The sequence below is a fragment of the Lynx canadensis genome, chromosome F2 (genome assembly GCF_007474595.2).
Source record: "Lynx canadensis isolate LIC74 chromosome F2, mLynCan4.pri.v2, whole genome shotgun sequence".
NCBI lineage: Eukaryota > Metazoa > Chordata > Mammalia > Carnivora > Felidae > Lynx > Lynx canadensis.
Genome location: NC_044320.2, coordinates 76916906 through 77061084, shown reverse-complemented (window position 1 = coordinate 77061084; position 144179 = coordinate 76916906). Strand labels below are relative to the sequence as shown.

The window sequence follows — 144179 nt, the reverse complement described above, 5'->3', positions numbered from 1 at the left end:
CTGAGCAGGTGGGCACGGTCTCATCCTGCTGGGATGAGAGTTAAAACTGAAAATGGGGGCGCCTGGCTGGCTCAGTCAGTTAAGCGTCGGACTCTTGACTTTGGCTCGGGTCACGATCTCACGGTTCGTGGGATTGAGCCCCATTCCGGGCTCTGTGCTGACAGCATAGAACCTGCTTGGGATTCTCTCTCTCTCCCTCTCTCTCTACCCCTTCCTTGCTCACTCTCTCTCTCTCTCTCAAAATAAGTAAATAAACTTAAAAAAATAAAATAAAATCATTTTTTTTTAAAAGCTGAAAATGGATCATCTTCAAAGAAAGCAGGGAAGGTAAGAACCACAAGTGGTGTGAATTTTGTTTAGATAAGGACAAGTACCTGTTCCATTTAGCAACAAGGGTGTCGTTGGTAAAGTCATCGCGAGCGGTTACGTTTGGAGGAGTGCAGTAGGAAACCGGGTGACAATGAGCTGAGGTCTTAGAAAAAGCCTACAGACTTCAAATCTCATCATTCTCTCTGTAATGCTTTTCCCAGCTTCTTCAAACCAACGCAGTGTGTCATTCCTGGCCCCCACATGAAAGTTCCAATTTTTTTTATAGTATTCATCACATTTGCCTTAGATTAAAGCATGGCTCCTCTCTCTTTCTATATCATAAGCTCTTTGAAGACAGAAAGTAGCATCTCTCACACATTCTTTTATTCACCCCCTAACACACACACACACATACACACACGCACGCACACACACACACACACACACACACACACACACATCCCTATGCACAACAACTGCTTAGGCCAGTCTTGCCCATAGTAGTTTTTAATAACTGTTAGCGAATGCGAATTGAATTAATATATAACACCTCAAAAATCTGACTCACATTTTTTCAAATAAATATTCTGTTCCACTGATTTATTGCCAGATTATGTGGTGATAACAGCAACTCTGTTCTTAATCATTTGATTTATTTCCATCTCAGTGTCATGTTTTCACCTCAAAATAAAACTTGAGTAAATCTTCACGAGACATTAATCATATGCCTATTAAGGATACCTCTGAGGCTTGGATATGCCTGACACGTCTCTCGGAGCTCAATGCTTGGGTTAGTTTGCACTTGGAATGTCAAATGAATTTTAATATGCTTGGAAATAAGGGCTACGGATATAATGTGAAGAATTATCACACATGTCTCAGCTTTACATGATGCTTATCAAGGCAGATGGGGCTCTCACAGGTGCACCTCTCTTGGGTACCAATGTTCCAAGATCCACTCCTCAACTTTTCAGACCATGATTTTACCAAAATACTGGAAGCCAATCAGTCTTTGGATGCTTGGCTTAACAGAGAGTAGCGTGTAAGCAAAATGACGAGTCGCCAATTTAGAAAGCTGAGTATTCAGGACTCAGACATCCAAGATACTGAACCAGCACGCTTTCTTCTTCACACTGTAGTATAACTCAATAATTTTTCCATGACCCGCACAGAATTTATCATCCTGGCATGGAACTGGGAGGGAGTGAGGAAAACCTAGCAGCAAGCGCTCCCTGAGAGTGGAATGTGCAGAATGTTCAGTCGGCAGACTGAAAAGATGGGCTGGTGTCTGGTCAGCTGGAGGAGCCACTCTCCACTGGACGGTGTTGAGTGAGGCATCCTGCACCCCCGTTCACGAAGCCTGTTCGTTTGTTCTCTCTGGAGATGCGTTCAGACCAGTGCGATGCAGAGAACAACCTCAACGTCGGCCAAGACTACACCTTGAACTCTTGAGTGTAGGACCCCGTTATGTGTTATTTTCAAAATGTGAGGCTCTTTGTTTCTCTTCTTGTTCCCTATAGGAGTTAAAAAATTTCGTAAAAGAAGAATTAGAAATTACATATTAATTAGCACATAATACATAAAGATATAATTGGCGATAACCTAAAGGTGAGGCGGATGAAGCCGTAGAGGGGAAGATTCTTTTTTTTACTCTTAAAGATAAGTTGGTATCAATGCAAATGAGATTGCTATAAATTGAGGATATTAATTGTAATCCCCAGAGCAACTACTGAAAACAAACTTAAGATATACAATCAAGGAAACGAGGAGGGAATCAAAAGGGTATGGCATTAAAAAATTAATTCAACACAAAAGGCCATATGGAGAAATTGAAGAACATAAAAGATATAAGACATACAGGGGCGCCTGGGTGGCTCGGTCGGTTAAGCGTCCGACTTCGGCTCAGGTCATGATCTCGCGGTCCGTGAGTTCGAGCCCCACGTCGGGCTCTGTGCTGACCGCTCAGAGCCTGGAGCCTGTTTCAGATTCTGTGTCTCCCTCTCTCTCTGCCCCTCCCCTGTTCATGCTCTGTCTCTCTCTGTCTCAAAAAAATAAATAAACGTTAAAAAAAATGTAAAAAAAAAGATATAAGACATACAGAAAACAAACCACAGGGGCGCCTGGGTGGTTCAGTCAGTTAAGCGTCCTACTCTTGATTTCAGCTCAGGTCATGATCTCACTGTTCATGGGATCGAGCCCCACATCAGGCTCTGTGCTGACAGCATGGAGCCTGCTTGGGATTCTCTCTCTCCCTCTCTCTCTCTGCCCCTCACCCACGCTCTCTCTCTCTCTCTAGCTCTCTCTCAAAATAAATAAATAAACTTAAAAAAGAAAAAGAAAACAAACCACATAATGTCAGAATTAAGCCCTTCCTTATCAATAACTCCTTTAAATGTAAATGATTTAAACTCTGCAGTTAGAAAAAAGATATTGGCAGGATGGATAAAAAATCATAATCCATATTTATGCCATCTAATAGAGATTTACTTTAGATCCAAAGACACAAACAGGTTGAAAGTCAAAAGATGGAGAACTTCTTCCCATGCAAATAGTACTATTTTTTACCATGTAAACAGAAACCAAAAGGCAGCTGAGGTAGCTGTACGTAATATCAGACAAAATAGACTTTTAATCAAAAACTGTGGGGAAAAGTGACAAAGAACATTATATATTGATAATGTTAAGTATATACACCTCAATCGGCATGGCCCCAAAATACATGAAGGAAACATTGACAGAATTGATAGGAGAAATAGATAACTCTAAAATAACTGTAGAAGACTTTAATACCCCACGTCAATAAATGTATAGAACATCTAAATAGAAGGTCAATAAGGCTATTGAGTACTTAAGCAACACTATAAATCAATAAGATGTAACAGTTTTAAAACAGCCCATCAGCAGGATAAACATTCTTTTCCAGTGCACATGGAATGTTCTCCAGGATAAACCATATACTAACCCACAAAACAAATCTCAATAAGTTTTTAAAGATTGCAGTCATACAAAGTATGTTCTCCAACCACAATGGAATAAGCCTAGAAATCAATAACTATAGGAAAACTGGAAATTTCACAAATATGTAAATATTTAACAACACACTCCTAAATAATCAATAGCTCAAAGACAACATCACAAAGGAAATAAGAACATAGTTAGAGATGATTGAAAATGAAAACACTACATAAACACCATGGGATGCAGAAAAAGAAGTGCTCACAGGCAAAATTATAGCTGTAAACCTACACATTAAAAGGAAGAAGAAGTTACGGATTATAAGATCAACACATGAATATAAGTTGTCTTTCTACATATGTGCAGTGAACAATCCAAAAAGAAAATTAAGAAAGTAATTGTATTTACAGTATCATCAAAAAGAAGAAAATACCTAGGAATAAATTTAACCAAAAAAAAATGCAAAACTTATACACTGAAAAACTACTGAAAGAAATTGAAGAAAATCTAAATAAATGGAAAGACAGCTCATGTTCATGAGTTGAAAGAATAAATATTGTTAAAATGGCAGTACTCCCCAAAATAGATCTGCAGATTCAATACAATCTCTATTAAAACCCCAATGACATTTTTTTTGTAAAAATGGAAAAGCTGATCCTAAAATTCATACAAGATTATGAGGAACCCAAATAATCAAAAGAATCTTGAGAAAAGAACAACACTGGACTTCTCACACTTCCCATTTTCAAAACTTATTACATACCAATAAAAATCAAAACAGTGTGGAATTGACATATGAATAAACATATAGATCCATGGGATAGAATTGAGAGTCCAAAAATAAAAACATACATCTATGATCAACTGATTTTAAACAAGAGTGCAAAGACTATTCAATGGGAAAAGAATAGTCTTTTCCACAAATAGTGATGAGACAACTGGATATCCACATACCAAAGAATAAAATGGGACCTATGTCACATCATATATAAAAATTAACTTAAAATGGACCAAAGATCTAAATATAAGAGTTAAAATCATGACAGTCTTAGGAGAAAGCCTCAAGGTAACTCTTCACAACCTTGGATTTGGCAATGGTTTTTTAGATAGAATACCAAAAGTGCAAGCAATAAATGACAAAATAGATAAATTGGACTTCACTAAAATTAAAAACTGTTTTGTATCAAATGATTCTTTGAAAAATTATCAGAGAAGATGGGGCTCCCAGTGGCTCAGTCAGTTGAGTATCCAACTCTCGATTTTGGCTCACATCATGAGCCCAGAGTCATGGGATCGAGCCCCACATGGAGCTCCATGCTGAGCACGGAACCTGCTTAAGATTCCCTCTCTTCCTCTCTCTCTCTTTCTCTCTCTCTCTCTCCCTCCTTCTGCCCCTCTCCCCCACTCATGTGTTCTTATCTCAAAAAGTAAAATAAAATAAAATAAAATAAAATAAAATAAAATAAAATAATTTTTTAAAATTTATCAAAGAAAACAATTTAGGTGACACAAAAAACTGTAACACTTCACGAAGTGAACTAAGATTCTCCCTCTCCTTCTCTTTCTCTCTCTCTCTCTCCCTCCTTCTGCCCCTCTCCCCCACTTATGTTTTCTCTCTCTATCTCAAAAGGTAAAATTAAATTAAATTAAATTAAATTAAATTAAATTATTTTTTTTAATTTATCAAAGAAAACAATTTAAGTGACACAAAAAACTGTAACACTTCACGAAGTGAACTAAGATTCTCCCTCTCCTTCTCTTTCTCTCTCTCTCCCTCCTTCTGCCCCTCTCCCCCACTCATGTGTTCTCTCTCTATCTCAAAAAATAAAATAAAATAAAATATTTTTTAAAATTTATCAAAGAAGACAATTTAGGTGATGCAAAAAACTGTAACACTTCACAAAAGTGAACAGTCTCCTTTTGGAGAACTGTAAATGGGGTGAAGGCAGAAAGCTTTTATAGGGTAAAGATTAAAGAACAAGAAAGAGGAAAATAGAAAAATTTGATTAGCTGGGGCTACAGAGTCAACTTTGTTTGGGGTGAGAAGTAACAAGGAAATGAGTATAAAGTCCAGAGTTGGCTTGGTGTTTGAGGATTGACTGACTGGATGTACAGAAAATTGTGCTGAGTGGAAAAAGCCAAGTTTGACAGATTACATACTATATGATTCCATTTATACAACATTCTTGAAATGCAAAATAATAGGAATGGAGGGCAAATTCATGACTGCCAGGAATTAAGGAGGGAGTGGATAGAAATGGGTATGGGTATTAAAGGAGATTAAAGATTAAAGGAGATTCTTTCGTGACAGAAATGTTCTTGATCAATGTCAATCTCCTGGTTTTGATTTTGAACTGTAAATTTGCAAGATGTTGCCCATGGGGAGAATTGGGCAAAAGATACATAGGGTCTCTCTATAGTCTTTCTTACAATTGCAAATGAATTCACAATTACCTAAAAACCAAAAGTTTGATTTAAAACAGCAACCTTCCCCAGCATGAGCTGTTGGGTCTGACCAAGGCACCTGCTTTCCAGCTTTCTTATGCCTGAGCCCCACCACACTATTTGTCATCCCCTGACCACAGGATCTTTCAAAATCATCTCATCCAACAGCTTTTCAATCTGCCTATGGAGTCCCAAGAAATTTTGAAGTTGCAGGAGATTCAGCCAGCTTGGGTGGTCCAGGGAAGAAGGTGTACCAATACATCTCTACTTTAATACAGAGCAAATCCACTTTTGTCTGTGATAAATACTGGGATTCCACTCATTTCATTATTTTTTAACTTTTATTTTAGAGAGGGGGGAGAGAGAGAGAGAGAGAGAGAGAGAGAGAATCTCAAGCAGACTCCATGCTCAGTGTGGAGCCCTACACCAGGCTCGATCCCAGAACCCTGGGATCATGACCTGAGCCAAAATCTAGAGTCTGACACTCAACGAACTGAGCCACCCAAGTACCCCTCCACTCATTTTAAATAGGGTTCTGCCGAAAAACAAATAACCCAGTGAAGAAATGGGCAGAAAGCATGAATAGACACTTCTCTAAAGAAGACATCCAGATGGCCAACAGGCACATGAAAAGATGCTCAACGTCGCTCCTCATCAAGGAAATACAAATCAAAACCACACTCAGATATCACCTCACGCCAGTCAGAGTGGCTAAAATGAACAAATCAGGAGACTATAGATGCTGGAGAGGATGTGGAGAAACGGGAACCCTCTTGCACTGTTGGTGGGAATGCAAACTGGTGCAGCCACTCTGGAAAACAGTGTGGAGGTTCCTCAGAAAATTAAAAATAGACCTACCCTATGACCCAGCAGTAGCACTGCTAGGAATTGACCCAAGGGGTACAGGAGTACTGATGCATAGGGGCACTTGTACCCCAATGTTTATAGCAGCACTCTCAACAATAGCCAAATGATGGAAAGAGCCTAAATGTCCATCAACTGATGAATGGATAAAGAAATTGTGGTTTATATACACAATGGAGTACTACGTGGCAATGAGAAAGAATGAAATCTGGCCCTTTGTAGCAACATGGATGGAACTAGAGAGTGTTATGCTAAGAGAAATAAGCCATACAGAGAAAGACAGATACCATATGGTTTCACTCTTATGTGGATCCTGAGAAACTTAACAGAAACCCATGGGGGAGGGGAAGGAAAGAAAAAAAAAGAGGTTAGAGTGGGAGAGAGCCAAAGCATAAGAGACTCTTAAAAACTGAGAACAAACTAAGGGTTGATGGGGGGTGGGAGGGTGGGGAGGGTGGGTGATGGGTAGTGAGGAGGGCACTTTTTGGGATGAGCACTGGGTGTTGTATGGAAACCAATTTGACAATAAATTTCGTATATTGAAAAAAATAAAAAATAAAGTGGTGTTATCAGGGGTAAAAACAAACAAACAAACAAACAAACAAATAAATAAATAGGGTTCTACTGCATTATAATATTGGAAAGTTGCTCATCGGATAAAATCAGAGGCTTGTTTTGACTTCAGAACATCTTTGAGATGTGGCCAGCCCTTATTTTCTTGGCTTCAACCAAGCCATTGTTAAAGCTGAGTTCAAATCCCATTAGCTTTGGGAAGTCACTTAACTGCACTCAGTGCCACTTCCTCGTCCCTGAAAGGAAGGTGACAATCATATCGTCACAATAGGACTGTTCTAAGCTTTAAATGAGATGAAGCATTTAAAGCACTTAGCCCAGTGCCTTCTGCAAAGTAGGACTCATTGCATAATAGCTAATTTTAGAATTTCTATCTCTCAACAACCTTTTATTCTCTACAATTCTAATAGGAAGTTCCTGCTTGATAAGGAGACAAAAATCTCTCACTTGACAACACAGGATGGGGCCAACTTACCCGTTTCCTTGATGTCTTTTCACATGACCTACTTTTAGGTGCTGCTCACACATCACTAGATGTTCTCTGCTTTTCCATTGTTTCTCGATATGACCATGCCAATATCACACAGGCTGGCTACCTCACCTTTCTCATTGTGCAGCCTCTCAGCACTAATGTAACTCAGACAGCCCTATAGTTACAGTCACATGGCCTGTTGACTGAGGGTGGGAATGTTTGTGACAGTCCTCAAGCCTGTTTCACACAACTTACTGTCAACACATATCTATCCAGTTATTTAAGCCATTGGGATTTGGGAGACCGTGAGTCTCAAATGGTGGCAACAGTTGCATTGGAAAACAAATCCCACTCCACGTCATGTGGCCTCAGTCACATGTCTCCCTGTCCCACCCCACTCTCTAGAGACCTTGCATTGTTTGTTTGTCACACAAACAATGCTGCTTCTTGACCCCAGGCTTCTACCCAATAATGCCGTCTCAGACCACGGTCTTCACACACTCTCCTTTCTTGTTGGCCAATGAACTAATTATTCAACATTCAGTTTGCCGGGCCACTTCCTTCTAAAAGTCTTCCCCAGACCCCCAGGCTAGGTTAGGGGCCTCATCTCTGTACACCCATTCTATCTGTTCTTACTGTAAATTATCTTTGAGGACTCTGATGAATGATGCCTCTTGTTCCCTACTTGATCCTGAACCCACTGAGAATAAGGCCAAGTGACATTTTTATCACTAATACAGCTGCTGTTGGAGGGCAAAGCAAGTCAGTTTTGCAATACCAAACCCCAAATCTTGATAAACTCACTCACCATCCGTGGCGCTGATGGGCACCCAACAGAGGCAGACTTTCCTGCAGGTAGCTTAAATGGGGAGGAAGGATCTGAGATCCACTGGCTAGGTTTCTCCTCTCAAATTCACCATTAGCTAAATCACTACCTCTCCTGGACGAAGTGAGTGAGGGATCTGGGACAGATACTTTACACTGCTAAGGCTCTCTTTACACACATGGGCACATCAGGAAATGGGAGAAGTGTGAGGGAAGGCCCCTCTCTGCTCTCCTCCAGCACTTAGCAAAATGGGTAGCTTCACCTAATGCCCATTCTCATCTCACTGAACTATAAGCTACTTAAAGATGGTGTACCCATTGTCTAGAGTGGTACACACACAGGGAAGTTGCTCTCTAAAGATATCTTGAGCTTATCAAAGCTGGATTCACTCCCTTGAGATTAGTCTCCATCCCTCAACTCAACAGATACCAACTGACTGGGGCTCCTCTGGGCAAACCCACCCAAGGATAGAAGGCTCTTCGGCTTAATAGATCCCCTCTTGGAGGGGCTTGTGCCCACTGTTTCTCTGGGAAAAAAAAAGAAAAAAAAGAAACAATATATATATATGAATTAAAATATCTGGTGATAAATGACATTAATCATGATTGTAGGGTCAACAAATAATGTCAAAATGGGATTCTATATGCATGAAAATGCCAATGGCCATTGAGATATTACTTATTTTAATCCACTCAGACAGAAAAATAAACATCATTTAATCCAATGTCTATAAATGTGTTCATTGTTCTCCATATCAATGGGAAAAATAATCATATTTCCTCTTACAGTTACAATAAGATAAAATATCTATGTGAAAGATAGAACCACAAGTTCAAGAAAAGCTTAATGTTAAATGTTAAAGCTCAAATACACCATAAAGGAAAAGATAAAATGGTATTTGTAGAAATGGGAAAAATTAATTTTTGGCAAATTAGATTACATTAAATTAGTACAGAATTTTAGAATCATGAATTGACCTCAATATTTAATGATGACATTAATAAATTTCCTTTGCAATATTCTGCATTCGAGGATGGAAAAAATACTGATTACGACACTATGTGGGGCCAAGACCACATCGAGACCATATGTATCAATGTGCTTCTCATGCCATGTCTCCTTCTCATGCCAAGATTCTGTATGTTAAGGGTCCTTCTTTTTCTACTCATTAACCACCTTCTGAGGCTCCAGGGGGAAAGCTAGGAACCAATTCAGGTACTTAGGCTCTGGGTCTAGCTCCCTTTGAACTACTGTGAGAAGCAGCAAGGAATACAAATGAGGAACCCACAGTGTCCACTGTCAGAGAAAAACCCAGATTTTAGATATTCATTTAGTAATTTGTTGGTTTTAGGTTTTCTTATTTAGTTATATGATCCAGTGTGGGTTCATCCTTTTTCATAGTACAAGGTAGAAATGGAAGTTTATTTGCATATGGGTATTCAGTTGCTCTGGTAACATTTGTTGAAAGTCTATCCTTTCTCCACTGAAGTGCCTTGGCACTTTGACAAGACAACTGTTCTATATTTGGGGTCTATTTCTGGGCTTTCGCTAAGAAGAGAGATTACTAATCCCATTGATTTTTATGTTTACACTTATGCCACTCCCACCCTGACTTGGTCGCTCTACAGTTAACTCTTTAATTCAGGTACTGTAAGTCTCCAAATTTGTGTTCCTTCACAAAATTATTTTGGCCGCTCTTTGCATTTCCATGTAAGTTTTAGAATCAGATAGTCATGAGTTTAGTCTGATTTCTTCTCCTAACTCAACTTATTTTGTTTCTGAGCCCTTCCTTCTGTATGCAGTTTCATTGAGGGCTAAGATGTTGACATGATTGATGTCAAGGAGATGATGAACTCCGAGGCCATGTGTCACCATCCAAGATGCCGTGAGCACAGTATTTCTCTTTTAAATGCCCCGTATTAAAAATCCAATTCACCCAGCACGTATTGAGTATCTATTCTATGCCGGGCGTTTTGCATCTTCTATTTTCTCTGATCCTCAGAACCACCTTGAGCAGCTAGCACGCTGGCATTGCTCGCTCAAAGGTCATGCTACAAACCCACCCACAGTACGTCTGTGTGGGTACAGAGCTGGCCCCATTAGCAGACTTTATATACACAATGGAATACTACTCAGCGATGAGAAAGAATGAAATCTTGCCATTTGCAACAACATGGATGGAACCGGAGGGTATTATACTAAGTGAAATAAATCAGTCAGGAAAAGACATCACACGTTTTCACTCATATGTGGAATTTGAGAAACTTAACAGAAGACCATGGGGGAAGGGAAGGGGAAAAAAAAAAACAAAACAGTGACAAACAGAGAGGGAGGGAGGCAAACCATAAGAGACTCTTAAATACAGAGAACAAACTGAGAGTTGATCGGGGTAGGTATTGGGGGTTGCGGGGAAAATGGGTGATGGGCATCGAGGAGGGCACTCGTTGGGATGAGCACTGGGTGTTGTACAGAAGTGAGGAATCACGGGAATCTACTCCCAAAGCCAAGACTACACTGCATACACTGTATGTTAACTAACTTGACAATAAATTATTAAAAAAAAAAAAAAAAGAGTGGAAGTGAATTTGTTCAGAGCCAGTGATCGGCTGTCGGTTGCGATCCTCATGCCCCACAGCGAGAGTCAGGCTTCCCTCTGTGGTTGTGTTCTAGAGCCTGCTGGCAGGTCATAATCACCTAGGAACCCCAAAAAACAACTACAAAACAAAAACAAAACAAACAAACAGAAAAGCCCCACAGTTTCCTGGGCTCGAGACCAAATCTATTAACTCTTGCGTTTCGGAGGATAGTGTCTAGGACCCTATATTTTAAAGTCCATCAAGCCCTTTAGAAACGACTGTTCTGACCACCAGAGGGAACAACTCTCCTCAGCGTTTCTCCATCACCTACAAACTTGTTTCCTTGTATTCTAATCCTTTCTTATGCCAAGACAGCAAATTTTAGACACAACTCTCTGCCTCAAATCTCTGAGGATCATGGATTCAACGTTCAAATTAAAAAAAAAAAAAAAAGTAGTCATCCAGTTCTCGCCATAGTTGTTGTTTTTGTTGTGTGTGTTTTTATTACAAATTGACATGACCATGAAATTCAATTTCTGACTCTAATCAAGATCTGGTACTAAAGGGAAAAAGCTATTATAAAGGGCATTAAGTTAACCAAAACTGCTGAAATATGGATGGTAAATCAGATAAAAGTAAATGCACACTTACTTAGTGGATAATTGTACTGTGGTTATATAAGAAAAAAAAACCTCTTCTTAGAAAATACACATTTTATTATTTACAGCAAATGAGTCATGTCTGTAACTTGCCATTAAATGGTTCAGAAAAATAAATGTGTAAGTTTGTGTTTGTGTGTGTGTGTGTGTGTGTGTGTGTGCATTTGCAAATAGAGACAAAGCACAAGCAAATAATGATAAAGCAAATGGGATAAAATATTAGCTAAAGGTGAAGCTACCTATAAAGTTGTTTACATTAGTTTTGTTTCTGCAACTTTTTGTAAACATGAAATTATTTCCCAACAAAACTTAAAGAAAACAAGGTTTCATTATATGTTGATTTTTAAACAATCTTGTGCATCACTCAGGCTCTTCACTGAATAAACTCAGAATCCCTGCGACTTTTCTGCATCCTAAAGGAACAGTTTAGGGACCCACGGATCCCTGTGCCATGTGCTGTATCATAGAACGGTGTGAGGTGACTAAGCAACTCAAGGCACCTTGCACCGCCTCTATTTAAAGACTAGTCAGATTTTCCTTTTTAAAACCTATTTAAATAGAAACCAACTGCTTGGTGCACCTCACTTTTGGTTTCTTCTTATTTTCAAATCCTTTAAAATCCTGAGAGAGGATTGATCTCCGGAGAAGCACAGCCCGCGGTATTTATCAAGCCACTACTACGTGGAGGAGACATTTAGGCGCTGGGAATGGAACGTAGCGATGCTACTACTTCATGGGGAACGGGTGCGGTTTGGTGCCTGCCAGATGCGACAGACCCGCCGGAGGAACAGGAAAGCGAGCGCATGTCACACACACACACACACACACACACACACACACACACACACACACACTGCGGCAGTAACCTCCACAAGGCTGGGAGAACCAGTGCTCTGATTTCATCTACCAAAGAATCCTGAGCGCCCTGGTAACTCAGAAAGCTGCTTTGGGCCTGTGTAGAGAGATCTCCAGCTAAAACCAGGAAACTGGCTGGAGGACCATCATTTCCTGGGCACTGAGCGTGAGCCAGGTTCTGGGCTGAACCCTCCCCACTGGTTGGTCTCACTGAGCCCCTTCCACGATGCGATAGGCATCATGACACGCGTGGACACTAAGTCACAAAACTTCTGCGTGGCGGAGGCGGGGTTTCAGCTTATTTCCCTCTCACCTCTACAGCCATCGCTTGGGTTTATTTTTCAGAGTTTCCCTAATATTTCACCAGGAATATTTAACTTCTAAAACCCAAAAGTTAAGCAGTATCCTTCTCCTCCTCCCAAGTGAAGCAAGGACCTTAGAATGCAAATTCACCTCACGATTCTCGCACACCATGTTCTGTCACACGCGATATTTTTTGTCGCATCTTGTTTTTGTTTTAAACCTCCCCAGTTAGGCCTCATTTGTTCGGCTTACCTTAAAAATAAAACCGTCTGTTATTTCACCAACAAAAATGAGTTTATTCAAGAACAGCAGAGAATCGCAATCTGGAACCCACAAGCTACAGCAAAACCAGGGGCAAGTCCAACAAAGGAGAGGGACATTATTTTAACAGGGAAGAAGGAGAGGGTTGGGAAGGCTTGTTCGGAAAGAAAATCCCTTAGGGTGATGACCGTTTCTCATTGGCTGAGTTACTGGGGTAGTTGATTCGTCGTAGGAGTTGCGGTGTGCATGTTCCCCTGTTGGGACCTATAATTGGAGATTCTTTTCTGTTGACTATTCTCTTGGAGTCTGTAACTGACCATTCTTCCCATCGTTGATATTAGGTGACATGGCTCCCCCTTCTAGGCTCCTCCTTTTGGCCTCCCAGCCCCATTTTAGAGAGGGTTCCGTTTATTGTGCCCACAGTCGTATTTAGTCAGGCTCTATTTGTGGACTTTATTCCATCCTACCAGTTTGGATGGTGATTTTCACGCCCATACAACACTGACTCGGTTACTGTGTTTAAATCAATCACTGTCAAGTCCTCCAACTTGGTTCTTTCTTTCAAAACTGTTCCAGCTCTTCCAGGTCCTTTACATGCGCATGTTAAAGTCAGCTTGCCAGTGTCTACAACAAAGCTTGATGGCACTTCTGTTGGGATTGTATTGAAATTTCACATCAGTTAGGGAGAACTGATCTCCGTCTCCCTCTCCATGATCATGGTGACTCATTAATTTCATTAATTTTGTCTTCGCAGTGTTTTTTAATTTCCAGTGTACAATATTACACACATTTTGTTGAGTTTTTAATGTATTTTTATACTATTTTCCATTTCAATTTTCCGTTGTTGGTTGCTAGCATAGAGAAATGCATTTCTATATTGACCTTGCATTCTGCAATTTTACTAGTCTCATTGATTAATTCTAGGGTTTTTTTATACATTTCTTCACATTTTCTATGCAATGATGATGTCATCTGTGAATAAATAAGGTTTTACATTGTGCTTTCCAATCTACATTATTTCTTTTTCCTTGTCATATCGTGTGGACGGGGACTGTTATGATGTTGAATAGAACAGACATCGTTACCTTCTTCCAAATCTTAAGGGAAAAGCACTCAGTTTGTCATCACTTAGTATAATGTCCATGGTAAGTGTTTAACAAGTACTCCTTACCAAATTGAGGAAGTTTCCATTTATGCCTAGTTCACCAGGAATTTTTATGTGTATGGGCATTGAATTTTGTCAAATTCTTTCTTGGCATATATTGAAATGGGGGTTTTTTGCATACAATGAAAATATGGTTTTTAAACAAAAATTTTTTTAACATTTATTTATTTTTGAGACAGAGAGAGACAGAGCATGAACGGGGGAGGAGGGTCAGAGAGAGGGAGACACAGAATCTGAAACAGGCTCCAGGCTCTGAGCTGTCAGCACAGAGCCCAATGCAGGGCTCGAACTCACGGACCGCGAGATCATGACCTGAGCTGAAGTCGGCCGCTTAACCGACTGAGCCACCCAGGTACCCCGAAAATACGGTTTTTCATTCATGTATTTCTTCTTTTAATCTTTTAGGCTATAAATTGGATGAAATCCACTGATTGATTTTTGAATGTTAAATCCACTTTGAATTTCTGCAATAAACCCCACTTGAATGTGACATAATATCCTTTTTATATACTGTTGGATTCACTTTGCTAAAATTTTGTTAAGATTTTTACATCCATGTATATGAAGGATATTAGGCTATAGGTATCTTTTCTTTTATTTTTCCTTGTAATTTCTTTTCTGGTTGCGGTATCATGGTCATTCTGGCCTCCGAAAATGAGTTGGCAAATATTCCCTCCTCTTGTTTTGTTGGGAGAAATTGGTATGAAGATGATTTTTTTTTTTCCCCTTAAATGTTGGTATATTTCACCAGTGAAGGCAGCTGAAGGTGCCTTCACTGGAGTGGAGTTTTCTGTTCTCTGTTGGAATGTTTTCACCTACAAATTCAATTTCTGTAGTAGATTTAGGGCGATTTGTGTTTTTAAATATCTTTTTCTGTTGAGGACCATTGAGCTTCTTAGGTCTATGGTTTATGGTTTTCATCAAGTGTGGAAAATGCGTAGCCATTATTTCTTATTTGATGGTCCTTCTCCTCATATCTTAACTGCATGTATGTTGGAACCCTTGATATTATCCCATAACTCCCTCAGACTCTTTTCAGTTTTTTCTCTCTGCGTGTTTCATTTTGGAGAGTTTCCATTGCTGTGTACTCAGGACCCCTGTGATTTTCTTCGGAGGTGTCTAGCATGATGTTAATCCAATCAAGTGTGTCTTCTATTTCTGCTATTATCTTTTTTTCTCCAGAAGTTCCATTTGTGTCTTTCTTCCCCCCCCCCCAATGTTTATTTATTTTTGTGTGAGAGAGAGACAGAGCATGAGCAGGGGAGGGGCAGAGGGAGAAGGAGACACAGAATCCGAAGCAGGCTCCCGACTCCGAGCCGTCAGCACAGAGCCCGACGCGGGGCTCGAACCCACGAACTGCGAAATCATGACTTGAGCCAAAGTTGGATGCTCAGCCGACGGAGTCACCCAGGAGCCCCTTTTAGGTCTTTCTTAACATCTTTGATTTCTCTCCTCATCACATTCATGTCTTCGTCTACATTCTTGAGCCTTAGAACATATTACAATCGCTGTTTTCACATCCTTATCTGCTAATACTCTCATTTTATCATTTCTGGGTTTGTTTCCATTGAATGGGGTTTTTTTTTTCCCTTGATTGTGAGTCATAGTTTTTGTCTTTGCAGGTTTTGTGATTTTTTAATCGGATGCCAGATGTTGTGACTCTCATGTTGCTGTATGCTGAATTTCACTGCATTCTTTTAAAAGGAGTTGGCACACAGGTTCCTGAGGAAGTTTGAAAGCTTGTTTTTAGGCCTTGTTAGGGCTAGCTAGAGCAGCCTTTAGTCTAGAGCTAATTTATCCCCACAGCTAATTTGTCACACTGCTGAAGATCCTGATTGTTCATGTATCAGAGCTCTCTCCCCGCTGCAAGAGGGAACACGGACTCTCCCTGCGTGAGCTCTGGAAACTGCTGGGCCTCTTGTTTTTCAGCCCTATGGAGAGGGACCCTGTGCCCGTACAAACCAGTATCCAGCCAAAGACTTGAAGGAATCCCTCTTTAGATCCTCAGAGTTTGCTCTATGTAAGTCCCTCCTCTCCAGCAGTTTGCCCACAAATCCTAGCCGCTTTGGTCCCTGCAGATGCTGACCTTTGCCTTCAGCTGAGCAGAATCACTAGTCTACCTGCTGGGTCCCGGCAACAGCCTCCAGGCAGTACCTTGTTTCTTCATCCCAGGGATCATACACCTGCACTGGGTGTCGCCCACCGCCTGAAAGAGCTGTTTCTTATGTTTTGCCCGCTTTTTTAGTTGTCTGTGGTGGGAAAGCAAGGCTCCAGGGTGGCCTCCCTGACTCCCACGTCCTGGTGGTGTTCATACTCTTGAGTGTAGATAGCACCTGTGACTTCCTTCTAACCAACAGAATGTGGCAAAGGTGACAGGGTGTGTATGATTACATGTATGTGATTGTGTTACGTAGGACTGTAAGGCTCATCTCCAGAAGAAACCTTGATGGCTTTGCAGAAACAAGCTGTCATATTGTGTACAACCAGTTGGAGGGCCCCCTGTCAAGAAGCAGAGGGTGGCCTCCGGCCGAAAGCCAGTGAAAAATTGAAGCACTCAAGCCAGCAGCATGCCAGGAGCTGGACTTTGCCCAAAACGATGTGAGTTTGAAAGTGGATACTGCCCCGAACTTCAGACGAGACCACCACCCTGACCAACACTTAACTGCAGCTTTGTAAAACTCTAAAGCAGAAGTCCCAGCTAAGCCGTGCCCAGACTCCTGACCCACAGAAACCGTCACGTAATAAATGTGTTATTTCAGCCTTCTGCCTTCGCGGTAATATTGCTGTACAGCAAGAGGTAATTAATATGAAAGTTAATTCCCACGGCAGTTAACATTTCAGGGGAAGAAGTAGAAATCTTACTCTACTTTTAAGAGGAAAAGGAGTATATTTGATTTTCTACTTCATCTAAAATAATCCAAAAGTCTGTAAACATAATAATGTTTTCCACGGAAAACGTAATGAGTCTCATTAAAATAAAAACAACAAATATGAGAAAGTGACTGATATATACTCCAGATACAAAGATCCTTTACAGGGTAAGTGTTACGAACCCACTGACTGGAGTTTAAATTCTGGCTTTGTCCTTGTGACTTGCTACATCCTTACCTCTCTTAGCTATGGTTTTCTCGTCTGTAAAGTAAGATTAACACTTGCCTCGGCATTCTTGTGGGATACAGGCGGACCACTTCACATCAAACACCTATCGCAGTGCCCAGCACAGGGGAGTGCGATGCGTTTTAGTTTCCATTTTTGTTATTTCCAGTGAGGTTAGCAAAACTACTTACCTATTTTCACAATTTGTAGTAATCAAAAGTAGGGACAGGAAAGATCCAGAGGAGAATTCCATAACATTTATACAGCAAATATTTATCAAGTTTCAGCTAGTACAGGTACCGGCTGAGATTTAGATATATTGTAGTGAATAAAACAGACTTGGTCTTTAATCTCAGGATGCTTACAGTCTAGTGTGGAGAACATTGGACAGATAGGTGGGATGGATGGATGGATGGATGGATGGATGGACAGATAGATAGATAGATAGATAGATAGATAGACAGACAGATAGATAAAACAAGTAACTGGTTTGATGAACGAATCCCACCGAAATGCATATATAGATGACATTTTTCCAGAAACTATTCTTCTATTAATTTGTTCCATCAAATTCCCCCTGTCTCTCTAATCAGCTCCTTTACTGGGATTTCAGTATGATTCTTTGCTTTTTCGTCACTTTTAACTATTAAAACAAGCTGGTCAACACGTCAGTCTCAGAGTCCATTAAAACGGCCCTCTCTGCCCCCTCTCCCCTCCCCCACCCGCGTCTGCCCTGCTGAACACACAGCTGTGGATGCTGGAGGGGCGGGGAGGCAGTTTCTGCTGCATCACACACACTCACCCCTGCATGACGAGGTGAATGAGGAGGACTAGCATGAAAAATGACGTCTCCTTACATGACTCTGCTCATGTTGAGTGTGCCCAGTTCGTTCTAACAGCCGATCCGTTATATAAGCAAGAACATGGTGAGGAAGAGACACCTGCTGTGTTTTTATGGATTACAATTGTCTGAAATTAGCTCATTTTCCATAGACGTGATAAGGATGGGTCCCCAACAAGATCTACTGACAGCTGAATCCCGAGCAGCTCCTGTATGTATAAAGTGGTCCCTGGCGAGAGATGATGTGTCTTTCAGCTGTCCCTGCCTGGTGGCACCACGCAAAGAAGCTCCACCTACTTTTTGATCTACCTACTTTTCCAACGCTGAGGCAATCACCAGCAAACCTGCGATTTCTATCTCACCTGCCTCCCTTACCTCTTCCTGCCGAGCTAAACTGCCCCCCCATCTCTCATCGAGCCCTGTTCTCAGGTCCAGTAGCAAAGGGGCAAATCAGTAAGTGCAGCAGTTCAGGGAGTATCCAAACAGGAAACAAAATGGTTCTCCCAGCACACACAACTTTTGGAACTTCATCTAACTTGGCTTGAAGAAAGGGAAACAGTTGAGGGACCCTCTCACTGGCCCTATGGGACAGCGTCTTTTCATACACATGGCAATCTCCCTGAAGGCCTCCTGTCCCCCTGTGTCCTTTTCCAGACTCTCATTTTTCTCTCTTATTTCTAAAGGCTGGAACATGTGGCCTTCTTGGTTGCCAAGATAAGGGAAGCCAGACTACAGAATCCACTAGGGGCTTTGTATAGCCTCAGCCTCCCCTCAGCCCATTTCACTTATTCTCTTCAAACAAGGAGGGGGCTGGGAGAATAGTGTCTACCTCTGAAAGGAACAGAAGGTGAGATTTTCATGTTAAAGGCCCTGGGTCAGTCTTTCTGATTTAGGTTAACACTGACTGATATCCCTAAACGCTAACAACTGATTTCTAACCTTTTAGAATATATTTCCAGACCTCTTCCTGGGATTCCAGAAATAGATACTTACATACTTTACTTTCCCAGAGTTCAATCCTCTTCAGAGGGACAGATGGCTGACTTTTCTCTGTGGGTAATTTCCCCTGATATATACAGGTTCACAACATCCTAACAGCTAAGCCTCATCCATCCACTGTTAGGGAAGATGCCCAGGTGTCCACCAGCATTGGGATTCAGCATGATGGGCAGGCCCTAAGATACAAAAAAGTCCAGAATGTGAGATGCAGAGAAATGGGTGGGACAAAGACAGCGTGGAGGTAGGGTACCTTCTCAATGTTCGCGGTTAATGAGGCACATCCAGTAACTGCCTCTGGAAAAGGTGAGCTTGACATACGCAAAGGGCTCTTAGTGTCAAAGAGGTAGGTCTCCAAAGGTCTCCTAAGACAATGACCCAGGTTTTTTAAAAGCTCTGGTCCATAGCCTTTTATTTTCTTTAACCCATGGCTTTTCCACACTACCAGTTCTGGAAAACCACGGATTTGAAGTGCATGCACACTCTCATTGCTTCCCAAGCACCTCACAGCTTTGAAATGGAGTTGGGCATAAGCCTTCTGACAACGCCCCAGACTCTGGTCCGGCCATCTACATATCACACCTAGACTTCTCAGCTGCCTCCCCACTGTTCTCTTCAGCAACAAGGTGCCAGACAAAAACCTGTAATTCTGGGCCACAGTCCCCGCTACGGGGCCACATTTGAAATGCGTTCCATTTCCCCATGTGCCGCTTCCCCCTCCCACCCTCACACCACTGATTTTTCCATGGATCCCAACCCTCCGCCAGCCGATTCTACACAATCTCGTGCGTTCCTAGCAGCACCCGCAGCCCTGGGCGAGAGCCACACCCTCCGCTACCACCATCCTGCAGGAATGTCCTAACAATTCTGCCCTGACGGGTCTTCTGGGTGGGTCCCAGCACAGATGTAACCCCTACAGAGGTGCGGGTTTCCTCTTCCTTACAGTTTAAACGCTTTTACAGGTTTTCTATTGCTGCTCCCTTCAATGTCACTGAAACTCTACATCCCCTGAAAATGTGCCCCCCCCCCCACTCATTAAGGAGATGACCTCACTGAGGAAGCTGCAACTTTTTACCCCAGATCCTGATGGGTTGCTTTCATCTCAAATGTCAATGGAGCCCCAAGGAGCCCACTCTGTAGATGCTTTCGTGGCTGTCTGTCCACATTTGGGGGAAACGCTTGAAAGGAGAAACTTGGAGGAGAGCAATGACAGTGGCGATGGTTGGAAAGGGAAGGAGAAAAATGAGTGCACAATTGTGATCAATGACAACCGAAACAGGTAGGATTGCAGCTTGTAGAATGGTGAGGACATAGAAAAGGGAGATGCCCTGTCAGTGAGGGCTGCAGAAAAGCTCCCAAGTGGAAGAAAACCCATGGCCTGGGATGCGAACAGGCAGTACACTCTGGGACGAGAACAGGAAGTACACTCTGGGATGAGAACAGGAAGTACACTCTGGGATGAGAACAGGAAGTACACTCTGGGATGCAAACAGGAAGTACACTCTGGGACGAGAACAGGAAGTACACTCTGGGATGCGAACAGGAAGTACACTCTGGGACGAGAACAGGAAGTACACTCTGGGATGAGAACAGGAAGTACACTCTGGGACGAGAACAGGAAGTACACTCTGGGATGCGAACAGGAAGTACACTCTGGGATGAGAACAGGAAGTACACTCTGGGATGCAAACAGGAAGTACACTCTGGGACGAGAACAGGAAGTACACTCTGGGACGAAAACAGGAAGTACACTCGGAGTTGCGAACAGGAAGTACACTCTGGGACGCGAACAGGGAAGTACACTCTGGGACGAGAATAGGAAGTACACTCTGGGATGAGAGCAGGAAGTACACTCTGGGATGTGAACAGGAAGTACACTCTGGAACAGGAACAGGAAGTACACTCTGGGATGCAAAGGAGGCAGAAGCCCAGCCAGCAAGCCAGTGGGCCAGCTCGCAGGGAGGGCCTGGCCGGCGCAGCGCCTCAGGTCCCCAGGACGCCGGTTTTCTACCAGGATGACGACTGGCCCCGTCTTCCTCCCTGCTGCTCCCACCCAGCTGTCACCCAACTCCCCTGTCTGCTCTTCTTCTCCTTCCTCTCTCTAGCTGACTGTTCTGTCCGAATCATCTGGCTGCCTGTTACTTCTATCCATCCTGCATCCCATCGTCTCAAAAGACAGGTCTGGGCTGCCCACCCCCCACCGCCATCTCCCCATTTGCTGCCTGCGGGTTCAGTCAGCTGTGCCTGTGCAGAGGGTCCCGGAGCATCACCAAGGCAACATCCCTGCAGAGCCCCAGTCAAGACCATTCCATTCGCAGTGACTAGGGGCACGAGCGCTCTCTCTGTAAGGCAGGCCCTTGGAGGGCCAGCTCTGACACCTGCAAATGCCTTGTTTTCAGGTGGTTCTGTGACACTTCCTTCTGCAACCTTTCTCCAGGTAGCTCTTCCTGATGACGAGGCTGCTTGGGGGGAGGGTCAGACGACACGACACGTTTGCTTCACCTTTCTAGGTCAGAATGGGATCTAAAATGTTTAGTATTCAAACAGAACTATTTTAGATGACAAGGAATTACTATTTTAGAATAAATGTTTTTAAAAGTAAGTTGAACCCAAAGGACCAACTCCTGTTATCCCAAGTACCTGGCTCAAATGTTGAAAATTACTACAAGCTGACACTGGCTCAGAGGGAGAAAACATTCTAACTAGAGCGGCTTCCAATAAAGCAGGTTGCCGGCCACTGGTGTTAATCAAGAAGAGGCAGGATACCCATCTGCCTATGATGCCAGCCAAAATAATCCCATATAATGATTACAGTCTGTTTTCAATCCTTTGCACTAATACAAATTTGAATTCTCATCACTTCAGATGGGAAGTGTTGTTGTAACAGACTCTTAAATCCTTCCAGCTCTGAGTCCAAACACCCCAGCACATCTGCTCTTACTCCCCAATTTAATCTCAGCCTAAGATGAACTTTACATGTCAACTTTGATTAAAAATACCACCTTTGGGGGGCACCTGGGTGGCTCAGTCGGTTAAGCATCAGACTTCGGCTCAGGTCATAATCTCATGGTTCGTGGGTTGGAGCCCCACAATGGGCTCTGTGCTGACAGCTCAGGGCCTGGAGCCTGCTTCGGGGTTCTATGGCCCCCACCTCTCTCTGCGCCTTCCCTGCTTATGCTGTCTCTCTGTCTCAAAAACAAATAAACATTAAAAGAATTTTTAAATAAAACATTGAAAACAAATGCCACCTTTGGGACTTTAGGTTGAACATAGTGAATATCTTAAACACACACATTTAGCTCTGCTTCCGTCCCAAGCTTACACTCGAAAGGCTACAAAGAATTTAAAAAGGAATAAACAAACAAAAAAACAAATCAAAAGGAATAAACCCACAAAGAGAACAAAAGAGATCATAGCCAACACTTTCAAGAAAATTTCGGAAGCTGGACAAATGGTAATTGACTTCAATTTCTGCTTTCCTACTTCAGTAACAGCCTGCAAAGGGGTAGATGAGAGGAGGGGATAGAATTCAACCCCTGGCAAGAACGCTCCTTCTTCCCAAATCTTGGCAACTGGAAGCAACGGGTTTCCTGATAGCACTGAACAGTTAAAATTCTAGATGTATATAGAAGGGGGGGGGGGGTGGCCCAGAGAGGGAAAACAGTCCAGACCCCTTGTGTCAATGTAGCTATTGTTACTGTTAAGACCATTTTCTTGCTATTTACTTTCTGTGCCCCCTTGTTGTTCCTCTTCTCCCACCCTCTTTTGGGTTAATCAAGTATTTTGAGTATTCTATTTTATCTTCACTAATGGCTCTCCAGTTATACCTCTTAGCTTATGGGTTTTGTGGTTGCTCTAGAGAATTATATATGCATCCTTAATTCATCAGAGCCTGTGTTAATGTTACACCACCTCACGTGTAATGTAAGAACCTTCCAAGAGTGTAATTCCATGTCCACCCGCTTAGACCTTTGCGCTATTCTTGAAAATATTTTTCTACCCGCTACACTGTTATTCCTTAATCTTTGTACATTGTTTCTTTCAACCAAGTTCCCTGATACTTTCTTCCTTTGGGAGGGGTTAAAGACAACAGCCTAGACCATTACTGGAAAGTAACTTTTATTCTATTTTTGGAAGAGTAGTCAACACCCTCTTTTAAAAACAGAAAGAGAATGTGCACTAGGCGTCAGATTTGCATAAATGAAGTAACGTATTACTAGTTCATTCCTCTTTCGTTAGAACCTTGTTCAGAAAGTTGAAATGACTTTTCCATTGGAACCTTGTTCAGAAAGTTGAAGGAGCCACATCTGTGAATCAGAACAGAACATTTTGTACAGCAAAGTAAGAGAGAAATTTCAAACTAAAAAGTGATTTCATCATAAGGTTCAGATTTGGAAAATAACTTTGACACCTACTTACTATCTTTGAGTAGTTTCAAAATTTAGTCTCAAAAATTCTCTATTTTCAAAGACAAAGAATGAGAACAGAGACCCTTTTAAGTAACCATCAAATAAATCAAAAACACCAAAACTTGGCTCTGAGCTTTCCAAGATCTGAGAGGTTACAAAATTATTTAAATTTTAATAATATGAAAATTAACCTCAATTACTCTGATGTCCCTTAATAGGAAGGGAAGGAGATTTTTTTTTTAATTGGATATATTCTATTAAATCTGATATTTGTGACTGGCCTGGTGTAATGTGTGGGAACAAGCTTCACCTGCCAACATATTTCCCACACATCTTTTAAAATATGAGGGTCGGGGCGCCTGGGTGGCGCAGTCGGTTAAGCGTCCGACTTCAGCCAGGTCACGATCTCACGGTCCGTGAGTTCCAGCCCCGCGTCGGGCTCTGGGCTGATGGCTCAGAGCCTGGAGCCTGTTTCCGATTCTGTGTCTCCCTCTCTCTCTGCCCCTCCCCCGTTCATGCTCTGTCTCTCTCTGTCTCAAAAATAAATAAACGTTGAAAAAAAATTATAAAAATAAAATAAAATATGAGGGTCAACGAGATCCCCAAAAGGAGTTTTCCAAACAAGCAAGCTATTATTGCACTCCCCCCCCTTTTTTTTTTTTAATTTTTAAACATTTATTTATTTTTGAGAGACAGAGAGAGACAGAGACGAGCAGGGGAGGGGTAGAGAGAGAGAGAGGGAGACACAGAATTTGAGGTAGGCTCCAGGCCCTGAGTTGTCAGCACAGAGCCCGACATGGGGCTTGAACCCATGAACTGGGAGATCATGACCTGAGCCAAAGTCAGACACTCGACCGATGCAGCCACCCAGGTACCCCAATTTCATTCTCCCTTTAATGTGAATATCTGTGTGCCTCTCAAGATCTGAAAATCAGAAGGTTTTTCTGGTTGTTGTTTTTTGGTTTGTTTTTGATAAAATACTGTGCATATCTACTCAGGTTAATTTTATTACAAATGATTAATGGATGATATTTTAGAAACTGGTTTATTTAGTTGAGTTTCCCATCAAATATTGTAGAACCTATTGTGCCCTCAACATGAAATCCAGTAATAGCTGGGGGCGCCTGGGTGACTCAGTCGGTTAAGTGTCCGACTTCAGCTCAGGTCATGATCTCGCGGTTCGTGAGTTCAAGCCCCACGTCAGGCTCTGTGCTGACAGCTCAGAGCCTGGAGTCTTTTTCGGATTCTGTGTCCCCCTCTCTCTCTGACCCTCCCCCATTCATGCTCTGTCTCTCTCTCTCTCAAAAATAAACATTAAAAAAAGTTTTTAAAAAATCCAATACCTGAATTCTACACCAATTTTTTTCTAAAATATTCAACTTTTAGTGAAATTATTTCTCACAAATTGAGAACAGACTAATAGTCAATGAGACACGGAAGTATTTTAAAAGATTAATACGTAAAAATAAGTACAAAGAAAATGATGAAATGATTCAATCTTGTAACTGACATTGTGTAAATAGTGTTTATTTAGATGCAGTAAAAAATTTTGTAGTCACTGTGCTCTTTGTCTAGGCTATTTTTAAAGATGTTTAAAAATTCTTAACAAAACTTGCTCCACTAAATGTATGCCTGATTAGACTTATAAGCATTAACTACTAAGATTTATTTGTCAGATATGTAAGTCTACTCTGTCAGGTGCTGGCAGTGTAGTTGAACAGACAAGTGGTATTAAATTTTTAGGCAGATTTAATCATCGGATATTAATCAAAATCATTAAGCAAAAAGAAAGTGATTGTTTTTACAACTCTTAGAAATAACTTCTATGAGCTGGATGTAAAAATTTGAAGGAGAAAAAGATGCTTAGAGATCATCTTAACATATGGGATAATAATTCAAACACAAGGACATGTGAGTAATGCCTCCCATGTCCAAAAGCATTTCTTGGGAATTAAAGCACTAACAACTTCCATCTGAATGACTGTCACTGAATCTACTTTAGAACCACAGACCTATGCAAAATGAAGCTAAACTCCGAATGTATGACATCAATCAATGTATTCTTTAAAAAAAATTTTTTTACATTTATTCATTTTTAAGAGACAGAGAAAGAGCACAAGCAGGGGAGGGGCAGAGAGAGAGGGAGACACAGAATCTGAAGCAGGCTCCAGGCTCTGAGCTGTCAGCACAGAGCCTGACGTGGGGCTCGAACTCACAAACCGTGAGATCACGACCTGAGCCGAAGTCAGACGCTTAACCGACTGAGCCACCCAGGCGGCCCACAGTCAATGTATTCTTAAGAAATTAAGAAAACTGCAACGTCTCATTACCAGAATTTCAGGAAACTGAATGTCTTAAAAAACCTAATAGCTTTATAGACCACTGGTACATTATTAACACAAAAACTGATCCTTTGCTAATGCAGAATCTGTAATTACCACCAAAGAGAAGTTCTGTCTCTGGTTTTTCCATACTTGGGGAAGTAAAAATATCTAGGTCTAAGCAATTTAAAAAACTTTCAGTCAAGGGGTGACTGGGTGGCTCATTTGGTTAAGCATCTGACTCTTGATTTTGGCTCAGGTCATGATCTCGAGGCTCGTAGGATCAAGCCCTGCATTGGGCTCCACTGGGCTCCGGGCTGACAGCCTCTCTCTCCTCCTCTCTCTGCCCCTCCCCCACATGCATTCATTCTCTCTCTCTCTCTCTCTCTCTCTCTCTCTCTCAAGAGAGATGAATAAACTTAAAAAAAAAACTTCTAAAAAAAACTTTCAGTCAAGAAAAAATTGGTTGGATTCATATTACCTATTTTCTTGGAAATATGAGGTCAAGTCACATGAACTCACTAACCAGGAAAGACATCCATTATCTTAACTAACTTTTTCGATAGGACCTCTATGCTGAAAATAAAATAATATTCAATCTTCACACAGGAGATGGGTCCTATGAGTATCTTTCCTCAAGAGGAAAAAGCTATCAAAATAGTTTGTTAGCCTTCCTACATTTACCAAACACCTTGGCATTCAGAGAACTGCTGCGAATACACAATTGAAATGAATGAAAAATGAGATGCAGAGAGAGATTTAAAGACAAAAGTCTCAGGTTTAGAGGAGGGAGGGCTGCTGAAGGCCTGCAGTTCCAGGGTAAAGAGAGAGGGGAACAGAAATAAATATCTACTGGCAACATTTAAGCCAAAAAGTATTAAAACAAAACAGACTTCTGGTACTAAAACCCAAGAATGAAGGTACAGGAAATCAATGAAATATTCTAAAACTAAAAGCTAAAAGCTAAAATTCTTCACTGAGCTCCACAGGCAAATCTTTTGGACCACAGCATTATGTTAAAAAATGTGTTCAAAATTTTAAAGTTCTTTAAATATTAGCAGAGGACTGCTGCAATGTGTATGTGTGCATGGATGGACGGAGAGATGTATGGATGGGTGGGTGGAGGGACGGATGGATGATTAGGTAGGAAGGTGGATGGGTGGATGGATGGACAGACAGAAATACACAGAAGTTCAAAACATTTACTTACCACTCACTACTTTGCAACAACAATTCTTTCAATTTGGCTGGGACAACAGGTGATTTTTGTTAAAGTCCAAGTAAGGAACAAGAGGAAAACATTTTTGAAGCGAGAGTCCTTTAATAACTATACTCATTTCCAGACAGCAATAAATACAGAAGTTACAAGCAGTACGGGTAACGGTAATCTTTTCCTTAGCTACAGAAAACACCTACTTTTATACAACTTCATGGGCAAACATGTCTAACGAAAATCAGCATTGGGAAAAGCTACACAACAGAAGAAAATCGCAAGTAAAACGAAAAATTATTTGTTCCTGCCCCTAACTACTGAGATTCATACCCCAGGTAGAACGGGAAGGCAGGAGATTCTGAGGCAGGAGGGCATGCTCAGCTCCGGGCAGCAGCGGTCTGAGGTTGCTCGGATTGGAGCTGTTTACCAAGATATTCCCTAAAACAGCAGGAATAAAAGGACAAGGTCAATTAGAATTTAAATGACAGAGAATCTCTTTCAAAATCGAAGCACAATATACAATGTCATCTATACTTCCTTTAATAACTACAAATTAGTAAAAGAGCTCCCGAAAACTAATCCTTTCCAGATTTGAAAAGTACCGTACTGTATGAATTTTAAGCGCTCTGTTTACCATGCACAAGTCGTCACACATGCCCAGTGGCTGTGCACACACTTACAAGGCGGTGCCTCCTTCCCCGTCTGGGTACGAGGCCTGTTTCCGAGCTTGGCCACATTCTCAATCTGCAAAGCTCAAAACCCACTCAAGTATGACTCCATGTAAGTGTACCGATAACACGAACAACAGATGTCCTCGTATTACTGAATACAAGTATCGACACCCAGGGGTGAAAATAACGTCAAGATTCACAACTTGTAACACAGCTACTGTCTCTGCGCCAACATAGTCTAGAACCTTCACAGCGATGGTCACGCTGGGTCCTCAGAGTCGCCACGGGAACAGAGAAGGAGTATTCTCATTTTACAGGGGGGCACTGCGGCTTAGAGCAGTGGTTGCTGAACTATTTAGATCACATTCGCCTTCAGGAAATGAGCTGAATCCACACCCGCAGCAGGTGTATATTTAGCTCTTACATACAGGCACCACTGTTAATTCCAGGACAGAAACAATTTCTTTCCCACTTCCCTGTGAACGACGTGCCCAAACTGTTGTTTTTGAACAGAAGACATTTTGTAAAGAACATTTAAAAGAGTCCCTGCCACGGAAAGGAAACAGCATGAGTTTTGGATAGAGGCCTGGGCCTACGTGCCGGCTGCACCCCCTCAGGGATGTGCTGGTTCCAGAGGCTGCGGGATGAGGGCACCTGCTGGGGACGAGCCGCGGGCACACACAGGCCTAGTGTCATCTCCTCAACCCATCGGCTGGCACCCAACGTCTCCCCGTCCAAGCACCTCCGGGAAACGACCTACGGGGGCCACCAGCGTCTCCCAGCAAATGTGAGCCTGCCTTTCTCCACAGAGCTAGAGAGAGGGGAGAGAGGCGGGGTTTGCACAGTCACGGCCGCAGGCCACAGGCCGCTGTCACGGCCTTGGCCCAAAGCTAGCAGAGCTGTGAAGCAGGACTGAGAACAAGCAGCAGCATTCAGGGCATGGACCAGAGCGAGTTCTGCGGACCGGTGCAGGTGAGGTGTCAGGGACCCCCAGAAGTCTCACCAAGGTGAAGGAGGATTGAAAATACTACGGGGCAGACTGAAACTTCCTACAGTGTCAAGACGGTTTATGTGCTTTTCTTATCCTTCCGTGAAAGTTCTCGTCACTGACTTATCAATTCTGTGTGTCATATTAAGGCACATAACATATTCCCGTGTCCACCAGGAGCTACCCTGACATAACGTGGACAATGGGGATCTTATGCTCAACCAACCATCAAGTCGGTAGTTCTAAGTCATGCAAGGGAAAAAAGGAAAACCACCTATACATTTCACTAGACAGGAAAAAAAGCAGGAGTTTACGGTCACTATCAATGGTGCCATTCTGGGGAGGCCTGTAACTAGGAACCACGTATGACTGCATAAGTGGGTTGTGTTGTGTTGTGGGGGGAGGGAGAGATGAGGGGTACAATATAATACTTATTACAAGATGTCCAGACCTTATGTATTTTCCTGCATGTACCTAAGGAATTAAGCCTAAAATGAGGCATGCTTCATTGGGCCTTCAAATATTCCAATTCTAAAAGTGAGACTGTTTAGCACAAAGGGTCAGCAGACTATGCCATCCCCAAATACGCCCCTTGGGGGACTGATGATTTTGAGCTGTAGACACTTGAAAACAGCAAGTGCAGGGAGAGGCTTTCTCTGACCTCCCCTTATCTCCTTAAACACAGGTCCTCCAGAAGGAACTCAATTCTTCAGTCCCCTCCCCTGGAGTTTCAGCAACCAGGGAGGACGGACTCTTATCACAAGAGAACAGAAGTCCGTATCACACCCAGACAGACCCTGTCACAATCTATGATACTTTGCACTAATTCTTCCAACAGTCCATCCATCAATCAGTTACTCTCCCTAAGAGGCCTAACCGCCCCCCCCACACACTCCTTTTTCCCTATTAAGATGGAATTTAATCCTAAATTTTAAAGCTACATCTTTAAGTTGCCCATTTTTCCTGGGTGTCCCCCATGTGTACATGAGATATATATGTTAATCGACTCTCTTTCTCGTGTTAATCTGTTATTTATTACAGGGTCTCAGCTAAGAACTCAGAAAGGTAGAAGGGAAATTATTTTTCTTCCCCTCTGAGAGTGATTTCTTAGAAAACATTTTAAAAGTATACTTGGGGCGCCTGGGTGGCGCAGTCGGTTAAGCGTCCGACTTCGGCTCAGGTCACGATCTCGCGGTCCGTGAGTTCGAGCCCCGCGTCGGGCTCTGGGCTGATGGCTCGGAGCCTGGAGCCTGTTTCCGATTCTGTGTCTCCCTCTCTCTCTGCCCCTCCCCCGTTCATGCTCTGTCTCTCTCTGTCCCAAAAATAAATAAAAAACGTTGAAAAAAAAAATTAAAAAAAAAAAAGTATACCTAAAGACACCATGCCAATTACAGTAAGCTGTGGTTCTTTCAGTAAGGACCAATGTGTAGGACCACGTTCTTTTTTTTTTTTTTTTTTTTTCAACGTTTATTTATTTTTGGGACAGAGAGAGACAGAGCATGAACGGGGGAGGGGCAGAGAGAGAGGGAGACACAGAATCGGAAACAGGCTCCAGGCTCCGAGCCATCAGCCCAGAGCCTGACGCGGGGCTCGAACTCACAGACCGCGAGATCGTGACCTGGCTGAAGTCGGACGCTTAACCGACTGCGCCACCCAGGCGCCCCGGACCACGTTCTAAATGTAAGTTTCCAAGAGAAATGACACGAGGTCACACAGCAAAGCCCTCCAGAGTTCAGTGCTCTGAACTGCCAAGTGGCCGAAAGGGTCTGGCTGGACCTGGTCACACACGGAGGCTCCCGTCCGCTCCACCCTTTTCAGAGACACGAAGGGTGCTCCATTCCCATACCAGATTTAAATGATATTCAGGGGACAAGAGTGAACACTTGGAGGTGAAAAAAGATGACTGATTTCTTCATAAAAAAGACATCACTGCGTTAAGGGTCAGAGTCAGATAGTAAACCGGCAAAGATGCGTTTTTTTCTGGCAGAGAATTTAGAATCTCGTCTGGGGCACCTGGGCGACCCTGTAAGTCATGCGTCGGAGGCTCGACTCCAGCTCCCGGTTCGTGGCACGGAGCCCCGTGCGGAGCCTGCTCATCCTCTCTCTCTCCCCTTCCCCTGCTCGCAGCCTTGTGCTGCCTGGCTTTCTCCCAAACTACATAAACTTAAAAACCAAACACAAATAGGGGCGCCTGGGTGGCGCAGTCGGTTAAGCGTCCGACTTCAGCCAGGTCACGATCTCGTGGTCTGTGAGTTCGAGCCCCGCGTCAGGCTCTGGGCTGATGGCTCGGAGCCTGGAGCCTGTTTCTGATTCTGTGTCTCCCTCTCTCTCTGCCCCTCCCCTGTTCATGCTCTGTCTCTCTCTGTCCCAAAAATAAATAAACGTTGAAAAAAAAAAAAAAATTAAAAAAAAAAAAAAAACCAAACACAAATAAACAAAAGCACGTCCAACCACGGCTTCACCCCAACGGTCTTCTGCTGCCTGGTTTCTCCTGGTCGAAGGCCTCTATTATGGATGGTATGCTCCACGGTACTCTCATTTTTGTCACATCCAGAGCGGCCCCGAGGCCGTCCACCTCAGTGCCTGGAATGCAGAGGACGCAGGGCCCCCTTTGTGTCTGCTCACTAGGATTTATGCAATTGGAGACTTAGATGCAGGACAAGAACACATAAAGGGTTCAACCGAGAGCGTGCACATCAAAAACCCGGACGGAACTTTGAAAGCCTGAATTACAGGTCACAGAATGCCAAAAGTCTGGCCGGAGAAGAGCCCAGATGGGACCCGTGGAAAGAAGAATTAAATCTCCCCCTCGGGCTTTCTTGAAATTGCGATGTTTGCAGTGTGGCACGTGAGTTGTGAAAATACCAGAGAGAGCCGAACTGAGGCTCAACTGAAAAAGATACTAACTGCAGAAAAAGGACCTAACGTGCGCAAAGCTTTGGAGGACATCTGTGGCTTGTAAAAGGATACGGTCTATTTCCCTATGGCTAATGGTAACACGTAGCCAATTGAAATCTTCCCAAGGTTCACCCAAGCCTGCCTCTGAACTCCGTGTGGCCCCAGCCGTAGCCCAGTCCGGGCACCAAGCGCCTGGGGCTGGAAACACAGAGCAGGTGGCTACACTCCACTCGTTGTTACCAGCCAACAGGGAAACCTGCTTGCCCGTGTGCCCACGCTATTCTCCTAGTTCACTGCACCCTGCGAGGTGAGTTACCTCCATTGACGGGGGAGGGAAAGGAGCCTCAGAAAACTTCCAATAACGTGCCTAGGGACAAAGTGGGCAAACGGCCTGGGCTCAGATCCCTTTCTCTTCATGCTGTGAAGCGGACTGACGCCCAACGCAGTAAGAGCCCTAAAAAAGTACAAAAAGCAGCCACTGTTCCTAATTTTACAGATTAGAAAGTACTAAGAGGATATACATAATTTCTTCAGATTAAGGTGCCATTACCGTCAGGCAAAAGGAAAAACAATTACAGATTTTACTTCAAGGGCTTGCAGTGTATCTATAACAAAAGATTCAAGAAGAATTATTGTAAATGAATTAATCTAAGTATTGAGTCATTCTGTACATGAAGATCGATACAAGAATAAAAATTCCACTTATAATTCACTCAGAAAGTGCCCAGTGTGTACCAGAAATCCACAGGAGTTTGACGTTAAATCTTTGCTTTTACTACCCAGGAAGCAAAATCTGAGAAGTGTGGTATTTTCTCCTCTTTAACTTCATCCACAACTTAAACCATTTGGGAGTCCAAATCTCTGAAACGGACAAAAGAAATGGTCTCAAGACCCACTCCCCTTTTTAAAAATCCAAGTACAAAACAGCTCACAAAAGAAATCATGTTGCATGCTGACACTTGCTTAAGAAGGACCTGTTTCATTCTCTTGTCAATGACCATAAAAGGTCTGCACTTCGGCATCCGTCGTAACACTGAAAAACTGTTTTCCGGTTCCTGAGAAGGAACCCGCCTGAAAGAGGCAGTCTGGAGAGGGCATTCGTGTCTGGGCTCCCAGCTATCGGCAGCCGGGCACCAGGGGGCATCCCCTGGCATACATGAACCCTTAGAAGAGAACGCCCTTCACCGTATTACAAGGGAGTGTCAGACCTTCACTATATTTAGGGCTGTTTAAGCAAACATTTTTATTCTTTCTCTAAAACCGTAGTTACAAAGAAGGAAAAAAAAACATAGTTGAAGACACTGTGATATTCAACATGCTTTGCCTATATAATTTAAACACATGGAAGGGGCACCTGGGTGGCTCAGTCGGTTAAGCGTCCGACTTCGGCTCAGGTCATGATCTCGCGGTCCGTGAGTTCGAGCCCCGCGTCGGGCTGTGTGCTGACAGCTCGGAGCCTGGAGCCTGTTTCAGATTCTGTGTCTCCCTCTCTCTGACCCTCCCCCGTTCATGCTCTGTCTCTCTCTGTCTCAAAAATAAATAAACGTTAAAAAAAAAATTAAAAAAAAAATAAACACATGGCAACTTCATCTATATAATTTAGTGCCAGGAAAAAAGTGAATTTTCTCCTGACAAACATCTTAATCTACAAAAACTACAATCACCCTTATTTTCCTTTTTCCCTTGGCTGCCAAAAAGCTTAGTAGAAAATCCACTGTTGGGGCGTCTGGGTGGCTCAGTCGGTTGAGCGTCCGACTTCGGCTCAGGTCATGATCTCACGGTCCGTGAGTTCAAGCCCCGCGTCGGGCTCTGTGCTGACAGCTCGGAGCCTGGAGCCTGCTTTCGATTCTGTGTCTCCCTCTCTCTCTGACCCTCCCCCGTTCATGCTCTGTCTCTCCCTGTCTCAAAAAATAAATAAACATTAAAAAAAAATTAAAAAAAAAAAAAGAAAATCCACTGTTACTATCATTTGTGTATTACTTTCTTTAGTCTCCTTTGGTGTATAAATTTTCATAATTAAAATGATAAAGGACCTAGAATTCTATATATCACATCTTTCTGTGAGTTTATTAGAATAATTATTAAACCTACAACTGAGTCATAATTGTATTTCTCTTAACTTTTGCCTATCCTGTCGGAAAACTAGTGGGTATAACATAAATCATAAATGAAATATCCTTCTCTGAATGTATGAAAACAGTTTTTGTTTTTTTTTTGAAAATACGAACTTTATATTGGCTTGCAACACAGATTTCTATTCGGTAAAGAGAAAAAATAAAATCTAAATATTCTGTACCAGCCTGTCGTAATTATTTTTTTAATGCTAGCTCACTACAGTTACAAGTTATTCATTCTTCCAGCTTTTATCATGATCGCACACAAAGCAAATTCCGTTTTTATGAATTGGTTTTCCTGTGTAACTACAGAACTATGTAAAACTCACCGTGCCCTCTGCCATATGCATCTAATTTACAGTTAGAAACCCAGAAACAGGGTCAAATTCCAAACTTAAGAACATACAAACTGTTCCCACAATACTTTAAAAATCTCAACCTGGGAACAGTGATCTCCACAACACGTACCATTTCCCGGTGCCTGCTGTTTAGTACTAAGCACGGCCCTCACTGCTTGACATATATTTTCTTATTTATTCTCCACGATAAGATTCATAAAAGCTACAGACGAGCCCCATGTTTATAGAAAAGGAACTGGAGTTTAGCGATGAAAATGACATACTGTAATGTTAGGCTAACCAGTTATTGGCAGGAGGTGTTTGTACACAAGTCCGTCTGATTTACAAACTCAGAGTCTTCATTGCTATATAATACCGCCTCACGGTACACTATCCGACCTCCCACTAGCTGAGGACATGTTACTGTGTAGACGTGAGAATAAAAAGCTTAAGGACATCACAATGCGAGTCCTCAGCTTATTTCTCAAATGTATTTTCATGACCACTCGCCACTTCATTTTCTAATGGCATCTAAATTCAAAGATCAATAGAGTCGCAGTATCTCTAAAGAGGTCAGTGATTCTAAAAGTAGAATCGATTTATGTGAGTGCTGGCCCTAAGAAACAAAAATGTGCATTTTAAAAGCAACTGCCTTAGAGTCTATTATAAAAGCAATTTAGGCAAAATTTGCAGTAACGAAGTTATTTTTCACACAGGAATTCCAACAATCAAATCATTTAAACCAGCTATAAAATCTAAATATCCAGAGTTTCTTTATCTCTAGCTTATTTTCTAGAATAGTCCCTCTTTACCTATTACCAGCAGCTTTATCATTAGATCAGCCGTGTCTTACACACTTTCTCATTTTTCTAACAAATGGTCATGATACGCAACGCATCGAGCTCTCAAAACATCAGGAGTGGCAGCAGACACGCCTTTCATCTTTTTTTTTTTTTTTTTTAACGTTTACTTATTTTTGAGAGTGAGCAAGCATGCGCAGGCGAGCAGAGGAGAGGCAGAGAGAGAAGGGGACAAGGGACCCGGAGAGGGCTTCGTGCTGACAGTACAGAGAGCCCGATGCGGGCTCGAACTCAGAAACCGTGAGATCGTGACCTGAAAATCATGACCTCGTATCTTTTTTTTTTTTTAAGGTTTGTTTTTCTAGGGGCGCCTGGGTGGCTCAGTTGGTTGAGTGTCCGACTTTGGCTCAGGTCACGATCTCACAGTTCGTGGGTTCGAGCCCCGCATCGGGCTCTGTGCTGACAGCTCGGAGCCTGGAGACTGCTTCGGACTCTGTGTCTCCCCCTCTCTCTGCCCCTTGTCTGCTCACACCCTGTCTCCCTCTCTCTCAAAAATAAACATGAAAATATTAAAAAACTTTACGTATAAAGCTGCTATAACTCTCCCTGTGCAGGTCTTTGTAAGGACATGAGTTTTCAGCCCCTTTGGGTAAATACCAAGAGGTACAATTGCTGGATCATATGCTAAGAATATAGTTAGTCTTATAAGAAACCATCAAACGGTCTTCCAAAGTGGCTGCGCTGTTCTGCATCCCCACCAACACCACATGGGGGTTCCTGTCACTGCACACCCTGGCCAGCATTTGGTGTTGTCAATGTTCCAGATTTTGACTAATCTGATAGGTGTGTAGTGGCATCTCATTTTTGTTTTAATTTGCATTTCCCTGATGACATAGGATGTGTAGCATCTTTTCATATATTTATTTACCATCAGTGTATTTCCTTTGGTGAGGTGTCTATTAAGATCTTTGGCTCATTTATTTCTCAGGTTGTTTTCTTATTGTTGAGTCTTAAGAGTTCTTTGTACATTTCAGGTAACAGATGTGTCTTTTGCAAATATCTTCTCCCAGTCTGTGTCTCATCTTCTAATTCTCTTGACGTTTTTCACAGAGCATAAATTTTTAACTTACGTCCAACTTCTCGGTTATTTCTTTCATTGTATCTGAAAAGGCATCACCGTGCCCAAGGTCATCTAGGTTTCCTCCTATATTATCTTCAAGGAGTTTTATAGTTTTGCGTTTTACATTCAGGTCTATGATTCATGTTGAGTTAATTTTTGTGAAGGGTGTAAGGTCTACGCCGAATTCATTGCTGCATGTGGATGTCTAGTTGGCCCGGTACCATATGCTGAAGAGACTATCTTTGCTCCACTGTATTGCCTTTGCTCCTTTGTCAAAGATCAGTTGACTGTATTTGTGGGGGTCTACGTCTAGATTCTCTACTCCGTTCCATTGCCCTACTTGTCTATTCTTTCACCAATACCACGCTGTCTTGAATACTGTGGCTTTGTAGTTACGTCCTAAAGTCAAGTAACGTCAATCCTCTTGTCCTTCTCCTTCGCTACTGTGTTGGCTATTCTAGGTCTTTTGTTCTGCATATAAGCTTTGGTATACGTTTGTTGATAGCCACAAGATAACTTGTTGGGATTTTAATTTGGGTTGCATTGACTCTACAGATCAGGTTGGTTCTATTGAGCAAGCTATAGATCAAACCTTTCGTAGAAGTCCCACAGTCCTTGGTTATTCTGGGTTTTTCAGTCTTTGTTCTCTTTGCTTTTAGGTATTGGGGGTTTCTATTGATATTTCTTTGAGCGCAGAGATTCTCTCCTCAGCCACATCCAGGCTATCAATAAACCCATCAAAGGCATTCTTCATTTCTATCATAGTGTTTCTCAACTCCGGCATTTCTTCATGGTTCCTTCTTAGGATTCCTATCTCTCTGCTTACATCATTCCCCTGTTCTGGCATGCTATTGTATCCATTACGGTCCTTAGCACAGTAATCATAGCTGTTTAAAACTCCCAGTCTGATCATCTCAACATCACTGCCAGGCTGATCCTGACACATACTTTGTCTCTTCGAACTGTGCCTTTTGCCTTTTGGTACGCCTTGTCATAGTTTCTTCAAAGTTGGACATGATGTACTAGGTGAAAAGAGCTCCTGTAAATAAGCCTTCGGTAATGTGGTGGTAAGGTGCAGGAAGGGGAAGCATTCTATCATCCTGTGATTAGATCTCGGTCTTCTAGTGAGCTATGGCCTCTGGACTGTGAACTTCACAAGCGTTTCTCAAGGTTTCTTCTACCCCCTTGGGTGGGACAGGATGGCCAGAGTGAGCTACACAGAGCTGGTTACCTCCCTTCCCCAGGCCAGCTAGACACTGATAATATCCCAGCAGGTGAGGCTCTAGTTAGCCAGTTTCCCTCGAGGGTAGGCCTTATTAAGTACAAAGTGCTCTGGCATATTTTGAGATGGTTCCCCTTCCTCTGCCCTTGCCAAAAGCCTGAGGGGACTTTTCTCAGATATTTACTGTGGGATCCTGGTCTAGCTTTTGAGGATAAACCTCACTGTATGGTAAGGACTCACTATGACTGGGTCTCCCTGGGGTTTTTAACTCTCAGACTTGTCCACATTGAGCCTCCTGAAATTCAGCAGACTCCAGGTTTTCCTACCCAGGTGCTGGCTCTCTCACCGGTTTCTGCTTACGGGTCTGCCCCAGTATGCCTAAACTCCCTGTGCGTGCCTCTCTGTCTCTCCAATCTTGGGAGCTGCCGTTAGCCCTATGTCCTTCCCTCTCCTATGGATCCAAAAAGAGTTGTTGCTTTTTCAGTCTGTTGAGCTCTTTACTTGTTGTCAGGATGCAGTGGGACCTTCCAAGCTCCTTCATGCGGAAACCACAAACCAGAAGTCATCCTAAATGACCACATCACCTACAGATCTAGTTATGCACCACGCAGTGTGGGAGAAAGGTCTGTGTTGTTACAAGGACTTTTAAGAAGAAAATTGATTTTATATTAGTTATGAATAGTATATAAGCCAAGTCCATATTTAAGGCTTATTACAGACTCCTTTGTCTTGAATTATATTTCGAATATTAAGACTTTTAAGTGCATGAGAGTAGACAGAATGTCAATTTACCTTCTTCAAGTACTAGGTCAGTGCCTGGCATATTCTAAGATGTCAGTAATTGCTGAATGAAAAGTAGCTGGAGAATCCTACACTACAGGAAAGTTAGACCCCGAAAGAGAATGCCTTTTTCTCCTAACAAGAAATGTTCTGAAACACCAGATGAGACAAAGAGGCCGGCAATTAAACCTACCAAATACTTCATAATCTAAACCAGTTCATTACTAGCAGAATGCTCGAAATTTAAAATTATTTCAAATTTCAAATTAGAGTCTCCTTATAACACAAGAAGGCTCAACTAAATCCACGGTAAAGAAACAATATTTTAGAAGGCAAATTCAAAATTTTAATGATATGTAGTGGAAAGTGTATTAAATTAGCTTTATAATTAAGCTTAAAAGATCTCCTAAGCCTACAGAATTATTCTTTAGAGAACCATTTCTCCGTAACATATGCAGAGACTAAAATAAACCAAAACATGTGGGCCAGTTGTTCCTCCAATGTGAATTTATAATCACCGGAAATGGATCTTAGAGCTATGTAGAGCATCAAGTAGATGATGGAAATTTGGAACACAGCATGCAAGGACATAAGAGGTTTTTGGTTTGCTTGTCTCGTTCTGTTTTGTAATTAAGACCATCAACCATAAACCTTGGCGGGGGGGGGGGTGTCACTGGCCTCCTCCCTCTTATATTCCCCTCACATCCAACTTATCTCCAGGTTTGACAGTCCTCTTCTCTCCAACCCCTGACCCTGCCTCTCTACATGGACATCCTCATAACCTACCGCCTGGCTTGAATCTGCAGTCTCCTCACTGGTGTTTTTCCCTCCAGGCTCCAAACCCACCAGCCCCCATTGTCTCTAAAATGGTCTTCCTAAAATGACACTGCGATTATTTTTACTAATCTCTGTAGTTTTCCACAGTCTTCAGGAAGGAGTTCAAACCTAGCACAGCAAAGACGGTTGTCATGACCCGGCCACTATGATGTCTCCAACCGTATTTTCAGCTTTGTAACCAGACTCCAGCTGTCCGGAACCAGTGGTAATTCCCCCAATGGGTCGGGATCTCTCTGACCTCAATATATGTGCATACATAACTCTCTCACTGGAATCTTCCCACCCTCTCCCTACTCTCCCCCTCCCCTTCTCTGGTTACTGTCTCCTAATCTGCCAAGAGCTCCTATATCCCTTCCCAGGCCTGGACTGGGCCCACTCTCCACATGGCCATATAGCCCTTCCCCACAGTGTTACAGTGAAGCATGTGCTTGTCACACTCTGCTACAGGAGTGGCATTAAATTACTTCCTGTTCGATGAACAGTCTAGCTTCCCTCCCAAAAAGTAACCAGTAAAGTTAGCTTTGTTCAAATTTGGAAGTCCAATATACATCTTTTAAGTACATGATGAATGGAGTTGCCAATCATCATCATCAACCTTCACTGCCAAAAATTAGTTTTGAAATTAAGATACATTTCATTTAAATAAAATCTATAATTGGCTATTTGTTCAGCTAATACATCAGTTAACAGTAGTATAACTATTTTACTGGTTTTAGTTCATAAACATTTCAAACATCAAAACATCAAAAGCACTGGCAATTCCTGTGCCATAAAAATTACCAAATATCAGCTTTCAAGGGATTACAAATAATTTTCCTAAAACTCTTAAAAGGAAGAAGGGATTTTAAGAGAACATGAACCCCAAACATAATCACAGCCTCCTCAATTATCTATGCCAGTGGAGGTAGGTCATATGGGTCCCAACACAACAGTCAAAATCAATGCAAATACTGATAATTTTAATACATAAGATTATATAGCAGATTTAACTTCTGGAAGAGAAACTTCTACTCCGTCTCCAGTATCCTTTTTCTCTCCTTCTTCCTCAATAATAGAACCGCTGAACTTTATAGTAGGACATGTGATTTTAGTCAAGCCTTCATTTTCCAGTTCCTTTGTAGCCGCATAACTGAGTACTGGCCAACAAGGAGCTGTTGCTGTTGGAGGAGTTGTTGTTGTATGGAGAAGTGCTAGGGGGCACATTCCAGGAGGCTTTCAGTTGCCTGGTCCATCCACCACCACCCACAGTCATGAGGACGAGGGCTACACCCTAGGAATGGCAGCATCCTGAGCTGGAAGAAGACTGGATCCCTTCGTACTTACAGTTCAGGACTGTCTACCCCCATCCTTTCACGAGACACTGTTCAGAACAAACATCTGTTGTGTCTCAACCATTGTTATTTTGGGTGTGTTACATCATTAGCAGGACCTATCCTTCCTGCTCTGTCTCCTCTTGAAAAAAACCCTCAGTATCTATACTAGATACGAGATATACACTGGCTTTAACACAAGGGTATGTGACTAGCTCAATTAGCCCAGCATGTAAAATATGCTAACAGTTAACCTACAAACTTAAATAAATCCAGACAGAGGGCAGAACTCAAATTTTTTCCAAATACTGAAATTCTGAAACCTTCCTCAATGTCTTGCTTCAATATGTGGCAGTCTCTGTCACCATCTCAACCTGACAGCTCAGCATTTAAGTACTGCCTTTTCTAATTCTCACCCATGCAGAGAGGAGCAGAAAGGCTGACTGAGACGTCAAGCCAGAACTAACAAAATTAGGTTTAACAACCAACAAGACAGAAAATCTTGAGCGCCTCAGAAAACAGCAAATTGTGACCATGTAACGCTATCATCTATTCCAACCGAGAAACCAGCACATTATTCAAGACTAGTTAAGCAAAGAGACAGGAGAGCAGAAAACAAAAACAGCTGGGAAGCATGATATTGTGAACAATCTGGTCTGAAGAGCATTAACCACTGATAAGAAATCATTTAGCGGAGAAAACACAAGGTGAAATTTTTCATTAGCAAAATGCAGAGTAAATCAAAATTCTGTTTTAAACATTTCGACCCACAACTTATACTCAAAACTATGCCAAAAATCATTCAAGAAAAAAAAAAAAGAGTACTCTGATAGCTGTCTATTTTCTAGTGTTATGCTGCAAACACAAACACTTTGGATAGTAAATATTGTTTCCACAGGCAAACCTATACATTTGCTTTTATATTTAATAATCCATCTATATGCCTATAATATATCATATTTGCGAAATACGATCATTTATTTCACATGATAATAAGGTAAAATAATTTCTCCTAGTAATTTTCTCCAAGTTGGGTGTGCCATGTTTTTGTCCTAAAGCTTCAAATGAACAATTTATTTCAGGAAACTGGTCTCTATTTGTCACAATATAAAAAGTCTATTCTTACAGCCCCCATTTTTTTAAGTATATATTTAATATTATAAATCCAGGGTACTTAATTTTTTTTTATTTCTACAGAGACAACAAATCAATAAGGTTATAGTAAACCGTGACTACCAAATTGTGAATAGATATTATTCTACCATGCTACCCAGAGGAACTTCAGAATATTATTTGGAGAACAAAGGCCCAAACAACGAACATATTCTGCTATCATCCAACAAATAACTGCTGTCTACTTGAAATCCTAAAGCTCCAAAACCAATAATAAGAGAAGTATGAGAAACATTACTTCAAAGCGACTATAAGTGAAAAAGAGATATTTTAAAAATGTATGCTGATAAATGATAAAATACAAAACATATAGTTACTTGGGGGAATTAAAAACAGGTCTTGAAATGGACAGGTTAAAAATAATTACTTGTAAAAATACTTTTTTAATTTTTTTAATGTTTATTATTTATTTCTGAGAGAGAGAAAGAGAGAGTGAGAGAGTGAGAGCGAGAGCAGGAGAGGACTGGAAAGAGGGAAACAGGAGAATCCCAAGTAGGCTCTGCACAGCGAGCACAGAGCCCAACACGGGGCTCGAACTCAGGAACTGTGAGATCATGACATGTGCTGAAATCAAGAGTCGGACGCTCAACTGACTGAGCCACTCAGGCACCCCAACTATTTGTAAAAAACTTCCAATGGATATTTAATATAGGTTTTTAAACTACCCTATTTAGTGTAAGTTATATAATTCATTTTCTTGACTTTGCCATTAAATGGGCACAACAAACAAAATGGTTGACCAAAAGAGGAAATCACCCACGTGACTTAAGAAGCCAAGATACCCCAAAAGAAGCAAACAGTGTTAATTTAGTCTTTAAAAGTTGAAGGCTGTGATGAGAGCTATATTTACCTTATTAAAATATTTATAACCCTCGGAGCACCTGCGTGGCTCAGTTGGTTAAGCGACCGACTTCGGCTCAGGTCATGATCTCACAGTCCGTGGGTTCGAGCCCCGCGTCGGGCTCTGTGCTGACAGCTCGGAGCCTGGAACGTGCTTCGGAGTCTGTGTCTCCCTCTCTCTCTGCCCCTCCCCTGCTTGCGCTCTGTCTCCCTCTCTTTCTCAAAAATAAATAAACGTTAAAAAAATTAAAAAAAAAATACTTATAACCCATGTCCAGGCTACTACTATAAAGATCTGGGAAGATGCCCTTTCAGTAGCAACAGAATCATCACCCTAAAATCACATCAAGTCGGGAAATGAGGATGAAAAGGAGTCTCTTTTCACCATCAAAGAGCCAGAAGCAGCAGACAGAGATCAAATGAAGCAAGAAAAAGGCGAAGGCCAGGCAATCAACCTCCTGGGATTGATCCACAAGTGTGTAGGAAAGGAGCATCTGATTGCTGGGTAAGATCTACACACTACCAACCTTCCTGCACAAAAGCCAGGGTGCGGAAGGAACGAAAGGAAAGAAAATTGCTTTAATTAATTCAGTCAGCAAACACAACTCGTCCCCAAGCACTGAGGAAGCAACAGAGACAAAACAGCAAGGAGCTGGAGGGGGCGGGCAGTGACCGATACTGACACTGACAATGAAAACAGGCGGAGAGGAGACAGAAGGTGAGCCAGTGGTACGGCAGTGTCACCTGAACACCAAAGCAAAGCGCTACCAGATGTCTGGTTAGGAGGTGCCCTATTGTGCAGGTGTAATGGGAGAGAACACGCTCATGGGGCCCCAAGTACGCTCTACTCAGCAGCACGACAGAGTGCCAACAAACTTGGAATCTGGAGTTACACAGACGCATATTCAAATCTAACTCCCATAAATGGGAAAACTTGGGCAGTCACGTAACCATCCTTATGCTCCAGACTTCATATCTATAAAACCGAGAACAGTAATGTCCATCTTGCAGAGAGATGTGTGAAGACTTAAAAGATAATGTCCTTCCGGCTACTGCCTCAAAAAATGTTAATTCTCCTCCATCTGTTATCTATACAGCACACCCAATAACTGATAACAGTGTGGAATACTTTGAACGCTTTTAAAGACTTGCATTGCTTCCAGGGGTGGGGTGGGGGGCGTGCACCCGGGTGGCTCAGTTGGTTGAGCACCCGACTTTTGATTTAGGCTCAGGTCATGATCCAGAGTCATGGAACGGAGCCCCACGCCAGGCTCCGTGCTGAGTGTGGAGCCTGCTTAAGATTCTCTCTCTCTCTCTCTCTCTCTCTCTCTCTCTCTCTCACACACACACACACACACACACACACACACACACACACACGGCGCCTGGGTGGCTCAGTCGGTGAAACATCCGACTTCGGCTCAGGTCATGATCTCACGGTTTATGAGTTTGAGCCTCGCAACAGGCCCTCCGCTGCCAGCACAGAGCCCGCTTTAGATCTTCTGTCCTCCCCCCTCTGTATGCCCCTCCCCCCTGTATGCCCCTCCCCCGTTTGCACACTCACTCGCTGTCTCATATAAACATTAAAAAGTATACATTTCTCTCTCTCTCTCCCCCCCCCCTCCGCCCCTCTGCCCTGCTCACGCACTCTGTCTCTAAAACAAAAACTAAAAAGAGTGGCACTGCTTCCTAACCAGCACCTCGCCACACCCTCAAATTCAAAAGTCTGGAAATAAAAAGTTAAATCTTTAGCGATGGGGAAAACATGCATTCGGCACAAACTGGATACCTACACTCCCCAATTAACAATTCAATAAAGATTTATTTGCTAAACAGGCTCCCACGAGAGTTTTAATCTCATCCTGAGAGGGGCTATTGGAAGGGAGGCCTGACAATGCCCACCGAGTTACCTTTCCAAGTAACGACTCCACCCTGCCTCTTCAGGGCCCTCCCTTCGTCACTTTCTCCCACCCGAACTCCCTTCTGACTGCATTTAAAACGTTTTCAGGCTAAAGCAAATGATGACAACAAACAGCCGATGTCTACCTCAGGCCCCCACTAAGCACTGTCCTCCCGCCTCCCTCTCCTAAAGAACCCTCTAGAGGGAACAACCACCGTGACTTTCTTTACTTCTTCACCATCCCTGGGGCAATCTGCCTGTTGGAGGCCACCAAGAGCCCCGGCCCTGGGCCCCAGAGGTCTTCCTGCAGCCACATCCAAGGGAACTATCTGCTCCTCCTCTTCCTGGTCCCCTCGGCCGTGTTTTACACCGCCCACCCCTGACTCAACCCTGCTTGAAACACACTCTCTTCCATTTGCTTCCCTAACGTATGTGCTTCTGGTTTTCTCCTAATCCTGTAGCCCTTCCTCCTTAGAATCTTTCACCCACCCCCACCCTCGTGTAAAATTCTATTCCTCTTCTGTCGATCCCTTATTATTTTCGTCTCATTCTCTAACAGTGGTTCTCACCCTCCTCTTTATCACAGACCCCTTTGCAGAGTTGATGAAGCGTGGACTCTCCCCACAGACAATACTTCTACATGTTTGGCATCCAACTGCAGAGAGCTAACCGAAACACCTCCTAGGTGAAGAGGTCCGGCTCTACACATGCTTTTGGGGGGTAATCTCATCTACTGCCGCGACTCAATCCCTTGTCTCCTGATTACTCAGCTCTATCACTCTAGCTCCCATCTTGCTCTGGAACTCCAAACCTGTATTTCTACCTTTTGGACTTCTTCTTGGATGCAACGCAGAGACATCAAACTCACGGAGCCACAAAAAAGAACTCCTCCTCGCTGCCATTCGAATCCTGTTCTTTCTTCGTCGGGTGAGGAAGAGACAAGTGGCCAAGGAACACGCCCAGCAGGAAGCAAGGGATTCGGCAGAGACACCCTGCGCCAGCTCGCTGTAGAAAACTCAACTGGAGGGTTAGCTGGCAACCGAGGGGCAACCCCGACAGGACCTTGGGCGGAAAAGCCAGTCTACAGAAAATAACGAAGCAGGCAACTGCAGCCGGGAGAAACCGTGTGGCCACAAGGAAAGGGAGGTGGAAAACGTTGTGGCCTCGCTTCCTGCCAGCTTTCCGGTTCCCGGTTTCGGTGAAACTGTGTGACTTCCCCCATCGTGGGGTTCTGTGAGCTACGCTGACGTCCTTCTAGGAGAGTTTCTTAGATTTAAGCTGGCTTAAGTAGGTTCTTATTGACTGCAAACAAACCATGCCTGGTGAAGTAAAGCACGCACAGAAGTTCAGATCTTAGTGTGTGAAGATCTTTCACTAGTATACTAGCACCAATCACGTTCCTGTTATGCTCTGGCAGAACCTTCTAGTGGCTTATTTGTTTCTACAATTTTATCACTGATACTATTTCTTGGGCAGCTTCTATTTAAACATGCGGCTTCTACTGATAATCTACAAAAACACTGCGAAGATTTTTTATTGCCATCTAAGTATAAATGTTTACCACCCTTCAATTTTATCAAAAATATAAGTTAACAATAATTAGGACACATATTCTTACCTAAAATAACTTATAGTTCAAAGAAAAATAGCAAAATTGTCGCAGGTTGTCAGAACATGATAAACTGGATATATTTGATTCCGAACACGCAGAATATGCAAAAGGTATCTTAGAAGATAGGTATATATACACATGTATACACACGTATACACACATACATAAACATGAAATTCTCTTATGTGGGCAAAAAAAATTAGGCAAATGGAAAAGTAGTCTCAAAATTATACTTTCCTAACATTACGAACACACTAACCATGAACACATAACCACTCACCAAAATAAGACATCTCATTCATTTATATGAAAACAGATATCTGTTTTCTAAACACCTTATGAGTAAACCTTCTTAAAACTATTAATGGTGGGGAACATTCACTCTTGGTGTGCCACATAAAACCTCTATTACTAATGTCTGATGAAAGGCGTGGTTTGGAGATACTGTTTCAATGGCTTTATAATGCTATCATAAAAACACTCAAGAAGAGATCAAAGATATGTCATTTTCAGAAAATAATAACTAAGATAGGAAGCTGATACCAAGTCACAATCCTCTGAAGCTCACTACGTGCAATGAAACTTATCAAACAGTAGCTGGATGCTAGAAGGAAAGGAGCACTGGATGTAAGACAAAATCCTCCTGGCTCAGGAGTTCCGGCTCGTCAAGTGCCTGGCCCTTCCCCCCTCCTCCCCCTCCTCCCCCTCCTCCCCCTCCTCCTCTTCCTCCTCCTCCTCCGGTGGCCGGTACAACCCACATGAGATCCTTCACTAACTGTTAGGTTATTTCTTCTGCAGATTCAGTTTCCTACACACTGGTGAGTACAGAGTGCTGCCTCCAAAGGCATTACACCTATAAAAACTAGAATCCCAGGGGCCCCTGGGTGGCTCAGTTGGTTAAGCGTCTGACTTCGCTCAGGTCATGATCTCGTGTTTCGTGAGTTCGAGACCTGCACTGGGCTCTGTGCTCACGGCTCGGAGCCTGGAGCCTGCTTCAAGTTCTGCATCTCCCTCTCTCTCTGCCTTTCCCCTGCTCATGCTCTGTCTCTCTCTCTCTCTCTCTTTCTCAAAAATAAACATTAAAAAAATAAAATAAAATCCCAAAAGGTATTTTGCAATCATTTACAGTAATAATTGATTCTTGCAAGAAACACCACTGGATGCTAAAAATGAGTGAAAGTTTGTTGGTAAACACAACCAGTGCTTACCGTCTCCAAGTACCTCCGCACAGATTACTTACTAATTACTAAGGGGAACGAAGTTCATTACAGCAGAGAACCCTACTACCACTTTAGGTGAAAACTGCCACCGCTAATAATAGGGTTATTATTAAACCCACTCAAGAGCTTCCTGATAAAGACCCTGAGAAGAACATGACATCACCTCTGTGGTGTTCCTGCCAAAATGCATACCCTAAAGCTAATCGGGAAGCAAACGAAGACAAACTGAAAGTGAGGAACATTCTACACAGCAGCTGGCCTGTAGGCTTTAAAAATACCGCTGCTGAAAAGGACAAAGAAACACCAAAGCACTGTTCTGTTTAAATGAGACGAAAGAGACTCAGTAACAAAATGCAATGTATGGTCCTGGACTGGACACAATGTATTTGCTACAGACACCAGTGTAAACAGTGGACGGGGCAGTGTGAGCTGTGGGGACAGCAGCGTGTCACTGTGCTATGGTGACAGGAGAAAGCCAGTTCCTGGGAGTCAGGTGCTGAAGTATTTAGGGCCACAGGGTCATAATGTCTGCCCCTTACTCTCAAACAGTTGAGAGAGAGAGAGAGGGAGAGAGAGGGAGGGAGGGGGAGAAAGACAGAAAGAGAGAGAGAGAGAGAGAGAGAGAGAGGTGAGGGAGGGAGGGGGAGAGGGAGGGAGGGAGGGAGAAACACACCAATGCAGCAAAACGTCCACAAGTGGCAAAACCGGGTGAAACACGCAGAGGTTCGTTGTTCTGCTCCTGCAACCTTTCACTACATTCTTTCCAATTAAGAAGTCACCAAAAAGAAAGAAAGGAAAGCGTTGGTTCCTTGCCTACCTGCCTTCTCCTCTGCCACCGGAAGGGTGGGAACCACATCCCAAAGCCACAGAGCAGAAGCTGAGCGCTGCCAGGTCCGTCGGGACCTCGGGAGCCGCTGTACCAGCTCGGGACTTGCCAACAAGTACGGTTCACGGCACGGGAGGCTAAGCCCCTTGCGCCAGAACGAGAAGCCGAGAAGGAATAACACCGGTGTTCATTCACATGACCGTGGCTGTGTTGAGTCTCCCTGAAATGCTAAGGCCAGGCGCGCGACTTCAGAGGTGGCCTTGAGCCATAGGTCAGGCCCTCCAGGCCCCCGATTTCCGTCCCGGGGACCCCACTGGGACCTCCCACGCCAGGGTGTCTCTTTACGAGTCCTCCCTACACCGCAGCCTCAGCTTCACCAACTGACTCCTTCGTCACCCTCAGGCTTAACCCCAGGCGTCGCCTCCTCAGGAGGCGTCCCCCGCGAAGGCCCGGGAGGATGAGGCACGGTCCCCAGGCTCCTGTGACACGCGCTCACGCCTCCGTCACAGCCCTCGTGGCACCGCACTGAACCCGTGTGCGGTGCCAGGGTTTTCTACTTCGTATCTATCCTAGCACATATTCGCTCATCTGACAGGCATCTCGTCCACGCCTAAGTTAGAAACGAGAGTTAACGGTTACAGGGATACCAGCAAAGACCCCCTCCACTGGACAAGTAACTGGCCACACAGAGAACGAACGGCACGGTGTAACCAAATGCTAAAATGTTTTCTGGGCTGTGTGGCAAGATAGGGAACACCATCCTCCAAAACACCATTTTCGCTCAAGCATCTGCCAATATCTGCCCTTAAGGAAAGTGGGGCAAGAATCTTCTGAAGGTACAGAGAAGTCCAGGGACACGTGCTAGAGCTTTGATGGTGTGTAGGTGTAAGAAACCTGATCTTTTGGGACCACCTCTGAGCCCTGTACTTACACTTTGGTAGCTTTTCACTGAACTCGCTTTTAAAAATACAAGTAAGGACTGGTGATGAACATTATTTAATTCATATGAGGGTTAGATATATTAGTAGGGACCCAATGCATCTCTGCGTAATTCTTTTAAAACGCAAATTTAATAAACTGTAGGGCGCCCGGGTGGCTCAGTGGGTTAAGTGTCTGACTTCGGCTCAGGTCATGATCTCATGGTTTGTAAGTTCAAGTCCCGCGTCTGGCTCTGTGCTGACAGCTCGGAGCCTGGAACCTGCTTCGGATTCTGTGTCTCCCTCTCTCTCTGCCCCTCCCCCACTCATGCTCTGTCTCTGACTCAAAAATAAATAAAACATTAAAATTTCTTTGAATTAAAAAAAAATGTAATTGGGGAGAGTGGGTGATGGGTATTGAGAAGGGCACCTTTTGGGATGAGCACTGGGTGTTGTATGGAAACCAATTTGACAATAAATTTCATATATTGAAAAAATAAATAAATAAAAATAAAAATTAAAAAAAATTAAAAAATGTAATTAAAGGATATTTACATCTAAATCTGTCTTTGTTAAGATGACAGGCTTATCATCATTTTTTTTTAGTCAATTCCTCAAAATTTCAGTCATAAGAAAACCTATCAATTCATTTCTGTTATCCATGAGATTCCCGCCCCCCCTCCCATCAAGATGCAACATCTGGATAACATACTTAAAAGGAAACCAATAAAATAATTCAAAAAAGTAATTAAATCTCTTAGATGAGTAAATAGAAAGTTTGCTTAATCTTTCTTTTTTTTTTTTCTTTTTTTAATTAAAAGGGGCAGAGAGAGAGAGAGAGAGAGAGAGAGAGAGAGAGAATCCAAAGCAGGCTCCAGGCTCTGAGCTGTCAGCACGGAACCCACCATGGGGCTCGAACCTATGAACCGTGATCATGACCTGAGCCAAAGTCAGACGCTTAACCGACTGAGCCACACAGGCACCCCTATTATTTAATTAGTTTTTAGCATAATGTATTCTATTGAGCTTTATTGATTATTTCACATACACACACACAGCCCATGAAATGAAATATTCATGTGACCACAAAAGTTAACTGTCCCCCCCCACTGAAAGGAGAAAAAGCACTTAAAAGCAAAGCAAGTTAGTTCATTTTTCTCTGCCTTCCCTTCCAAGACTTTTCTTTTGTTCATGTTTAACTGACCCTTCAAAACCCCAACCAGCTGTTTGTCTGTTTTCATCCTAATCAAATAAAACCGCAACATGAATTTGATCCACAGATACTTACACTAGTCACATGCATTTATGCGTGAAATCTGCATTTGATTTTATACTTAATTATAAAGTACACAGACTCCATTATCCATCAGTGTTTTTATATTCTTTACTGTCTAAATGCTTACTACTGACCTTCCCAAATGTTTATTTAGGCTGGTACTTTGCAACAATTTCAGATTTATGTCCTGCTAGCATCTCCAAATCAATTGTAATTAAGTGGTACGTAGTGTCCAGACAAATTGGTACAGCCTCAAAATAGCTCTGTCTAACTAGCAAAGTAGAAGCAACGTTACCTGGCAGACTGGGAGCTATTCCATCTGATGGTGAGACAATTGGCTATAAAGAATTCCTCTTTTCTTGGAACTGGTTTTGATATACTTTTTAATTGAGTTATATTTCTTTCCAAAAAATACACAAAACATATGATACCAAAGACATTTTCAAAGGTTCTTCCACCAAAAATGTAAGAATAATATGGAAAATTCCAGGCACCCAATGAGTGACCACAAATTTCTAAATTAAACCTGGAAAATGTTAAACCTGGAAATGTTGTATGTTTATCAAAAATCACATGGAATATTTTAGTAACATGACAATTAATGCTAAAAGGCTAATGCACATAAGGGTTTTTTCCTTCAGTTCACTTCATAAGTAGCTATTTTAATCACTGGATTTATGGCTATATACTTACCGAATAACTAAAATATTCTAAGCAGACATCAGAGAACAAAGTTATCGGTCATACACTTGGCTTGGTGAGTCCTCTGCAACATTGTTTACCTATACATAAAGTATCTGGGGAGAACACCACTTATAACTTATTACTCTGCTTTAAAAAAAAAAATTGAAAAATAACCTAGGAACGATAGAAAATTCTACACAAGATCCTCTACCTACAAAATTCAGTGTTTCTTTCCTGAAGTCCTGAGCTGTCCATATGCACATACTGTGGCTTCTGAATTAGAGGCTGATTACATTTAAGATCATTCTGTAGGAGAAAAATGATGATATTTTATGGTGTTAAGTTATAAAGTAGAACCCGAGGGTATATATAAAAGTTCTGTAGCGTACATTGTCACTGTTTATATGTATTTTGGCAAGTTTATTAACACACAAGTCCAGCGCTGCTCAAAGAACAGGAGCACACCACGAATACACAGCGAGTACGGGAAGGTCAGAGAGCTGGCCGCCATTTGGAAGCAGGGCTGTAAGCGCGACTGACCCGCTCCAGACCCCCTGAACTGAGGAGACGCCAGGGTGCGCCAAGCGTCCCCTCCCTCCCTGGCAGCTCCACTCCAGCCCCCCACCATTCTGCTCCCCATCCGCATCGAGGAGGATTTTCCATACCCTTTCCACACCCATTTCCATACCCATTTCCATACCCATTCCATACCCATTTCCATACCCATTCCATACCCATTTCCATACCCATCCACACCCTTTCCATACCCATTTCCATACCCATTCCATACCCATTTCCATACCCAGTGCCATACCCATGCCAGACCCGGGCCTAGACCCAGGCCAACCCGGGCCAGACCCGGGCCATCCATACCCTTTCCATACCCATTTCCATACCCTTTCCATACCCATTTCCATACCCATTCCATACCCATTTCCATACCCATTTCCATACCCATTTCCATACCCATTTCCATACCCATTCCATACCCTTTCCATACCCATTTCCATACCCATTCCATACCCTTTCCATACCCATTTCCATACCCTTTCCATACCCATTTCCATACCCATTCCATACCCATTTCCATACCCATTTCCATACCCATTTCCATACCCATTTCCATACCCATTCCATACCCATTCCATACCCATTTCATACCCATTTCCATATCCATTCCATACCCATTTCCATACTACATTTTCCATGTAAATGCAGGTGTCAAGTAGAAGGAGAGAAACCCTAGCAATTCCAAGACCTGCAAAATTCATGATGTAACTGTGAAATCAACCACACAATCGTGAAAAAGAATTGAGTATTTTCACACGGTACACAACTCTATACTCCCTCGTTACGTAAGCTCAAATCCACCTCTACATTATCAAAAACTTAACATGTAACTCCCTAAAACAGAATCAAAATCAAGATCCACTGACAGCCCAGTTCTATCATTTCACGAGTATCCGATTTATACTCAAATGTAATTTTAAACTTATGTTTAAAACAAAAAAAATAGTAAAATATTAACTTTACTATATCCAAAATTATGACTGAGACTCATAAACAGAAGCTTTACGGAGTAATGCAGTATTTAAGAAATCTGAAAATCATTTCGGGTAGACGAGTACAAGAAAATCCAGAGTGTGCTGGGAATCTCAAAGTGTGGCCCAGGAACAAAACAACAAGTCCAGAGAAGCATGCGAAAATGGCATGAGAGGCTGCTGCTGTTACCACTGAGGCAGACTTTCCTCCCACTTTTAAATCTATGACTATATTTTAAATATTTTCAGCTAGTTTATTTCACTATATAGTACCAACATAATCATTTACAGAAACTCATTTTAAGTAAAACCAATAAAATGCTAAGAGGAAACAAAGGCAATTGTTTTCATGTTTGTCTTTGATGTGAGAATAAACAATTCCAAGAAAATTTTGTAACATTCAATCAGCAGACATGTTTAGCACACGAGTACCATATTGGGGGGGGGGGGGGGGGGGTCTACTTTAGGCAAGTTGAAAGGCAGTCTCTGCCAGCACGACTTAATAAGGCAAACTGGATATACCTGCATAAAGATACAGATTCAAAATCCTTTTCACGTTTGAAGGTACCCTCTGCAGAAGATTGACTTTCCAAATTGCATTCTACTCGATCTCACGTTAATCTGATATTCTAAATAAACTGCTATTTACTTGAGCAATTTTCATTCTCTAGCACAAAGAGACATGGAGATACACATGTCACAACAAAATTTCTCTTCATATGGAAATTTCTTTAAAGAGAAAGTGTAAGAAAATATTGACATTAAGCTTCTCCGTTCAAGGAGATTTACCATAATTAAAACAAAGCTACAAGAGCTTAGCACATAATTAGGGGGGAAAAGGATATTTGCTCATCAGCTAGTCAGAGAGCTAAGAAACCAGTGTCTAACTATAAAGATGTTTACTTTTTCTTTTGTAATCATGCGTTGAAAAATGTAACAAGAAACTAAATCAAGTTCCTAAACTCAAGGAAATATTCCAATTGCAAATGAATCACCTTCAATGCATGAACCCTGAAACAACAAAAATTCTCAACCAAAAAATTTCCTCCACTGGCAAAGAAAAAAGGTCATTTTATCTCACACCCCTCTTTTCTCCCACATCAGAAATACACATTTAAAAAAAAAAAAAAAAAAAAGCTAAACCCAACAATAAATACTTCATCAGGAAGAACTATTACAACGAAATTCTTTTAGGGGAGCCTGGTGGCTTAGTCAGTTAAGCGTCCAACTTCGGCTCAGGTCATGATCTCGCAGTTTGTGAGTTCGAGCCCCGTGTCAGGCTCTGTGCTGACAGCTCGGAGCCTGGAGCCTGCTTCGGATTCCGTGTCTCCCTCTCTCTCTACCCCTCCCCGCTCATGCTCTGTCTCTCTCTCTCTCTCTCTCAAAAATGAAGAAACATTAAAAAAAAATTTTGATGAATTTTTTTATTAACAAAACAGGAATTATACTTCAGCAACCCTAATATCAACAAAAAGGGAAAATGAAAGTGTGTTTCACACAAGACAAATATAAGTGTGCTGGCTGCAACAGCCTTGAACTCTACTAAATGCCAACATTCTTCAATTTCGAGAAAGAGGTACCAACCAAGAGATACAAAACTACTAAGTAATTCATTTGTGTTGAAAACGGGGCTCATGGTAAAGTGAAACAAGGAGAGAAAATCAGTCTAATGTTCTGTTTTTTACTGACAGACTTGAAAAGTTTTTTCCTCCTGCTAAATATTAGATAAAAACCATTTCTGAGTGCCCTCTGCTTTGATCCCTTTCTTCTTGAGCCGAGGATATAAAAACAAGTAAAAATGCTTCCAGTCCATCAAGTGCCGCCAGCACGGGCTCTGACCTCTATCCAAGGTCACCTACTACTTGTCATCTCAACTTTCAGTGTTCCGATCCAAGCCACCGGCCATCTCTACTCTCAACCGCAGTGAGAACCACTAAAACGGTTCTTTGCTTTCAACACTTACCCCTCCACAATCCATTCACTAGAGAGTAGCCTCAGAGATCTTTTTAAAACATAAACCAAATACTGTCATCAATGGCTTTCCACTCGTCTTATGAAAGAGTCAAATGGTGGCCTACAGGCCCCTACGTGACCGGTTCCCTGGCAATCTCGCCTTGCCCATTTTTTCCCCATGCCGGCCCTCACACCACTCCCAACTACAGTCTCTCCAGCTTGGTGCTGTTAACGCGGCAGGCAGGACGCTTCTTTGCTGCGGGGGCCTGTCCGTGCATTACAGGACGTTAAGCGGCACGGCTGGCCTCTAGCAACTTGTACAAGTAGCATCAGCACCCCCGTTTTGTCTCCAGACAACCAAGGACGTCTCCAGGCACTGCTCTTAAAGAAGCCGAGGGCTGGTTCCCCTCTCATTCCCTCTACCTGAAGTGCTTGCCCCTAATAACTTGGCTTGCATGGCTGGTTCCTTATCACGACAGTGTCAGCCTAGCTGTTCTGGCCTACTCCCAGAGGCCTTCTCTATCCATCTCTATCCAGGTAAGTTGCACCTACCTCCATCATATCCATAGCCCGGCATTTAACGTAACAGGGTACAAAGTAAGTGCTCAAAAGAATCGTTGAAAGAACGCATACATGTGTGTCAGTATTTATGAGAAAAGTGCTTCAGTGGTGAGATCATAATACGTAAAATAAGATGCCACAGCAGCGCTCCCGGACGGTCCCCTATACTGTGTTCCCCTGCATCTCTCAAATGCACACCTACCAATGCACCTTTCATTCTTTCCTTTGAACGTACTCGTACCATTACCGTCAGTAAGAGGGAACGTGTATTTGTTCACAGAGCCTTAACGGAAGTCTACCACCAGAGCATCCTTCCAAATGGTGGAGAACAGAGAGGTATGTGAACTGTTCAGTAGAGCACTGAAGGCACTACACACCCAACCCGCAGCTAAAATTAGCCATGGCAAAGGGAATTCTGGTAGGTTCCATCACGGACACCAATGGCTCACCGTTCTATCTTAACAGTCACTCTCCGGTCTATCTTAAGTGGGTACAAAAAGGTCAACGATTTTTATTTGAAAAGTAAAAACTAATGAGAGAAAAACATGACTGTGGTTATTTCAAAAGCAAAAGGCTATAATGAGTGAAATGTGAGAGCTGAATCTTAGTGTTTTCACGTGAACGTAAAACTGTTCAGGTTAACCATATTCTAAAGAGTTAAGCCATGTGAAATTGTAAAGCCTCTGATCAGTAATCCAACCGGATTCCCCTCAACTCCAAAAAAGACTGATTCGCTCAAGCCGCGAAGGTCCTTTTAGTTACCTCTGCAAGTGTTTTTGATATTAGTACTTTGAATGCTCATTTTTTGAGAACATCAACGCAGTTGCTCTCTTAAAAATGACGTCGTTGCCCTCGACGGCCGAAACATATTTCTAGGTATTTGATCAAAAGTGCTGATTTAAAAAGCCATCATTCATCAGAGCGTTCGCGTAAGAACTTTGCAAGGTGCAAGCGAGATGCTGCGGCTTGGTGGGGGAGGGGGAAGAAAAAGCCAGCACGTACCAGTTGTGCACCATGAGTTTCTGCACGGCCAGAAGAGCGTTGTAGCGAACCTGCTGGTCCTCATGGTGCATGTGGTTCATTACCAGCTGCTTCCCGCCAAGCTGCTCGATAACCCTGCGGAACGGAAGGCACTTGGTGAAGATGCGGCAATTACGTCCCAGCTCCCGCTGTCAGCCAGCAGAAGGCCCGTGTAGCAAAGGGACAAGGGACTTTAAAGAGGAAAGTTACAATATGGTAAGTAAACCAACACGCGTCTTTAAAACTTTTTTTTTTTCCCTGAATCACAGGTTCAACATATTCCAAGATATTCTCTCTTAAATTCCCACTGGTGAATCCGGCTGTCAGCCTCGTTTCCTAATCCAGGCACATCTCATCTACCCGGGTATCTCGCAGCCTGTTCTCGATCACCGTTTTCTAAGCTGCCGAGTGTTACAACTTCTTCGTTGCCGGTATTCGTGGCTTGCTTAAAACCGGTATACTAAACACCATCTAGGGTCTGCACCCGTGTCAGGTCAATATCAAGTCCACCGGCCGCTGGGAGACAGCTCAGATGCAGACAGCAGGGAACACGGGGTTAAAACGCACCTGGAGGAAGCCATGTGAATTTCCTGAGAAAGACTCATCTTTAAGACAGCCGCCCTCTCTTACGATGATGCGACATGCCACGTGATGTCCTGGCCAGTGAAACAGAGGAGGAAATTCCTACTGTCAAGGGCACCCAGATGACTGCCAGCCGACACTGCTTTCTGTCGCTGTGTCCCCTACCACCAGGAAACCCCCGGTCACCACAGATGCAAAAATGAAGTGAAGACGCGATTCGCTTCGTGAACAGAAAGAGGTTCTGTGTGCTGTTGCGAGGGTGTGGCTGCGGGGACAGCTGTGGGGGCTCCTACGTCCACACGGCAACGTGGAGCCCGCAGCCTCACCGTCGGTGGAGAGCAGCACCTCCACACACAGTCGGCGATAAGGCACTAGGAACTCTGGCAGAGGAAGACGGTCCCGAGGATGGGCGGATGGGGCAAGCGTGAGAGAGCGGCTTTTATCTGTATACCTTTTTATACTTCCTTTTTAAAACATCTCTTTTGAAAAATGTATTGACATCGAGGGGGAAAGAACAGTATAATTATAACCGAACATTAATCGCTTGTCATGTGTCAGGTCCTCTGCTCTAACACATCACTTTATCTAGCATCAGCTCTGCTCTTTCTCAGATATGTTCCGCTGAGTCATTTAATCTAGTCAATCCCTTCCTGGCAAACGACGGGAACCCGGACACTTCCTCTACGGTATGGTATTAAGCCCAAAGGCCGTAAAGCCCAGGTCCCTGCAATACAGTAAGCCCATGTCTGCTGCTATGATGATGATGACAGTGATCACGGTGAGGGTGATGAGGACGCAGGGGCTGTTCCCCTTCAACCTATTCTCCTCACTGTGGTCAAAGTGACCTTGCCAAAAATCTGAATTGTCACTTGCCCTGATTAAAAACAAAACAATGGCTGACTGGGTTCTTCACAGTCTGGGCTGGACTTCCTGTCCAAGTGCCTCACAGAGCACGGTCGCCTACCTGTGCTCTCTGCACAGACTCCCTTGACCTACTTTCAGGTCCTTCAGCCACAGGGCCGTAGCACATGCTGCTTTCTCTCCCAGAAGTTTTCCCACTTCATATGACACATAACTTCTATTCGTCTTTCAGATCTTGCCTCAACTGTTCCTTCCTCAAAGAAGCCTTCTCTTTCTCCACTTTAATCCCCCAAATATGCCCTTTTCGTGGCACTTTGTATCTTCCTTCCATTGTATTCATGAGCTGCAATTGTGTACCTGAATGACTTTTTAAAATATTACATGTGTCTCCCTCATTATACAAGAAGATCCATGAAAGGCAAATCTATGCGTGGTTTTGCTTACCCTCTGTTCCAAAGGGCTCAAGACAGAAGGCCCTCGTCAAACATCTATTAGCCATATTATTACATTTTATTAATACGCACTACATTAATAACAATGTCTATTATCACCCAGTTTATTTTTCTCCAAATGACATCACTAAAGGACCGGTAAGCCTTCAAAAAACAGAGGCCTTTACTGCAGCCAAAGTGCCTGAAGACAACCCTCCCTCAACTGCTCTAGCACACTGTTACTAGAATTCCAAACAATTATAGTAGCAAACATTTACACAGCACTCACTACCTGCCGGCTTGTCATCTCTGCACCTCCCATGATGAACTCTTCCAAGAGCTGTGCCATCGGGATAAACCACAGAGAACGGAGATTTAAAAGAGAAATACGCAAGTCAAGAGTAACACTGAAGAAGAAGAGAGTCACAAGGCCCAACGTGCCTTCTTCTCACATACGCGCAAGACTCCCCCACTGCCGCGCTGCAAAATACGGACCTGCCTACTCTGATGACTTAAGCGGGCATGAGTTTACCTGACGTCTTTGTAACCAGGCTAATTTTTTGGAACTGCTGAAACTGATACGTATACATGTATAAGATGACAATAATAATACGAGCTCCTCTGCCTCAGTAGCTGTTGAGATGCCAAATCCACAGATATGAGACACTAACGGGAAACCGTGAGAGAACGTCACATACAGAATTTATAAAGAACTCTAGTGATTTTTAATCCCCTTAGGGATTAAATTCTATTTCCAGCATTAAAGGATCCAAGGAGGGGAAGGGTGATTTTTGAGTGTTCTATAGAACGTGACGGGCCCCGAGGCGGGTCCCTGCCCTGCAGAAAAGAAAAAGGTGCTGACGGCTTCCAACCCCACGCCAAGCACACCACACTCAGAGGCAGGGAGGACGGTGGCCTGGTGCCTGACAGCGGCATGAGCCCGAGAGGTCACAGTAACCCACAGCAGCAAAGAGGGGGCTGTGTCAGGATCGGCCGACGTTCCCAGAGCCTGGGGTGTCAAGAAGTTTGAGTGGCACCACGAGCCGGAGGAAGCTCACGGCGGCTCGGCCCAACTACAGGGGCTGCGGTGGGTGGCCCAGAAAAGGGGCCTCCAACGAACCCAAAAAAGTGCCCCCAAGAGGAATTACCAGCTTCAGACATCCAGCAGGGGGGAGAACATAAAGCAGCCATCAATAACAGCAAGCAAGAAACCCCCCCCCCCCCCGCTCCTCCCCGTCGCCTCCACCTTCTCCGCTCACCGGCCTCAGGAAGACTGAGGCAACGGCAGGTAAGCTCAGGGAAACAGAGCCAGGAAGAGGTGGGACTGTGGGCCTGTACCTGCTGAGGGCATCGCAAAGAGAGACGTCCTTCGTGTGAGTACGCAGCGAGAAGGACTGCTAAATGTCTTCAACGAAACGCTTTCCGTGATTTAAAACGATCACGGGGCTGTCATCTCGGCATGAGGAGGAAAGGACTGCAACCCACCTAGGCTTTCATCCAAAGGCATGGAAAGACTATCATCACAGAGTAAGTTTCAAAGGGGTTTGGGGGGACAGATCCAAAGCCATTCTTACTTCACTGCAAACTGCCTACTCAGCTGCACGATCTGTGTGGGTACGGATGAGCCACTTTGGGGGGGCTGGCAGGGCCGGCTTCTCTGTCCTGCTGTTTAACCCAACAGCCCCGTCTGCCCCTGCCCTTGCGTACCCCTCTCAGAGGGACTTCCGTGCTTCGAGAGTTTGGAAGCAGGACTCTGAGACACTCATCCGCTCCCTCTTTTCTCTTCCACGCCGTCCAGTGCCCCCCGGGGTTAATGGGTTCAGTACCAGGAAGGCACAGCACATTCTCCAAAAGTGACTTTATCGGTGAAGATTCTAGTTTGGCCTCTATCTGTTATCTCCGTTGTCAAGTATCTCAAATAGCTTGGAATTCAGGCAAGTAGGAAAGGAATTCTTTACCGGGCCCCCTCTGGATACCTCCAACACAGAAAATACAGCCGACTCTCATTATTTATGGTAGTTGTGTTCTCTTAAAGTCACCATGAACCCTGATTTAGTGAACACTGAGACTCCTAGGGGAAATACAGGAATACGTTCCTGCAAGCCTCTGGTCACGACAGTCTTATCAACCTGTCGATACAAAGCCTTGTTTTACATGTTTCTGTTTGAAGACAACTGATTTAACCTACGTTGTTGACTCACTAACACTGAACTCACAGCCAACAGCGCTAAAACTCCTGCCCGAATGAAGCTTATCTAACGTATGTACTTCCTCCATAAGGCACATCACAGCCTTCTTGTACTTAGCAACACTGAACAGCACGTCAGCACGATGCTCGGGGGTCATTTCACACAGTGAAATCACCAACAAAAAGCACAAAAATGCAAAATACATGACACTAAACAAATCCCAAGGACACCGGCTTACAGCACAAGAGCTAAGACAAGAAGGCAGAGTTATCGCCTTGTTTGCCTAGCTGTGCGTCCAGCAACTCAAACGTTCGTTCCTCTGCTCTGCACACGTCCACAGATGATCTCGAAAGCATGAGTATTTGGGGATTATAAATAAATTTTAACCAATAGGCAAATTCACAAATACAGAATGCATAAAAAACGAGGATCAACTGTATGTGAGTAAATATAATCTCAGAAAGTTGCCATATTGTATGTGAAATATGATGGATTTAAAAAACAGAGATCATATACCATTTATAACAACAACAGTAACATTGTTACAGGTGTCAGCTTGCTAACACTTCACAGTCTTTACCTCATGTAATCCTCACAGCAAATGTGCCGCCTACCCCTCTGTAAAGTGGTTTTTTGACATTTTAAACCCTTGCCCCTTTATACTATCTTCTCATATTACCAGTAGCAAGTAAATTTTGAAGACTTTGGCTTTTAATGATGTACATTATTACATTTATTATATTATTTCATAGTATTCATATTATATTATTAAGCATATATATTATTAAGTATTCATATTATATTATTGTATCATTTTCAAACCATAAACGTTACTGCCCTCCACTCTGGAAATTCCAACAGGTCTCACAGAGTGGACAGACAACCTCCACTCCACTGAAACTCACTGCTATAAAAGAGACAGACATTTCCCATCTTCTAAATTTAACTGAAACACCAATTCCTTTCAGATTTTACAGGATGTCCAAAATCTCCGATGCGTGAAAAAAAATGGTGAGAAAAGAGGATTCCCAGTTAATATATTAACACAAGACATCATTAAAAAGACAGGATATTTAAATGATTTGATTTAGAACTAGATCCGAGCACTTTGTTTATAAGCTATTGCCTAATAGGGAAAAACTTGCTAACTGTATTTCCAAACAAGTTGAGTTGGTAGCATGTTAGGCTTTAAAGACCTAGAATATTACAATACATGGTTAACAAGCTCAGTACTGGTTAAGAACTTTTAAGGAATGTACCAGCCGGTGAAACACAGAAACGCAATTTTAGAGTAAGCTTTAAAAATCCTAAAAAGCACAGAACCATTTTTGTTTGTCGTAAAGGTCTTTGTCTTCTCAATGTAATTCTGTAATATTTAACATAGTCACATAAAAGACCCTGGTAAGGATTCTACTGTTTAGCATTCAATTCGTGGCTAATGAAATCATATCACACTGTAACACATTATAACATATTATGATTCCACAACATATTCTAAAAATGGTTAAGCTGCATGTATGATTTCATTTACACGCAAGTAGGTACTCTCACGTCCATGTAACAATACACCCTCTAGAGTCTACAAGTTTAATGGCACAGAAATCACTATTCTGTTCACTGTTTTGTATTATTCTAGTTTTTTCCCCGTAACATTTTTAAAAACAAAAATAATACAGGAAAATATTTACCAGACTTCTGAATGGGCAAGTTCTTTCTAAGCATAAAAGTAGTGAGAGAAACCACAAAGGTTTTCAATGGAATGTAAAACATTAATGCCTAGTGAATTAATGAATTTCAATATATGGTAACTGAAACATACATGATAAAAATCTTATGAATAGAATAATACTGTAGACTGCAAACTTTTAAAATGTCTGCTGTAAATGTGGCAACTAAATTCCCTATAAATCACATAAGCAATCAAAATACAAATTGAAAAGCACCAGGTACCAGTTTCCCCTGTGAGAGTTTAAAGAGAAATGAATACATTCATTGCTGCTGAGAGGGTGGTAAAGACACTATTCTCACATGCGGCTGCTTGGAGCCCGAATTGCCCTACATTTAATAATGTTTTTAAGATCTCAGAAGTACTTACATACTTTCTCTCATGGAATGTATTTAAGGGACTAGAAAAAAAGGAAATAATCAGAAATGTTTGCAAAGACGTTCGCTGTGTTTTTATAATAATGAAAAGCTGGAAACATATCAAATAGCCACTAGTAAGATTTGAGCAAATTGGAACACTTTTATCTATAGGTAGCATTATTTATATTTTTAAAAATTTGTCGATGGGAAGTACAAAAAAAATGAATAAAAATAGGTCACAAGAGATATTATAATCAACATTTTGGGAGAAAAATGTATGCACGGAGGGAAAAAAAAAAAAAACAAAAATAAATAAACCATTATTTTTACCTCAGGGCTGCAGTACTGTTTTTTCTTTATTATTCTTTTCTGTCTTTTTCAAGTTTCCTATAGGAAGAATGTTACTTTTCGTGATAATTCTCAGTTAGAAGAGAAAAATTAATTGGGTCTTACTGATAAGAAGTTAATGCCACCCTCAGAACAAGTTACTAATTTTTATTCGTATGTGCCATGTTAGGCTTTGTACGAAGAAAAATACAGATACTTACCTCATACAGAAGTGTGCATTTTAAAAGAATAAGGAATGCTTTTGGTAGCTCTTTCTCTCAAATTTACTATGCCCTACTGCGTGGTGAACAACATGCCTCGTCGGACAGAGTTTCTCTTTTTCCGAGTTCACAGTCCGGTGGGGCGGGGGGACACAACCAGGTTATCTCTATGCACACACTGGAAGATGCCACAGAATGAGTACACGTACGGGACACTGGTCTGTGCACAGAAAATCGGACACGTTTTTGTGTTCTGTTTTAATGGCAGCGTACTGGCTCGCCAGATTAAGAAAAGAACTCCTCCATCAGTCAGTATTTCTACTTGCAGACACAGAAACTTGACTACCTAGGTAAAACAGTGAAAGAATTCCCTGAGAGGCAGCTACGGCTCGGAAGGCTGGGGAGCCAAGCGTGAAGGCTCGTCCACACTGAATCGCAATCAGGCTACCAAAGTAGCAGCCCGGCAAGTGTGCTACCCGGGCAAGGCGCAGGAGCCTACGTTCACACCGCGGGCACCCAGACACCGGGTGCTGCTGCCTCCCTCCTCGTGGGGCCTGGCCACGGCGGCTGCCCGGAGGCGATGCCTGCTTATCCCCACTGCCCTCCAGCCCTCACTCCTGCTGGAAGTCCGGGGCAGGGGGATCGGGTCGGCTGGGCTAGGCCGGAGGCATGTGGCCGGAAGCAAAGGAGTTTAGGAGAGCACACTGCTGGCACCTTTATCCTCTACAGTGAAGGGGAGCACGTGCCTTGGACGGCGGGAACTTCCTCGGATATAGGAAGACTGTTCATTTATTTATTTTTTATTTATTTTTTTAACGTTTATTCATTTCTGAGAGAGAGAGAGAGAGAGACAGACAGAGCATGAGCGGGGGAGGGGCAGAGAGAGAGGGAGACACAGAATCGGAAGCAGGCTCCAGGCTCCGAGCCATCAGCCCAGAGCCCGACGCGGGGCTCGAACTCACGGACCGCGAGATCGTAACCTGAGCCGAAGTCGGACGCCCAACCGACTGAGCCACCCAGGCGCCCCTAGGAAGACCGTTCAGATGCCGCACTCCTTAAAGGAAAAGAAAGAGACGTGTTCGCTGCGGCATGCCAGGCAGGGGTGGGGGGTGCGCTGGCACAAGCCCCAGGAGGGCATGCCGTGCGATGTTCTGCTGGTCGGAGCAATCGCACTAGCCCCCACTCGTGCCACCGAGTTCTGCAGGCAAAGGGGCACGCTCTCCCGGGAGCAACTCTCGGGCTCTAGTCATCGAAGTGTGATTTCTGGGCGTCCGTCAGGGCCACCGGTGGCCTGGTGCCCTCTGAGGACAAAGCGCTGGAACAGTTTTATTCGTACCCCATCATACACATTTGAAAAATAAGGTTAAGAAGCTGTGTTTGTTTCTGTGGACCCTTTACAAGAACTGAACTGGCAGGCACAGTTGACAGGGCAAATTCACTTGGGCCCTTACTTTTCATGCTATTTCCGTTTATCGACAACAATTATTAACTTTGCAGCTGGGGAGGGGAATTACTGTTATGTTGTGCTCTGCACCCAAATTTCCAAAAACAAGCTATTGAATCAGAAGGGTTTCTTTAGGCTACAAAAAGGAGTCGGGAAAATAACAACAAATATGTAAAACAACAGCGAACAGGACCCCATTTTGAATATCGTCTGTAAATGTGCTTGGAAAGACAAATCTGAGTGTGATGAAAGAAAATGACAGGCAGGAAATGGGGTATTTAGTACCGAAATACTTATCACTGGACCAGCAGTACATTCACCTGTCGCCTCCAAAACGTTTCCGATACGAAACCTTGTCGACTGATTGATTTTACCGTGTGAGATGGAGAAAGGGACAAAGTTCAAAATGAGACAACGTTCTGACATTCCTGCTGTGTGATGAAGGGTGCGAGTCATTCCTAAGAAACCCGCCAAAGGAAAAAAGTCCACCACAAAGAACATCCTGTTCTCAGAGAAAGCCACATTTCCTTTCTTTGTAATGTTTAAAATCACATGATGTCAAAACCACATAGTGGAGAAGAGTACAGCTGAGCCTTGAAACACGGGGCCGGGGGAGGCTTGCACACCCAACGCCCCACACGGTTAAAAATCAACATACCACTTTTGATTCCCCATAACGTAACTGCTCATAGCCTATGGCTGACTGGAAGTCTTACTAATAACAGTCAACGAGCACATATTTTGTATGTTATATCACATGCCGTATTCTTACAACAAAGTTAAAGAAAAGGAAACGTTAAGAAAATCGTAAGATTGGGGCGCCTGGGTGGCGCAGTCGGTTAAGCGTCCGACTTCGGCCAGGTCACGATCTCGCGCTCCGCGAGTTCGAGCCCCGCGTCGGGCTCTGGGCTGACGGCTCGGAGCCTGGAGCCTGCTTCCGATTCTGTGTCTCCCTCTCTCTCTGCCCCTCCCCCGTTCATGCTCTGTCTCTCTCTGTCCCAAAAATAAATAAACGTTGAAAGAAAATCGTAAGATAAAATACATTTAAGTGGACCCACACAACTCAAACCAGTGTTGTTCAAGAGTCAGTTGAAACTGCTATCATGCAGGACTGCAGATGCTTTTAACAACTGGACAAAATTACCCATTTCACTACTTTATCAAACACCTAAACAGTACTCATTACTATGTGCTGAGTGCTGTTCTAAGTGCATTACATATGTACTCATTTGGTCTTCGCATTTACAGATAAGGAAACTGAGGCACACGGAGGCTATATGACACGCCACAGTTGCAGAGTTATCACGTGGCAGAGCTGGGACTTGAACCTAAGCAGACAAGTTTAGCCTGTGCACTTAACCACTGTGTAATTCTGTGCTGATGTCTGTGGTGCCCATTAGCTTAGCACGGGTACCGTGCACGTACGGAGGAGATACTCCAAAGATATCTTTGGAGGGCATAATCGGGACACGAAGTTCATGGGCTCACCACTGACAGGGGACTAGTTATGTGCAGCAGGGAGAGTTACTGCTCCGTGGAGAAAGGGATTTGACTACTGCCTTGGAACAACAACGTGCCTACTGATCTTGTTAGTGTTAAAAAGACAAGTGTGAATTTGATCAAGTTACAACCACTGAGTGAAGAAAAACACGGGGCGCTTAAGACTGCCTTTCTAAACGGAAGCACGTCTTTTGTATTTTGGAAAGAACTTACTCAATTTCCTTGCTGGCATGATTTTTCCTTACGTAGTAGGGAATGATCACCATTGGTTTCCTCAGTATGTGACGCATAAGACAGTATTTTTAGCGACGACACCAGTAAAGATCCTTTTCCATTATTCTAAGTCACTTAGCGATGCAGTCGTCATCTTGAATAGGTTAAAAACACGAATAAAAATATCAACGTCAAATCTGAGATACCAACGTAACTTTTCAGGGTGACCGCATTGTGGTAAAAATGGATACATCCCTGAAAGTTTGAATTTTTTCCAAATCTTAATGTTTTTATTTTATTCATGGAGGAAAACAATGAGAACTACAGTTAAAAACCACATCCACAAGCTACAACGGAGTTTAAAGAAATACTTTTATATGGCCAGATGCAGCCACAAAGTTGTTTTGTCTCTGTCTCACACATGGCAACATTCCATTTCCCTGCTTTTACACGGGATGGGCCGGTCAACTTGGTACACGAACTATTAAAGCAGACTTCAGTGAGAAGTCTGAATCCACATACGATCTGAATATCCAGAACTATCTTCAAGAGACTTTAAACTGTTGAAGCCATTCCTGCCAACTTACTGCAGTGAGTTAACAGTTTTTCAAATTTAGTAGCAATAAAAAATAAGAAAGTGCATAGAGAAAGTGTGTATGATTCAAGCATTGTTATCGATACCTCAGTAAAAAGATCACACACAAAATAATGTCTATAACTGGCACCAAAGAGTTACCAGTAATTCAAACGTGAATTAGATTTTTTGAGTAATGATTAATTTTTAAAATATTTGTTTCAAATTATGGGTCTGCTAACCCACTGGCTATTTATTAAGTTTGAGAAACACTCCCATGTGGGAAGATGTGGGAATGACTTCACAGAGAGAGAGTGCTACATTTTTTCAAGCAGATTCAAAGAGAATGAGAGTCTTCAGGAGCTCTGTGATAAGAAGAAAATACTTTGAAAATATATCTCAAAGAAGAGGGAGCAGAAAACCGTACAGAAATGAAGTTACTCTGAGATATACTGGTGAGGGGCTTCAAGAGAGAACATATATACTAGTCCGTGGGTCCATGAAAGCCACTGGAAGGACAGCGAGAAACAGTAGCGTGCCGGAGTTTCAGGCAAAAAAAAAAGACTCTTAGGTAGCGTTTCAGCACTGAGGAGGGATACAGTGGATACCACCAGCGATAACGCAGCCTGAAGAAGGTCAAGCCTGGGGTGCGAGATAATCCCTCACCAGGCAGACAGTAGGAAAGGGAGAAAAGCAGGGATATGGCAGCGACGGATTATGTGAAGGCCTAACAGGCTTGGGAGAGCAGTAGATGTTGTGTAAAAACAGTGTATCCGGGGCGCCTGGGTGGCGCAGTCGGTTAAGCGTCCGACTTCAGCCAGGTCACGATCTCGCGGTCCGGGAGTTCGAGCCCCGCGTCGGGCTCTGGGCTGACGGCTCGGAGCCTGGGGCCCGTTTCCGATTCTGTGTCTCCCTCTCTCTCTGCCCCTCCCCCGTTCATGCTCTGTCTCTCTCTGTCCCAAAAATAAATAAACGTTAAAAAAAAAAAATTTTTAAAAAAAAACAGTGTATCCATAAGACACATTTGAAACACTAGCTGGTGGTAACAACTTGCTACCGTAAGAAGGTTAAGTTCTTAAGTTTTTCACCACCTTTATGATTTTAGAATGAGGATATATCTACATTTGCCTTTTAGCTTCCCTTTCCAAGAGTACTATAAATAAGCCCAGTGACATATCTAGGAAGGATCCATGTATCATCTGTTTTTCACATAAAACATATCTTAGATGGGCTAGGGACCTTGGCTGTTAGCTATATATATATACATATATGTATACACACACACACACACACACACACACACACACACACACATATATCTACATATATATGTGTATATATGTGCGTATATGTATATGTACATATATGTGTATATATGTATATATGTATATATATGTATATATATGTGTGTGTATATATATATGAGTAACATTTGTCTTTATCTTATCTAAAGATCCTCAATTTTTTCATAATAGGCTATTTTTAAATGGTATTAATGTTAGATAGTTCTTAATATCACAGTGTTAAGAACTACAAAAGGTCTTGGCTCTCATCCCACTTGCAAGCAAGTAAAGCTGTCACAGTTTCATAAATGCGGGTAGAAGACATGAGACTCCTGGGTCAGAGACTGATAGTTTGTTACTCACGGTAACAGCAGCAGTAAGAATATTAGCACTTTGTGCTGGTTCCCCAAGCCACAATTTCCGTAAGAAAACCTGAAGAGAGCTAAATGAGCCCTGCACACACAGTGTAAAGAAGAGGAACCTTGAACTTAGGGAACCCACAACTCTCATAATGGACAGTAAGCATCCTTTGTTCCTAGGAAGACATCTATTTGAAAAGGGCATTCAGTGCCTCAATATGCAAGAAGGGCAGAAAGGTGAGATAAATATCTCCCCGCATATACCCTTATTTCTACATCATCTTGTTTTCTGGCAAGTTTACCTGAATACGTCACTCCACTGGTCACTGCGAATAATCCGGCTGATGTAAGCAGAGATCAAATAGCACCAGAAAAAAAGCCAACCTTGCACTACTGATCTTATCCATGTCCCCCAAGGTCCTAGGCCTAACCAGCTGAAAAAATACAATAAAGCACCAAGGTCTACTTAAAATTCAATGGCTTTCCCCTTAAGTTTCTGTATTGACCTTTATACTTGGCATTAAACCAGGTACAAATGGATACATTAAAAATGTGCAGATTCTTCTTCGGCTCAAGAAGGAAGTCTAGAGCAATTCTGTCACCTAACTTGGCCAATGAGTTGAAGGTAACTTGAGTGTCTTCCAGTGTTAAGGCACACGGTATCACTGATCACTTCTTTTTGGGAAACTCTACTGTATCAGCAAAGGTAGCTCCTTTTAATAGAAATCTCCACATTCATATAAGAACCACAGGATCAACTGGTAGCGTTTCCTTAAATAAAAGGCTCCTTATGACTACCCCTAATGTGTAAGTTTTGGGAAGGGAAGCAAGTTAATGCCTGGCCTTCATACAGGAAGTATAACACCAGGGGTTGATACTCATGGCCTCTGCAAAGAAAGTGTTTACAATTGTTGGGCCACCCAAAGAGATCTTCATCGGCGGTGGTGGTGAGGCGGGGACCAGGTGAAGGCAGAAGTTGATGGTGCCCTCGGGTGGCTTCCCAGATGGATGATAAACCTTAGGGGTCTCAGTTCAAGTCAAATGGCTGAGTCTACTCCTGGTTTTAGGAAAGACTGACCTACTTATCTCTGGTAGCAGATGGGTGACATTTATCTGCCCCTTGGAATGGCTGAGGGAGGCTGAGGGATCGACATAAAGAGCTACTGACAGGTATTTTGCTTGGGAGGTGCAAAACCTCTTATTATCCCTTTCGTTTCCAATAGGTTTCTCAAAAAGGCTAAAGGGAATGGCCATCAAATCGTGACAGCGCTCCCTGGAGGTAGATGACAGACGCAGCAGTCAATTAAACATAAAGTGTGCAACGGTTCACAGATCTTCAGGAGGAAAGCTCTAGGGAAAATTCACTGAAAAATAAAGATTAACATTCTCCCTCCCCTGTGTCTCTGGGGAATGAGGTATTTTTCTGTTTGCAGGTGCTAAGGTTGTTACCTTTCCACTGCTACCAAATCCATGTGTCCCAGCCCAGCAGCGCTAACTTCACCACTTTCCAGTCAGTGACTAAATGCATGCAAAGCTTCGGTCTAGAAGGGTCAAGTGACAAGAAGGACAAGAGCACTGCTGTAAAACTTGCAGAGATGGGCTATAGGAATGACGTCTGCAAGATGGCTGAATAAAAGACATCCTTCAAATGCATCTCCCCTCTTCAACAGCAATAATTTGGCATCCGACCATGGAAAAAGCACCTTCATGGGAACTTCGGGATGCTATCTGGTGCACTCTCCAACTCAGGAAAAACATTCTGAGAAGGCAGGCTCACACCCAGGCAGCTCACTCACTGACTGTGGTCCTAGCCACAGGCCCAGAAACAGCTCTGTACCCTGAAAATTCTGCTACAGTCCCACTGGCTTTGGTTCTGCCACCAACAAAATACGCCAAGGGACCCTGGAGGAGTCACACCTACCTGTCCGTCAGCTAACAGGCACGCAAACCTCAGTCCCACTTGTGTGGATCTGAAATAGCTCTTCAACAGGCTTCAGCCCCTCTCTGCTGAGGTCTGGGACCTGCTGGGACCCAACAGATTCTGTCGAATTCTGAAAGGGCACGGTAACTGGTCTCCAGCCCATCCTGGCCAGTCCCCAAAGATTCGTGCTGGCACAGAGACCCAGCAGGAGACTGCAGGCTGCACCCCTAAAGATTCTGAAGGGTCCTAAAGATTCTGAAGGGTCCTATAGGTGGCTTTATCCCTATCACAGAAGTAGTCTACCAGCAGGCCAGCCAGTCTCAGGGACCCAGCAGGAGACGTCTGACAATGCTCCCAGAGATCCTGAAAAGGCCTAGACTCAGCTCCAGCCCTTCCCAGTCAGTCCGTGAGCAGTAACCCACCTGCACCCCCGAGATCCTGAAAGGGTCCTAAACTAGGTTCGAGTCCCTCCAAGCTGCAGTCACAAGCAGTCCTGCCGACATAGGGACCTGGTGGGGGGACACTCACCTCTGTGCCTCAGGAGACCCTGAAACGGTCCTAAACTCGGCCCCAGTTCCTCCAGCCAAAGTCAGGGAGTAGTCCAACCCACCCGAGGGACCTGGTGGCACAAATGCCCATCCGTGCCTCCGACGCGAAGTACGCAGACTTCAGTCGCAGCCAGGAAACCGGAAATAGCCCTGGAGCTTGGTTCTAGCCCCTCTCAGCCACGGCCCCGGGCCTATCCTGCCCACCCAGGGACCCACCAGTGACCAGGGACTGGTCCCCTCCTGGGACCTGGCAGGAGGTGCACCCATCCACACACCTGGTGAGAGGACAGCTGACTACGGACGCAGCCACGGAGCCTGAAGTGGACCTTGTCCCAGCACTACCCTACTGAACAAGGGACTGGAGACAGTCCCAGACACCTGAAGACCAACCAACCTGCCAACCGTGGACCCCGCTGCAGACCCATCGCCGCGCATAACCCGCTCTGACCCAGCACAAATGTGATTCCAGAGGTAATCCCATCCGTTAACCCAGACAGAGAAGAGGCCATTAACTGGTGAAAATGGTCTTTAAAGACTGAAGAGGTATTAGCTCCTTCAAATGCACAGACATCAATGCAAGGCTACACAGACCACAAGGAATTAGGTAAGTCTAACACTACCAAAGGCAACGAATAGTTTCTAATCCCATAGAAAGATATATCTAAAATTTGCCTGACAAAGGATCAAAATAATCATCTTACAGAAGCTTAATGAAATGAAAGAGAACACAGACAACAGAACAAAACTAGGAAAATAACACACGAACGAAAGGACAATAAAGAAACAGAACTTATAAATGGAACCAAGCAGCGACCCTGGAGCCGAAGAATACAATCACACAACTGAAAAATGCAACGGAGAGCTTTACCACACAGACTTCTGCATCCGCCACACCTATGCCGTCTGCCTCTGAAGTCCGCCTGAAATCAAGTCCTACGCAAGTCACAAGGGTTTGCTGGGTCAGAAGGAAAACATTCTGCAGTTCAAATGCCGAGTACTCCAGGAGCTACGCTAAATAATGTCCCACTTTCCCTAGGGTAAGTACCAATATCCTGAGGTGTTTCCACACACACGCCTAATTCTTCTCTCATTTACCCTCCAGAAGAGCTTGGGGTTCTCTCTCTCCCCCTCGTTCTCTGCCCCTCCCCCACTCTGTCTCTCTCAAAACATATAAACTTCAAAAAATTATTTTAAAAAAAAAGATTTAAATATTTATGCACTACAAGGAAAAAGAGGAAGCTGGGAAGTAATTGCGGAATGTTAAGGTATGCAATCGCATCTGTGGCTCTTGTCAATTTCTGCTCACATTCTAAGACGTTCTGGGCCCACAGGACACTGTTTTGTGATAAATAAGATAAGCACTGTTCTATGTCTCATTATAGATAGCTTTGACGAATGTAAAATGCTAACGATAACAGTAATGAAAGCAGCTAACACTTAATGAGTACTGACCATGTACCTACTGGCACTATTCATCTCTGTACCGGGTTAACTCATTCAGTCCTCACATCAGCCTCATGAGAAAGAAATATGACTACCACCCCAATTTTATAGATTAGGAAACCAATTCGCAAGCAAAAGAGCAATAATTCAAACCAAGGCCTATGCATTTCCGCTTTTCCACATAACATCAAACAGCCCTCGTATATTGTTTAAAGTTTTCTCCCTTGATATAATGTTGGTACCTTAATTTCTCACATTCCCCCCAAAAGCCTGTCTTTTCTTTGTTAATGTGTCTAAGTGATCTTAAATTATGTAGCCAGCATCATTTCCTCTGTAAAGCCTTATCTGTCTCCTCCCACATGAATTCCTCTCTTTTCAATACTATGGAAAACATACTTCTATAACATCTATTATAACTTTTCTTTACGGCTGCTATATTTTCTTCAACACTGTGAATCTGACAAGTTCAATAATAATGTCTCATCAGCTCTGCAGCTACTGGTAGTAGTCGAAAAATAACCAGCAGACACAAAATGGCTATTGAATTAAAATCATACACACCGGGGCGCCTGGGTGGCTCAGTCGGTTAAGCATCCGACTTCGGCTCAGGTCATGATCTCCCAGTTCGTGAGTTCCAGCCCCACGTCGGGCTCTGTGCTGACAGCTCAGAGCCTGGAGCCTGCTTCAGATTCTGTGTCTCCCTCTCTCTCTACCCCTCCCCTGCTCACGCTCTGTGTCTCTCAGTGTCTCAATAATAAATAAACGTAAAAAAAAAATGTCAATTATAAAAACCAAAGAAAATCCTGAACATAAAATTTCTAATGTGACCTCTGCTGGCCACTACACAGTAGTATTACAGTTGTACGGATACTTTTATACTACCCGTTTTTAACAAGGTTTATCATGATGCCCCATATTATGGCCATCTTGATTTCCCTTACTCCATTAGCACTCTGCTAAACTAGTCTACTTTAAGGTAAGCACATTAGTTAGGATTTTAAGCTGAATGTTGCAGGAAACACTAGTTAATGGCTTTTCCCTTACCGTTTGCCTCGTGGATAATGCCGCACATATTCTCCAACATCATGAGCAGCGACAGCTAAGACTTGTGGGTCATCGGACACCTCCAGAAGTTTTGTCAAAATTCTGAAATACATGTAATCCAAAGAGAGATTGACTTCTAGCTGTTCCATACAGCACAACAGAGCACAGGTATAATGCAAGTATCTCCTGAAAACAGGCATTTATAAATATAGTCGTATTTTCTACAGATCTTACTATTATGCACAATGCACTACACATAATAAATCACACGTAAGTTTGCGGTTTCAGCTTTTATACATATGTAACAGGGTACTTTCAGATTCACGATGCATACCTCACCCAATTCCTAAAATACCAGGAACTCCCTCCTCTGCTCTCTCAAGACAGACAACTACACTGAGTTAATGGTGAGTTAATACACGACAACCACTGAATCCTTGACAACTTTATTCTGAAAGTTAAACATCTGTAAGCCTTTCGTCGGTATGAAGAAGTTACTCGAAGCTGCGATCAAGACGGAATGTGCGCCCTGAGCACACACATCCCCTCTCTCCCTCTCTCTCCAAGTCTCACGAAGGACCTGAACCTGAACTTCACAGGTAAGACTAAATGCAAAATAGCAAGCGAACGTCTTCGGAGAAGACGGCAGCCCAGATTCACACCCCCGGCTCCCTTGCCGTCCTCCTACTTTCTCCACAGCAACCACATGGGCATAGTGTCACCACTGCCGGAGCCCGACAGTGCTTGTGACAACGGGAGCCAACCAGACACACAGAAGGCTCCCCTCTGCCGGGAGCTGGAGCAGATTTCTGCCTCCTCGAGGACCTGCAGGGAGAGGACTCATCGCCCCCAGGGGGCGCATGTGTCCTCTGCAGTGAAGGGAGGGGGGTGCACCCCCCCAGAATCCAATCCACTGGGAGAGACCTCCTTCATCTACTTCAGAGCGAACGTGAGGGGAGACCATTCAAGGAACAGGTGACTCGTGTTACTGACATTGCTCAAGGGCACAGAAATAGGAAGAAAACTTCTCAACTCATTCCACAAACAGAGCATAACTGGGACAACCAATCGGAATGAGTACTTTTCTTTAAAGTTTTATTTATTTATTTTGAGAGAGAGAGAGAGAGCGCGCCACCGAACTGTGAGATCAAAACCTGAGCCTAAATCAAAGTCAGACGCACAAACGGCTGAGCCGTACGTGAAGCACTCTTAAAATGCAACAATAATAAAAACAACTCAATTTAAAAATGGTTAAAAGACCTGAACAGACATCTCACCAAAGAAAACAGCTGGCGAATAAGCAAACGAAAAGATGACCAACATCACGCATCACTGGAAAACAAGGAGATGACACTATCCACCTTCGTTGCGAAAATGGCAAAACCCTGAACACTGGCACCACCAGACGCCGGCAAGGACGTACAGCAACAGGTACGCTGATTCACCGCTCACGGGGATGCCGAAAAGTCCAGCCACCCTGAAAGGCAGTTTGGCACTTTCTTATAAAACCAAACCTGAGTCTTACCATGCCATCCATACTCCCTTCAGATTCACCCCAGTGAGTTGAAAGCTTACGTCCACATAAGATCCTGCACGTGGACCTTTAGAGCAACTTTATCTACAGTGATTGCCAAAACCGTGAAGCAACCAAGACGTCCTTCGATGCAGAAACCATGGTACAGCCGTACAATGGGACAGTCAGCAATAAAAAGAAAAGAAAGAAGAAAAAGCAATGAGCTACCGAGCCACAAAAAAAGATGAAGGAACTCTCAATGTGCGTGGCTAAGGGAAAGAAGCCGGTCTGAAAAGGTTGTGTACTACCTAATTCCAACTCTAGGACATTGTGGAAAAGGAGAAACTACAGGACAGAAATAAGACCAGTGGTTGCCAGAGGTTCAGGGAGAGGGAGGAAGAGCACAGCGAGTAGGTGGAACGTGGGAAATTTTTAGGGCAGTGAAACTATTCTAGGTGACACGGTAATAGGGGACATGTGGTATCAGTCAAAACCTACACAGCATATAACACAGAGTGAACTAGACAACAGAAAAAGTGAGCCCTAATGTAACTTACAGACTTCAGTTAAAAATAACGTATAAATATTGGTTCATCAGTTGTAACAAACGTACCACACTAATGCAAGATGTTAATAATAGGGGAAGAGAGAATATATGAAAACTCTCTGTACATTCCCCTCAATCTTTCTGTAAACCTAACATTCTAAAAATTTAAATCTATTCATTTTAAAAGTTACAGTATGATGTGTGTGTGTGTGTGTGTGTGTGTGTGTGTGTGTGTGTGTGTAGGGGAGAGAGAGGAATTCTTGCATTGTTTCTAACAGCAAAATCTGGCAATAGTATTAAATATCCATCAATGGGAGACTGATTAAACACGATACAGAAAAAAAGAAGAAGGCAAAAGACTCACATTTCTGAATTTCAAAACACACTACAAAGTAAAAGTAATCAAGACAGTAGGATACTGGTATCAGAACAGTCATGTAGATGAACAGAACAAAACCGAACGTCCAAAAATAAACCCATGTGTCCACAGGTCAACTGAATTTCAATAAGGGATACCATGACAATGCAATGGGGAAAAATAGTCTTTTCAACAAATGTTACTGGGATAACTGGATAGCTACATGCAAAAGAATGAAGTTGGACCCTTACCTCACATCATGTACAATAAAATTCGAAAGGATCAAAGACTCAGATGTGGGGCGCCTGGGTGGCTCAGTCAGTTAAGCATCCGACCTCGGCTGAGGTCATGATCTCACGGTTTGTGAGTTCGAGCCCCGCGTTGGGCTCTGTGCTGACAGCTCGGAGCCTGGAGCCTGCTTCGGATTCTGTGTCTCCCTCTCTCTCTGCCCCTCCCCCACTCACACTCTGTCTCTCTCCCTCTCTCAAAAATAAACATAAAAAAAAATTTTTTTTAAGACTTAAATGTACGTGCTAAAACTATAAAAATATTACAGAATACAGAGGAGTAAATCTTCAAAACCTTGGTTTTGGCAACGGATTCTTCAGTAGGACACCAAGAGCATGAGAAACAAAAAAAAAAATAAACTGGACTTTATCAAAATTTTTAAATGTGCTTCCAAGGACTCTATCAAGTAAGTAACAAGATAACCCAAAAAATGGGGCACCTGGGTGCCTTAGTATGTTGAGCATCTGACTCTTGATTTCAGCTCAGGTCATGATGCGAGCGTCGTGGGTTCGAGCCCCAAGTTGGGCTCTGTGCTGACAGCTCAGGGCCCGGAGCCTGCTTCAGATTCCGTGTCTCCCCCTCTCTCTGCCCCTCCCCCACTTGTGCTCGCTCGCTCTCGCTCTCGCTCTCTCTCTCTCTCTCTCTCAAAAATAAACATTTAAAAAATTTTTATTAAAAATGGTGTTGGTTCAATTAGACATCTACATAATGAAAATAACTGTATCTTGACCCCTACTTTGTACCTTACCCAAAACCAATTCTAGATGGAATAGAGATCTAGTTGTGAAAGGTTCAAACAGTAAATCTTCCAGCAGATGACCTGGAAATACATCTTCATGACCCCATATGGGGAAAAACTTCTTAACCAGGACACTAAAAAAAAATACTAGCCATAAAGGAAAAAAATTAATCAATGGAGCCACACTAAAACCAAAGAGTGAAATGGTATGTGAAAGAGTAGAAGAAAACAGTTGAGATGAACAGATATAAGACCTCTTGTTCAGAATACATACAGATCTCCTATTAAAAAAATTTTTTTAAATGCCTGAACAACCAATTCTGGAAAAATAGATATCCAAATGACTGATAAGCAGATGACAAGGTATTCAACCACATAAGGAAGGAAGAAAATACAAATTAAAATCATGAAATAACTAAAATTTTTTATTATTTTTTAAAATTTATTATCACTAGTGACAAAAATACATTGGCAAGGAGGTGGAACAACAGGTATTAAGAGTGTGAAGTGAAATTTAAAACTTACTTTAAGAGCTCATAATTCTTCTCATTTAATCTCACAGCATTTTCTCTCCAAAATTTCTCAGATTTGTGCACAGGACTCCACTCCAGTCTTCCAGATTTAAGCTCTGAGCTATATTCATCAAATGAGCTACAAAAAAATTTTAAGGATCTCAAAGTTAAGAAAACTCTAAGAGTTGCTCCAAAATTAAGCAAGACATTTTTACCATGTTAATCATACCTCAAGAGAAGAAAAACAAAAATTCTTCACTGATGATTTAACTGCAAAGACTGACCATCCTTTGTACATTAACAAACTACCACTAAACGAAGTTTAAACAGCTTAAATAATCTTTAATAAACCATGTGAAATTTATTCAAGGTCCTAAGGTCCAATACTCCTGCCAAATTGGAGTGCTCAAAATGAGGTTTACTGAAAGGAGCATTTGCTTTCAAAATCTTTGTCCTAATAAATAAAGTATAATCAGTATAATGTCTGATAATCTAGCAGAGTTTCCACCACGCCACTTAAAATACTGTATTTGCCAGACCACTAGATGCGTTAATGTGAATCTATATAAAAGTATGTTACTTAAATAGCATATTCCAATACTATAAATGTCATAAACCACTATAGTGTATTATGCAATGAAAAATACACATACGGGTATAATATTGCACAATTTGATTACAAACACTGTAAAGGTAATTCACTAAGTTAACATTATAAATTAAAAACAAAAACCTCTGCATAAAACAAACTGCAGTGCAATGCAATTAAAAAAATCATTCACTATGTATCAAGTAACTTAATTATTCAAAGCTTCATTCTATAAAAAGTGTTTAGTGTTATCAGCCAATGGTTGGCTGGGCATCCTTCTAAGTGAAAAGTGAAAACTTAAAAGGACATGGCTGGACATCCTTCCAAGTGAAAAGTTGAAAAAGATTTAGCCATTTATTTATTTTTTTTTCAACGTTTATTTATTTTTTGGGGGACAGAGAGAGACAGAGCATGAACGGGGGAGGGGCAGAGAGAGAGGGAGACACAGAATCGGAAACAGGCTCCAGGCTCTGAGCCATCGGCCCAGAGCCCGACGCGGGGCTCGAACTCACAGACCGCGAGATCGTGACCTGGCTGAAGTCGGACGCTTAACCGACTGCGCCACCCAGGCGCCCCAAGATTTAGCCATTTAAATACTGACTGGTAACTCAATATAACCAGAATTTTACTGGTTAAGTTGAATAGAGTGTTCTATTAAATAAAGTACTAATTTACTTTAATGTAAGGCCAATCGGAGTAAGAAGTAAACTAATGCTGTTTAACATGAATAGCCTAAACCTTTAACAGCAAAAACAGAGACAAAGCTCTTTTACCTATACCCATCACCTGACTGGCTTTAATGTGAAGAGCAGGATTTTTCAAATTACCAAACTCAACATGAAGAATCAATACATAATAATAATTGGCTAACATGGATTAAATAATTTAGAAAGCTAAGTATCACTAATCTTGTTCATTTTTAAGAGATCTCAAATCATTATTACAGAAGAACTGATAACAGATTTATAAAAATGAACTTAATAAAATTTGTAAAAACTTCAAGTCTACTGCTGGCCAGGCTAGTTTATTACAATCCAGTTACTCACATTTGAAATTACAGGAAGACAAAACTCATTTGCCTCCCTCTACAACGCCCATGATAGACCACTGGTCTCGGTGACACATCCCATCTCTACAGCAGCACTTGGGCCTTGGGATTAAGAGCTGCACTGAATTATCTGGTAAATACATTTCTGGAACACATACTACACCGAAGGCATTTGCTGGATAGTTGAAACCTCACAACAAATCCTACCAGGTTAGAATTTTTATTGCTATTTTACCAAAAGGAAAACTGAGGCTTTACAAAGTCAAGAAGCTTGTCAAGGCCAAGTGTGGACAAAGTGGCCAGACAATTCAAACTGGGTTCAGCCTGGCTCCCAAACCCAAACCACCTACACAGAAAGATCTACTTCTACACAGTAATTCCCTTTTAGAAATGTATCGGTAGTTTAAAAACAAAGGATATATATGTTAATGGGAAAGATCAATACATTATTAAACAAAAATGAACAGTTCCAGAAGAATATGCAGAACCCCATTTGTATATGCGTTTGTGTGTGTGCATGCACACACGTGTCAGGGGAGCAGGGCTAGGAAGGTTTTTCTGGAAGCAAACACAAAAGTGGGGGCGGGGATGACTAGGTGGAAGAGGTATGGAGTCCCTTCTAGAACTATGTAAGGATTCTTTTTTCTCTTACTGCCTCGTACATCATTTGTGTAATTTTTAATATCAAAAATAAAGAACACAATAGGAACTTCAAAAAAGCAGGGAAAAAAATACTCTTTCCGTTTACGGCCAAACATCCTTCAAAAATTAACGAGTACTGTTTAAAAAGATTCTAAACCAGGGGGAGATTCTTAAGGGGTTCCAGAGTGACACCAACATCCTGTGGGAGTAAGTTAGATTTCAGACAAGAGCAGGGTGGGAACCTCCCCAAAAGAGAAGACGTAACACAAAGCTCTAACCAACTGTTACCATGGTGATGAGCCAGTTGTCCCCCACCCCCCGTATCCCCAATTCTTAACAGAAGACATAATGTTTCAGTGAAATCTTTTGAGTTTATAGTTAGTAACAAATTTAGACTTTCTGAAAATACTAGGAAAGTCCAACGAGGCCCAATATATCCAGCCTGTGAGAATTTTTTGAAATAACATACCTAAGGTCTTGGACACTCTCACCAAGTTTTTCCAAAAGAAACTTTATATCTTCACTGATATCTTCATCGTCGTACTTCTGCTGCTCCAAGTTCTCCAACTGTTTCAGAACTTTGCACTGGATCATGGCCAGGGCATATTCTTGGCGAGTTTCTCTTTCGGTCGATTTCTCCAAAAAGTTCTGAGTTAGACAAACACGTGAGAAAACCGTATAATTTCTTTATGTGATATTCTTAGACTCCTGCACTACTCCTGCGCCCTCTCTCCTCCTCTATTCTCAGGTTAAGCGAAGACTATATCACAAATCCTCATCTCTTTCCTGAGCACCTGTCCCACATCAAAAGCGTATTTCTTATTCCTCGCTTGCCTACTTACTGGCTTAACCACACATTTACAATCATTGAACCGGACGGGCCTCGAAACACTGGACGTGTTTACAGTTAAGCCCATCAGATCCTTTCTCACAGCCCTGCTTCTGGGCACACCCAGTGAACTTCTCATCCGTTAGCCACCTAGTACTTGGGATGCTACGGAAGAATGTTTCTCAGTCAGTCAGTCACCCTTTCCCCTCTCATCAACCTGCAAATGCACAAAGGACATTGCCTGAACAATTATCAAAAAAGTTTTGTGACATTCTGGCAAATTCCCTCGTTTTCTTCTGTAGTTTTTCTACTTAGAAGAATACTTATGAAAAGAGCAGAGGAATCCTAAATATACTGGACCCTTAATACGGATTTGAACTGTGCAGGTTCACTCTTCTGCAGATTTTTTTTTGATAATTATAGTACAGTACTGGAAATGCATTTTTATTCCTTACGATTTTCTTAAAAATTTTTTTTCTAGCTTACTTTATTGTAAGAATACAGCATAAGAGGGGCGCCTGGGTGGCGCAGTCGGTTGAGCGTCCGACTTCAGCCAGGTCACGATCTCGCGGTCCGTGAGTTCGAGCCCCGCGTCAGGCTCTGGGCTGATGGCTCAGAGCCTGGAGCCTGTTTCCGATTCTGTGTCTCCCTCTCTCTCTGCCCCTCCCCGTTCATGCTCTGTCTCTCTCTGTCCCAAAAATAAATAAACGTTAAAAAAAATTAAAAAAAAAAAAAAAAAAAAGAATACAGCATAAGATACATGACATACAAAATATGTGTTAATCGCCTGTTTATCAGTAAGGCTTCTAGTCAACAGTATGCTATTCATAATTAAGTTTTGGGGGAGTCCAAAGACATACATGGATTTCCGACAGCACAGGGGGTCAGCTCCCCTAACCCCTACACTGTTCAACTCTATTTATAAAAATAAACTGTTCGTTGAATGAACCAGTATTTCTAAGCAAAGACTATGCTCAGACTTAGGGACAGAAACAGACAAGCTCTCAAGAAAGCTACCTTCACCAAGATGGTAAAGGCGGCCTGTCAAATGCCTCCCCTCCACATACACACACCCGCCCCCACACACACAAATCCTGTAATGACAGTTCCAAGTCAACTGTACCAAAATATGAAATTTTTAAATTTATTTTTGCAAGCAAATTATATTCCTAGTAATTATGCTAAACAAACACATTAAGAGAGTTAGCTCAGCATATGTAAATTAGAGATCGATCCCTATCAAAATTCCAAAGGAATTCCAAAATTCCATTTTTCACAGAAGTAGAAAAAACAATCCTAAACTTTGTATGGAACCATAAAAGACCCTGAGTAACCAAAGGAATCCTGAGAAAGAAGAACAAAGCTGGAAGAAGAACAAACACATTTCCTGGTTTAACTAAACTACAAAGCTTTATTAATCAAAACAGTATGGCACTGGCATAAAATACACACACACACAAATGGAACAAAATAGAGAGCCCAGATATAAAACCCCACATATACAATCAACTAATATTTGACAAAGGAGCCAAGAAAACTCAATGGAGGGGCTGTCTGGGTGGCTCAGTCGGTTAAGTGTCCAACTCTTGATTTCAGCCCAGGTCATAATTTCACAGGTCATGAGATCAAGCCCCGCATGGGGCTCCTCACTGACAGTGCTGGAGCCTGCTTAGAATTCTCTCTCCCCCTCTCTCTCTGCCCCTCCCCTGCTCATGCACATGTGCGCTCTCTCTCTCCCTTGCTTGCTCTCTCTCTACCTCTTTCTCTCTCTCTCAAAAATATATACATACATAAAACAGCACTCAATACAGAAAGGATAGTCTTTTCAATATATGATGTTAGGAAAACTGTATAATCACATTCAGAAAAATGAAACTGGTGCCCTATCTTACACCACTCACAAAAATTAGCTCAAAATGGATTAAAGACTTACACATACTGAAGCTGTCGACCTCCTAAAAAAAAAAAAAAAAAAAAAAAAAAAATAGGGAAAAAGTTCCCTGACCTTGATCTTGGCAATGATCTTTTGTATATGACGCCAAAGTACAGGGAAGAAAAGCAAAAGCTAGCAAGTGGGGTGACATCAAACTGAAAAGCTTCTGCACAGCAAAAATAACTAAAATAAAATAAGATAAATAAAATAAAATAAATTAAATTAAAAAATGAAAGGTATCCTGGTGGATGAAAGAAAATATTTGCAAAGCATGGTATCTGATAAGGGGTTAACATCCAAAATATATGAAGAGCTCATACAACTCCATAACAACCACAACAAAATGATTTAAAAATGGGCAGAGGATCTGAATTGACATTTTTCCAAAGACATACAAATGACTAACAGGTACATAAAAATATCACGACTCAGCAGAGAAATACAAATCAAAACCACAATGGAATATCACCTCAAAAAACAAAAGGTAACAAGTGGTTTCAAGGTTATGGAGAAAAGTGCACACTCGTTCACTACTGATGAGAACATAAATGGGTGCAGTCAGTATGGAAAACACTATGAAGGTTCCTCAAAAAATTAAAAATAGAACTGTCATATGATTCAGCCATTCCACTTCTAGGTATTTATCCAGAGGAAATGAAGACAGAGTATCAATGAGATTATCTGCACTCCCATATTTATTGCAGCATTATTCACAACAGCCAAGACACAGGAATAATCTAAGTGTCCAACAAAGGATGAATGGATAAGGAAAATGGGGCATAGGGGTGCCTGGGCGGCTCAGGTCATGATCTCATGCCTCAGGAGTTCGAGCCCTGCGTTGGGTTCTGTGTTGACAGCTCAGAGCCTGGAGCCTGCTTTGGATTCTGTGTCTCCCTCTCTCTCTGCCCCTCCCCCATTTGCGCTCGCTCGCTCTCTCTCTCTCAAAAATAAATACACATTAAAAATATTTTTTAAAAGAAAGGAAGAAAATGGGAGTATATATACACAATGGAATATTATTCAGCCATTTAAAAAAAGGAAATCTTGCCATTTATGACAACACAGACTTTCAGGGCATTATGCTAAGTGAATGGTAGAGAAAAACAAATGCTGTATGAACGCATTTATATGTGGAACCTTTAAAAAACTGAAATTTAAAAAAAACACACCCATAAATATAGAGAACAGACTGGTGGTTGTCAGATGCAGTGGATGAGAGGTGGGCAAAATGGGTGAAGGGGACCAAAAGGTACAAGTTTCCAGTTATAAGATAAGGGAGTCCGAGGGATACAATGTACAGCATGATGACTACAGTTAATAGCACTATATGTATATCTGAAAGGTGCTAAGAAAGTAGATCTTACAAGGTGTAATCACAAGACAAAATATGTAACTATGTGTGGTGATGGATGTTAGACATACTGGGGTGATTATTTCACAATATATACAAATATTAAAGTGTTATGCTATATACCTGAAACTAACAAAGCGTCGTATGTCAATTATATCTCGATTTTTTTAATAAAGGTAAACAACCAATTTTCAGATACTGAAATTAATTGGTCACCACCAGACCTGTGGTAGAAGGCATGTGAAAGCATGGGTGGGCAAACTTTCTAAAATGGGCCAAATAATGAATACTTTAGGCTTTGGGGGTTCCATCATAGCTATTCAATTCTGCCATTATAATGCAAAAGCTGGCATACAAAATACAGGAAAAAAAAAAAAAAAAGCACAGAAGTGTTCCAGTAAAGCTTTATTTACAAAAACTGATGGTTGGGCCAGAACTGGCCCATGAGCTACTACAGACTGATGAGCCCTGAGCTAAAGGGAATTCTGCAGGTGACAGAAGTGAGACCGCCAAATGGAAAGCTGAACCTTCAGGACACAAGGAAAAACAACAGACATGGTAAATAGTTGAATGAATACAAAAGACTATTTTTCCCTCTTCACTTCTGTAATACAAATAAGACTGTTTAAAAGAAAAGTTAAAGACTGTAATACAGGTTTTTTTTTTTTTTTACCTATGTAAATATATTTATATGTCAACTATAGAATAAAAAAGAGAGAACAGACCTGTATGATTTCAAGTTCTTACATTTTACATAAAAGAGTACAATGTTAACTTTAATGGGAAAAGTTAAGGATGCATATACTGTGCTACCAAAACAAGCTCTAAGAAATAAACACTACAGGGGCACCTGGGTGGCTCGGTCAGTTAAGGGTCCGACTTCAGCTCAGGTCATGATCTCACAGTTTGTGGGTTCGAGCCCCGTGTCAGGCTCTGTGCTGACAGCTCGGAGCCCGGAGCCTGCTTCCGATTCTGTGTCTCCCTCTCTCTCTGTCCCTCCCCTACTTGCGCGCGCTCTCTCTCTGTCTCTCTCTCTCTCAAAAATAAAAATATTTTAAAATTTTTTAATAAAAAAATTTAATTAAAAAAAGGAAACACTACAAAGAACATTTAAAGGTCAACAGAAAAATTAAAATGAAATTCTAAAAGGGATTCAGTTACCTCAAGAGAAGGCAAGGATGAAAGAAAGAAGAACAAAAAACAGATTAAGACCAACAGAAATAGTACAATGGTAGGCCTAAATTCAACTGTACCAATAATTATTTTAAATGCCAGTGAACTGAATGCTCCAGTTAAGAGGCAGAGGATTTGGGGATTAAAATTCAAGACTCAAGTATATGTGGTCTAAAAGAGACAAACTTTAAATATAAGACGTAGACAGGTTGAAATCAAAAGATGGAAAACCATAAGCATAAGAAAGCTGGCACGTCAAAAAGAAAGAAAAGAAACTGAAAGAAAACACAAGAAAGCTGGCCTGTCTATATTAATTCCAAATAAAGTAGTTATCAAGAGAAAAAGCATCACCAATAAAGGACATTTCACAACGACTCAAGGAAATTTTCCTGTTACATCAGGAAAATGTAACATACACAGATGTATTAATAACAGAGCTTCAAAATACATAAAGCAAAAATTGGCAAAACTGAAGGGAAACACAGACAAATCCATAAATAATAGCTGGCGACTTTAACAACTCCCACTCTTGGAACAACTCCCACTCTTGGCAATTGATAGAACCACTAAACAAAACATCAGTGCAGAGAGGAGCTGAAAAACGCTCTTAACCACCCTGCTTTAATTTACATTTTACAGAACACTATACATCTGCAAAATATACATTCTTTTAAAGCACACATGGCACATTCACCATGACAGACCATAAGTCTTGTTTAAAACAAGTCTCAAATTTCAAAGAATTGAAACTTATTAGAATATGTTCCCTGACCATAATGAAATTCAGTTAAAGACCTTAAGCTGTGGGGAGACCTAAATTCTGATAACCTCTTCCTTTGTGATACTCTTCCCTTCTTCCTTTGCTTTTTAAAGACTTTATCTATTATTTCACAAAGTTTTCTGTTGCTTTTTCTAGTTATTTTTCTTACTATCTCTTCTAACTTCAGAAACACATCAAAACACAGGACTTTAGCATCCAACTTCGTTCGGCTCAGGTCATGATCTCGCCGTTCGTGAGTTCAAGCCTCGCATCGTGTTCTTTGCCCTGAGCTGCGAGCCCACTTCGGATCCTCTGTCTCCCTCTCTCTCTGCCCCTCCCTCACACATGCGTGCTCGCTCGCTCGCTTTCAAAAATAAAAATAAATCTTAAAAATAATTTTTAAAAAAGAAACATATCAAAACACTTTTGCTCATATGATCCTTTGTTATTTCACTGTATATTTGCTGACTAAAGAATTAAACTTCCTAATGAAGGTATTATCATAACTCACGATTTCAACAATAACTTCAACACAATCAATATAATAACTAACAGCAGCACTACTGTGTTCTTCTAATACCACCTTTCCTCTCAGTTCTCCAAGATAACAGAACTTTGGAACTTAGGTCATACTTGATTCTTCCCTTTTCTTCAATCCTGAGTCAAATCAATGAGCCTGTTCATTTTCCCTTCAAAACGTGTTTTCAACGTTTATTTATTTTTGGGACAGAGAGAGACAGAGCATGAACGGGGGAGGGGCAGAGAGAGAGGGAGACACAGAATCGGAAACAGGCTCCAGGCTCTGAGCCGTCAGCCCAGAGCCTGACGCGGGGCTCGAACTCACGGACCGCGAGATCGTGACCTGGCTGAAGTCGGACGCTTAACCGACTGCGCCACCCAGGCGCCCCAAAACGTGTTTTAATTTCATTTTAATTTCGTTAATAAAGAATGAAAACGAATGAATGGATCATGAAATAAGAAAATGAATTTGTGGGGCACCTCGGTGGCTCAGTCGGTTGAGCGTCCAACTCTTTTTTTTTTTTTTTTCAACGTTTATTTATTTTTGAGACAGAGAGAGACAGAGCATGAACGGGGGAGGGGCAGAGAGAGAGGGAGACACGGAATCGGAAACAGGCTCCAGGCTCTGAGCCATCAGTCCAGAGCCCGACGCGGGGCTCGAACTCCCGGACCGCGAGATCGTGACCTGGCTGAAGTCGGACGCTTAACCGACTGCGCCACCCAGGCGCCCCAAGTGTCCAGCTCTTAATTTCAGCTTGGGTCGTGGTCTCAAGGTTCAAGAGATTGAGCCCCATGTTGGGCTCTGCACTGACAGTGCAGAGCCTGCTTGAGATTCCCTCTCTCTCTCTCTCTCTCTCTCTCTCTCTCTCTCTCTCTCTCTCTCTCTCTCTCTCTCTCCCCCTCTCTGCCCCTCCCTGGCTCTTGTTCTCTCTCTCTCTCAAAATAAATTAACACTAAAAAAAAAAAAAAAAAAAAAACAAAACTGAATTTGCCCAAACAAACCTAGACAATCTGGCAGCAGCTTATTCTTTAAAGGCCCCAAAACTCTGGGCGCCTGGGTGGCTCAGTCAGTTAGGCAGCCGACTCTTGACTTCAGCTCAGGTCATGATCTCACAGTTGTGAGACTGAGCCCCGTGTCAGGGATTCTCTCTCTCCCTCTCCCTCAAGCATGCACACATGCGTGTTCTCTATCTCTCTCTCTCTAAATAAATAAACAGTTTTTTAAAAAGCCTTAAAATTCAACGGCATCTTCACCTCCACAAAATCAGAAGCGCAAATGTAATTTCTGCCATTGTCCAAGCAACCGTGCAGAAATCTCGACCTTACTAAGAGTACAGTGGAATCACGTGACAACTCAGATCTTTCCTTCGCCACAACCGCTAGCCTTGTGAAATTATATGTTAAAGCAGGGTCTCTCAAACCATCTCAAACTGGGGAAGGCCAGTTACGTTTGCTTTTGACCTTCCAGCCATGGAAGTGCAAATACTTTTATAAAACACAAAAATGAATCTCCAGAAAAATGAATTTAAAAAGACATGCACAACGTAATCTCAAATTTTGTATTATTAAATTCGACAGGTATGCAACTATTCCGTCAAGGTACTGTAAGCTTCTGCCTGCTTACTCTTCCTTTCTATATGCAGCTAACCAACGGTTCACACGCACACCATATTTGAAGTATCACTGTATAAAGACTCAGCCCAAGATGAAAAAATGACTCAATCTTACTATACCTCATCAGACCTGGTATCTATTGAGTAACGCATAAGTTCCCGAGACAGGGAATGAGGTACAGACTTGGGAATAAGATTTCTTTCTTTTTATTTTTTTTTTATTTTTTTTTTAACGTTTTATTTATTTTTGAGACAGGGAGAGACAGAGCATGAACAGGGGAGGGTCAGAGAGAGGGAGACACAGAATCCAAAACAGGCTCCAGGCTCTGAGCTGTCAGCACAGAGCCTGACGCGGGGCTTGAATTCACGGACCGTGAGATCATGACCTGAGCCGAAGTCGGCTGCTTAACCGACTGAGCCACCCAGGCGCCCCAAGGGAGTAAGATTTCTTGATAGTGATACCTCCACGCCAAAGCTGTGGGCGAAACAGCACCCCACACACTCAAACTAGGGTGGACCTCCCCGAAAGGGTTCCAACCATGAACCGCCTGCACAGGAAGATAAGTAAAAATATAAATTCTCTTATTATCTGACACACTACGTAGACTCTTGACTAAGCAGAGCCAAAGAGAGAAATAAAACTCACAATGTATGGGGCGCCTGGGTGGCGCAGTCGGTTAAGCGTCCGACTTCAGCCAGGTCACGATCTCGCGGTTCGTGAGTTCGAGCCCCGCGTCAGGCTCTGGGCTGATGGCTCAGAGCCTGGAGCCTGTTTCCGATTCTGTGTCTCCCTCTCTCTCTGCCCCTCCCCCGTTCATGCTCTGTCTCTCTCTGTCCCAAAAATGAAAAAAAAAAAAAAAAAACTCACAATGTATGTAGAACTCTAGACCACAAATATGATCTTCGGTGTCTTTTCAGTTACTAGCTCAAAACATGCTGATTTATTTTAGGAACTAAAGATTGACAAATCAACTTAACCAATAGAATAACATTTGCAGAGACCTGAAGTCCAGCACCTACTATGAATAAGTGAGACTGACATTTTCAAAAATAAAATCCACCGAGCCAAATGGGAAACAAAATAATTAGCAGCTGCTAGACTTTTTCAGCTCACAGCAGCTCGGCAAGCTTCCTAAAGCCTTCAGCACAAAAATTTCCTGCCTGGGTTTCAAGATGTGGGAAAAAATACATGACTAGACCATCCTTGACCTCATCAGTGAATTTTTTAAAGGTTTTATGAATTTGAGAATGATAAAGAAAAAAGGACACGTCATTTTTTCACCTGCTGATGGTCTAAGTCAAATGGGTTTACTATGTCCTTTCTAATGACTTAATTTTAACTCAGTTGTGTACATTAAAGTTCTGGATATCTAAAGACATTCTTCTGATTTCCAGCCCTCTGTATATTCTCCTAATGACTGTACCGTCCCAAATTTAGCACAGCAGGGTCTAAAAATCTAATAGTCCTGCCAACAGACTGGGTCTAGTTTACATAATCTGAAATTAAAATTAGACAGAGCCCCGAAATCACCCTTGTAATTAGTTCCATGTGCTGTGGGTACAAAATTAAAACTGTAAATATAATTTAAATAAAATTTTCAAATCATGTTACATATCAATAAAATATTCATGCCGCTTTTTTTTAAATGTTTATTTTTGAGAGAGAGAGAGAGAGAGAAAGAGAGACAGAGCATGATCAGGGGAGGGGCAGAGAGAGAGGGAGACACAGAATCCAAAGAAGGCTCCAGGCTCCGGGCTGTCAGCACAAAGCCCGACGTGGGGCTCAAATTCACGAACTGTGAGATCACGACCTGAGCCGAAGTTGGACACTTACCCGACTGAGCCACCCAGGTGCCCCCATGCTGCTTCTTCTAAATCAAACAGGCCAGCACTGGATCTTTGCCCACGTTCAACACTAACTTAGCAAGAATGCAATTTATAGAGGTAGATGATTTAAACAGGCAAACTGCTATCACTCTATGTTTTCCTCGGCAGAAAAGGCAGGGAAATAAATACAAAACTTTATGCTTACTACTGCCGGGCTCCTGTTATCTCACTGAATCCTTACCTAATCTTGAAGTGAGTTAAGTATTACTCTTTCACAGATGGAGAAATCCGCACTAAGAGTTCAAGCCACTCTCCCAACAGCCTAGTGCCAAATTCATGCCTACATCCATCCACCCCAGAGCATACACTCTTCCTAACACACCATACTGAAAGGAAAATCAGAAAAAGGGCTACACTATTGTACTTCTCAAATTTCCATAAAAAGCAGATAAGCTAGAGAAGTCCCAAATTAGGTTTAAAAACACACACACACACACAAAAACAAAACAAAACAAAACTGAGAACCTCAGTCTGGCTCTCTAGTTCTCTGGGACTTTTTGAGCCTTTTATGTTGTAAACATTCTTCATGGGGACTTCATGAAGTCACTCCATAAAGATGAGCGTTTAAATACAAAACGAAATCATGAGAAAACGTATCTTATGTTACTCATCCTTCTATACACTCGGTAACTAACAACACACTGCCTATTACATAATCGCCTTTAGTAAACATCTGATAGGTGAATAAATAATTCATGGAAGAGACAGGAGAGTGGGTGGGAGAAGGAGAGGGACAAGGAGACAGAGGGAGGATCTCAAAGGATTCAACTAACGTCAACTAACACCTCTCTTCTAAGACATAACAATATTAACGGTTGCTGCTTCCAATGACCCTTTTATCTTACACAATAATGGTCTAAAATGAAAATCAATATAGAAATCTATTCTGTGGAACAGAGCAGCTAAAATAAGACCCTGACCTCTACAGCAGCTCTCTCTCCCACACCTGTATTTTACCTTAAAGAGACAAGCACCCTTATCACCAAATGATCAGAAAAAATAATTTAGGATAAATGTCTACGATCATCAACATTTGGAACAGTAAATATTTTAACTTAAGAAAATATAACATACAAAAACGGATAGGTAGATATAAACTGAAAAATACTATTCACTTCCATGTTAATTACTTAGCCAGCTGTTGACCCATTTCACAGAAAAGAAAGTCACACAAAGAAAAATAATAATGATAATAATCCAAGACATCTTTCTGACAATGTAATTGCAAAGACATTGAGTCAGGGTACTAACTTTCCTAACAATTTAGCAACACCAAATATATCTTACTTTCTAAAAAGACTTTTTTCATGACAAGTTTAGGAACAGCTTCCAATTTAGAAAAAAGCCCATGCACTAACAGAAAATTGGGACTCTCTCCCTGTAGTCTTGCTTCCCACAGTGTTTTGTTAAGCGGATTATTTAAATGAAATCCTAATATAATCAGTAATCTTAACACACTCATGAAGACGAAATGTAGGACACTCTAGGGTGAGTTCATTGTCAATGCAGAATTAGCTGCAAGCAGATATTCTCTTGTAGAATTTTACTGTTATACTTTTAAATATGGGAACCAAGCAAAGCAGCCAAAACCTTTAAAAGGAATTTCTCAGTCCACAAAGAAACCCATAAAAAGATCACTAAATTCAATACCACCAATCTACTCCTATAGAAGGCTCTTCTACTTCTACCTCAGTGTTTTGTTCGGTCCCTCATATAGTCACAATACTTACTGAGGGCCTGCTCTTTAGCCCACATTTAGTTTTTCAAAGGGCATTATCATAGGAGCATAAAGCCCGAGGACAGACTGGAGACAGATGGTATCACTCTCACCAGACACGCGAACAAAGCGGAAGCATGGAGACGCGAAGCAAACTTCCCGAAGGCAGAGAGGCCGGCCCGACGGCCCAGCAAACTCGGCCTCCACTGTGCATGCTGGGCACACACACCACCACCAACCTGAGTGCACGCACTCTCTGCAGAAATTGGTGCCAAGCGCGATCTGCCCAAACCGTGAAGAGAGGAGAATCCGGGCCCCTCCAACCATTCGGGTTTTCGGTGCCCACTGCAATGCATCCAGGGTTGCTCCCCGATGTGGGAAGGGAACAAAGATCGTAAGTTACAGGTATTAACAAGCGGCTTCCATATCTGAGAGTGAAACTATGTTTAATTTACACTTTTTCTTAATATTTTTCCATAGCATCTTTTTTAACCATAACACCGTATTATTTTTATAAACAGGAAGAAGATCAAATTTTTTCCATTTGCTTATTACATGGCAGATGCTTAATTTGGAATAGGGAAGTTTAATAAAACAAAGATTCCTGTAACTACAGCAGAACTAGAAGAAAGAAAAACGAGGGAGAAGATCAAAACAAAGACAAATCAAATAGGAGGAGCTTTAAGCTTTCAAAAAAATATATTGAGTTGAAAGGATGTAACTCATATTCGACCAAAACGAACAGAATTTAAAAGAGCAGCTAGCCCTGCCTCACGTCCATCCAAGGAGGCACAGCGCACAATAAAGTGGCACAAGCGGATCTCAAGGAGCCTCGTTCAGAGGCCCTGGGCTTTGGTGGCTGACGCCCCCAGAGTATGAACACACGTTAGGGTGAGTCAGTGACAGGGGCCGAAGGGTCTGTGCTGGCCCCACCAGGCCAGTGCCTAGAAGGGTACTACAGAGCAGCAGAGCAAACGCTCCGTTTTACAGAGCAGGTCTGTCCTTTCGGAGAGCCGGTGGCCACAAACCAGGATCGTATCTTCGAGAGCCAGACTGTGAGAGCCTGCGTGGCTCAGGCGGTCAAGCCACCGACTCTTGATTTCGGCTCAGGTCACGATCTCACTCACACTTGTGAGATCGAGCCCAGCGTGGGGCTCCACACTGGGCATGAAGCCTGCTTAAGATGCTTCCTTTCCCTCTCCCTCTGCCCCTCCCCAGCTTAAGCACACTCTCTCTCATACAGGAAAAGAATAAAGAAAAAAGAAAAAAGAAAAAAGAAAAAAGAAAAAAAAAAAAGAGCCAGACTTACGTACTCCATTTATTCCTTTAACATTCACTTCAGGGTGGGAGCAGGGGGCAATAATCAACCTACAAGAACAAATTACTGACAATTCCAGAAGTCAGTTTCTTTATTTGTTAACATTTATCAACCTCTTTCCAAGTTTGTACTAAAACACTCCTAGGCATCCTTCCAAAATCTCTTCAAGCCTTCTCTCTGCAGCTTCTCCTAAAACCTCCTGTTCTCACCCTCCACCTCCAACAGAAGACTGTTGGAAGATCCTAATTCTAGAATTTTTCATCTTTACTAAAGAAATAAGAATATGGATGATGAAACACTCAAGCAGCAGAAAAGGTACATTCAATTCAGCTACTAAAACACCTCAAAGTAGAGTCTCATTAATACAACCTGCTCTGACTGAAGAACTGATTATTACCGTATCTGGACGTGACCACTCACATAAACAGTTTGCTAGAAAACCTAATGGCACAGCCAATGTGAGGCACCACATTCCCCTGTTTCTTAAGAGTAAGTTCTCAAGGGCCACAGAACAGTTCCTACATTAAAAAGAATGTATTCTGGGGGCGCCTGGGTGGCTCAGTCGGTTAAGCGTCCAACTTCGGCTCAGGTCACGATCTCACGGTTCGTGGGTTCGAGCCCCGCGTCGGGCTCTGTGCTGACAGCTCGGAGCCTGGAACCTGCTTCGGATTCTGTGTCTTCCCCACCCTCTGCCCCTCCCCTGCTCGTGCTCTGTCGAAAATAAATAAATGTTAAAAAAAAAAAATTTTTTTTTTTAAAGAATGTATTTTCAAATAGGGAATCAGAATTCCTCTCTCATGTGACCTACAGTTCTCCTTTTCGTGGTTTCCCTTTCCTTTAATGCTAAAGATTCCTGAGAAAATGCGCCAAGAAAAGAGAAAAAGGAGATGACAGAGTGGTGACTCTGGAGCAGACAGCACTCGCTGGAATTCCAATCGTAATGCTTACTAACTGAGGCTTACTTACTTGCTAAGCCTTGGTTTCCTCACATGTAATAAAATAATTGGATAATAATGAAGATTAAATAAGTCAACGCATGCAAATCACCCAATAACTTGTAACATTTATTATCCTCAGCATCGAAGACAGGTTAGCACGACGGTTAAGAGCATGAGTCCTACTGCCTGAGACCGAAGTCCCGCTCTGCCGCTTCCTAGCTTTTCTGGCAAACGCCTTAACCACTTGTGGCCTAACGCCCACTGCATGGAGTTCTTGGGAGATTAAATGAGCAACACACTTAAAGCAATTAGAACGGCACCTGATACAAAATAAGCTCTCGATAAACATTAGTTATGATTATTATTAACTACAAACACCTAGAAAAGGGTTACTACACATCAGGTTTAAAAATTTTAAAGGTGACCAATGCTATCAGTAAGCAATTTATAGGAGGAATATCAATAACTAATAAAAAGTATTAAACAATGCTCAGCTTCATTGTTAACAAAATACAAACTTTAAATGATTTCACTTTTCACCTCATCTTTGGTAACAATGAAAAGAAAGATCGGGGCGCCTGGGTGGCGTAGTCGGTTAAGCGTCTGACTTCAGCCAGGTCACGATCTCACGGTCCGTGAGTTCGAGCCCCGCGTCGGGCTCTGGGCTGATGGCTCAGAGCCTGGAGCCTGTTTCCGATTCTGTGTCTCCCTCTCTCTCTGCTCCTCCCCCGTTCATGCTCTGTCTCTCTCTGTCCCAAAAATAAATAAACGTTGAAAAAAAAAAATTAAAAAAAAAAAAAGATGTGATGCTTTAAAAAAAAAAAAAAAAAAAAAAAAAAAAGAAAGATCATATTAAATGCCAGTGGAAGAACGGGAAAACAGGCACCCTCAAGATATGGTTGATGGAACTGTAAACTTGCAAATTTATGAAAGGTGATTTGATGTTACCTATCAAGACTGTGAACGTTTATTATTAGATTCAGTAATTCCACCTATAGAGCTATATATCCAACAGAGGGACCTCTGGGTGACTCATGACTCCGTTGGTTCAACGTCTGACTCTTGATTTCAGCTCCGGTCATGATCTCACCTGACCTGGGTTTGTGGGTTCAAGCCCTGTGCCAGACTCTGTACTGGCAGTGCGGAGTCTGCTTGGGATTCTCTCTCTCCGCCCCTCGCTGTCTCTCAAAAATAAACGTTTAAAAAAAAAAAAAATGAACTATATCCAACAGAAGTGGACAGACATGTAAAAGAACCTGGAAGCACCTCAAATGCCCGTCGATAGGACACTGGTTAAAGAAACCACTTTACATCAACACAGCAGAATACAGACATTAAAAGTTACTGGAGAACCACTGTGTATGAAAACGAACACATATTCATCACATATTGTCAAGAATAAAGTCACGGGACAATATTTATAATACGATGCCATTTTATTTTTAAACATAAAACAAAATTACACACCTAATTATGTATTTCTCTCTGTGTGCTTAGAAAAATCTGAAAGATGTTAGTAAGTATGTTTGGCAAATGTAATGTGTATGCTATTTTTAAATGTATGTAATACATCTGTACTACTTTTTTATTTTTGGTTTGTTGTTGCTTATTTAAGGAAAACATAAGAGCAAATACTAGTTAAAAGCAGGTCGCGAAGCTAGTTTGGATCTGCATGTCCACCAGCAATGTGCCTTCTCTGGCTCAGTATCCCCATTTGTAAAATGAGAAGACCAACATACTAACAATAAAAACTATAATCGCCATGGTCTAGGGCAGTAGGAAGCACCAAACGAGCTAACAAATGGAAAGTCTTAGAATGATGCATGGCACAGAGCAAGCAGTCTCTGAACAGCCCATTATCATCACTCTCCAGGGGCATCCTTGAAAGACGCTAGGGTTGGCCAAGCTGTCCCTCAGAAGCCCAACAAATCCTCAGGTGACCGACAAAATAATCAACGCGCAACTGCGACCGCGGATGCACTGGGTCCGGGCAGGCAACTAACAACACTTTATTTCAGTGTGAAGTTGCCTGGCAGCCAGAAGACCTAGTTTTCAGAGTCTGGCTCAGCTCCCCGTCCCGTTCTCCACTCCCTCATCTGTTCAAGGGAGTTTTATACACACACATATAATTATATCCAGAATCTGAACTACAACGCTACACTAAAATAAGGGCCCTTAAAGAGAGAGAAACTTCCTCAACGGTCTCTTGGAACACACTGCGACCAAAGAGGATTTCGTCCACATGAACAGCATACAATGACGTTTCCCACGAGCTTCTTATAACTCATATATTTTATCCATTTAAATGGCTTCTCCCCAACCCCATCCTATTATATGGCTTTGCCTCAATCCCACAATACATATACATTAGTGACGTTTGTCTCTATGTTCACCAACACCCATAGTTTGATGACTACACGGAGAACAATCAGTTTTTTCCCACCTGCTAAAAGCCCTCAAATATATACTCCACAGGGAAAATGCCTCACACGCGCGCGCGCGCGCGCGCATACACACACACACACACACACACCCCATAAAAAAAAAACCCACAAAACACTTACACGGAATGCTGCGAGAATGATTCTTGTCACCTTCTCTTTGACAGATTCTTGAAGGATATCAGACAGGACAGGAATGATATTATAGCGCCGCAGGTGTTCACACATCTGGGGACTGAATGCCAGGAGCCATATTGAAAAAATCATTTGATACTGGAGTTGAAAGCCACACTTGTTACTCAAAACTCCCATTATGCTGAAAAGGAACACATATTAAGAAAACATTTACTACAACAGTGCAACAAGAGAGAAGAAATAATTGCCTATTCTCTTTTTGCACTAATGGAACAAGCCCTTCTGAATTATGTCCTCGTTTTCTTTTCTGCCAGAAATAACAAGCAAGTTAGGCGCCTACTTATAGACGGCCACTTCCAGCACGGCCTCACTTAAGTCTTCCCTAAGGTCACAAGATTTCCGGAGCACCTGAGAGGTCAGTCAGTTGAGTGTCCAACTCTTGATTTCGGCTCAGGTAACAACCCCCGGGTTGCAGGATCATGCCCCACATCAGGCTCGTGCTGGGATTGGATCCTGCTTGGGATTCTCTCTCTCTCTCTCTCTCTCTCTCTCTGTTCCTCTCCCCTGCTTGCACACACTCACTCTCTCTAAAATTAAAAAAAAAAAAATTTTTTTTCTTAAGATTTCAGCATTCAGCAGCACTTGCTGCTGGAAAGCAGTAAGAAATGAAACATAAATTTGCAATAATACAGCAGAGGAAATGGTAAGACTGACGGACAGACATTGAAGAAGTTAAAATCAAAAGGACTTGGTAACACAAATAGCTGTACATCTTGGTGAAGTCATAAGGTATACCAAGATTTTGAGTCTGTATAACCAAGAGGTTCATTTTTAGCTTTAAAAATATTTAGGAGACTCATACAGAGAAAACAGGATGATTTTGGGAAAAAAAAAACTGTCATGAGCCTGAATAGGACATAGCCAATTGGGGGTAAAACTTCAGAAGCTTCTTTTTTTTTTCTTAAGTTTATTTATTTTGAGAGTGAGGTGTGAATAGGGGAGGGGTGAAGAGAAAGGGAGAGAACGAGAATCCCAAGCAGGCTCCACACTGTCACCACAGAGCCCAATGAGGGGCTCAAATTCACAAACCGTGAGATCATGACCTGAGCCAAAATCAAGAGTCTGATAAGCTTAACCAACTGAGCCATCCAGGTGCCCCAAACCTCAGAAGCTTCTAATTCAACCTCCCATTTTACTGATAAGGAAATTGGGAAAGCTATATGGAAATGAAAGAGATTACATCAAGGAAAACAACTAAGGAAATTTCCACAGGAAATGCCTACATTTAAACAAGAAAGAAGAGAAACTACCAGATTAGATCATTAAAAAATGACCAGAGGGGTTAAGGGGAACTCCTTAAGGGGTTAAGAGGAAAACCTACCGAACGCACAGCACAAAGACTGAACCATAATGTAAACAGGGACCTTAGTTAATAAGAGTATATTAGTATCGGCTCGTCAACTGAAGGAAACGTACCATACTAACGTAAGACATTCTTAACAGTGAAAACTATGGGGCAGGTAGATAAGAAAATTCTGCACTTTCAATTTTTCTGTAAACATAAAAGTGCTCCAAAAAGTCGATTAAAAGAAAGAAAGAAATGTTTAAAATCTGACTTCACAATCTACAACCGCTAGCTTAGTGGAAGGCTTGTATTTGTGCCATTTTCCCATCTTTATGATTCCTTCCTATACAGTTACAAATTCGCTGAACTGCCCTTCATTTTCTCATGCGTGATTTCTCCCTCACATCTTTTCTATTTTGAGTTGTCATTTAAGACTTGCTTTTGTTTTTTTGTTTTTTTTAATTTTTTTTTTCAACGTTTATTTATTTTTGGGACAGAGAGAGACAGAGCATGAACGGGGGAGGGGCAGAGAGAGAGGGAGACACAGAATCGGAAGCAGGCTCCAGGCTCTGAGCCATCAGCCCAGAGCCCGACGCGGGGCTTGAACCCACGGACCGTGAGATCGTGACCTGGCTGAAGTCGGACACTTAACCGACTGCGCCACCCAGGCGCCCCAAGACTTGCTTTTGTTTAATACTGATGTCAGTGGTATACATCACGTAAAATATCTTACGTAAAATAAAGTCATTTTATCCCATCAGTACCCCGGTACCCAGCTTCCTTTTGCCCTCTGATTATTCCACTGATGAAGAGAAGCCTTCTACACTTTGCTCCGTGACGCTGTGGCTGGAACCGGAAGCCACAGTTCTGCTTTGCCAGCTGGGTCTGCCAGCAAGAGCCGCTAGGGGCTGACCGCCAGGACAGAGGAAGAAGAGGCTTTGTCCTGTTGGTTCCCTGCTCCCGGGGGGGTAACACTCCAGCTACATTTCTTCACCGGGGCACCGGCAGCCGTTTTTTTCCGTGGCACCGGCTGAATTCCTTTTGCAACAGCGCTGGCCGCACAGCCTCACTGCACACCCTCAGCGATACCAACACCAGCCATTTAGGTCCCTGACCTATGAGGCCCTTCCTCTGAGCTCAGGGACATAAGCCCTGGTTTAAACTTCAGTTTACACAGACTCCTTGAAGCGTATGAATTTTAGTAATTCCAATCTCTTATCTGTTCCCCAACTTTAGGGGTTGTGTCTGTACCTTCCACTCTCTCTGACACTTGAGAGTTCTTTTATTTGTTTTCAGAAACCTAGTTAACAAGTTTGTAATTAACAAGTTCTTGATATTAAATTATCTCTAAAAAAAAAAAAAAAATTGTAAGTGACCAGAGGGCTTAAAAACAGCTCGCACTGTCGCTGAAATAAAGACAGAAAGCTTTCAAAGGAAGGAGCAATCAACAATGATGAACGCTGCAGAGAAATTTCAGAGTTCAATATGTGTCTACACTGTATATATATTGTGTTGAAAAAATAAGTAAGTCTCCTACATCCAAATAGTAACCACCAAAAGAACTCCAATGAAGCAATTAAAATAAAGTTCCTATTTACCAGAGTAAGGAAGGGTTTCCCTTAGGGGCAGGGAACCCTAACTCCAAAGACAACGGAGGTCCAAGAGCATGCTAAGGGGACTCCAAGGACACAAAGGCCCAAAATAAACCTGAATACAGTAATTTCACAAACATCTGTTGAAAATCTACGTGGCAGGTACAGTGCAAGGCATGGGAGACATAATGGGGGGCAAAAACAGACCCTACCCATGCTTTTTTTTTTTTTTAATTTTTTTTTTCCAACGTTTATTTATTTTTGGGACAGAGAGAGACAGAGCATGAACGGAGGAGGGGCAGAGAGAGAGGGAGACACAGAATCGGAAACAGGCTCCAGGCTCTGAGCCATCAGCCCAGAGCCCGACACGGGGCTCGAACTCCCGGACTGCGAGATCGTGACTTGGCTGAAGTCGGACGCTTAACCGACTGCGCCACCCAGGCGCCCCAACCCTACCCATGCTTTCAAGGAGCTCAGAGTCCAGTGGGGAGGCAGGATCCCAGAGTGGATTCAAGGGAAGGATTCTCCCTTGAGCAGAGACCTGAAGAATGGATAAGTACAAATCCCCATCTCTCAACTACCCCTCTCAAACCGAGGAGCTTAATATTATTTTTAAAGTCACTGAAACAGTTACTCAATGATGCTATAGGATCCTAAACACTACCTTGGTTTGCTATTTAATATTTTCCAACTAGATTATAATTTTTTTTTAAGAGACCACATACGTTTCTTCGTATTCCCTATAATATACAGCGCACCATTACGCAGAGAGTCCAAAAAATACAAATTACTGTCAAATCCAAAATAGAAGGCCAAGGTCCATGAGGCCAAAACTGTTATTTAGTATCCTGTGTTTTTGATTAAGGCTTAAAAAACAAATCAAGCCAGTGCAGGGCGAGGGAGGCCGAACAGCGGGTTTACTGGCTGATGCCCTTTACACCCACGAGCACCTCACATCTTATCACACAGTATCACCTAATAATATTCTGATGTTTAAAAAAAAAAATCTTAGGGGCGCCTGGGTGGCGCAGTCGGTTGAGCGTCCGACTTCGGCTCAGGTCACGATCTCACGGTCCGTGGGTTCGAGCCCCGCGTCGGGCTCTGTGCTGACAGCTCGGGGCCTGGAGCCTGTTTCCGATTCTGTGTCTCCCTCTCTCTCTGCCCCTCCCCCGTTCATGCTCTGTCTCTCTCTGTCTCAAAAATAAACGTTGAAAAAAAAATTAAAAAAAAAAGATAAAGGTGAAAAGATTAAATGACTTTTTTAGATTGCTATCCTATCAGCGAGTTACCATGTTATACCTTGATTAACGCCTGCTCTCAACCTGAAGGTCTCTATTATTTTTGACTACTTTAAATCTAATTAGCAGTCATTAGTATGTCAGAATGGATATGCTGAACACAATGTGTCCCTGTGCTTGTTGCTAACTGAAACAGTTAATAATACTGCTTACTGTCCTCCGAAACACTGCAGTAATTACAATAGCCACATTTGGTTAACTTCGGTATTTGGGTTTATTTTCTGAGCAATTCTAACTATGTGTAGAAATTGCTGTTTCGCGACTTTTATTCTGTTTTCCAGATCTTCCAGGGAACAAAAAAAATCTATTTTGTATGTAACAGAATGAAATTCAATTTATTCTTCAAACACTATACAGGTCTATTGGATCCATTCATAAACCTAAGATGTGCTTACGGGATCTCAGTGCTTTTATGTTGCCCGTAATTTGAACAATTATAGTATTTTATTATCCTAAATATTACTGCATCATTATACATTCATTATTCCCAACTATGCTTAAAAATAAATTAAAGACTAAAATATAAGAAAATCGGAGAATGATGCAATCACCTACAAAGATGATATAATAACGAAATAATTATCCTTCCTACTGCATTGCCCCGAATATTGCATCCTTCTTCCAACTTTATATGTCATCCTTGCACAGGGGACAAGCTGATCTCTGTGTCGCTCCTATGTTAGTATGTGTGCTGCTGAGGCGAGCACTGCATCGTTCGTAACGAAGGTAAAAAGGCTGGAAACACCGTCTCCGTCTCCGTAGTCTACCTTTAGGTTTCTGCGCAATAAGAAAAGCAACATCGTAGTCCTGAAACTGCTATTCTTAGGAAAGTCCGTGTCCACAGTCAGCCTTCGGCTGGCTTCCAGGAACTTTAGTGGTAAACAACTTCCTACACTGATACAAAACTCTCCCTAAATGACAGAGATGGCTCACTGCACCTAAACAATATATTCTGGAGTCTGGAATTTTGCTGCGTGGTAGGCAGAGGGTGTCTGATAAACCTCCAATAAAAGCCATAGGTGCTTGGGGTGCCTGGGTGGCTGAGTCCGGTAAGCGTCCAACTTCGGCTCAGGTCATGATCTCGTGGTTTGTGGGCTGGAGCCCCGCGTCTATGTGCTGACAGCTCAGAGCCTGGTGCCTGCTTCGGATTCTGTGTCTCCCTCTCTCTCTGACCACCCCCCCCCCCGCCCCAGCTCATGCTCGGTTGTGTGCGCGCACTCTCTCTCTCTCTCTCTCTCTCATAAACATTAAAAAAAAATTTGAAAACCACAGGTGTTTACTCTCTACAGGGATTCCCGGGCAGAAACGTCACACAAATGTTGCTACATTGTCACCACTGGGGAAAAAGTAGGCCGTGCGACCCCCACTACTGCGGGGAGAGAACATACGGAAGCCTAACGTGGATTCCTCCAGACGCGGCCTGATCCACTGTGTCTCTAAAAATAAATCCCAGCCGTGAGAATGACTACATGCTGGGTCCCTTGAGTCCTTCCGCTGAGTCTCCTGACACTGTGTGAACACTGCAAATTCAAAGAATTCAGAACTTTTTATTTTCCATCCATAATGACAACTACCTGAGGAAGGTGTCTCGTAATGATTAGATGAATCAGAAGTTGAAAGCGGAGACAGACGGCATTCTATTAACAATGATGATAAAATTGGTCACATACGTGAAACCTCAAACTGTGAGTTTTCAGCTGACTGTACCATAAATGCATTTTCTCAAACTCAAGAGGCAATAAGTGAAAATATGTTTCTAAGGACAAAGAAAGGAAATAGGGTATTCTCACCTATTTAGCTGTTCAACGTGAAAGCCTCCAACGATATTTTGCAACCAGAGCCTGCACCATTCCATTTTGCTAAAAGGATATGTGATGGTTTTCTTTCATCTTTTATGATATTGGTGCACCAAAACTCACTTACTACAAAAAGACTTACCATGAAAAAATTCTTACAGAATTTCTAATGGTTGTTTTTCACTATTGCTTTATTCATAAGTCTGTCAATTATCCATAAAATGACCAAATATATATATTTTTGAAAATTGTCCACATGGCAAATTGTGATGACTGTTTTTCCTGACATACTGAAGGCTAAATAAGTATAAAAAGATTGAAATTTTACATGTTAATATAAGATTACTAATTTGTTAGGGCACCAGGTGGCTCAGGCAGTTAAGTGTCCCCCTCTTGATTTCCACTCAGGTCATGATCCCACAGTTCGTGAGACTGAGTCCCGCATCGAGCTCCATGCTGAGAATGGAGCCTGCTTGAGATTCTCTCTCTCTCTCTCTCTCTCTCTCTCTCTCTCTCTGCCCCTCCCGCACTGTGCTCGGTCTCTCTCAAAATAAATAAACAAACTTTTTTTAAAAAAGGATTATTAATTTACTGAGTCGATGATAACTGAGTAGTTGATGACAAGTCTAGGCAATTCATAAGGAAAGCCATTTGAGAAAGTCACCCAGCTAAGGAAGCGTCATGCAAACACCGGCTGGGAAGATCCCTTTGGCAGGTGCATGCCTACACTGGAAATGGAGGCACCAGCCTAGTCGTGTGACAGCCCAGCAGCAGGAGATCAATCGGGTCCTCTTTCTCACCAGCGAACCTCTGCGGACAAACTAGCTTCCTGAAGCGTTTTCCAACAGATAAACAACATCTTCATCAACCCAAAAGAGCGTCTAATTGAAGAGCATGAGATCTCGGGGCGCCTGGGTGGCTCAGTCAGTTAAGCGTCCGACTTCAGCTCAGGTCATGATCTCACGATTCATGAGTTCAAGCCCCACCTCGGGATCTGTGTGGACAGCTCAGAGCTTAGAACCTGCTTCAGATTCTGTGTCTCCCTCTCTCTCTGCCCCTCCCCTGCTCTCTCTCTCTCTCTCTCTCTCAAGAATAAATAAACGTTAAAGAAAAAAAAAAAAGCATGAGATCTCCCATAATGAATAAATAAATTGACTTTCTGGTAGTAAAAGAGCATTGTTTGTTTTGGTGTTGGGGGGAGTTCTCATATAAGTACATTTGCTAACCTGAGAGGGCAGCCCCTCAAGGTTTCTGAGCCTGCAAATTAGGACCCCACAGAGAATGGGCTAATTACACAGCATTACAAAGAATGGGTCACATTCATTTTTCTGGATAAGACCTTTTCTTGCTGATTTTTGCCTGCTTTTACCACAAGATATTTTATAATTGTTTTTTTTTTTTTCTATTCTGAGTACCTAGAATCTGTTCTGTCAAGCATCAGGCTTTTAAGAGTCCTTAACCTCTTACAAACAGCACAGACCAAGTGAGGGAGAAGGGAAACATTTCATTTAGGAGTTACGGACTTCCATGAAGGTTAGCATAATCCACTGTTAAACAGCCTTAAAAAAAAAAAAAAACAAAAAACTCCCTTTAGATGATTCAGTGCATTAATTTCTTTGCAAATGTCAAGGAGGGAAGCTTTTAAATGTTACTCGACGTTAAAAGCGAAAGGGCACTCACCAGCTCACCCCATCTGCTTCTACCCAGGCAAAGCGGTACTCATTGACCCGAAGCATCAGCTGCAGACACCCGGCGACACACTGCACGTACTGAGAACTCTACACAAGCAGAAGGACAAGGTTTCAGGTTGAAGAGCACTTAAAGGCGTGGATCGTGCATACACGGAAAGTCTGGATTTTTTTTTTTAGCTAGAGGTTCTTATCATCAGAACATCCAAAAGCCCCTAATATATCTTCAAAAACCAACCTTCGTTTTTGCTTCTCTCTACCTCCTAGAGATGAGGCTGTTTTTCTCTGCCAGGTTAAACCTACATAGCTCAAGATTACTCAGCACACAGGGAAATCAAGGAAAAAAAGTAACCCTTTCCTTGTTATGGTTTGGTAAGTGTTATCTCGCAATGTCTCACTTAGCCCTGAACGGGGGCACCGTGGAGACAATACTGCTCTTCATAACCGTAGAAATGTCGAATAAGATTAAAAAGATAAAACTCTACGCTTGGAGATGGGCCTGTACTTAAACGGACGTAAGTCACTGAACCTTCCCAATACTCGATACCTTTGTCCTTAATGAGGATGACACCCCACACATCCCGAAGGAGTGTTGTTAGGACTAAGTTAAGTAATGCCTTTAGCATAGAGGCAGGCATTGCACAGAAATGCAATAAATGGGGACTTCAAAAAAACAACCACCATACAGCACATGAGAAGTCGAAACATTTGAAAAAGGTGCTCTATCATGTTTAACAGCTATCAGTTCCACAGCACCGTTCTAGAAAAACTGAGGTTAAATCTGGAACTTGAAATAGACAGGAATAATACCCCCAGGAACAATGCAGGCACCTCCATTTTAGTAAAGCTAATAGCAACACTCGGCCTGGGTTCTTGTCCAAATATTTGCCATGAACCTCCCGCCCCCCCATCTAGAAGAACAGAGAGAGCAGAGGAACCTGCACTCTAGCCTTAAAGAACATGCTAATAAAAGAAAAGAAAATGGAGAGAATCACGGATGTTATAGAAATTCACAAAACCTAATATACACGCTGCTACTAGGCTCTGTGTTTTCAAACAAAGTTCGTTAAAACCTAACACTTCAAAGAAATTCCAGGCATTCGATCACAAAACCACAACGATAGAAGTACATTTGGTGGAAGTATCAAAGGATATCAAGAAAACGTTATCTTAGATTTTAAAAGTAGTGAACAGTTTCCCAAAAGCACGATATATCCATTAATACAATTTGCCTGAAAACTCAAAACATTAACAGAAATGACCAAAAAAAAAAAATAATGTGAATTTTCAGTTCTAAAATAATCTTCCATAATGGGAAAACACGTTATTTTTCCAATTTAGTCAGCAGGTAGTAATCCTTTTTGAAAGATGAATTCCATTTTTCTTGTTTAGAGGGATAGCCTAAGCAAGGTTTCCGCATATAATGAATAAAAATGCAACCTAGGGCACTCTCTCCTCTTCCATTTATCATCAACTTCCTCTCAACAAAAAATTTCTTTTTTTTTTAATGTTTTTTTTGGTTTTTGGTTTTAGGGTTTTTTTTGAGAGAGAGAGAGAGAGAGAGAGAGAGACAGAGCATGAGTAGGGGAGGGTCAGAGAGAGGGAGACACAGAATCTGAAGCAGGCTCCGGGCTCTGAGCTGTCAGCACAGAGCCCGATGCGGGGCTCGAACTCACGGACCGTGACATCATGACCTGAGCCGAAGCCGGACGCTTAATCAGCTGAGCCACCCAGGTGCCCCTCAACACAAAAATTTCTTGGTTCACTGTAAGCCTATTTTCCTGTCCATTTTACTATGCTACATTGAAATACATGATACATTTCAAATATGGATTCTTCATTGTCATACAGCTTCCGGATTCACATTATAAATGCGCATATTAAAGATCCTGGCTCTAAAACTGTACTCACGCCTGTTATACATAATGAGGGAGTCCAAATGCCAGTCCCGAAATCACTTTCAAAGTATACAGTAAAGGCAACATTGGCAGATGATTGAATTATTGCCTTCTATTAAACAAATTATATCACTTCCTTGTCTGTCACTTGCACTGCCCTATTACTCTCATGTATAAAAATTACTCAACCATTTTTTTTCTAAATAAGGCTTCGATCAAGCCAACAAATCACCGTCTCTAGTCCCAGACAAAGGTAATTCAATACTGCTAAAGAAAATCATACAATCCTGCAAAGCCGTCATGCAATTGTAGACTGTTCTCTCTGCCACTCACACATTCACCGCTATCCTGTCCCACTCTCTTCCCTCACTCTCAGCACTATGAGAAAATATATGGACCATTACTTAGAGATTCACCAGCTGCCAACATCTCACCCCAAAAACGGAACTATACTTACAGCCATTCTTGCCCCTCTCTCGCCTAGGAGACAGGAAAACTTCCTGTCCATGACCCTCAGCCCCAGCCAACATGTACATCCCATTCCTCCCACGTGATGTGTCGTCCATCAGACCCCTCTCCTACACCTTCGGTCTCTCGGATTGGTTTCCTCTCCTCAGCCTCTAAATATACTCAATCCTTTCCCACCTTAAAGTCCCTAAACTTTGTACCAACCTCTGCATCTCTCTATCTCCCAATACAGAAACGTTTCTTAAAAGAATCGTCACCAAATTTTTACCTTTGTATCTTATCACCCACTAATAATGACAATAATAATGCTCGGATCACCAGTGACCTTAAGAGTTTCTACAGTTACTTTCACCTGAGAACCAGACCTCTACCTCCGACTACTGACTGCACAGCTCTCTCCCCATTCTCTTCTCCGTCTGGATTGGCTCACCTGCTGCCAAGTCTTAGACCAACTGTTAACTCCTCCGCCATGAACGGAAGGCGGTAATACACAGCGTGAGCGTTAGGAACAAAGGCTCTCGCGCCAGCCCATCACACTCAGCCACTTACAAGCCACGTGACCTTGAATGAGCTTCCTACCTATAAAATGGTGATAATAGGACAAATCCCATGGAATGTGGGTATAATTTCATTAGTTCATGTACGAAAGAGTTTTCGGTGGTATCTGTCATTCGATATTCAATACATGTCTGCTTCTGCATCTACTACTGTATTCTCATTTCTCCAGATGGAATTAATTGCTTCCTTGTGCCACACATAAAACTCTATTCTTGCCCTTTGTGTGAGTATGGGGGGGGGGGGGCGCACATGCAGGCCATTTGGCTTTAAGAGGAAAAAAGCAGAATGTGAAGTTAAAAAAATTTTTTTTTCTTCAATGTTTATTTATTTTTGAGAGACAGAGAGACAGAACGCAAGCTGGGGAGGGGCAGAGAGAGGGAGACACAGCATCCGAAGCAGGCTCCAGGCTCTGAGCTGTCAGCACAGAGCCTGATGTGGGGTCGAACCCATGAACTATGAGATCGTGACCTGAGCCGAAGTCGGACGCTTAACCGACCAAGCCACCCAGGCACCCAAGAACCTGAAGTTTTAACATATATTTTGTCCAAGTGAAGTGATTTTAGTTTTCTGCCTACCAAGACACTGTTTCTTTAAAAAAGGACAAAATATAGAAGCCCCCAAATTCTATACTGTCATTTCCCTTAAGCTGATTTCTGTGATAATTATAGCAATGTACTACTGTTCTCCATACGGTTCAATGTGAACACAATCTTGATCTTCCTGCTGTATATATTTTTCTTTCTGCTAGCATTTCCGATTCTATCAGGACATTAAAAAGTATTCTCAGGGCACCTGAGTGGCTCAGTAACTAAACATCTGACTCCTGATTCCAGCTCAGATCATGATCGATCTCATGGTCCGTGGGATCAAGTCCCACATCAGGCTCCATGTTAACAGTGCAGAACCTGCTTGGGATTCATTCTCTCCTCCCTCCCTCCTCTCTCTCTGCTCCTCCTTGCCTCTCAAAATAAATCAGTAAACTTAAAAATAAATAAATAAAAAGTATTCTTGAAAAAGCTGCAGTTGCTAATTAGAAAACCCTGAAATGTCAAAAGATTTCAAACAAAGACAAACTGAACAAGAAGCGAAAGGCAGAGAAACAGTCTATCTCGCAGGATGATATCACAAACCACCATCACAGACGCTGATGAAGCAGTGTTTGAGGTAATCAAAGATTGCTCCTTCCACACAGAAATGCCACAAGAGAGAATCAAACGAGGAAGAGATCTCCGTGCCGTCCCTTGGAACAGTACCAGAGCCTCGCTTTTCCAGCTGACCTTCCCTGACCCCATGCTTGGAACACCCAAGGGTAACAGGCACCATCACTATGCGAGCTGCTTCCGGGTACTAGGTACAGTTATAAACTAGACAAATAGTACAGAATCTCATTAATATTTGTGTATTAATATGACTTGTATCGACCTGAATTTTACATGAAATTCTTTGTACATATTTATGATTAAAAATTCAATCAATACAGAATAAGCATGAAAGAAAACATCCCTCTTCTCACCCCTCAGTACCATTCCTATGATGTAATCACTGTTAGTAGATATTCTATGTAATACTGTAGAAAGTTTCTATGCATTATATGTTCTTTTTTGAAAAAAAAATAAGATTATACTATAACTTTCACTTATAAGTTTCTTTTTCCATTTAATCTTATACATAGAGATCCACTGCATTTTTAACCATTTACATAAAGATTTTAACCCCCCTGTGCTCTCTCAACTTTGAAGATGTATTCCCTAATTCAACAGCGTGTATTTGGTTGCTTATATTATCTGATAAGCAGAAGGGATTCCACTTTATTTTCACAGGTATTTGTCCTTAGAATCCAACCAAAGACGAAGAAGCCCATCTGCCCTTGCAGTTGTAGAAAAACTGCTTGACAGCTACAACCTCAGATTGCCTGCACGGTCAGAAACTAGTAAGGGACATAAGGTCTCCATCTTTCTAAGTTCTCAACTATTCCCCAGAAAGACTCTACAGGTCTATACTCAATATTCATTCAACAGGTATTTACTGAGTGCCTTCTATGTGCAAGACACTGTTCTTGCACTGGACACACGACCATGAACAAATAGACCACAATCCCTTCCATCGGGGAGTTTACAGTCCAATGCAGAAAGAGGAAAAGTACACACACACACACACACACACACACACGCAGTAAATTACAGAGCGCACTGGAATCTGACAAATCCAATGCAACAAAAATACTGTTAAGAAAAGGAAATAGGAAATGCAGAGAGGGAGACGTGGAAATTCTCATACTTTGTTGATGGATCTGTACATTGACTTAACACTGACTGGCGACATCTACTAAATTTACATATACCTTACAACCCAGCAATTCCATTCTGTTACACAGGATCTCTGGAGGCACCCGATGCTGAGGAGACAAGTGACAGAAGCCCAGGAAAGTAAACAAGCAAGGCGCGCAGCCATCGAGGGAGCAGTGTTGACGCTCTGGTAAGCACTGCTTACCAGGTCCGGTGCCACGCTGGCCTCCTTCCCATGGCTGCTCTGTGCCATGTGACTCCCCCTCTTAATATGCTTCCATGGCTTCTTTCCCCCGCCAAGGAGAAGTTCTAAAGCCCTCTGTGATCCCTAAGGCCCTGAATGTCCTGGACCTGCCTCATCTCCCCACCTGCTCTCCCTCCCCTGCGATGTTCTCCACACGCTTCCCTCCGCTGAAGGCGCAGGCTTATCCCCTGCTTCCTCAGGAAGCCTGAGCAAACTGGCCCCAGATGAGACCACCCCCCTCCCACCCCCTCGTGGACCCGTGCTCCTTTCCTACAAGCCTTGCCACAAGGGTACTAAAATAATCAAAGAGCCTAATTAACTTGTCTAATGCTGTCCTCCCTGAGTAAAATGAAGGCCTGTGAAGCCAGGAGTCCTGCCCATCCTGTTCAGTGCTACTCTTTCAGAACCATGCACTGTACCTGTTGGCACTCAATACATGGTTCTTTGTTTTATTTATTTTGAGAAAGAGAGAGAGAGAGAGAGAGAGAGAGCAAGCAGAAGAGAGAGGGAGAGAGAGAATCCCAAGCAGGCTCCACACTGTCAGCACAAAGCCTAACATGGGGCTCGAGCCCACAAACCATGAGATCATGACCTGAGCCAAAATCAAGAGTCAGATACTTAACCGACTGAGCCACCCAGGTACCTCAATACCTATTTCTTGATTGAACGAACAAACGAGAAATACAAAAAAACATCCTATCTTACACAAGTTCCAAATGAATGGGGCTCTAACAGAGATGGTTCAGTAACTGAAAGTTTGGCCAAAATATTATGCTGATAACAATCAATACTGCAGAAATAGATACAACATAGCACTATTATTCTATTTCCTTTTGGAGGCAAAACTGAATCTGTTTGGTAGTATGGATCTTATGAAATTGTCTAGTATTTTCTTTCATCTCAATTTAAGAACTAATATGAATTGCTAGTCAATTTTGACTGCACCTTATATCATCCTATTTTACTAGAAAATATTTATGATAAAAGCACTCACTTAGGCAGATAATAGTTGCCATTTAAATTGCTAAGGTTGGGGCGCCTGGGTGGCGCAGTCGGTTAAGCGTCCGACTTCAGCCAGGTCACGATCTCGCGGTGCGTGAGTTCGAGCCCCGCGTCGGGCTCTGGGCTGATGGCTCGGAGCCTGGAGCCTGTTTCCGATTCTGTGTCTCCCTCTCTCTCTGCCCCTCCCCCGTTCATGCTCTGTCTCTCTCTGTCCCAAAAATAAATAAACGTTGGAAAAAAAATTAAAAAAAAAAAAAATAATAAATAAATAAATAAATAAATAAATAAATAAATAAATTGCTAAGGTAGGGGCGCCTGGGTGGCTTAGTCAGTTAAGCCAGGTAATTTTGGCTCAGGTCATGGTGTCACAGTTCATGGGATCGAGCCCCATGTCGGGTTTTGCTAGCCCTCCCCTGTACTCTCTTTCTTTCTCAAAATAAATAAGTAAACTTAAAAAAAAAAACTGTCAAAAAAGAAATTAAGAATTTTTAATAAAAACAATTTATTAACCCATGTATTTTTCAAAGCCCTTTCAAACAAAAATTAAAATTAAAAATAAGAGGGAAATACTATGATACCAATTTTTCAAGATGAGGCTTGAAAAGGTGATATAATTTGTTGAAGTTAAAATAGTGAGTTCGTCTTGGGTTGGCACTAGGAGTCCACTCTCCTATGCTTAAGCTAGAGTTCTCTGTGCTACACCAGACATCCCGGGCTGAGAATTGGCCACAACAAGCCCTCTCACCGCAGCAAACCTCGCTGGTATAGAGAAATAGGTTTACTTCTCAACACATTTAAGAGAATATCACTTGGGTAAATTTTCCAGTGTCGCTGAAATGCAAACTCTCCTACATCGTGGTGGAATAATCACAGCAAAGGGAAAACAGCAACGGATAAAATTCACCTTCCTGGCAAATATGGTCTCAGGGATCCATACTCTGCAGATTTACAGGCTAATTTGAAAACTGAGGAGTTACAAAGTAAATTGGCAACAAAAGATAAACATAAAAACTACGGTGATATTGTACCAAGTAAAACTAATGTTATAAAAAGTTTATAGATACATTTTCAATATTCATCTTCATAATGCTGGGATTTAATTTTTATTTTTTTTTACGTTTATTTATTTTTGAGAGACAGAGAGAGACAGAGCACAAGTGGGGGAGGGGCAGAGAGAGAAGGAGACACAGAATCCGAAGCAGGCTCCAGGCTCTGAGCTGTCAGTACAGAGCCCGACGCAGGGCTCAAACCTACAAACTGCGATATCATGACCTGAGCCAAAGTCGGACACTCAACCGACTGAGCCACCCAGGTGCCCCCCTATAATGCTGGGATTTAAGTACAGACTAAATGAGCAAGAGCAAAGATAATATTCACTTAAATCCTGGAATCATGGGCACTTGAAATAACATGTCTGTATTGCAGTAAAAGACATCTGTCCCACAGACAGTGAAATGTACACCAGAGCAGACCTGGTGAAGCACTAAGTTGAACTTTTCAAACACAAAATTGACTGAAATAAATTCCAGAAGCCAGTTTTACATGAAATGGAGGACTGCCCATTTCAACTGTCCGAAAAGTATTTAATGCTTCATAACAATTACATGAATCCTTCCTCATAGAACTAAAAATGAGTATGTGCACGTATGTGTGTGATTTTTAATTCTATCACAGACGTTCGCTTTAAGAAATAACACAACACAATGCCAAATGTCATTAAGGAAATGGAACGACTGGAATTCTCATTCTCTGTTGACAGATACGTAAATTGATTGAGAACACGGATTGGCAGTATCTACTAAATTTATATATACTTTACAACCCAGCAATTCCATCCTAGAATTAAGTGTTCCAGACATAAGTGATTACAGTGATTACATCTACCAAAAGACATGTACAAGAATGTTCACAGCAAGATTACTCACAACAGCCCAAAACTAGAAATAACCCAAATATCCATTAATAAGAGAATAGAAAATATTCATTTAATAGATTCCTACACAGCAATAAAAAGAGTGAATCACTGCTAGGGGCACCTAGGTGGCTCAGTCTGTTAAGCATCCAACTCTTGATTTCAGCTCAGGTAACGATCTCAGGGTCGTGGGATCGAGCCCTACATCAGGCTCAGTATGGAGCACAGAGCTTGCTTGGGATTCTCTCTCTCTCTCTCTCCCACTTTCTCTGCCCCTCCTCTGCTCATTCTCTCTCTTCCTTTCTCCCTCTCCCTCTTCCTCTCAAGATAAATAAACTTAAAAAAAAAAAAGAATGAATCACTGCTAAATGCAATATGAATGAATTTCATTGGCACAATATTGGCAAGAGAATTCAGATACGTAAGAGTTCATACTGAATACAATTCCATTACAACAGAGTTCAAGATTAGGCAAAATTAATCTATGGTACTAGGTTCCATGATAACCACAACCTTGGTAAGAGTTGAGCCAAAGGGAAGTGCTGAGTACGAGGACATGTGACATTTCAATTCTTTTAGCTGAACATTTAAAATCTGTGTATTTTACTTTGTGTAAGTTAAGACATAATTAAAAAAAAAAAAAGAGAAAAGAAAAAAGACAAAGGAAAGGAAAAGGGGAGAGGCTTTGCCTATCAAGAATTTTGCCAAATTATCTTTGGCAAATCACTTAAACTCTTCAAAACTGTTTTATCATCAATAAAGGGAAATATCAGCCCTAACAAATTAAAAGGAAAACATCTGCTACTCAAATCTGAACTCACATCAGTTCTGCAAGGCGCAAAACAATGGTAAGGTATATTTTTATTACCTCATATGCAGGAACTAAAATACAGAAGGGCAAAAATCCTCTTGAAGTTGGCTTACGCAAAAAGATCTTCTGGTCAATACTCATAAAATACCTAGATTAAATTAATGCCCAAATTGAGATAATTTAGTCTTAGACTTAAGTTTTACCAAAAAAACACAATTCACTATTAATTTACAAATTTCTCAACTTCCTTCAAGCATTGCTTTCAACCTAATTTGCTTAGTCATCCAAGGAGATTCCTTACTATGCAGAAAAATCATTATGAACTTGAGAAAATATTACTTTATAAATTACTGCTTTGTATACAACTTCCAAGAACACATCTAACGTACAAGTTTAGATTACTTATTGTTATAATCATTGCTATGCTTTGACAATGATTTGTACAAGGAAGTCTTGTACTGAAATACCTTACCACAAATTTTCTTTTGTACTGCCAGAATACACCTCTGGATAATCCTTCCAAAAATATGATCAGAGAAACAAAACGCACAGATTCTTATCCTCCCTCCTTAACGTTCATTCTGTGCATACATTTTAAGGGTCCCCAGCGTGTAGTAAGATGTATTAATTTGGTGGCAGGAAGATAAAAGGCAATTGAACAATGAAAATCCTCCAAGATCCGCTTCAGGTCAAACTTACACAGACATCCTTTGTGAATTACTTTGGGTCCTCACAGACCTCACGACTCACCAGCTAGAGCAGACCGCAGTTACATAAGAGGCCCAAACTGTATGGATTCGTGACACGGGAATTCCTGACTCATTTCAGCTACTCGGGGATACTCCCGATGTGCTCAACAACGAAGGGGTGAAGAACTAAACCGAGTACTCTACCTCTTGCGGAAGACTGAAAAGTGTCACATGGGCACAGCATTAAATTACAAGAGTAAAACGAATTTCATATTAATGAGGATATTAGAACCACCACCGAAGACGATTTAAGAAATCTTGCCAAAAGCCGAAAAAAAAAAACCCTAAATTTTGTTTCTCTCATTCTCAAATGTTATAAATATGTGTTAAAACATGCCTGAATCTTGAAAACATTACACTAAGCGAAAGAAGCCAGTCACAGACAACCGCGGGCTGTACGCTCTAATTTTATGAAACGGCCAGAAGAGGAAGAGAGAGGCAGAAAGTAGACTGGTGTTTGCTAGAGGGTGGGAGCAAGGAACAGGAATGAAGAATGACTATTAACGTGTACACGGTTTCTTTCTGAGGGGTTGAAATGTTATAAAATTAGATTGTGGTAATGGCTGCACAACTCTGTAAATATACTAAAACCTTCTGAACTGCGCAGATGGGTGGATTTTATGGTATGTGATATATACTTCGATAAAAAAGTTAACAAACTAAATAAGATTGAAAATTTACTTTCTTTTTTTTTTTTAATTTTTTTTTTTCAACGTTTATTTATTTCTGGGACAGAGAGAGACAGAGCATGAACGGGGGAGGGGCAGAGAGAGAGGGAGACACAGAATCGGAAACAGGCTCCAGGCTCCGAGCCATCAGCCCAGAGCCCGACGCGGGGCTCGAACTCCCGGACCGCGAGATCGTGACCTGGCTGAAGTCGGATGCTTAACCGACTGCGCCACCCAGGCGCCCCGAAAATTTACTTTCTTACTCGCGCTTGCCGCATTTCCGAGTGCTCGAGAGCCACACGGTGGCTCCCACAATGGCCAGTTCCATCATCACGGAGAGTTCGGGTGGACAGAATGGATCCAGAACGTTAAAAGGCAAGATGAAATAAGGAATAAGGAGAACACATCAACTTCCTGCAGTTACTTACTCCCATCAGTGAAACAATGTTCATCTAGCAATAACTCATGCTAAAATGGATCTACAACAAAACGGCCAGAGATCAGAACCAAATGAGAAGTCACCCTGCTCCCTCACACACGGGTGCAAGCGAAGGCAGACAGAGGGAAAAGAAAACGAGCAAACAAACACGAAATTCCCAGATTCCTTCTAAGTCTTGCCGTTCGTGACAGATCACAGTACGTGCCTTTTTATCAGGACATCAGCACCAACCAACTTCCATGGCTTGTGTGGCTCCTTCAGAAGGACAGAAGACCGAGTACTCACTTTCAAGAGCCAGTAAAGAACGAAACAGTTTAAGAAGGTGAGTGTGTAAGATCTGATGTTGGTTAACATTTTCATATTTGGGCAAAAACAACATAATGCATTCTAAGGCAAGCCCACTTATGTGATGCCATTTAAACAAAAACGTTTGTAATAACCCACTTATAACTCAAGATGAGGCTTCCGTGGCCATTTTAAGAGAGAAGACTATTAGATCATTCGTAGTTCACATTTTGAAGTGTAAAACTTGTGTTTCATACTGCCATCAAGTGGCAATATCATGTAATGCAATTTCCCAAACCTTTTCTTTTTTTTTTTTTTTTTTTTTTTAATTTTTTTTTTTTTTTTCAACGTTTATTTATTTTTGGGACAGAGAGAGACAGAGCATGAACAGGGGAGGGGCAGAGAGAGAGGGAGACACAGAATCGGAAACAGGCTCCAGGCTCTGAGCCATCAGCCCAGAGCCCGACGCGGGGCTCAAACTCACGGACCGCGAGATCGTGACCTGGCTGAAGTCGGACGCTTAACCGACTGCGCCACCCAGGCGCCCCCCCAAACCTTTTCTATGCTCAGAAAACCTAAAGGGATTTTAAGATATACTACCCATATTTTTACAAGTCTGAGCAGACTCTGCAACGTGGAGAATGCCCCCAGACCCAATTCCCCTTCCACTGCCTCAAAAGGAATTCCCTTGGCAAGCAATTCCTTTCTTCGGGGTTTTTGTCACTCATTAGCCGAATGACTTTGGGCAAGACGGTGCTGCCATTCCGTGCAGCCTCACTGTTCACATCTATACAGTGTGGCTTACGGTAAGACCTACATCCGAGAGGGAGCGTGAATATCAAAGAGATGTAGATGCCCAATGAGCAAAGCAGTACTGAACACATAGTAAGAGCTCAATAAACATTAGTTACCAACCCAGATTCCCCTATTAAAATGCAAGTAGCAGACGAAAGGTTAACACCTTATGCTCAACTTAGTAAAGTCTGCCTTCCAAGCTGATAGCCATCTGAAAAAGTAGGAACTTTCAGGAAGAGACAGCAAGTGTGCTCAAGTTTGAAGGGTATGAAAGGGAAAAAGGTCAAAATCAAAGGCCTTCTTTTCCTCACTCACAATTACCCGATGCTAATTCTGTTAGGGAGGGATGGAGAGGAGTCTACCAGGTAAACCACTCTGACTAATATGCTGCCAACTGAATTAATTAGTTCTTTTCCCCCAATACACTGGACAGAAAAGAACAAAATGAGAATGCCATGTCACCGGAGCTTGCAACTCATTGTGTAAGCTTTAATAAGTTACAAACACATTAACAAGCAAGTTTGTAAGATACATGATTCTGAAAACACCTTTAAAAAAACTTACCAGTAAGTCTAACACATGAATTAAATAACTTTTCAAAAGTTCAAACTGGTAGAAATTCAAGTCATAAAGACTCTCAATTTAAACACGCGCTTATGGCGGAATATCTGGACTTCTAACCTAGCACCTGCTTAGCCCACTCTGACCACAAGATTGCTCACCTTGTTCTGATTCCATTTCAGAAGGCTAACAGCTATTTTCTGGCCTAAGATGTTACTTGTCAAATCCTTCAACCCATGCCCCAAGAGAAGCCCTGCTCTTGGCTTTGAAAATGGGTTCTGCAACCATCTACAGTCTCAGGGCACACAAACACATCCCATGCAGATTATGGGCGTATTGGTAATCAGTAGGAACATTAGATGGCTTCCACAGAGCTTCATTTAGGTACTATAGGCAGGTTGTAGACACTGCCCTCTAAAGACTTTTTCCAATTCCCCAGATATATTTCCAACAAATGAAGACAGACGCGCCTCACCTACATTTCTAAGTTTCTTTGTCCCTTTGTCTCAACCGGCTCTACTCAGGCCGGCCCTTACTTGTCCAAACTCATTGCCTGTTCTTGAGCTATTCTGAGTGCAACAAAGATAAGCTGTTCCCAAGTGGAGAAGATAATCCTAATCAAGAAGGAAACTTGGGGAGACGGGATTCATTTCAACCTCTAACCTTTTGGCTCTACAAAAATGTGGGGAGAGTTTGGCCAAAAAAAACAAGGGGGCGGGTGGGGGTTCTGGCCACCATGTAGCCCTACATAAAGCCTTGAGAAACACAGTGCAAGTAACGAGTTTCAAAGCCATCACTGAACTGTTTTCCACTGCTTGACATACTGTTCACGTATCCGTTAGACAGATATTGTAGAGGTTATCAGACAACTGAAGCTCGATGTCAGCAACTTTACAATTATTCACTCCAGTTGTGGATCTGAATTCAGACTCTTGCTTTCATTCTCGGGTCCGAGATGAAGTGACCCGAAAAGAAGAGCAACAAGGAAGAACAAGTCTCCAGTCTCCCAAGAGACCATAAATATTTATAAATGGTGTGCGTGTGCCTATGTACACACACACATACGATTTTTACAATGCTACTACCCTAACCGGAGGTGATATCAAATCCACAGATGTACATTTGCGGAGCTAGAAAACATTGTTAAAATTTTAAATGACTCAAAATAACTTATGTTCATGGTGTTAGGAGGCCAGTGAATTAAGAAGGAATATACTTACATCACTTGAAGAGACTGTTCCTGTTTCAACAGCGACACCGCTACCACGCAGTTTCTATTACGAAATAAATAACTTATTACTTAGTTTTGTTTTTAATTTTTATCTGAATTTATCAGCTTATAAAAGGGAGCTAAGCAAATTTCATAATTCTTTTTCTTAACCCTACTTAATGGAACATCATCAGCTAATAAAAAGCATGGGGGCGACATGAAATACTCTAAATATTACACTCTCCCAGATAACTTAATAATTAAAAAAGGAACAATAATAAACTGAATACTAAGCTCCAGCTAAATTTCATTAAGTGAAGCTGGTGCAAATTTCCAAGTCTCAGGATTTACTTATTGAACTGATTTTCAGGTAAGATGATTGTCTTAAGCTGAACTACCTACACTCTTTTCTGTGGCAATGCTTTCAAAACAGGTGCCTAATTAATGGGAAGATACTACACAGAACTTAAAATTAGATTATCCATAGCAATGCTAGTAAGTTTACAATGACAATCAGAAATTCACACGTTATATAATGTCTAAATGACTTACGGAAATGACTAAAGGAAAGGTAGAAGGTCAAAGGCTAAATGTGCAAGAGAAAAGTGGTAATGAATTTCTGAAAGGATATTTTTATTCACTTTTATTCAAACTAATTTTATTTATTATGTACTAAATGCCAGGCATGAAGCCCTCCAACCTATATACGATGCTTAAACTACCAGAAAAGAAAAAGTTCCTAAATGTCACTATGAAGTCAACCAAAAACCCAAACTTGCAACTATTTTGGACTTTTGAAAATGTATTTCTATTAAAATTATGAAACTGTGGTCCTTTTTATGAGAGAGAAAACACTAACGATGGTAGAAAAGAAGAGACCTTCCAGATACAGTGCCATCGCATGACATTTAATCAAAGTAGCAAATAGAATCCCAAATAATCCTGTTTCATTCTTTAAACAAGAAGTCGGTAATTGGACCCTGATAGAAGGCTGTGGAAGAAGGGTCTGCCCGTGGCAAGAAAGACAATGCAGTTCAGATCCTAGCAGAAGGAGTGACCAGACTCTGAGAAGCAAAGCCAGACGGGGCCTGGCACTCTGAAGAGTCACCTCGTAGCAGGACGTGCAAAGCAGAAACGCGATACCATAACCAAAGAAAGCCAGACTAGGTGATAAAAAAGAATGCACCAGAAAGATAAAGAAAAGCATTCATCGAATACCAAGAGGCTTAGTTCTAACGAAAACTGTTCTAGACACTGAAATATTTTGCTTCCACTAGCGATGATAAGGATATTTCCTGGACACAGTTATAACCGTAATCATTCCAGAAGCGACAAATCATCTGCGAGGCATGGTATAAATGTTATTCTTGGGAGGAAAAATCTAGCATGAAGCAACCCAAAATGTTAGTGGCAAACTGCAGTATACATTCTTCCTACCAATTTTCATTTTATGAATCCAGTTACAATAGAGCCTCACTATCATCACCATAAAGCTAACGCTAAAACAAATAAAGTTTGTTCAAAGGAAGGACTAATTGCAAAAAAGAAAAAAAAAAGGGAGGGGAGAGGGGAAGCTTAAGCATTCGGATCCCAAATGCCATACGCTTAGAAATTTAAAATCTCATCCTTGCACACCTATTTTTCGTGTTCCCTATTTTTCGTGTTCTAAGTGTGTTTTTTAAATACCTCACAAATTCAGTAAAACCTGCCAATCTGTGGCTCTTAAAAAAATACTTTTAAAAATTAAGCCAAAAAGACTTAAAATTTATGCTACTGATATAAAAAATAATTAATCGTGTTCAAGACACTCCAAAATATCCCTGTCCAAATATAAAAGGCAATTAATTAGACTTCCCCAAAAAGGCAAACAACGATAAGACAAAAAATAAACCCAAGGAAAATGTCATCGTGTCTCTCTCTTATGCCTCAAATTAGAATCTATTAAAATGTCACCTGAAATCTGAATTACAACTTTCCAAAACTTTATTTCAAATAGACCTTTATAACATAGACATAACACTACCAGTATTACTTTCCTGGTCCCATTCTTCACGGGAGCCATCCCCACACCAAAATCTCGTTCTCTTCTACCCTTTCTTCCCCACAGTACTCCTCCCCCACCCACCTTCGCTTCACCCCTCTTCTGCGAACCATTCCCAGTCTCCCTCTTATCACTGCTATCAGTCACTGAAGCCTAAAGGAAAGAACCACTGAGCCACCATAACTGTCCTATCTTTTGCCTGTTCTAGGGAACCATGACGACAAAAACAGAAAACCTTTCATTTTTCCCGTCATTCAACCAGCAAGCTGTTTTCCTCCGTGGGGAAGTAGAGCTAGAAAGGTCTGAAAGCAACCAAGATGGCCACAAGCAGGCTTCACGTCTAACCTCAGGCCCAAATGTTCAATCCCACGATGATACGGTGCATCTGGGAAGGTGCCACAGTAACGGTTACCTCGCAGCTAGACCCGGCAGCTCCAGGCTTACCCAGGGGGCGCCTGGCAGCCTTGTATGGACTCTTGGGCAAGACTAGAATAACTGGATGGACCCCTGATCTGCAACGGGTTGTCTGCAGTTTAAAAGTCCCTGGCGGCGGCACCTGGCGCCATTCTGTTTATTGGTGTAACTGGTCAACAGCTTGCCGTGACTCTGTGACCAGAAGGACATAAACGATCCCAGCTACAAACTAATGAAGAGCTCTCCCCAAATCCAAGATTTCCCGCACAAATCTCGGAGGTTTGGGGTCCCACGGCAGACGTGGGAGCTGCACCTGAAGTCTCTTAGCCTCGGGGCCTGCACCCCGTCTCCTGCTACACTGTTTCTTTCCACTTCCTGCAAGCCTTACATGAGTCCCCCCTCTGGAGCCGTGCAAGTCCTTTCCGGTCCCCCGCCTGTGTGATGGTGGTTAGCCCCCAGGAAGGAAGATCCTCCTCATCCACTGAAAAGCATGAATGGAAAACCCCAAGTGGCAGAAAAGACAGAAAAGTTTGAGCTGAACGTGGTCAAAGAAAGAAAAAGTGAAGCATACTACCATACCTAAGAGTAGTTCAAAATGGCATTATTTTAATGTAACGTTTTTTTTATTTACCATTTATACAATTACCATAAGAATCTGTATATGGGCGTCACATTCCTTTCAAAGATACTAGAAAAAGTATCTTTTACCTGTGAACTCAGCTGAGTTTTTATCCAATTGAAATAGTAATTTAAGTCACTGCCTTCCATCAGTTCTTTCCCCCAAGCTGCTAACTTTGCGATAATTCTTGCTGCCTGAAAAATAAGAAATGTACTTGAATGCCATGTTGATTCTAAAAATCACATCATATACCTTAAAAAGTAGGACTCTTATAACCATTCTGCTGCAAGATTTTTTTTTAATACCCAACTCCTCCAAAATAAGTTTGTATTTCACTTGTGAAAATATACTTTGGGGGGCACCTCAGTGACTCAGTCAGTTGAGGGTCCAGCTCTTGATTTCAGATCAGGTCACGATCCCAGGGTTGTGGGATCAAGCCCCTCGTCACGCTCCGTGCTGAGCGTGGAGCCTGCTTAAGATATTAAAAAATAATAATAATAAAAAAATAAAGATATTCTCTCTCTCAAAAATAAACATTAAAAAAACAACTAAACAAAATTTAATTTCTATAGCAAAATGTGGTTAATCCTGTCACAGACAATCAAAAGCTCTTTGCACATGCAATTACCAAAGGCTTTCATGCTCATGAGCTCAGCAAATACTCTACGAAACTTTAACTCTCTCAGAGCAATCCCATCTCCTCTGTCTTCCCGATACCCCCAGGTTACTAAACATCAATGGAAACACTGCTTTGAAAAATTAACATCCCAGCCATTACTCCTCGGGGGAACTGGAAGGTTACTAAGTCATAAACAGCCCAAGAGTGTTTCTTCCCCAGATCGGAAATTTAATCAATTCAAAATTTACCATATGAACAGTAAAGAGATCCTGGCGGTTCAGCATCGGCAGAAAGTAGGACCAGGCGGTGTTCTTGCTGCGCTTAGCATAGTCAAAGAAAATGCTAACCCGCTGGTGATTTTCCTGAAACAAGAAAAGAAATGATATCACTCATCAGAATGCATCTCTCTATTGTGCACTGTTTCTCAACTTTTTGTTCTGGGTCCCATCAGTGTGTCTTCTTCTGCCAGTTGCTATTACGGGTCGGGGGTGGTGACGGGGCAGGCATAGATACTTCAAAATACTTTAATTATCATGATTAGCTTTAAGTCAAGTGAGCCAAGCTAGCAGACCGCACCCATGCGGGGAAAAGCAATTTAAGTTACACTTCTGAGCCTGCACCTGTGACCTGCGCTTCCCAATGTTGTCTCCACACCAATAAAATCGGGTTACTCCTGACAATCACGACAGAAAAGCAGGGCGGATAAAGACAGCAAAACACAGCATGGAACACTAGGCAGATAGACAGGATCTGAGGAACAACTAATTCTTAGTTCAAATCATGCAAACGCTACCTCTCACCTAAGTTTTCTGTACATTTCACTGGCTGAAATATACTTTCTGATTCACTAAATGAATATGGTTGCCAAGTAGCAATATTTGGTAAAATCACAAAAAAACATAAACAATTTTCAGATCATTTAGTTCTTTTTAAACACATTGGCTTAAATTTTGGTCTGTGCTTACAGTTACCTACCTATTTGGGGAGCAGACTAACATCTCCTTAAGTAATGAGTCATCACAGTTTGGAATAACAATTGCAAGGTATGGTCATGATTTTATCAAGGGATTCAAAATTTGCAGAAGTCATCATTTACTCCATTAGTGGATTATTTCTCAAGTTAAAACAGTAATTATCATTGGCACACAAATAAACCAAGGACCCTACATACAGAAAGAAGAGACACTATTTTTTACATTTTAAGTAAGTTTAAAACCCATCTCCCTTGACTAGTCCTTTGTGGTTTCAATTCCTGCTTAAAAATGCATCTTCCATTCATCACTGTTCCAGGTACTCAAGTTACAAACCTTTAAGAGAATATGGGAAAAGCCCTTCTTCTCAAAGGCATTTAACAATTCCTGTTGATAGCTGAGCACAGAAAACAACGTCATCTTCAAAATTATGTGCCCAACACTAAACACATGAGGAAAAGCAAGCAATTCTGTCCGAAAGTATTCTACTCAGAAGTATTTTTTTTTTCAACGTTTATTTATTTTTGGGACAGAGAGAGACAGAGCATGAACGGGGGAGGGGCAGAGAGAGAGGGAGACACAGAATTGGAAACAGGCTCCAGGCTCCGAGCCGTCAGCCCAGAGCCTGACGCGGGGCTCGAACTCCCGGACCGCGAGATCGTGACCTGGCTGAAGTCGGACGCTTAACCGACTGCGCCACCCAGGCGCCCCAGTCATTTCATTCTTTAATACTTCTGGGTAGAGGGGCGCCTGGGTGGCGCAGTCGGTTAAGCGTCCGACTTCAGCCAGGTCACGATCTCGCGGTCCGGGAGTTCGAGCCCCGCGTCAGGCTCTGGGCTGACGGCTCGGAGCCTGGAGCCTGTTTCCAATTCTGTGTCTCCCTCTCTCTCTGCCCCTCCCCCGTTCATGCTCTGTCTCTCTCTGTCCCAAAAATAAATAAACGTTGAAAAAAAAAAAAATTTAAAAAAAAAAAAAAAAAAAGAAGAATGAAATGACTGGTTAAAAATAGGATAACATTTATAATTACAGTATTTTTTAAACAGCACAAGAAGTCAAACGATAGGGGTCATGTGCAAATTTCTCAAGGTTACTAAAATTGCACCAATAAAATCAATTTATAAAATATGCTTAATCAATAGCCGAGGATAATGTCAGCTACCTAAGTCTCATCCCTCCACATACACTTCATAAAAACAGGCCAACAAGGAGAAGAAATAAAACTATACATCTGAAGGTGTTCAACTTTAGATCCATCTTGACTGGCAAAAATGTGAAAGTCTGACTATGCCCTCTGTTGGCAAGGCTGTAGAGACACAGGTGTTCCCGTACGTAGGTGGGACTGCAAAATGGAATTTTACGGCAATATCTTAACAAAACTACGTATGTAGTTCTCTTCTACCCAGCAATCCTATTTCTAGCCATTTACCATGAAGTACATTCCTGACCATCTGAAAACACATTTGCACAAGGTTATTCTGGGCCTCATTATTTCTAATTCCAAAACGCTGGAACCACTTTTCGTCCAACATCTTAGCAAGGGTGCTCCCCCCAGCTCTGTGATACCACCCAAGGACAATGAGAAGAAGAAGATACCATAAAGTTGGCCAAGAAAGACAAAGACCCAGGGAACAAATCTGAAGGCAAAGCCAAACAGATGTGGTCCAAAGGCAAAGTTCGGGACATGCCCAATAACCTTGTCTCGTTTGACACATGACAGACCCCAAACAACTTCCCAACCATAAAGGTTATAAACCCTAGTTGTTACCTGAGACTGAAATTCATGGTTCCCTGGCCAGGGAAGTCCTTCAAGGGCTCCTTATAAAGCACTTCTTAACTGGTTTCAAAACAGAGCCCAAGTAATTTACACCAGAAACACCAAAGTCAGAGATGTCCCAGCTGCTGGTGAAGATTCATGAGGCGGCCCAAACCAATGGACATTTTGAAAAGTAAAACTTTAGGGGCACCTGAATGGCTCGGTCAGTTGAGCATCTGATTCTCGCTTTTGGCTCAGGTCACCATCCCAGGGATGTGGGATCAAGCTGTAGGTCGGGCTCCACACTGAGAGTGGAGTCTGCTTGGGATTATCTTTCTCTCCCTCTGCCCCCTCCCCTGCTCACTTGCTTTCTCTTTCTTAAAAAAAATAAAAATGAAAAAAATAATAAAAACTTTATTAAACCAAAATAAATATGTATATGAGCCAACCTCAATGTCCATCACATCACAGACTATTAAGTAAACCACAGTACATCCACTAAAAGAGTCCTTCGTTGCGGGGCACCTGGCTGGCCGTCAGCGTGTGACGCTTGGTCTTGGGGTTGGAAATTTGAGCCCCACACACTGGGTGTGGAGATTACTTAAAAATAAAATCTTAAAAGAAAAAAAAAAAAAAAACAGTACTCTGTTGCTATCAAAAGAGAATATGGGAAATATCTATGAACTGACATAGAATGATTTCTGGCATATTCTGTTAGGTGAGACGAGCAAAATACAAGAGATTATATTTACTACATGTTTTCTGTAAGAAAGAGACACAAATATGGGGCACCGGGGTGGCTCAGTCATTAAGCGTCCGAATTCTGCTCAGGCCACGACCTTAACAGTTCCTGGGTTTGAGCCCCGCGCGGGCTCTGTGCAGACAGCTCGGAGCCTGGAGCCTGCTTCGGATTCTGTGTCTCCCTCTCTCTCTCTGCCCCTCTGCTGCTCATGCTCTGTCTCTTGAAAATAAACATTTGAAAAAAAAAAAAAAAAAGAAAGAGAAGGAAATAAAAACGTATTATCTGACTATTTCTGCAGGAGGAGAAAAGAACCAGGAAGGATAAAACCAGAAATCTATGATACTGGTTACCTAACAAGAGATAGGTGGGAATGCAGGGATGGGGAGTTAGGGTTTGGTGACATTTCTCTGATTGTATCTTTTCTATATAGTTTTGACTTCTGGAAGCATGTTGGTGTTTTACATAATCAAAAATAATAAAAATCAACAAGAATGAGAAAAAGATAAGTAGAATACCCAAAAACACAAGTGAATCTAACTGTATTTCAAGAAAAATAATATAACTATTCTGAATACAATACTCTGACTACATATTCTCGGCTTAAAGAAAAAGTACTGCAAACAAATACTGAACTCTAGTTAAAGGGCTCATTTTTCACAGTTGTATGGGTCAGCAATTCTGAAACTCCTTTCCTTGTGCTATAGGGCGGAACAGACAAGTAAATACACAAAGGATAAGAAGGGATCACGATCTCACTGTCACAGAAGAGAGTTACGAACGTGGAAAGGGCAGACTCGAATGAACTCTGGTGTTGAGCTGAAATCAAACTGGAGATAGTGTGAGCTCCTGGTTTCTAATTTACAGATATATGTATATAAAAAATGAGGATATCTGTGTGTGCACGCATGTGTGTGTTGTATGTACGTATACACGTATAAATAAAAGCAAAGTCTGCACGCGAACTCAAGCCTGCTCATTCCAGGTGCAATCCTATCCAGGAAGCAGGATAACCAAGGCAGACCACATCAGTCCTCATTTTTCTTAACTTTATGGAAGAAAAAAGCGCTGAGAGAGACCGAAGTCATTCTCAGACAGGCCTGCATCAGCCCAGGCTGGACACAGATCCTTACCCGCATTATAAAGTCACTACATTCCTATAAATGAGGTCCTAGGTAGACAACACCATTCTTCTTAACTTTTGTACCTTCACTAACAATTCGTACAGCGCCTGGCACACAGCAGGCCATCAGGTAAGTGTTTCTTTGTAAACTGACAGAACAATGCTCCACACAAGCAACCACACTGGCACCGTTCCTCAAGTCCCGAAGAAGTGGTCAGGCACTGGATTTAGCGGCCCAGGTGGCCTTTCTCGAAAAGAACTGCTCTGTACACCAACAATTTCAATCTAGACTATACTCTGCTGGAACATACAAAACTATGAATAAGGGAGGCCCCTCTGTGTTCGGGGACAGTAAAACAGTAAATAGGAACTTTACGCAACTGGAAAAGTCTCAGATGATAAGCAAAATGTTCTCCAAAGAGACAGGATCTTTGAGAGGAAGCACCTTGCCTACATTCAGCACTGAACCCCTAGCGCTTGGCACTGGTCTGGAGGATGGCAGGGGCACCGAAATCTGCTGAATGACTGAAAGAGAAGAAGCCACATTGCCTGGAAGGACACAGAGCACCCAGAGAGCCTCAAATGATTTACCCAATATCACTGGTGTTGAACAAAGAATTCCGAGGTATTATGAAAAAAATACAAATTAATTACTGGACATCCTGAAAAACAACAAAAAGAGCCTGTGTGGAGGCATTCCCATCTTTAACACTACTAGCAATTCCAACTCAGAAGAAATCCACGGTATAAGTGAAACCGTACAAAAATGTTGTTACCGCACAGGATATAAAACAACGAAGTCACCAAATGGATTAAATAAAGAATATACCTACCTGCAGCATATCATCCACCATAGTTAGTATATACTGAACTGTCTGTTCTTTGGAGATGTGAGTCATCAAATTTATAAATGTTTTAGCACACTGGAAAAAAAATGAAAGTAATGTAAACTCTCATTTTCAACTACAAACACAGCATTTTAATGGAATTTCAGTAAAATATTTCTCTTGCACAAATTATAACACAAATGCTCTTAACTAAAAGATTTCAATTATAGAAAATGCACATGCTTTACAAATATTGTGATGAAGTAGGGGAGGAACATACTATGACTTGCATCAGACTTGTGATCATTTTTAGTGATAAACTTCCAAACGTTTACTACTTTTAAACAGACCTAGCAACGATAACTCTTGATTGCCCATGATAACATAAACATGAGGCTATGAAGACAACCAAAAATTATCATTGATTTTGGCTTTTATTTTTGTTTTGTTTTTGCATTTACTGGGAAGCAGAAGACTCCAGCGACAAGAGTACTAGGGATTAGAATCAGAAGGCTATGACCTGTCCCCATCCTACATCTTACCAACTGTGTGACAATCTCTGGAATTCAACAAAAAACGTAGCCATCAGTATGTCTCCTCACAGATTTCCCAGGGTTGTTGTGAGAACTGGGCTGAGTTGTGTATAAGCTCCTTCAGTCATCAGTAGCCCCCCCACCCAATATCAGAAAATCTGACGGACAGCAGAATTGCATTATATTCTAGTAAGAATACAAAGTGGAAAATTTTTTCTAAAAAAAAAAAAACAAACAGTTAAGCAACTTTAAAAATAATACTTACTTTGAAACTTAATTGCCCTTCTAGGAATCTATTCTAAAAAATGTTTCAGAAATGCAGACAAAGTCTGAAATAGAATTTAAAACCACAATTATGGGAGCCTGGGTGCCTCAGTCGGTTAAGCATCTGACTGGCTCAGGTCATGATCTCACAGTTCCTGAGTTCTAGTCCTGAATCAGATAAGCTCAAGCCCCACTTTGGATGAGCCCTGCTTCTTTCTCTCTCTGTCTCTCTCTCTGTCTCTCTCTCTCTCTCTCCCCCTCCCTCACTCACTTGCACCCCCTCTTTCAAAAAATAAAAATAAACTAAAAATAAAGCCACAATTGTAAGAATACTAGCTGGGGTTGAAAAAAAATAGAAGACACCAGAGAATCCCTTTCTACAGAGGAAAGAACTAAAATCTAGTCAGGCTAAAATTAAAAATGCTATAACAGAGATGCAATCTCGAATGGATGCCATGACGGCGAGGATGGACAAGGCAGAGCAGCAGATGAGTGATACAGAAGACAAAATTATGGAAAATAGTGAAGCTGAAGAGAGGAGGGATACAGAGGCCAAAGATCATGATACAAGACTTAGAGAACTCAGTGACTTATTAAAGAGGAATAACATTTGTATCACAGAAGTCTCAGAAGATGAAGAGAGAGAAAAGGGGGGGGAGTGTTTATGTGAGCAAAACTTCCCTAATCTGGGGAAGGACACAGACATCAAAATCCAAGAAGCACAGAGAACTCCCAATTAAATTCAACAAGTAGACCATAGCCAAGACGTATCAAATTCACAAAATACACAGAATCCTCAATGCAGCAAGGGAAAAAAGTCCTTAACCTACAGGGAAGACAGATCAGGTTCGCAGCAAACCTGTCCACAGAAGCGTGGTCAGAAAAGAGTGGCAGGATATATTCAACGCGCTGAATGGGAAAAACATGCAGCCAAGAATCCTTAACCCAGCGAGGCTGTCATTCAGAATAGAAGGAGAAATAAAGAGTTTCTCAGCCAAAGAAAAACTAAAGAAGTCTGTGACCACTAAACCAGCCCTGCAAGAAATTCTAAGGGGGACTCTTTGAATAGAGAAAAAACAAAACAAAACAAAACAGACCAAAAGCAACAAAGACTAGAAATGAACAGAGAACATCACCAAAAAACACCAACTCTACAGGCAACACAATGGCTCTGAGTTCATATTTTTCAATAATTACTCTGAATTTTAATAAACTAACTGCTCCAATCAAAACACCTATGGTATCAGAATGGATAAAAAAAAAAGACCCCTCTATATGCTGCCTACAAGACACTCATTTTAGACCTAAAGACTCCTACAGATTGAAAGTAAAGGGACAGAGAACCATCCATCATGCTAATGGACATCAAAGGAAAGCCGGATTAGCCATACTTGTATCAGACAAACTAAACTTCAAAATAAAGACTGGAACAAGAAGGGCGTTATATCGTAATTAAGGGGTCTATCCATCAAGAAGATCAAACAATTGTAAATATTTTTTGCCCCCCAACTTGAGGGCACCCAAATATACAAATCAATTAATCACAAACATAAACAAACTCATTATTAATAATACAATAATAGTAGGGGACTTTAACACCCTGCTTACAGCAATGGGCAGATCATCTAAGCAGAAAAACTGACAAGGAAACAATGGCTTTGAATGACACACTGGACCGGATGGACTTAACAGGTATATTCAAGACATTTCATCCTATAGCAACAGAATACACATTCTTCCCAAGTACATATGGAACATTCTTTTTTTTTTAATTTTTAAAAAATATTTATTTATCTTTGAGAGGGAGACAGAGCATGAGCAAGGGAGAAACAGAGAGAGAGGGAAACACAGAATCTGAAGCAGGCTCCAGGCTCTGAGCTGTCATCACAGAGCCTGATGCAGGGCTCAAACTCATGAACCATGAGATCATGACCCCAGCTGAAGTCATACACTTAACCAACTGAGCCACCCAGGCACTCCTGGAACATTCTTGAGAATAGATCACATACTGGGTCACAAATCAGCCCTCAACAGCACAAAAAGATTGAGCTCATACCATGCATATTTTCAGATCACAACACTATGTAACTTGAAATCAACCACAAGAAAAAATCTGGAAAGCCCTCAAATAGATGGAGGTTAAAGACATCCTACTAAAAAATGAATGGGTTAACCAGCAAATTAAAGAAGAAATTAAAATATACATGGAAGCCAATGGAAATGAAAACAACACTCCCAACCCTTTGGAATGCAGCAAAGGCAGTCCTCAGAGGAAAGTATACTGCAATTCAGGCCTATCTCAGGAAGCAGAATACACAACCTAACCTTACACCCAAAGGAGCTAGAAAAGGAACAGCAAATAAAGCTTAAAACCAGCAGAAGAAGGGTAATTTATAAGGATCAGAGTAGAAATAAATGATATAGAAACAAAAATAAAACCAGTACAAAAGATCAATGAAACTAAGAGCTAGTTCCTTGAAAGAATAAACAAAATTGATAACCCCCTAGCCAGACTTATCAAAAAAAAAAGACCCCAAATAGATAAAATCATGAAATCAAAGAGGAGAGATCACAAACACCACCACAGAAATACAAACAATTATAAGACAATACTATGAAAAATTATGTGCCGACAAACTAGGCAATCTGGAAGAGATGGACAAATCCCTAGAAACTCACAAACTACCAAAACTGAAACAGGAAGAAATGGAAAGTTTGAACAGACCCATAACCAGCAAGAAATTGAATCAGTAACTAAAAATCTCCCAACAAGCAAGATTCCTGGGCCAGATGGCTTTCCAGGGGAATTCAATCAGACATTTAAAGGAGAGTTAATACTTACTTTTCTCAAACCACTCCAAAAAACAAATAGAAGGAAAACTTCAAACCCATTCTATGAAGCCAGCATTACCTTGATTCCAAAACCAGACAAAGACCCCACTAAAAGGGAGAATTATAGGCCAATATCCCTGATGATCCCATTTACAACTGCACCAAAAATAATAAGATATGTAGGAATAAACCTAACTAAAGGGGTGAAAAATCCATACTCTGAAAACCATAGAAGACTTCTGAAAGATATTGAAAAGGACACAAAGACATGGAGAAGCATTCCATATGCTCATGGATTGGAAAAACAAATACTGTTAAAATGTTTATCCTACCCAAAGCAATTTACACATTTAAATGTAATCCCTATTAAAATATGACCGGCATTCTTTGCAGAGCTAGAACAATCAATCATAAAATTTGTATGGAACTACAAAAGACCCTGAGTAGCCAAAGCAATCCTGAAGAAGAAAAACAAAACTGGAGGCATCACAATTCTGGATTTCAAGCTACATTAGATAGCTGTTGTCACCAGGACAGTATGGTACCGGCACAAAAACAGACACGTAGATCAACAGAACAGAATAGAAAACCCAGAAATGGACCCACAACTATGCGGTCAATTCATCTTTGACAAAATGAGAAAAAGAATATCCAGTGGAAAGAAGACAGTCTCTTCAACAAACGGTGTTGGGAAAACTGGCCAGCATCATGGAGAATGAACGTGGGCCATTTGCTTATACCATACAGAAAAAGAAATTCAGAATAGACGCAAGACCTAAATGTGAGACAGGAAACCATCAAAATCCTAGAAAACAGGCAGCAACCTCTTTGACCTCAGCCACAGCAACTTCTTACTAGACACATCACCAAAGGCAAGGAAAACAAAAAAACATGAACTGTTAAGACTTCATCAAGATAAAAAACTCTGCACAGCAAAGGAAACAATCAGCAAAACTAAAAGGCAACTGACAGAATGGGAGAAGACATTTGCAAATGACATATCAGATAAAGGGTTAGTATCCAGTATCTATCCACTTATCAAACTCAACACCCAAAAAACAAACAACCCAGTCAAGAAACGGGCAGAAGACATGAACACTTTTCCAAAGACATCCAGATGGCCAACAGACACATGAAAAGATGCTCCACATCACTCATCATCAGGGAAATACAAATCAAAACACAATGAGACACCACCTCAGGGCACAGAGCCTGCTTGGGATTCTCTCTCTCTGCCCCTCCCCCACTTGCACGCACACACGTGTGTGTGTGTGTGTGTGTGTGTGTGTGTGTGCGCTCTCTCTCTCTCTCTCACAATAAACTTTAAAAAAAAGAAAAAGAGGGGCGCCTGGGTGGCTCAGTCGGTTAAGCGGCCGACTTCGGCTCAGGTCATGATCTTGTACTCTGTGAGTTCAAGCCCCGCGTCGGGCTCTGTGCTGACAGCCCGGAGCCTGGAGCCTGTTTCAGATTCTGTGTCTCCCTCTCTCTGACCCTCCCCCATCCATGCTCTGTCTCTCTCTGTCTCAAAAATAAATAAACGTTAAAAAAAAAATTTTTTTTTTAAAGAAAAAGAAACTAAAAATAGAATTACCCTACGATCCAACAATTGCACCCTTTAGGTATTTACCCAAAGGATACAAAACACAGATTCAAAGGGGTACATGCACCCTAATGTTTACAGCAGCACTACTGACAACAGCCAAATTATGGAGACGGCCCTAATGTCCATCCACTGATGAATGGATAAGGAAGATGTGATATATATACACAATGGAATATTACTCAGCCATCAAAAAAGAATGAAATCTTGCCATTTGCAATGATGTGGATGGACCTAGAATGTATTATGCTGAATGAAATAAGTCAATCAAAGAAAGACAAATACCATACGATTTCAGTCATATGTGAAATTAATGAACACATGGGAAAAAGGGAAAAAAAAGAGAAGAGGGGGGAAAACAAACCACAAGAGACTGTTAACAACAGAGACCTGAGTGTTGAACGGTGGGAGGTGGGTAGGAAATGGGCTAGATGGGTACTAAAATTTTTTTTTTAATGTTTATTTATTTTTGAGACAGAGAGAGAGCATGAATGGGGGAGGGTCAGAGAGAGAGGGAGACACGGAATCCGAAGCGGGCTCCAGGCTCTGAGCTGTCAGCACACAGCCTGATGCAGGGCTCGAACTCACGGATCATGAGATCATGACCTGAACTGAAGTCAGATGCTTAACCGAAGGAGCCACCCAGGCACCCCGGGTGATGGGTATTAAAAAGGGCACTCGTTGGGATGAGCACTGGGTGTTGTACGTAAGTGACGAATCACTGAATTCTACTCCTGAAGCCAATATTGCACTGTATGTTAACTAAATTTAAAGAAAAAGAAAAATTAAAAAGAAAAACCCTATGTGTGGAACCATAAGGAAAGTGCCATGAAAAACATGTAAAAAAGGATGGAGGAATAAACTGAATAAACACACCCAACATAACATTTTCCCAAAATGAACAAACAAAACTGGAAAGTATTTAAATGTCTTCCAAAAAAGAGGATTTGGAAAGTATTTAAACGTCTTCCAATAAAAAAGGATTTTTAGATAAATCATGACGCACACCTACAAGGAAATATCACCAAGTCATTAAAATTTTGTTCTCGAATTTTCAGTGACACAGGAAGGTGTTCATAATATGTTCATATCCATCACCTGACTGCCTTCAGTTTGGAGCACCTCTTGCTTCTCTTCAAGACTTCTTTTCATCTCAAACCTTTGAATGAATTCACAGTCTTCAGCAGAAATCATCTGCCCCCTAGAAAGTAAAAGGAAGTTGGTTTTTTTCAATAGAGTTGAGTTGACACTGCGACGAAGGGACACAGGAATTCCCCATCTTTCTCCTCTCTCCTCGGTGGTTAGCCACCAGGGTCGGCGCACAGGCCCCCGCATCACACAGACCCGGGTGCAAGCTTAGCTCCACCAGGTATGGAACATGCAACCTCTCTGGACCTGAGTGAGTTCATTTGCAAAATGGAAACAATGTCCACATTGCCAGTAGGGGTTGATCGGAGGATGAAATTAAATAACCCACATAAGGTGGTTAGAGCGGCGCCTGGCCCGTAGGAAGCAATGAACAACTGATGCCTCTTAGCACCGTCCGAAGTCTCACCCTACCAGCCTCCCAGCCACCCAATTCACTCGGCTTTCCACTCCATCAAGACCAAAGCCACTATACACGACCTTCTACGATCACTGCCTCCGGCATTTTCTCATGTTCCCTCCAGACTCGGAAAAATGAGCTCCTCCCCCTCTCTCAAAAAATAACCTCTCCCTCCTGACACGCTGTCCTAACAGCAATCACCCCACACTATCCGGTTTTCCGCCCACTTCTTTCAGGGGTTCCTTCCCCGGTGGCTCCTCGCAGCTCAAGACTTCTCTCCAAGCTCAGTCCTGGGAATCTTCCTTTTCTCTCCCAATTTCTTTCCTTCAGTGAGATTCCAGTCAAGAGAGTCATACTGAGATACACTCAGTATCATCACCACGGAACCATCGTCACCTTCCCTTCCAACCCAGCCTCGCCACAGACACACTCATCAACGACACAAACGTGCCACAGCAAACCCCCGTCTGACCCTTCCTTGTGAAAAGATCTGTCAACAAAACATCCTTGTTAGTCTCTGACACTGGGCACTTCGGGACACACACCGACCTTGTCAGACCATCAGTCTGGTGGGGAAAGCGTGGAATTTGTGCGAGTCTGAGGAAGAGTTCCAACTGCAGTTGTGAAACTTCGGCAGGTCTCTATCCCTCTGACCAGTGTTTGCCACACCGATAAAATGGCCATTATAATGGTACCTGCCCGACTCCACTGAGCGGTTATGAAAGCAAAAAGCACCACCTGACGTACGTAAGCACGACAGAAATGCAAGTTTAAAATGAAAAAATGTAATATGCTTTGCCGTTCAAATAGCATCAATAGATGTCTTTTAACTGAGTGGTTTAAAAAACCGCCCTTCCCCACCCCCTGCCCCGGAGTATGTTGAGAGGCTACTGTTCCACAAAAGGCCAACCAAGGAACACCGAATTTGAGGCAGGTTTCACCATATGCACAGTTACAGAAATGGGGTCCTTTTTCAGAAGTCTTGGGCCAGCTTCCTGGTGGCAGGTCTCGACACGGAGATTGGGGTGCAGGAGATTAATGGAGGCAGCGCTCCCAGGGGAGACCAGGGATGGGGCGGGGGGGGCACAGGATTCGAAAGGTTAGGAGCCCAGCCCAGACTCAGGCAAAGTCCTGAAGAGAACGGGTTTCTGAGCACACAGGGGAGTCTGGGAAGGTGAGGTCCTCAGAGCCGGGCCCTCCCCGAGACAAGGGAGCTGAACTTTCATACTTCCTGACACCCCTCCCCACAACCCGACCCTCCTCCAAAGAAGATCTCGACTTTTGAGTATTCAAAATCTCAGCGTTTTGCTTTATCCCTTCTCGGTTTTATATATACTATTACTAAACACTATTTTATATACTTTTCACTTGCTTCTGGACTTTGGAACCTACTGCCCTTCAGTTCTTCAGTTGCAAGCACTGTAACTTTGTTTTCACATGTGCTGTGTGTGTGTGTGTGTGTGTGTGTGTGTGTGTGAACTAGTCTCACCTGCTGGATTTTTCCAACAATCCCTTCCTTACCAACCCAAAGGGGAATTTCCAGTCCTTATCTTTCCAGATCTCTGAGGCAGGTGGCAATGTGGCCATTTCTTGACCCTCTCGTCCTGAGCTTCCAGATTCTTCTTGCCCTTCTCAGGCCACTTCTCATTAGTGCTCTTCACAGATTCCTTGTCTCCTACCCTGTGCTGCAGGCTCTGTGGGGGGCTGTCTTCATCTGCGCTCCCTGAATCCTCCCTGAGTGCTCCCCGCTACCCTCCGTGCTGCTGAGTTCAGGCCCAGTCTGACCTCAGGCCGACCTCCCACAGTCCCCACTTACACATGGGGACCTCTCCTCCCACAGAGCAAGCACACAAGCACCCTAGACCCTGAGGGGCACAGCAGAGGTCACTAACATATATCCCTACCCACATTCCATCCCAGCCTGGCTAATGGGATAATGAAATTAAAAAAAAAAAAAAAAAGACACTTTGCCCTGTTTCCCCTGTGGCTAAGCACTTCATACACCAGGCAGGAAAAAAGGCACTCCGTACCCTGGGGTACACCAAGATAACAAGGTCCAGTTCTGGCCCCAAAATACATACAGTCTTTTTCATAAGCCTGAACTTCCCAGCTAAAACAGTTTCACCCCCAGATTTTGCCATGCTAACGAATTAAAGCATATTATAACCTTTGTATATAGGATAATCATGAGAAAAAGTTGTGGGGTTCTACCATGACAAAACTGTACAATGAAGGTTACCTTTGGTGACCTTATCATTTCACAGCTTTCTTTTCCACTTAAATAATTGTGGTTTTCTGCAGTAAGCCAGTTCTTCCGAGGTCTGAATTTCTTTCCTTTTTTGTAAGTAACCTTTTTCTTTTCTTGCTTAAATTCTTTTGTCTCTGAATCTTCTTTTGACAGTCCCATAACCTAGCAAGTTAGGAACGGGGGTCTCTTTTCTAATGACCTACAACCACTCAGGCACCAGTCCTAACGATCCTCCCACCTAATACCGCTCTCCTCTCAACTTCTCTGCCTCTGGAACAGCTCAGCCTTAAGGTAACAACCCACCAAAGGTTTCCCTGCTTCCAATCCACCCCTCCTCCACACCCCTCTTACTAGTGCCAGCCAGCTTTCTCAAGCACACACCTGACCACATTTACTCCTTCATATCAGTCACTGCGAATTTGAATGGCAGTTCTACCTGGCACCAAGGTAGAGGCATTCAAGAAAAATCATTTTAGGGGCACCTGGGTGGCTCATTCAGTTGAGCACCCAACTCGATTTCATCTCAGGTCAAGATCCCAGGGTCGGGGGATGGAGCCCTACACTGGGCTCCTCGCTGAGTGTGGAGTCTGCTTAAGATTCTCTCTCTCTCCCTCTCTCTCCCTATGCCCCTCTCCCCTGCTCACACTCTCTTTCTCTAAAAAAAAAAAACAAAAAAAAAAAAAAAGCAAAAAACAAGAAACAAAGAAAAATCATTTTAATCAACTAGTTAAAACCTACATCAGTATGTACATGTTATTTAACCTATCTGAATGGCTATCTACTCTTCCATAAGACAGGGATAGAAAACCTTAGGTCACAGTGCTGCCGTGAAAGTAACATGAAACAGTATGTGACTTAGCCAAGTAAGGTACTCCTTTCCCAAACACTAGTCTCCACCACTGCCCAACATCTACTCTGCTCACTCATGATGTAACCAGCCAAGATCAACAGGCAGCCTACTGTGTGTCAGGCACCTGTGAGCACAGGTGACACAGCAGTGAATTAAACATCCCTCTTTGAGCCTGGGCTGCAGTGGGGAAAACAAAAAACACACAAACACAAAAATAAGTAATTTTTTAACACACACACACACACACACACGCGCACACACGCACACAATGCCAGGACACTAAATGCTATGAAAAAAACTTTAGCTGGGTAAGGAGCTAGAAAGTGACAACAGAGGAAAGGATAGCTTTTGGGTAGATTACAGTGAAGTCCTTTCTGAGGCCACCCGGGCAGACACCCACTTGAAGGGAGTTAATGAGCCACGTGATCTAGGGAGGAACTTGCGGACGGAAGTGTACGTCTCAGGGCGGTGGGGCTCAACAGCAGGCACACAGTTAACACTTGGTGAACATTTGTGCACAGACGTACAAAGTAGAAGGGTTTTATAAAAGAAACGCATGAGACGGACAGCAGAATACAGGACGGAAAAAAGAATGAGAGAGACTACAACTTAGTAGTACAGAGGCCTTTGAAAAGGAGGAACAGGGAGAAAGCAATTAAATATCCCCCTGGAACTAAAAATGTTCCAGATGCCAATGCTAGGGAACCTCTGCCAGTCAGCCAGTGCTTTCTGATTAATAATAATACCATTCTATTTAGGTTATAAACAGGGACAAGCTTTGTAAACATGAAACCCCTTGTTCTCTAGTCCAAACACACTCTGGACTAAAACTAGCAAACAGCTCAAAATCCTAATTTCACAGGGGATTCAAATTAAATTTAAATTATAAAGATATAGATGAACAGAGAGAATATCAGAAAGTCCCTCCTCCTCCTGCCCCACAATAATCTAGTCCCTTAAAGTGGGAATCCAGAATCATCCTAGATTCTTTTTCACCCTCATAGATTAAATCGATCGCAAAGACTTTCTCAAATCTATCCAATCCTATCCATCCCAACAGCCTGGATACGGCTACAGCCTCATCATAGCTCTAGGTTTGTTTCCACAAACCCACTCTCTACGTTTTGTCAGTAGAACAATCCAATCAAAAGGCAACCTGACATCCAACTCCCACTTACAAACATCGGTCATTCCCAATTCCTACAACAGGGATTTTAAAACTGTGCTCCTTGGGGAGCCTCCACAATTGGCTCCCGGCTGCCTCTCCGGCCTCAGCCCACCCCACTGCCTGCCTCCAAAACGTGTATTATTCCCCACCCAGCACGCTGCTTTTAATTCCCTACGTTTGAACATTCCCTCCAGAAAAACTTCCTGGAGGGAGGATTAGCTGTCCTTTTTCTGTGCACCCATCATTCCAGGTGCACCTTTCTACTCTCTCAGTTAACATACCAAATGATCTGTTTCTATAACTGACTTCCCTACCAGACTGTAAGTTTGTCTTTTTGAAGCCTCAAAGCCTCGAAATAGGCCTCAAACTTGAAAGGTGGACAATAAATGTTTAATGAGTGACTAAATTAACCGAAATAAGTGCATCATCGTTGTATGCCGTATGTCCCTCTTACAGCAGACTCCTAAATATAAATCTAAAGATTCCTCGATTTGTTTTTCAAAATGTATCTGAAAATCTGAACTGAATTTCCTTAATAAATCACTGTTATAAATATACCAAAACAGATATGAAGTCAATATGATAAAATATGGTCAAGAAGAAACGAACCCTTACTTTACAGATAAATACGGAACACCAGCACGCTAAATCTTAATACATATAAGAAAGAAGGGAAGTGGATGGAACTAGAGGGTATTACGCTAAGCGAAATTAGTCAGTCAGAGAAAGACAAATATCACATGACTTCACTCATATGAGGACTTTAAGACACAGAACAGATGAACACAAGGGAAGGGAAGCAAATATAATATAAAAACAGGGAGGGGGACAAAACATAAGAGACTCTTAAATATGGAAAACAGAGGGTACTGGAGGGGTGGAGGGAGGGGGGATGGGCTAAATGGGTAAGGGGCATTAAGGGATCTACTCCTGAAATCATTGTGGCACTATATTTGGATGCTAATTTGGATGTAAATCAAAAACAATTTAATTAAATTTTTAAAAAAAGAAAGAAGGGAAAAGAACTAAAATTTATGGAGAGTGCATTCAACACACTATTGCATATATTCAACTGTGCGAATCCTTTAAATATACTATTTCAGCAACAACTCCGAGATCTGTATTCCCCATTTCATTTTCCTTCAATGAACCGCAAAGAAGTTAAACGATTCCCCTAAGATTACCAAACTAGTAGACAGAAGAACCAGACTTCAAACCCAGGTCTTGGAATTCAAACACCTACACCTTTTACTAGTTGTGTGAGCCATGCTGCAACACCGTCTTCCCCACGTTGATCACCAGGCACAACGAGCCAGTCGGGCAGGCTTTGCCCGCTATCCCCTTCCCCCCTCCAAATCCCATGAACACGCCTCCCACCTCTCCCGCTCATTCAAAAGGTACAACTTTCCAGACACGGAAGATCAAAAGGGCTCTGAGGGGCTCTGCTCCCCTGCTAGAGCCTCTAGCTCCTTCCACCACACTATCCTGTCTCCCTACGGCAGGTAAGACTTCTAAGGAGGAAGTGTTTTCTTCCATGTCTGGTAGTATTTTTCCATCACGTCTCTCATTGAGGCATGATCACGAAAAAGTCCGGTGCAAAAGCACATGATTATCCCTGATTCACAGCAAATCGGTACTTACTGAAGGTAGGACTGCCAGTTCACTTTGTTTGCCCGAACCTCCGCAGCCTTGGCAGCAATAATGTTCGTCGGAACCGCAGCATCTACGGCACCTCGGATATCCATTTTGGTCATCTAAATGTTATGATCTTGGATGTTTTTTCAACAGATCTGCAATTTGGAGGCAAAGTAACATGAGAATACTAGGTGTTACCATTTTTTAACAACTACTGCTATCATTATTATTGTTATTAACATCATCGTTATCGCCTTATTCTCCCCATTCAACTCAAACATTAAATATATTAGATGTCCTAAGTATGAAAATCATTAGATTTCAAAACTTGCCTAATTATGCCCCGCTCCATAAAAGTGTTCGCTAAAGATTTTTACTTTTCCAGGAAAAGTTTTTTAATTACTGGCACTAATCTTGCAGCAAGGTTTTTCAAAGTAACTCTTTTAAGTTCTTCAAAGTAACATCAGAAGTCTGGCTTCAATAAAATAGGAATACAGATTAAATGTACACAACTGGGAACAAGTTTCTCCTGACACGGAAAAAAATAAGAACCTGTACAGTAGAGAGAAGACCATTTATTTTTACATTTACTAACCATCATTTTGAAGCATCATTATTTAAAAAAAAAACAAAACTACTACAAGTGCCTTCTAAAATTACTCATTCAAATTAAAAACCCTAAAGTGGGAATGTAATTTTCTTTCTTCAACCAAAGTTCAGAGTATTTTCAAAATCAATTTGGGGAGGAAGTTTTGGAACAAATACCAATTACAATTTAGGTACAAGCAACAATGGGATTCTGGTCTGGTGACAACAACCTACAATAATGAGCTTTCACGTAATTCTCACTTCCAAATTTACGCGTAAATGCTCAGGCCTGATTTTCTCTCGATACGAAATATACAGGTTTTGGTTCACAGAACAGATGTTCGCTGCCACGGCCACAAAGAAGCTAAAACCATACCCAAAATTCTGTTCTGCAATCCCAATGACCTTAGTCAGCTTGGAACTTAATCTCTACATCTGAGGGTTTGCTGCCTAAACAACCCAAGCAATACACACAGGTAGGGCGGAGGGAAAACTGGCTCTGGCCGGGTCAGGCTGGAACCCTGAACACCGAGCGGACTCAGGCGCAGCGGCCTCCCCCGGGGTAGGTGAAGGTGCTTCCGGATGGCCCTCTGGGTCCCCGAACAACTCGAACCTGCAGCAGGCCGAGGCCGAGGCCCAATCCTGGGGAAAGTATACAGTATACCTGTCCTCCCCCCCACCCCATTCCTGCCCCCGCGGGGAAGGAGCTCCAGTTCCGTAAACCCAGCTGAGGCCTGGAAGGACAGAAATCTGGAAGCCCGGGGCCGCAAGAGGGCTGGACGGGCCTGCGCGGCGAGAAAGCAGCAGGCGCCAGAGAAGCTGGGGAAAGCGCGGGGGTCGCCTCCCTCCGGCCGGGGCGGGGGACGAAACGGCGCGACTGCGGGCTTACTTCGCGAATCCAGGGGACCCGACAACGCACGCGAAGGCGGCAGGGAGGAGGACGCGGCGGTGTGGGCCGTCGGGGGCGCCGCCAGGCTGGGGGCGCCAGCCGAGTCGGAGCCGAGCGGGGTTTCCAGCCGGAGCGGCCCCGGCAAGGGCAGACGTCCCCGCACCCGGGAGACGTTGAGGGCGGCCCAGGTGGAAAGAAGCCGGAGCGGCAGCGGAATGACAGAAGGGCCGGTCACGTGAGCGGAGGCACATGACAGCCCGGAAGGCGGAAGCCGGATGCCCGGAGGATCCAAAACAGCTCAGGGAGCCGCACTGCGCTTGGGGGGGGGCCTCGCTCAAAGTGGGTTGGCGGAGTCCGCGCGACCGGCGACACAGGCCCCGGAGGGACGCAGGGCTTGTGCCCAGGCTGGCCCCTCCAGAGGGAGGGGAGCAGGTGGGCACGTGGGGATCACCGCACGGAAACCCCGAGCCCCGTTTGGGGGCGGTCGAGGCCCCCAGCCCAAGGCAGAGAATCAGGCCGAAACTTAATCTTAACCGCCGTTCTTTTGAAATATTTCATTTAATGCTTTTAAATAGATGGACTTCCACGTGGATTTAACAGCTCCATGAAGCAGGCATTCTTATTCGGATTTTAAATATGAAACTGATGCTGAGACGTGGGTCACAAAAGTTATTGCCCTCGGGTTGCAGATTGAGCAAATAATATTTCACATAGTATTTGCAATTATACTAAAAACTTTGTGTTTACTGAAAATGCAAATTTGACAATCCTGACTTGAGCAAGATTGCCCCAGTCCAGGCCTCAACTACCCTGTTTGTCTTAAGATAATGAGTAATACTACTCAGTACTGCAAAGAGTCAGTTATATGTAATTAGCACTCAGAGGGATGTATAACCAAGACATTTTACTAAAAATGTTAAATTTCGGGCAAGTTTTAAAGCACTGTGAATAAACACATAGTAACAGGATATAATGTATTATTTTTCTATTGCTGCTTTAACAAATTATCACAAATTTGCTGGCTTACACCAACACAAATTTAGTCTTTTACAGTTCTCCAGGTCAGAAGCCTGACGTGGGTCTCAATCCATTTCCCGGTGTTCTCCAGTTTCTAGAATCTGCCTGCATTTCTTGGCCCATGTCCTCCTCCCTCCACCTTCAAAGTCAGCAACGTCACAGCGCCTTCTGAGACTCAGTCAACACAGCTGATAGGGGTTCTCTGGTTTTCCGGGTTCATGGGATTAGATTGGGCCCACCTGGCTAATGCAAGCAACTCTCCCCATCTCGAGGTCCTTAACTTTAATGACATATGTCACCATGTTTCCCTTTTGCCATGTAAGCTAACATATTGACAGGTTCCAGAGATTAGAAAGTAGAATCTTTAGGGGGCCATTATTCTATCACAAACATAGAGGAAAGGATAAACACTAGTATAAATGTTCAGAGGGGCCCTACGTCGTATCTATGTTGTATTTCTAAAGTAAAATATTTTTTTTAAGTTTTATTTTATTTTGAGAGAGAGAGCAGGGGAGGGGCAGAGAAAGCGAGAGAGAATCCCAAGCAGGCTCCATGCTGTCAGCACAGAGCCAGACACAGGGCTCAAACCCACACACCATGAAATCATGGCCTGAGCTGAGATCAAGAGTCAGACACTCAACCGACCGAGCCACCCAGGCGCCCTAAAGTTTTTTTTAAAAACTCTACGTAATACTGCAAAGTGTTAAACTTTTTCAATCTGAATAATGTACATGGATATTCCTTGTGTTTGTTCTTCTTACTTGAAATTTTCTTTTAATAAATTTAATGCTATAGATTGAGTCCGTTTATATGCGAGCTTCTAGCCGAAATTAATCAAAGACTTGCTTACTAAGAAAATTGTGGAATTGGAATCAAAGAAAGATTGCAGATACTAACCACAATAATAGCTCAGTAAAAAATTTCGTTGGTAACAAAGCTGTAAGTCCCAAAACTATTTCTTTATAATATTTTTTTTTACTTTTTAAAATTTTTTATTTAAATTTCAGTTAACATGCAGTGCAATATTGGTCTCAGGAGTACAAGTCAGTGATTCATCACTTACATACAACATTAATTATAATATTTTAAATTTGATACATGTTTCAGAGCTTCTGAGAGTGGAGAAAGGAACCCCCTCAGGGGTCTTTGAAACTCTGTGGGACTTTTGGGCTTACTGCAATGATTAGGGATGGAGTTCTTCTAGCATTTGATGCCCAGGGACTACGGATGATGAATGTTGGGGAGGGATACCAGCACGGTACCACGCACAAGGCATTTTCTAGCCAAAAATGTCAGTGGTGCTCCTATGGAGAAAGCAGAAGAATGCCTACCTGTATCTGATTGATCTGTCGTTCCAAATATGAAGGCACATTCTAGGCTGTGGCGGGAATACATGGCCTTACCATTACAGAAGGACGTCATTGTGGCGCATTTGAACACAAAGAGGCCCTGCCGGAAAGAATAGCGTAAGTATCTACTCCAGTGTTACGGGTGCACACCCCATAAGCCAGCCATCAAACTTCTGGGAACGTCTGCTGCATGAGCGTGCAAAGATAAATGTGCAAGGATTTTTCGTGCAATATTTTTTTAAATAGCAAAAAAAAAAAAAAAAAAAAGAAAAAGAAAAAGAAAACTCTGTAAGCTAACGTTGCCAAAATGAAATACAACAGACCAAGTGGCTTAAACGACAGGGCTTTATTTCTCACAGTTCTGGAGGCTGGAAGTCCAAGAACACGTGCTGACCATTCAGTTAGTGGTGAGGTGTCTCCTTCTGGCTTGGAGGTACCCACCTTCTCACTGTGTCCACACACGGTGCAGGGAGAGAGAGAATGTGCACACTTACAATTTACAAGGTATTGGTTATTTTTTATTAAACGCCAGAACTGGTGGATTTTACTTACTTGGGTGCCAGGGTATTTTTTTATTTCTATCATTATTCCTGAGTTTTGTTCCAGAACATACTTACATTACCCACAGTTTAATCCTTTTGGGCCTTGCTTTTAAGCACACCTGAAACTAATATAACCCTGTATGTTCCCTATAGTGGAATTTAAGATTAGATAGATAGAAAAATTTTTTAATGTCTATTCATTTTTGAGAGACAGACTGAACATGAGCGGAGGAGGGGCAGAGAGAGAGGGAGACACAGAATTGGAAGCAGGCTCCAGGCTTTGAGCTGTCAGCACAGAGCCCGACGTGGGGCTCGAACCCACAAGCCGTGAGATCGTGACCTGAGCTGAAGTCAGATGTTTTTTTTTTTTTAATTTTTTTTTTCAACGTTTTTTTATTTATTTTTGGGACAGAGAGAGACAGAGCATGAACGGGGGAGGGGCAGAGAGAGAGGGAGACACAGAATCGGAAACAGGCTCCAGGCTCCGAGCCATCAGCCCAGAGCCTGACGCGGGGCTCGAACTCACGGACGGCGAGATCGTGACCTGGCTGAAGTCGGACGCTTAACCGACTGCGCCACCCAGGCGCCCCTGAAGTCAGATGTTTAACCAACTGAGCCACCCAGGCACCCCTTAACTTCTCTTGCATATCTCAAGGAGCTAATATCTGGACTATAGCCTCCCTAAAATTTCATAAGGATGACTTCTCACTACCATCAATTGAATGTATTTATTCACTGGCCAGGTTTCAAAGTAAACCAAGTGGAGAAATCAAGAAATTTTTCACTTTATTCA

At 42.4% G+C, this 144179-nt stretch overlaps 1 protein-coding gene, 1 non-coding gene and 1 pseudogene across 3 annotated transcripts; 1 reads left to right on the top strand and 2 right to left on the bottom strand.

The window, feature by feature from the left end:
- Nucleotides 1–27227: 27227 nt before the first annotated feature.
- Nucleotides 27228–140667, bottom strand: ATP6V1H (ATPase H+ transporting V1 subunit H). Of its 2 annotated transcripts, XM_030304562.1 has the most exons (14): nucleotides 140479–140667; nucleotides 139008–139156; nucleotides 132653–132755; nucleotides 126332–126421; nucleotides 121161–121274; nucleotides 120383–120487; nucleotides 117230–117283; nucleotides 103327–103424; nucleotides 95604–95796; nucleotides 79471–79649; nucleotides 76736–76861; nucleotides 72766–72867; nucleotides 55723–55836; nucleotides 27228–27577 (listed from the first exon to the last, which is right to left on the bottom strand). In XM_030304562.1, the coding sequence occupies exons 2-14, from the start codon at nucleotides 139118–139120 to the stop codon at nucleotides 27517–27519; spliced, it is 1452 nt and encodes a 483-aa protein (XP_030160422.1). In that variant the 5' UTR covers nucleotides 139121–139156; nucleotides 140479–140667; the 3' UTR covers nucleotides 27228–27516. The 2 variants fall into 2 exon arrangements, with proteins under 2 accessions (XP_030160422.1, XP_030160423.1); XM_030304563.1 differs by lacking the exon at nucleotides 117230–117283.
- Nucleotides 100454–100557, bottom strand: LOC115506624. The gene has a single exon (XR_003966463.1). It is a non-coding gene; the product is annotated as a U6 spliceosomal RNA (small nuclear RNA).
- On the top strand, nucleotides 123168–123799 carry LOC115506500 (annotated as a pseudogene).
- Nucleotides 140668–144179: the final 3512 nt, after the last annotated feature.

Excerpts from the sequence above, each read along its gene's own strand:
- ATP6V1H (XM_030304562.1), bottom strand. The coding sequence starts at position 139,120 with ATGACCAAAATGGATATCCGAGGTGCCGTAGATGCTGCGGTTCCGACG. Across the intron at positions 117,284-120,382 it reads AAACTCAGCTGAGTTCACAG|AAACTGCGTGGTAGCGGTGT; the intron begins GTAAAAGATACT and ends ATTTCGTAATAG. Across the intron at positions 55,837-72,765 it reads CATTATCCACGAGGCAAACG|GGTTATCGAGCAGCTTGGCG; the intron begins GTAAGGGAAAAG and ends TCCGTTCCGCAG.